Source organism: Heterocephalus glaber, unplaced genomic scaffold (genome assembly GCF_053883595.1).
Source record: "Heterocephalus glaber isolate CG9 unplaced genomic scaffold, H.glaber_assembly_v1.0 deba00001863, whole genome shotgun sequence".
Classification (NCBI taxonomy): Eukaryota; Metazoa; Chordata; class Mammalia; order Rodentia; family Bathyergidae; genus Heterocephalus; species Heterocephalus glaber.
This window is the reverse complement of record NW_028258503.1, coordinates 997,044-1,134,878: the sequence shown is the minus strand read 5'-3', so window position 1 is coordinate 1,134,878 and position 137,835 is coordinate 997,044. Positions and strand designations below refer to the sequence as shown.

General features: G+C 40.1%; 1 protein-coding gene, 1 long non-coding RNA gene and 1 pseudogene across 5 annotated transcripts; all 3 read right to left on the bottom strand.

Moving 5' to 3' along the window:
• Window positions 1-25,430: 25,430 nt before the first annotated feature.
• LOC147820542 (uncharacterized) lies at window positions 25,431-39,213 on the bottom strand. Of its 2 annotated transcripts, none has more exons than XR_015448420.1 (4): window positions 39,109-39,213; window positions 33,205-33,560; window positions 26,295-26,420; window positions 25,431-26,172 (listed from the first exon to the last, which is right to left on the bottom strand). It is a non-coding gene; the product is annotated as an uncharacterized LOC147820542 (long non-coding RNA). The 2 variants fall into 2 exon arrangements; XR_015448421.1 differs by lacking the exon at window positions 39,109-39,213 and adding an exon at window positions 33,633-35,187.
• A 44,536-nt stretch (window positions 39,214-83,749) lies between these two features.
• On the bottom strand, window positions 83,750-137,593 carry Vamp7 (vesicle associated membrane protein 7). Of its 2 annotated transcripts, none has more exons than XM_004875319.4 (8): window positions 137,453-137,593; window positions 133,620-133,774; window positions 131,456-131,513; window positions 128,654-128,791; window positions 126,296-126,386; window positions 104,828-104,895; window positions 87,811-87,903; window positions 83,750-85,677 (listed from the first exon to the last, which is right to left on the bottom strand). In XM_004875319.4, the coding sequence occupies exons 2-8, from the start codon at window positions 133,763-133,765 to the stop codon at window positions 85,609-85,611; spliced, it is 663 nt and encodes a 220-aa protein (XP_004875376.1). In that variant the 5' UTR covers window positions 133,766-133,774; window positions 137,453-137,593; the 3' UTR covers window positions 83,750-85,608. The 2 variants fall into 2 exon arrangements, with proteins under 2 accessions (XP_004875376.1, XP_012924954.1); XM_013069500.3 differs by having other exon boundaries at window positions 133,685-133,774; window positions 137,453-137,585.
• Window positions 93,476-104,820, bottom strand: LOC147820541 (UDP-N-acetylglucosamine transferase subunit ALG13 pseudogene; annotated as a pseudogene). The gene has a single exon (XR_015448425.1). The product of XR_015448425.1 is annotated as a UDP-N-acetylglucosamine transferase subunit ALG13 pseudogene (transcript).
• Window positions 137,594-137,835: the final 242 nt, after the last annotated feature.

Sequence of the window (137,835 nt, the reverse complement as noted above, 5' to 3'; positions counted from 1 at the left end):
CCTTATGAAAAGAAGAACTCTAACCCTAACAATCATACCCACATTCCAAACGTTAGGTACATGAATTGGAACCCTAAACCTAAACCTACTCCTAACCCTAACCCTAACCCTACGCCGCAGGACCAAATCCCAATACCGAGGTACTTGACATTTGACATTATCCCTCACACTCCCCTTGAACTTACCCTAATACTAACTTTCCAAGCCACACTGGAAGACACAGGTATTTCAATTTCAATGCTATCTATCACCCTGACCCTAACCTTAACCCTAGCCCTAAGCCTACTGAACCCTAAGTCTTCTCAGGTTCCGCTATTTCCGCACTACCATGACCCTTACAAAAAGAAGAACCCTAACCCTAAACAATCATACTCACACTCCAAAACGTCAGGAACATGAATTGGAACCCTAAACCTAAACCTACTCCTAACCCTAACCCTAACCCTAAGCTGCAGGACCAAATCCCTATACCAGGCACTTCACTTTCGACATTATCCCTCACACTCTCAAAGAACTTATGCTAATACTAATTTTCCAAGCCACACTGGAAGACACAGGTATTTCAATTTCAATGCTATCTATCATCCTGACCCTAACCCTAACCCTAGCCCAAGCCCTACCCAAACCCTAAGTCATTCTCAGGTACCAGTATTTCCACACTACCCATGACCATTACGAAAAGAAGAACCTAACCCTAACAATCATACCCACACTCCAAACGTCAGGTACATGAATTGGAACCCGTAAACCTAAACCTCCTCCTAACCCTAACCCTAAGCCCTAAGCCACAGGACCAAATCACAAATCCCAGGTGCTTGATCATTTGACATTATCCCTCCCCTCCCCACAAACTTACGCTAATACTAACTTTCCAACCCTCTCTGGAAGACACATGAATTTCAATTTCAATGCTATTTACCACCCTGACCCTAACTCTAACCCTAGCCCTAACCCTATCCAAAACCTATGTCATTCTCAGGTACCACAAATTCTGCACTATCCATGACACTGACGAGAAGAGGTACCCTAATCCTATCATACCCACACTCCAAATGTCAGGCACATGAATTGGAACCCTAAACCTAAACCTACTCCTAACCCTAACCCTAACCCAAAGACGGCTGACACTGACAGAGGAGCAGAGAGGCACTATGCATGGTTCCACAGTAATGCCCTGGGGAGACTTAACTGACCTTAATAAATAACAAGAGGTTCATATTGATTGACATAGGTCTCGCTTTAACTTGGCCTTAAACACCCAGCAGAAAAAATAACCAAAAGAGGTATAAAATAATGACATAATAATAATGCTAGACTTCAGAAAAATTAAGACATAGCCCACCCATTAAAATCTTTTGGTTCACTCATGACACAGCCATTTCAAAAAGACAAAACTCTGGGTACTAAATAGAAGCAAAAATCATTAATTAGCTACAAGTGTGTACAGGTTCTTTTCAAAAATTTAAAGGAAGTTCTTTACAGGTACCCAATCCTAGAAACCACTGGTCTCCAGATCTCTCCTTTTAGATAAGTGTTTTTCTGATTCTGTGATAACTAATTAACTATTGTGTAGTGATCAAAAAAAAAACAAACCAAAAAACCATAAAGTAAGAGTATTGGGAAAAAATCACCTGCTTGTCAGCCACAGTCAGGATAAGTTCTATACCAAGCAGCTACATGATTTATTCCTTTTGAAATAATGTACATCCTTGTTCTCTGTTTATGGTGCCTCTTCTCATTGTGCTCATATTTCCTGGATACCTACCCCTGTCTAAAAACATCAAGCCTTTTATGTTCCACTTGATCGCCTTAAGTTGGCCAGTGTCCTTGTGGAGGTTATCAGTTCTCTTTATTTTTAAATATATCTAGGAGGCTTCCAAAAACTGAGAGATACAGGAATAAAACTGTCCTGGCCTTGAATTTCAAGGAGAAGTCAGGTTCATAGTAACACTACACTCATCGGTAGGTTGGCCTCCAAAAGACATTTGCTCAGTTGCATACACCTTTTATATTCCAAAAAAAAAAAAAAAGGATTATAAAGATTATATAAATTGTGTTTATCACTTTTCCACTCATTCTCTTAAAGCAAGGACATGACACAGGGGCCCTTAGATCAGGAGCTATGATCTCTTCCATAACAGTCTCTTACTTCTATAACAAATGAGCCCCTAATCATCCAGCTGTCTCTGTAAAACCTATGTAAATAAGAAATAAAAAATTACAGGTCAAATGAAAAACATTAAAACTCAATGGGCCAGATAGATATGTCCCCCAAGGTACTAATCAATGGTGGGGTATGTTTGGTTCCTGGAGCTCATGGCTCACCTGGCTGTTACTACTCTTGGGACCCCTCAGTACTATCTGTTTAATTCTCTGGTTTGGACTGTGCCTGGTTCGCTGTTTTCAAAATTTCTTGCAGGAATGATTGAGGGCATTCACCAGCCAGACAGTCACGGACTTCATCATGGCAGGGTACCAGCCAGTACGGCAAAAGGAAGAGGTCCCCATTTGTCACTGGCCTCATGAGATCCAGGTCTAGCCCCGATCTTCGCCCCTGGTTAGCAGGAAGCAGCTCCAGAAGAAGAGACCTTCGCCCAACTATCATACAACAAAAGCCTGGAATGATAGGTCTCCCACCACCTCACCAGCTATTATGTATCATAGCTGCCCTCTTCCTATGGTGCCTTGCCCCCTCCCCTGTGTGATGTCATGCCAAGATGGTTGCTCTCACCAAAGAATAAACCCTTCTTCCCAGCATGCCCCTGTTCCCGCCTAGAAAGTAACCTAATACTCCCTCACCTCCTACAACCTAGTGACATCACTGGCTCCTCCATTCCCTAGTCACTACCTCACTCAACCCCACCTCGGCCTCTACAAACCCCACCCCAGTCTCTGTAAAAGACTCTCCCTGCCCCGGCCATATTGCTTTGGTCTTTCCTTTGTTCAGAGACAGCCTGGCAGATCTAGTCCCCTAATAAAGGCTTGCTGTGGCCTGGTCTGGTCTTGGTCTTCGGCCCTTTTACCTGACACCATCTTAACTGTATATAAATCTAAAACTTGTCATATATATAAGCTGTACTATGAGTTGTTGTCGTTTTGGTATTTTTGGTTTTTCTTTCTTTTGGTACCGGGGATTGAACTCAGGACCTTGTGCTGGTGAGGCAGGCATGGTGCCACTGAGCTAAATCCCCGGCCCTTCAAGCTCTGTTATGTACATGTAGCCACTCCTCAAATGATTGTGCACTGCACAATAAAAATAAACAACAATGTAAACTGCAGGCCTGCTTTTGAACACTGAATCTCCCACCCTCAGCCGTGATAGAACCCTAAATGTATTCCTAAAGCTCAACCAAATCCCAAGAAAAACCACAACCCAAAGTGCACCTTGCCCCTTGGTCCTAAGCCACTTCCTCACCCTAACTGTACTGGAACTTTGAGGATGCAACCTTACTTCCTTGGTATTAGAACCCAACAAAGCTGGGTGCCCTTCTGAAGCTGTCTCCCATCCTGATCCCTTGGAGGGAGACAGTGGAGAGGGGAGGATGAGCTATTGCCGTTTTCCCACTTTCTGAAGTTCTAGTCACAGAAAGGACCACAATCCGAGCCTTTTCCAACCTTGGCTTGGCTCTGGCCACAGATATGTCCAGCTAATGCTCAGGAGGAACCCACATGTGAGAGAGGCAGCCCAGTGCCCATCCTGGATGTCAGCGCCAGCTGTGACCTCTCATGAGCAGTGCTCCCCCTCACGCTCAGGGTATGTAAGGGGCCTGCTTGGACAGGGGCAGGCTGTGAGGTGTCACAGCTCTGTCCCGCCGCCCCACCCCCCCGCAGCCCCCACTTCATGGCTGGAGGTACAGCAAACATTGCGGCCTGCTAGGGTCCGGATTGTTTTGGACTACTTTACTTGGAGCCCAGCCCCGAGCGCTCAGGTGCACGGAGTTTTGTGCCTGCCTCGCTCAGAAAGGATCATCAGTGTGAAGCGGAAACCCATGTTAGCCTTAGCCTAGTGGGACAAAGTCAGCCAAGGCTAGGACAGTCACAGAGGGCTTGGGGTGGGGTCTGCTTTCCTCTACACCGAGGCACAGAGGACCACACAAGACATGACGCTGTCTCAGAGAGGCAGGGTGGAAGAAAAGCCCGGGCCTCTGACTCTGCTGCTCACGCGTCTCTCTCCAGCGCCACCTCTCCCATTTTGGAAACCTGGTCCGAATGGCACCATCCACCACACATTCCCCAAATCAAGATCAAAAAGGCCAGCTTGCAAGTGAACTCACCTGGAGCAGACATGGAGCCTCCCTTGTGCCTTCCCCTTGCTCAGGTGGAATATCTAGAGCCCCACGAGGCCGAAACAGATGGTGAGGGCCACAGCAGTCCAGAAGGCTTTCATGGCTTTTGGTTGGGCATTGGAATCCCCCAAATGGCCAGGATGTCTTTTCTATGCTCCGCAGGGAACTGGCAAGTGACTAACACTGCTGAGCTTTTCCTCCTCCTAGCTCCGGCTCCATGTCCAGAACACCATGGGCCTGCTCTGCAGCCAGAGCCAGCACCAGAGAAAGAGCCTCCTCTGGAGACAGGAGAGAAGCAGAAGCCAGCTCCACAGCACTCCTGCCTCTCTGCTGCCGCTGACAAGGACAGGTCCTTGCAGAAGGTGCTCTTAGCCTTCTCTCCCAAGCTGCTGGCAGAACAGCTGACCTTGATGGGTGCGGTGAGCAGCTGAGCTCTGTGTGGGGTGGGGTGGGGGAGGGACACCCATCCTTCTCGCACTGATCTCCTCAGTCCTGACATTCCCAGTTTACCAGATCAAAGTTCCTTCTTCTACCAACTGCATCACCTATACTTGTCTCTCAGCCCCAAGCCACTCCTGTCCTTGGGTGGAGGTCGACAGTAGAGACAGGGCACTCACATGCCACTTCACACAGTGACTCTGATGTCAACTGAGATTGGACAATTGGGAAACAGGGCGGGGACTCAGACCAACTATCAGAGGAGGGTGTGCACTGAGGTGCAGGCAGGACCATGTGTCACCTTGCATCATCCCAGGAGACCTGGCCAGCCTTATCACTTTGTAGGCATTTGAGATTCATGGGTTCTACAGCAGACACCCACACAGAGCCCCCAGTCATAGCTGTCCCAGGAAATGTGCCACTGACCTGGGCAAAGGAGCAGAGGGCAGGTGAGGTTGGAAAGAAGACAATACCTCAGAATGAGCGGGACTCAGATGTCTGCTCATGCTGGAGGTTTGGGAGGATGGGCACGGGGACAATGCCACTGATTTTCACGTCAGTGCTAGGTCCTAGGTCCTAAGGTGGACATCACTAGTGGGCAGTGGAGGAAAACCGGCTATTTGCAGAAGTCTCTGTCCATATCTGCAGCTTCCTGATCTCCAGCTCAGGCCACGGCCACCTGCCTGTGGATGGCTGAAGCCATCGACTATCTGGGGTGGGTTCTGCCCGTGTGATGCTGTCTTCCTCCACAGGAGCTGTTCAGGAATGTGGTGCCCTGGGACTGCCTGGGCTCCATCTGGACCCAGAGAAACAAAAAGGGCAAAGAACCTTTGGCGCCCACCGTTTGGGCCACTACCACACATTTTAATCATGTGGCCAACTGCACGATCACCTCCTGCTTTGGGGGTCCCAGCACAAGGGCTGGAGACAGGGCCAGGGTGGTGGAGCACTGGATCCGGGTGGCCAAGCTAAGTGGTAAGAGGGTGCTGGCAATTTCCTCTGGACATCTACAATCTGCCTCTTTTCCTCCGTCAGCTCTTGGGAATGTAGGCTTTTTTCTAAGATGTTGCATGATCCCTAGTGCCTCCTTGTCATGGGGACCCTGACCTAGACTGCTAGGTCATGTGGTGTGGTGGGTGCTGTCATGTGAGCTAAGCTTCCTTGAGTTTCACTAAAATCCTCCTCCCTGAAAGATAGCCTATTTAATAAATGGTGTTGGAACAACTGGATTTCAACCTGCCAAAGATTCAAACTAGACCCATACCTATCACCGTGCACCAAACTAAGATCAAAGTGGATTAAACATATAAATATTAAGACAGAAACACTAAACTTGCTGGAAAATATGTTAGGTAGAACTCTGGAAGACATTGGCATAGGAAAAGACTTCATGAACAAAACCTCAGCAGCACGGGAACTAGCTGAAAGAATCAACAACTGGGATCTCATCTTATTAAAAAGTTTCTACACTACAAAAGTAATCACCAACAGAGCTAACAGACAACCTACAATATTGGAAAAAAATTTTAGCAGCTGTACCTCAGACGAAGGACTGCTATCTAGAATATATAAAGAATTGAAAACAATCAGACCCCCCAAATTCAAAGACCCAGTTCAAAAATGGGCCTCTGAGATGAACAGACATTTCTCAGACAAAGAAGTAAAAGCAGCAAACAAATATATGAAAAAATTTTCGTCATTTGAGAGATGCAGATGAAAACAACACTGAGATTCCACCTCACACCACAAAGAACTGGCTGCTATCAAGAAATCGTCCAATAACAAATGCTGGTGGGGTTTTGGGGAGAAAAGAACCCTTCTCCATTGTTGTGTTGCAGCAAATTTGGTAAGGTAGATCAATTGCATTTTCTTTCTTCCTGTGAGCCATTCTGAGTCATTCTGGAAGCATCCCATTAGCTGGGCACGGTCGTGCAGTGGCCCAGAATCACCCTGCACTTCGGGAGCAGCATGGTGCCATCCAGAAATATTCCCCCATGGCAGGAGATGTGATAAGGTGGATTGAACACATTCTCATTTTTCCTTTGAGTGTTTTGGAGACAGTTCAGAAGCATCCCATTACGTAGGAGTGCTGTATGGTGCCACGGAAGCTGCCTCAATTACAGGAGCAGAATGGGGCCAACCCAGAATTAACCACCATGGCTTGAAATGTCATACGGTATACCAAAAGTGTTCTCTTTTTCCTGTGAGCAGTTCCAAGTCATTTCAGAAGCATCCCATTAGCTGGGAGAGGCTATACTGTGGCCTGGAAGCCACCTCCAATATGGGAGCAGCTTGGTGCCATGCCAGAATCATCCCCCTTGGCAGGAGATGTGGTAATGTAGATCAAATGCATTGTCTTTTTTCCTGTGAGTGGTTCTGAGCCATTTTGGAAGTATCCAATTAGATGGGAGAGGCCTTATGTCAACCTGGAATGTGCCTCAATTACGGGCACACGGTGTTGCCAGGCCAGAATCTTCCCCCACGGCAGGAAATGTGGCAAGGTATATCAACATCCCTCTCATCGGGTTCTCTGTCTCATGTTCTCTCCCCCTCTGGGGACTTCTCAGAAATCCAAGGGCTTGGTCAGAGAAACCCCCACGGCCTCTGGGCCCAGGACCGTGCCCCTGGGAGACATCCCATTAGCCCACCTCCTCTCATTCTCTCCCTTTGGGAGACTCACTCAAAGGAGACAAGGACATTTCTCCCCTTTGTCTCCCCCTGCCCCGGGGGCTGCCTTCTCACCCGCTCTAATCAGGGGGCCCAACAATCCAAACCCCGCCCCTCAATGCCTCCAGGCTGCCTTCTGGCACAACTCAAACCCCTCGGATTGTTGGGACCAGACTTTAAGCCAAAAAGACTTGTTTTCTATTACAATCAGGTTTGATTTCTTTCTTCCTTGAAAAGAAAATCCCAAAGACTTTCCAAGGCCTGATATCTGTGGTGTTGGATACGTGAATACTAACAAGGATCCATGCCTCTCAACAATCACAGCAAGCCTGAAAGCCATATTATGTGCCAGCCATCCTATATGAAATTAGATGCTTACCCATAGTCATTGGGAATAGTCTCTTTTTTTACCTTGGGTATCACACATGTCCAACAGTGGCAAAATGACAAGGGAGTCCAAGTCTAGTCCTCTAATTCTCATCAGAAAAGATGTCCCATGGGTGATCAGTATGAGGTCTCAAAAACCTGACCCCCAGCTGGATCATCTTAGTAGGATACCTGCAATGAAACACAGGAACACCTATGGAAGGCAGAGGTTCCTTTCTGACCTCCCCAATGAACATCAGGCTCAACATGCATTCAGGACCATTCACTGGAAAGGGCTCCCAAGAGAACCTATCATTTACTGGTCCATTACCCATGTCCACCTGCATAATATCCACACCATCCTATCATTCAGGGTCCATTGCTTCTATTATGTTCCTCCTGCAGGGCCAATGACTAACCTTGCATTGATAAATGGATATTCCTGAGGAGACACCAGCCAAATCATTCCAATCCCTATCCCAAGGATGCACAATGGTAACAATGACATTTTACTCTGTTTATTCTCTCACTGGGATTACTATAAAAATGCACAATTTTTGCAGGTAAGAATGCAATATCTCCTGAGGCTCCCTCATAACAGTAAGTAGGCACTGATTATCAAATAGAGTATTTAAAAGGGAATAAACATGGAATTAAAAAGGAAGGAACATTAAACAAAGAATTACACATTCCTGAATAAACACTAAAAGTTTTCTATCAACATTCAAAGACATACTGGGAAAAAGGCTCTAATGTTGAATGTGACATCAGCTCTGACCCCACACTAGCCAAGATATCTGAAGGATTCCCACCCATGAAAAGTGAGATCTCATTATACACACCCTCTTGGCATCTACCAAGACAGGGCAGATCGATCACATGAACATACTGTGGGACTAGGATGCTGATTCTTACCTGAGATTTGCAAGAAGTCTGCCCTTAGTCTTGTAGGCTTCAAAGAGGTTAGCTCTTTTGAAGGAAACTGGGAGAAAAGATGTGGAAGAGGGTATCAGAGGAGAACTGATGAGCTTTTTGGTACACAAGAAAACCCTTAGTGACACAGGAAACCAACCTGGATACTGGGATGATTGACAGTGAAACAGTCCTGTCCCCAGAATCCAACCTTTCCTAAGGGACAACTAAAAACTCTTATGCTCACAGTTCCCAGGCCAGAGCCCCAACAGGCACAAATTCTGGGTACAGTCACACATTCAGTGCTCAACAGGTGAGCATCCATTTGAGATTTGAGCCTGCCTAGGCCATGTGTCCTCATACAACCTCTAGCATGGCTGAGGACACCTTTCTTTCTGATCTGAGTACCTGCATTTCTAGGAAGGGGCAGACAAGGTGCCAAGGGACACCTCTGTCATTTATGCAAGGAAATGGACCTCAGGACACCTTGTCAGTGGCCTGGGCCTAAGCTCACACCTACCTGGATGTCTGTAGGTATCCACCAGGGTAATAGTACAGCTCCCTGTGACATTGGGAGCCAAAAGAAAATCAGTTCTGGGAATAATGACTTCATCTACATCTCCTTGTACCAGCACGTCTGAGCTGTTAAGATCAGTGTGTGGTTTTGTGCCACCCAGCTGCTTGATGACCAGGGCCCTTTTGGAACTCCAAGAACAAAGACTGGTCAGAGAACTCTTCCCTTAAAGGGAAACCTGCAGATGTTCTAAGGGTCAATGTCTATAGGCCTGGATGCTTGAATATTAGCAAGAATCCCTGCCTCATCCTGTATTACTGTGAGCATGAAAAATTCATTATGGGCCAGCCAATCTACATGAAATGGGAGGCTTACTGTAGCCACTGGGAAGAGTCCATTATTTGACCTTCATTGGCACACAGGTCAAACAGTATTTGGAAAGGCAGAAGGGTGCCTGAGTGTCCTCCTTCAATATTCATCTGAAAAAAGGTGTCTCAAGGATGAAGGTGGCAACACCTCTCAAGACCTAATTTCCCTAGCAGGATACCTACTGATAAATCATGGCAACACCAGGTTAGGCAGAGGCTCCTTTGTGAGCTCTCAAAGGAACATCAATCAGGTCTTGTGAACAAGGCTATGTCCATGACAGGACTTACCTCACAATCTGAACAATACAGCTTACCTATCAATCTTGTGTCAACAACCAATTCTTCATATCTGTATAAAGATAAAGAGAAGGCCAATCAGACCATGATAAAAGCACAGAATTCTGCATACACTTTGTTCCGCAAGAACACCAGGCCTTTCCATTTGCCACCACCACTGGCACAAAAGGCTCTCACTTTCCCCAGATAGGAGAACCAATCTGAGTGGAGCACTCTCACTCTGAGGCACTTATCTTCATCAAGTGGTCAACTGCAGAGGATCGTGTGCTTCTTTGGCAGGCTGGTCCACAAAAATATCATTTGAGCAAGGACACAAAGTCCCTCAATCTTCATTTCCCTGCACCCTACAACAAGCACAAACTCCTATTTACTTAACTGGCTAAGTTTGCCCTTCATTGTTTCCCTGAGCACCTGCACCCAAGCCTGGCCACCAACAGAGGGCCTAGGATCTCTTACCAAGGTCCATAGAGAGAACTTGCCTGGAGCTATGAGGCCCCTACATGCTCTTACCCATGTCTGGAGATGTTGAATGGGACACTCTCTCTTGGCTCGCCATCAGATCTACACATCTCACTGGACAAGAAGCCCAGAAGAAACTACTGGTTACCCACACCTCTTTATGTGTTCACCTATGCCAATTCCATGTTGTCCTACATTCAAGGTCCATCACCAATACAGGCTCCTCCCTCTGCCACAGAGTAGCTAGAAAACAGTAAAGGAAGTTCCCCAAAGATACCTGCCAAACTACTCCAATCCTTACTTGAGGGAACCACCCTATGACAATTTCCTGTTGCCCCACTTGATCCCTAGTGTGACTAGTGTGAAATGCAGGATATACCTGACAGCAGGGATCCAATATCATCTAATGCTCCCACACAATAGCAAAAAGACACTTAATACACACTTGCAAAATAGAGTGGGTTACATCAGAAGTTCACCATCAATAGTCATATCTATGCCAGAAATAGTGTCACTGATGTTGAATATGAAATCAGCTCAGAACCTTACACTACTCCAGACCTGCAGAGGATACTTGTCCAGGAAACAGGACAACACCTTATGCACACTCTCCTCATGTCCACCTGGATACAAAAGATCCCATGGTCCTCGATGAGGTACAAGGACCATGGTTCTTACCTAAGATGTTCATGAGGTTGCAGCCAGTCTTCTACATTTCATATTTTCTCTTGAAGGGAACTTGAGAAGACATGGACAAGAGGGTGTCAGTGTAGAGTCCATAGGCATTTCTGTGCACAAGAAAAACTTTTATGACACTAGAAACCTACCTGTATACTGAGAGGATTGCCAAGGAAACATTACTGTCCCCAGAGTTCAAACTCTCCTAGGTGGATACCTTCAAACTCACCTATGCTTACTGCAACCAACCAGAACAAGGGTCAAAACCTGCACAGAAGTACATTTTCAATGCTCACTGGTTTGGTATCCATTTGACCTATCCAAGCCCAGTGTGCCCTTGTAGTCACTGGACTGGCTGAGGATTCCCTCCATGTGACCTGAAATCCTCCAAATCAACACAGCAGAAAGGAAGAATGAGGGACACTTTTGTCACATGTGCATGTGGAGTTCATGCATCCTCATTGGTGGCCAGGACACAAGTACACACTTCCATGGAGGTGTGTAGAGATCACTGTACTTTGTGTGTCTCACTCTGACAACAGGAGCCCTGTGAAAAACACAAGAGGGAAAACACAAGAGGGATTTAGTCCACATCTCCTCACACCAGCACAGATGAGAACTGCAAAGGTTACTGTGTTTGTTTTCAGAACCTGCTGGGTTCTTGACATGCATCCTTGCAGAAGTCAGCAGACAACGCCTGGTAAAAATTATCTCTCCCTATACAGGAATCTGAGGGAGTTCCAAGGATCAATACTGGTGGAAAGCAGGATATGAACAAGTATCCACGCATCTCTTTCAAGGATGGAGAACTTGAAAACTGTATGTAGGCCAGCCATCCTACACGAAAACTGAATGCTTACCCATAGCCATTGGAGAAAGCCTCTTATTTTACCTTCAGTAGCACAAATGTCCAAAAATGTAGAAATGACCAAGATGCTCAGATCTCCTCTCCAATGTTCAGCAGAAAAGAGAGGTGTTCTAGAGACAATGGGAGCAACATCTCACAAAACCTAATCACCAGCTAGGCCCTTAGCAGGATGGCTAGTGATAAAATATGGCAAAACCAGATTAGGCACAGATTCCTTTTGACCTCTGATGAACAACAAGCCTTGTGAAACAGGCTATGTCCACATTAGGAGTTACCTGACCATCTGCAATCTTTCCTCAACAAACTTTTCTTAACTGCTGCATTTTGCCAGCTACACTATGATAACACCATATAATTCAGCATGCAGTTTGCTCTGCAAGAGTATTCGGCCCTCACATGAACATCACTGCTTGAAGAGAAGGCTTTCATTTCACCCACATACCAGAACCAATCTGAGGAGAACACTATCATCCCATGAAACTAATAATCATCAACTAGTCCTAAAAAGATTCTTTTCATTCTGTTCTGCACACTGGTCCACCACAGTGTCACTAGATGAGGGTATGGGCAATCTCAGGACACACAGGCCCTCAACATTCATTTTCTTTCACCATATATGAAGCACAAACTCCTGGTCACTAGACTGGAAAAGTTCTATATTCTTTGCTTCCCTGGGTACTTGTACTCAAAATAAGATCAAAACAAACCTCATTGCCCCCATCACTTACCAAGTTCCATGGAGATTCTCTGTCCTGTACTGAGATGCAGGCCCATGCCTACCCTTACCTGGATCCTGGCACTACTCAAAGGTTTGGCTTCTCCTGGGTCACCATCTCTTCAGGACTGTTCAGTGGAAAAGATGCCCAAGAACTCCCACTCTTTACCAGTCCCTTTTTCCATACATACCTGCACAATCTCCACATCTTCCTCTCATTCAGAGTATATCACCTCCACCGTGCTCCTCCTATGGGCCCATGGACGAGCTGTCAACAGTTAATGGACACTCTCCAGGAGACACCTGCCCAACTGCCCCAGTTCCTACCCAAGGACCCCCACCCCATAACAATGATGTGTTGCCCCATTTATTCCCCTGCTGGGACAAGTATAAAATGGATGAGACTTGCAGGCAGGGAAGCAATAGCACCTAATGCTTCCTTACAAAACCAGGAAGGCTTGTTCACAGGAGATATTCCCAGGAAACATGAGACCATCTCAGTATATGTTCCCTTCTGACATTCATCTGGATCCAGGTGATGTATTTCCTAATGTGATATGAGGACCCTGATTGCTACCTTCGCATGATTTATGGCCATAGGCTTTTAGACTTCAGGATCCTCTCTTCAAGGGAAACTGGAGAAAGTATGAGGAAGAAGGTTTCAACATAGAGCTGATGAGCATTTCAATGCACAAGAAAACCACTGAGTGACACAAGAAACCAACTTCAATGATGGGATTCTTGCCAGGAACACAGTCCAATCCCCAGAATTAAAGCTCTCCTAAGGGGATACCTGCAAACTCTCCTATGCTTATTGCTACCTGGGCAGTGCTCCAACAAGTACAAACCCTGGATAGAATCACATATTCAGGGCCGGGAATTTAGCTCAGTGGTTTTGCTACCTGCTGCACAAGAGCAAGGACCTGAGTTTGATCCCCGGTACCAAAAAAAAAAAGAATCACACATTCAATGCTCACAAGTTGGGCATCCATTTGTCCCTGTTCATGCCAAGGATCCCCTGAAATAGTAGCATGGCCAAAGGCTCCATCCCTTCTGATCTAAGTACCTGAATTTCAAGGTAGGGGCCTGGAATGCCCAAGGACACCTCTGTTATCTTCTCACCGGGCAGGTGTGCTGGGCCTAAATGCACTTACCATCTATCTTTAAGGATCCTCCTGCATATTTTCTGTGGCTCACTCTGACATGCATAGGTAGCCCTGTCAACACCACATCGAGGAATACTGACTTAGTACACATCTCCTTGCAGCACTAATTGTGAGAATGGCAGACGTCACTGCATTAGTTTGCAGAGCCCACTTGTTGGACAATCTGGGTCCTTGTAGAACAGAAAGGACAAAGCCGTTAAAGTGAAGCCTGAAGATGTTCTGAGGGTCAGTATCCCCAGTGATTGGCATTTGGATACAATCAGCAATCTCTGGCTGTGAACACAAAAAATACATTAAGGCCTAATCATTCTACATGCAATAGGGTGCTTACCTGTAATCACCGCAAAGACTCATTCTACCCTGAGTCATACACACACCAAACAGTGGTCCAAACAGAAGGGTGCCCATGTGCCCTCCTCCAACATTCCTGAGAAACAAAAGTGGGCATGGTGGCACATGCCTGTAATCCCAGCATTCGAGAGGCTGAGCTGAGAGGATCGCTTTGAGTTTGATCCCAGCCTGGGCTACATAGTGAGTTCAAGGACAGGCTGAAGTACATGTTAAGACGCTGTCTCAAACAAACAAAGATAAATGATGACCCATGGCTGAAGTTGGCCACATGCAAGATCTGATCTTGACTCAGGCATTTTTGAGATACCTTGTGACAAAACATCACAACAGCAGGTTTGGCAGAAGCTCATTTTTGACCTCCCTAGGGAAGCATGATTCATGCTATGTCCACATTAGTAATTACCTTACCATCAGCAATCTCACCTCAACAAACTGACTTTCATCCTTATATACACATATATATATACCTGAAAAGAAGGCCAAACAAACCATTTTAAAGCCATGTAATTCAGCATACCTTGCAAGAGCACATGGCTTTTCCATCATTCATCAGCGCTTGCACAAATGTTTTCTCCCCACCTGGATGCCACAACCAATCTGAGGGGAAAACTATCATCCCAAGTTACTAATCCTCATCAACTGGTCACCTGCACTGATTCCAGTGCCTCTTGCTGGGCAGGTTGTTCTGCCGCAATGTCACTGGATCAAGAAAAAACACTCCCTGGATGCACAGAACCTCAACATTTCCTGTACTGCACCATACACCAAGGAAAAAACTCATGGTCATAAAATTGGCTCATTTCCCAAGTTATTGCTCCCTGGGCAGCTGCACACAAAGCATAGCCAGAGCAGCCCACAGTGGGCCAACCATCACTTACCCAAGCCCATGGAGATGCTCTGATCACACTGTGATGAAGGCTCTTGCCTACCCTTACCTGGATCTGGCAGTGTTCAATTGGATGGCCTCTCGAGGCTCACACTCAGCTCGGGATTGCTCACTGCAAAAGGTGTCTGGGGACACAGGTTCCTTGGCCAATGCCCTTCTGTGTCCATTGGCACAGTCCCCACATCACCCTGTCACTCAGGCCCACGGGCACTCCCAGGCCCTCCCCGGTGATGACACACTAGCCAAGAAACAGTGAGTGGACTCTTGTGAGGAAACACCTGCCACAGCACCCCCACGCCTACTCTCAGTGGTCCACCCTTGAAAATGACCTGTTGACCAGCTTTCCTGCCCAGCGGGACCATTAGGGTACGTGTGAAATCTGACAGCACGGATGCAATAGCATGCCATGGTCCCTATGGGTAGCAAGAAGGCACTGAACACTACTTGCCAAATATGGGGAAACAGCAGAAGTTCACCATTAATACTCAAAATCTATTCAAGAAAAAAAGCTTTGTGGTTGAATGTGGCATCAGCTCTGAACCCTTCACTAGCTTTGTCTTTCAGAGGATACATCTCCAAGAAACATAAGAATACCTTGTTACCACATCCTCCTGAGCCACCTGCACCTGGCAGGTCATGTGGGCCCCATGAAATGCACTGAATCTGCAGGCTGGGATTCAAGAGTACCTTTAGCTCCCTCATGAGACCAAAAAGGAACTGAACAAAAATTTGCTAAATAAAAGGGAAAATATCACATTTGCCAGCAGTATTCAAATCTATGTGTAAAAAATAAAAGTTCTGAAGATGAATGTGGTACTAGTTCTCAACTCTGCACTACCTAAGACCTTCAGGGGATGTGACCCAGAAACACATGTCATTAGGCACATGCTCCTGACATCCACCTGGATCCTGAAGATCACAAGGTCAGAACAAAGTATCAGCACACTGATTCTTACCTGATATTTATACGAGCTCCTTGCCAAAGACTTCTTGGCATCCCTATCCCCCTCTCTTCAAGGAAACCTGGAAAAAAAGGGAAGAAGCACATGTCAGTGTAGAGCCAATGAGCATTTCAGTCAGCCAGAAGAGTATGAGTGGCACTAAAAACTTACCTTGATGCTGGGATGATTGCCAGCAAAACATTCTTGTCCACAGAAGCCACCCTTTCTTAGGTGGCCTGTGCAAACTCTCCTAGGTTAACTGCCCATGGGTATGGGCAAGAGAAACACAAAAACCTGGACAGAGTCACTAAGTACTTCAATACACACCATCCTGGCATCCATTTGAGCTCATATACACCATGGGATCCATCAGATAACAGCAACACCAAGGATGGCCTCCTTTCTAACCAGAGAATTGTCAAACCTGGGAGGGAGCCTGGAATGCCTAGGAACACCTTCATCAGCTCCCTGTGCATGTGGAGGAGTTGAGATCTACAAGGCCACACTTACCAGCTAGATGTCTGTAGGAATCTGAATGAGTATGATGTAGGCTTCACTGTGACATCAGGATCTCTGTGAAAAACACATTGCAAATATTGACTCAGTCCTTGTCTCCTTGTACCTGCACGTGATAATTGTGGTGGTCACTATGTTTGTTTGGAGAGCCCACTTATGTCAACCTGGGACCTTGAAGAACTCCACAGAGAAAGCCAGGCAAGAGAAATCTTTCTCCCTAAAATGGAAATCTGCTGAAGTTCAAGAGTTAATATCCATGCTGGTGGAAAACTGTATATCAACAAGAAGCCCTGCCCCTTCATATACAACAGCAAGAATGAAAAAATCACCTACTGGGCCACCATCCTACATGAAAATGCAATGCTTACCTGTAGACACTGGGAAAAGTCAATTGTTTCACCTTCACTGTCACAAACAGCAAGGAGAAGACATGGCTGCCCAAGGGCCCAGGTCCAGTGTTCATGGGAATAAAAGAAGGGCTCACATGGGTGAAGGTGGCAAATCTCAGAAGACTTGACCACCAGCCAGGAGCTTCACAGACCCCCTGGTGACAAAACATGGCAACACCAAGTTAGGCAGAAGCTCCTTTTTGATCTCACTAAGGACCACCAGGCCCCAAGAACCAGACTTTGTCCAAGCTAAGACTTACCTGATTACCTGCAATCTCGACTCAAAAAATTTATTTCATCTCTGCATATACCTATTGGAAGCAAAGTCCAACAGTATCATGTAAAAAGAATGTTCTTTAGCATGTCCTTTGCTTTGCAAGAAGACCTTGCCCTTTCTCGTCCATCTCCACTGTCAGAAAGTGTATCACTCCACCATGGCAGCAGAACCAATTTGAGGGGAACACACCATCATCCCAAGAAACTCATACTAACCAGCAGGTTACCTGGCAAGATTCCTATGCTTCCTGCTCAGAGGGATGGTCCACCACAGTCTCATTAGTACAGAGAAAAACCAATCCCATGGATTGATAAACTCCTTACCTACATGGATCAATAAACTCCCTCAACACGATGTCCAGCAATCCACACTAAGGACATAGTCTTGGACACTGGATTGACTTACTACCTTCTTCAGTGGTTCCCCAGGCTGTACACAGAAGTCATGTCCATGGCCACACATAGGAACCATACATTCACTCACCAAAGTCCAGATAGATCACTGTGTGGTGCTAGGAGGGAGACCCACACATGTACTTGCATGCAAACTGGCCATGTTTGACATGATGGTGTCTCATGGCTCACAGTGAGTTCCAGACCTCACATTGGAAAAGGCACCCAAGAAAACCTATTCTTTATTGTTCTAATTTTCTGTGTCCACCTGCACAATCTCTAACTCATCCTATCATTTAGGTGTCATCACCACTGCCAGGCTCCTCCTATATGCCCATGAACTAGTGAGCCAATAGTAAATGGACACTCCTAAAAACATGCCTACAGAACTTCTCCAATCCATCTTTCAGGGAAGAACCCTACCATAAGAACTTGTTGTACTACCTATTCCCTTTCTGGTACCAGTATGAAATGCACAAGATCTGCCTGCAGGAATTCAACAGCACCTGCTGCCCCCCTCAGGATAGCAAGGCACTGAACCCACCAGCCAAATAAATGAGGAAACATCACAGATTCACCATCAGCAGTCAACTTTGTGTCAGAAAATGAGGCCTTGAGGAGAAATGTTGCCCTTGCCTGAATCCTACATCAACTGTGTTCTTCAGTGGATGTGTGTCAAGGAAACGTGAATATCTCATTATGTACACATTCCTTATATTCACATGAAGATGGAAGATCATGTGATCCCAAAGACATACCAGCAAAATGATTCTTTCCTGACATTTGTATGAGGTTCTGGCCACAGAATTCTTGGCATCACCATCGTCTTTTGAAGGCAATCTGAAATAATATAATGCAGAGGGTTGAGGTGTAGAGCCAATGTGCATTTCATTGTCCCTGATAACAATAGAGGGACATTTGAAACCAATCTGGATGCTGGGATTATTGTCAAGAAAAGAGTACCCTGCCCAGCATCAAAGAAATTCTCCTATGTGGATTCCTGAAAACACTACTGTGCTTCCTGTTCCCCTGTAGGGTAGAAACAAGCCCACAAACTTGCACAGAATAACACTTCAGTGCCCATCATCCTGGCATTAACCTGACCTCACCCCTGCCAAGAGTCCCCTCACAGACTGTAGGATTTCCAAGGACTTCATTCTTTCCAATCAGAGGAAGATCAAATCAATAAAGGAGCAAGAAATCCTGAGGGACACTTTCCTCACTTGCAACACTTGTCCCTCACTTGAGGGACACTTTCCAACACATGCACATGGAGCGGGCAGAACTCATTGGTGGCCTGACATCAAACCCCCACTTACTTGATGTCTGTAGAGATCCACAATAGCTCTTCATATACCTCTTCAGGAGCCCTGTGAAATATGCACCAGCAATACTGCTTTAGTCCACATATCCTTGCACCAGCACATGTAAGAATTGCAGGGTTCACTGTGTCTCTTTGTGGAGCTCACTTGCTTCACTACCTGGCTTCTTGGAGAGCTCCGGGGACAAGAGCTGTTATGAGAAATCTAGCTTCCTTGAACAGAAACCTACAAAAGTTCTAAGAGTCACCACTGGGAGTACTAGACACCTAGATATTCACAAGAATCCCTGCCTCATATCATACAGGACAACAGCATGGAAACTGCCTAAGGGCCCAGACATCCTACATGAAAATGTAATTCTTATCAATAGCCATTTGAAAATTCTTGTTTAACCTTCACTGTCACAGAGGAAAAAAACAAGGGTAACCATGGCTGAAGCTGGCAACTCACAAGACCTGATCTCTAGGAAATCCCTTTGCAGAACACCTGGTAACAAAACATGGAAACACCAGGTCAGGGAGAGGCTTCTCTTTAAACTCACTGAAATCATCAGGCCCAAGATCCAGGCTATATCCATGTACTTACCTGACCATCAGCAATCTCAACTCCAAAAAACTGCTTCACCACTACATGTGCCTACCTGAAGGAAAGTCCAACCACACCATGGAAAATCATGCAATTCAGCAACCACTTTGCTCTGTAAGAACAGCTGGCCCTCCCTTGGCTATGTCCACTGGCACAGAAGGCTTTTACCGTACACGTACCAGGATCAATCCGAGAGGAACACCAACGTTGTGAGACACTCATCCTCATCAGCTGGTCCCTTGCCAAGATTCCATGCTTTCTGCTCAGAAGTCTGGTCCAACACAATGTTTTGGGACTGGGAAAAAGCAACCCAAGAACACATACATAACTCAATATTCATTTTCCTATAATTACACCATACCCAAACTCACAGTCCCTAGTTTGGCTTATTTCCCACTTCATCACTTCCCTGAGCAACTGCACCACAAGCATGGTCACTATGACCCACAGAGATCTGACCATAACCTACCAAAATCCATGGCAATCACATGTCTGGTGTGATGATGGAAGCCTAAACTTAGAGCTCCCAAGAACCTGGGGATGTTCAATGGGATGGGATCTCATGGCTCACGATGAAAACCAGACCCCTCCCTCACTGAAAAAAATGTCCACAAAAATCTATATTCTACTGGTAGATGTTTCCATGTTCACCTGCACAATCTCCACATTATTGTTTCACTTTGGGTTCATTGACACTACAAGGTTCTTCCTTTGTGTGTACAGACTATCCATGCAATAGTAGGTGGGCACCTCCAAGGACATATTTGCAAAAACATCCAATCTGTATCTCAGGGACTCATCCCATGACAATGACCTGATGTCCTGATTACTCCCTCATTGGAACCAGTATGAAATTCAGAAGGTCTGCATGCTGGAATTCAACAGCACCTGGCACTCCCTCAAAAGAACAAGGAGGCACTGAACACCACACTTGTCAAATAAAAAAGAAAACATCACAAGTTCACCAGCAGTACTCAAATCTGTATCTAGAAAAAAAGGCTCTGAGGGTAAATGTGACATTGGCCTAAGTGCTACAATATCCAAAAGCTTTCTTGCATGTCCCCTCTGGAAACATGAGAATATTTTATTATATACCAACTCCTGATATCCATCAGGATATGAAAGATTTCATGATTCCAAGGAGCTCCCAACACCCTGATTTGTACCTGACAACAACAGATTTGGCCAAGGCTACTTTTCAACCTTACCAGGAATATCAAGACCCTAGACATGGGCTATGTCCATATTAGGACTTACTTGATGATCTGTAATCTCAAAAAACTTCTCTGTCACAGAGCACACCTACCTGAGGGAAGTCCTATAACACTATGTGAAAAGCATATAATTCAGCTGACTTTTTTCCTGCAAGAACACCCAGCCCTTTCCTTGGCTATCACCACTGGCACAAAAGACTTTCGGTTCACTCTGGTTCCAGAACCAACCTGAGGGAAACACTATCATCCCCATTCATCCACATCAAGTGCTCACCTGCTAAGAATACTGTGCTGCATGCTCAGTTGTCTGCTTCACCAAAAGGTCACTGGACCAGGTCAATAGCAATCAAAGACCCTTAGATCCCTCAACATATATGTTCCTGACCTCTACACTGAGGGCACAATCATGTGCACTGGATTGGCTAAGTTCTACCCTTGTTGCTTCCTTGGTCACCTGTACACAAAGCAGGGCCACAACAATCTAAAGGCACCCCACCATCACTTACCAGACACCATGGAGATCTCCCTTCACCTGGCAGGAGGGAGGCATACAACTGCACTTACTGGAAACCTAGAGATATTCAACAGGATGGCATTTCAAGGCTCACTGTGAGTTCTAGACCACTCACTGGAAGAGATGTCCAAGAAAACCCATTCTTTACTGGAAAACATTTCATTGTCCACCTGCCCAATCTTCATGTCATCCTAAAATCTGAAGTCTATGGACTCTACCTGCATGCGACAGCTTAGCCTGGCAAAAGAAAACTGACACTCCCAGGGTGATACCTGACAAACTGCTATACTGCATATCTCTGGAACCAACTCTATGACAATGATTGATTATCCAACTTATGCCTCTACTGTAACCAGTGGGAAATACAGACCTGCTGGCTTGGATCCATCAGCACTTGATGCTTCCTAAGGATAGCAAGAAGGTACTGAATGCCACACTTTCCAATTAAAGGGTGAAACATGAGAACCTCAACTTCTGCAGTCATATCTATATCTGAAAGAAGATACTGAGGGCAAATGGACATAGGCCTTCAACCCTACAATAGGCAAGAACTTCAGTGGATGCCCACCAAGGAAAATGACAAAGTCTCCTTATGAATATAATCTTGATATCCACTGGAATACTGAATATCACGTGATCACCAACCAGGTACCAGCTCCCTGATGCTTACCTGACATTTATATGAGGTTCTGACCACCAAGTTCTCAGTAACTCTGAGGAAGAGGAAGGTGGTCATGTACACCCTGTGAGAAATCCAGTGCCTACAAAACCACAGAGTGACAATGGAAATGTACCTGGATGCTAGGATGATTAACAGGGAGAGTCCTGACTCCAGGTCAAACTTCTTCTAAGTGGACACCTGTAAACACCCCTTTGCTTACTGCTCCTTGGGATTGGCCAAAACAAGCACAAAATCCTCCATAGGATCACTCTTTAAGGCTCACCCTTTTGGCATCCACTTGACACTGTCTGTGCCAAGGGTCCACTCTCAGGCAATAGCATCACCGTGGTTGCAATCCTATCTGACCTGATCAAGAAAGGGGTGGGAATGCCCAGAGCAATCTTCCTCATCTACCCCCTGTGCAACGTTGGCAGATTCTGCTAAGCCCACACTTACCTGATGTCTCTAGTGATCCACAGGACTGTGTTGCAGGCCACACCATGACATCAGAACCCGTTAAAAACTCATCAGGAATATCAATTTAGTCCAGGACTCCTGGCACAACTACATGTGAGAAGTGAGGAGGGCAACATACTTGAGGAGCCCACTTGCTTGACTACCTGGGTCCTTGGGGAACTCTGTGTACAAAGCCTGGTAAAAGACACCTTCATTTCTCCAACAGAAACCTGGAGAACCTCCAAAGTCAGTAGGACCAGTTGTAGAAATCTGGAAATTGACAAGAATCTTTGCCTCTCCATATTCCACAGTGAGCATGGAAACAACTTTAGTGACCTGCAATCCCACATGAAAATGAGGAACTTACTGGTTGGGAAGAGTCTCTTGTTCTACCTTTGTGTCACACATGTCAAACAGCAAACAAAAGACAAGGCTGCCAACATAGCTTCCTCCAGTGTATATTTAGAAAATAAAAGTGTCCTATATCTGAACACAGTAACATTTCACAAGACCTGGTGAGCAGGGGGCCCTTCCCAGGATACCAGGTTGCAATACTGCCAACAACATGCTGCACCGAGCCTGTTTTCTGACCTCACTAAGAAACATGAGCCTCTGAGAATGAGGCTACATCCATGTTAGGAATTGCCTGACGATCAGCAATCTTGACTCAGAAAGGTTTTCTCTCTCTCTGCATATACTTTCCTTAAGGGAAGTCTAACAATCCTGTTCTTCACATACATTGCTATACAAGAAAACCTGGCAAATTCCTTGTCCATCACCACTTCCACAGAGGCCTTCATTTTACCCTGATACTAGAACTAATCCAAGGGAAGCACTGTCATCACCACACACTCTTCCTCATCAAATGTTCAACTCTCTAGATTCCTGTGCTTTGTGCTTAGAACACTGGTCCACAACAATGTCACTGGACCAGGAAAAAGCAATCCCAAGACACTCAGATCCCTCTACATTCATTTTCCTGCATCTGACAACAAACTCATATGTGCTGAATTGGCTTTCACATTCCTCCCTTACCTTGGCTCCTGCACCTAAAATAAAGCCACATCAACATGCATGGACCCCACCATCACTTACCAATGCCTATGGACATCCTCTGACTCCTGCTATGATGGATGCCCACACATGCCCCTACCTGGAAGGTGGAGATGTTCAATGGGATGGCCTCTAATGACTCACTGTAAGGGAGGTCAGGACAGGTCACTGGAAAAGATGCCCAAGATAACCTATCCTTTACTGCTCTCCTTTTCCTTGTCTACCTGCACAATCTCCATATGATCATATCACTGAGGATTTTTTACCACTATCAAACTCTTCCAATGTATTATTACTCTACCAATGTATTATTACTCTACCAATGCAACAGCACATGCATACTCCTGTGGAAATACTTGCCTAGTTGCTTGAGAGTCTCCCATGGATCCATCTAGTTATTGCAGTGTGTTATAAGGTTTATTCCTCTTCTGAGGTTAGTAGAAAGTGCATGAGATCTGTAGGCAGGGACACAACAGAACCTGATCCTCCCTCAAATAACACAAAGATATTGAGCACCACACTTAACAAATAAAGAAGAAATATTAGAGGTGTATTTTCAATAGCTAAATCTATACCAGATATAAAGGGTGCAATAATGTTTGTGACATCAGTTCCGAACACTACACTAAAACAATATATTCAAAGGGTACCAAGAATTGAACTCAGGACCTTGCGCTTGCCAGGCAGGTGCAGCACTGCTGCGCTAACCCCTGCCCCCTACCTTCAAAATTTAAAACATTGGTTGCTTATACCCTGGTCCTGGATAGATCTGTCAGTTTTACTTTGGCTAGGGCTAGGTCTTTTCAAACAGACCATTTAATGTTTTCCGTCAACTTTTTTAAAACTTCCTTTGCTCCAGAGTCTTTTAAACATGCTGATAACCCGTGCACTGGATGTCTACTCTGGGGCCCTACCTGCTTTTCTAAGCCTGCCATGACACAGTCTTGGGAAAAACCTCCCGCTCTGAGCCTGAGCCATCCCTGCACAGCCAGCTCCTCATCCCTGTGGAAAGCTGTGGACCTCAAGAGCGCTTCATCAAGGCACTGCCGGCCACTTCCCTCCCTTCCAACCTACAGCCAAACCAAGCAAATGGAAACGTGAGGAGGGAAAGCCCGCAAAGCTTGTTCAGTACAGAGGGGTCTGGAGGACTGGGCCTCAATCACATTTTTTACATACGTCAGTTTTAGAAACCTCTCCCAGGACTGAGACTCCACCGCCACAGTCCGCAGTCCGGCGCCGCAGCCGCAGCCGCACGGGAAGGTACTGCTAACGGCCGCCAAGTGCGCGCCAGTTGGGAAGTGCCCGGATGTTAAGACGCATGCCCATTGTGGCGCAGGTGCCAAAGAGTGCGCATGTGCAGGAAGTAGTACTGAAGGAGGCCAAAAAAATGCCTTGACATCAACGCGTAGAGTCCTACAAGTTCAACTAGGCTGTAAGAGAACTTCAATAGTGGGGTTTTTTTATGGCAGTTTATCTGCCTGATCCAAGACCCCACCCAGGACCACACACTGCAATTTGCTATCGTGTCATTTTTCATTTTTCTTTATTAAGTTTTATTAGTACATTATTGCAGTACATAATGATTGAATTCCTCGTGGGGAGTTGGTACATGTACATAACACATCTTAATTCTTTTTCCATTCCTTTCCCTTTGTCCTCTGCATCTTTGTAGTGTGGAACCAGGTGGCTGTACAGAGAAGAGGCCAAAGGAGTGGGGGGGGGTCCGGTAGATTGCTGCCGGGGTGCGGGCTGATTCGATGCCCCCAGCACGATTGGACCACACACCCTTACTAGTTATGTGTAAGAGGTTCACCTCTTGATACATACAAAGCCCATAAGCACAATTGGGATCCTAAAAAAAAGTGAGGAGTAGCCAGTAGCAGTGGTGCACACTTGTAATCCCAGCATTCTGGAAGGCCGAGGCAGAAGGATTGCAAATTGAAGCCCAGCCAGGGCAACTTAGCAACATTCTCTCTCAAAAATTTAAAAAATTTAAAAAGGTAAGGGATGTAGCTTGGTGTGACGGTCCTGGGTTTGACCCCCAGTACAGGGTGGGGGCAGAGGGGGGAGTGAAGAGAGCATCCTTGGTGTACAGAAGGCCAGTGATATGGGCAGCAAAAGAATTTACCAAGGCAAGGATGGAGTAAAGATAAATCTTTATTGAGGAGAGAGCACACTGTTCAGAGGGACAGGAGGCTAGTTTCCAAGACAGGAACTGCAGTGTCAGAGCAAAAGATTGGTGAGGCTCTGAGGAAGTGAAAAGGGCTAGATGTCAAATGCGATCATCTTTCCAGATCATCTTGTGCCTTGTAGATGTTCCGGAAGCATTTGCCTTCCTTAGAGAATTCTGTATTTAAAGCTCCAACTTGACAAGATCATATCCTTCAGCCTCACACAAGGCCTTTAGCTTCAGGTAAGTTGCTCTTAACTTAGAGAAGATAGTTCAGAGCTCGTGGCACGGGTGAGTGGGTCTTACAGCAAAGGTCTGCTTCTACCTTGTGTAGCTTTGTTCAGGGCTGCTGTGTTGACTGACGACCACTGGGTACGAGCTGGGCAGGATGGCCTCAGGAAGGGGCTCTGCTGCTGAGGGTTGTTGACCTCTTGCTGCCGACAGGTACCCACTCTAGAGAGGTTGATACATGCAGCAGGAAAGGAGAGTGCTGGGCATGGCTGAAAATATTCTACTCTATCAAAGAAAGCAAGGGGCTTTTATTGGGGATATTACCTATGTTCACACAGGAGAGACTCACCATTCCACACCGTGTGGGCACATTGCTGAGCATATTCAGCTAGAGGCTCTGTATCACATGTTTAAAAAGTAGCAGATGCGAAAGCTTCCGGGGGGAAAATTCAGGATTGTGAAGAGCAACGTTTAGGACACCTAAAATGAATGGATCGGGGCGTTAGCCATAATGAAGAAAGTTTGAAAGTATATTAACTTTCATTTAAAGGGCAGCATCCTGCCCTCCCTCTTTGAGCCCAGGTAATGGTCCCAAAAAGTACCTGCCTAGTGGCTAACAGGATTATAATCAGGTATCCATCTCATCTCAGAGAAACAAGCCAAGACAAGAAGGTGTGTTATCCTCTCAGCAATTATTTCAGCTCTTTGTGAAATAAATGAGAGTTACTCTGAAATACAGAGAAGGAGGCAACTTAGATAGCAATACATGTTAACTACTTTAGACATAAGAAAATACACTCATTTTGGGAAGCCAGAAAATGTAGAATTATGGAATGTTTCTAAAAGTAATCAATCCAGTAAGAAGTAAATGAGACAACAGAGAATACAGAACTGTTTCTAAAGACTACTCTTCCAAAGCAAAGCTGACATTATCCAAGTGTGAAGGTTTTCCTTCCCACACTGCCATCATATAAAGACAGCTCTGGCTACAAAGATGTCCTCAAATGGTTAAGGGGGAAAGTGTCAAGGCCTCTGACACTCATCAGAAACCAAAATAGCTTCCAGATATCTCTATCCTTGTAGACATCCTAGAAAACCATCCACAGTCCATCCCTTCATCCTTCATGAAAGCAGCAGGCACCCCCATCACAGGAAGTTGTGTGTTTCCTTTCTGTTTTTTTCTTAAAGGGTTATGTATGGATTGTTGCAAAGAGCCATTAAAAGCAATTTATGCCTCAGTTTTTCATTCTCTAAGGAAGGAAATCTCTCTCATTACTGACAATTAGCTTCCTATTGATTCTGCTATGTGCCTGATCAAGTTTTATTAAGCTCCTTTTAAAAATAAAATAAGATTTTTGAAGACATTTAGCAGTGACATGGAAATTCAAAACACAGCAAGAGGCATGGACAGAACACTTAGTAACACTGCAGCCATGCTACTGAGTAGAAAATCTGCAATCTAAAGATAAACAGGCTTTAAATATCATTAGTAATATTTGTATATAAAAACCTTATCGAATACCTCAAAGTCAATAACTCCCAATAAAAGTGTCTATCCTAGTGGGTCTTTCTGCAATTGCTGTTCAGTGCATAAGTATTTTTATCCTCAGAGTGGAAATGAATACATGGAAGCTAATGTGACATAGCATCTAAATTTAAATGGAATAGATTTACATTTTTAACATTTAGTATTAACTATTCTTCCTACTTTTTGCATTGAAAGGCCAAACATAACAGGTCTGTGACATTGACTGAATAGATAACAAAAGAAGCAATAATCCATCACACAAAGAATTGAAAATTGGAGCTATTCTTCTTTATTTAGAAAACTATTCTTTCTTTGTAAGAGAACACCCCACTAAAGTTGCTTTTCAAAAATGATTTATAAAAACATGAAAATTGTACATAATGATTTACCATGTGATGTGTCACTATATATATGCATTTTAAGTCTGGTTAAATATATATATTAAATATATTTATCTATATCTTCAAACATTTATCATTTCCTTATTGTGAAAATGTCTGTAGCCTTTCTTGCTTTGTAATTACTTTTTATGCAGTTACCCTACAGTGCAGTAGCACACCAGAGCTTCTTGCTCCCATCAAACCATATCTTAGATCCCTTTAATTAGCCTCCCCCATCTCTCCCTACCCACTACTCTCCCTGGCCTCTAGTAACCACCATTCTCTCCTCAAATTCTATGAGATCAACTTTTTTAGATTCCACATGAATGTGATCATTCAGTACTTGTCTTTCTGTGCCTGGCTTATTTTGTTCACCATAATGATCCCCAGTTCTGCCCTTGTTGTTGCAAATGATGGTATGGTATTGTTTTCATAGCGAGATATTATTCTGCTGTATATATGTGCTGCATATATGAAATGTAACTTCAGAGTTTACTTCTCTTTTCTTGAGTGTCTTTGGTTTTGTGAGAAGCTAACCAGAGAATATTTTCACAAAGTAATGCAAATTGGTGACAAAAGTAGCAGGTAAAGTATACATATGCAAAACTAAAGTGTGAAAACCAAAATGAATTAAGCATCGACTTAGGTGCCTTTGTATTTTATTTCTGCCCTGATTTACCTAGAAGTATTTGGATAATGTAAACTTGGGCATATGGAAGATGAAGGCCACTTTATTTCCTTGCAGTTTTCATGACTTAGTCATAAATCTCTGAGATCCTCTAAAGTAAAAACACCTTCACTCATTGAAGGAATGGCAATAGATGGATGAACCATCATTAGAAGTTAGAAATTACCTAATTACCCATAGCTTTGTGTTTACCCTCTAATACCTAACTACTCCTGAAATTTAAATCATCTTCTGAAGAGAAGTGAAAATTCAAATGATAAGTCAAAAATTTTGTTTCAGAAATGTTGAGAAGCCAAAAGCAGACTGATTGAGGATATAGTTCATGAGTCTGGGATTTCTGGCTTTCAGTCCCAGCTCAATGCCCAGGGATTAATTTCTCTGACTTTAGTATTCTCCTCTGTAAACTGAAAATAATAATCATCTATCATAGGGTAGTTTTGTGCAAAGAAAAAAAAAGCAAACAAATCAAGGGCTACAATATACTAAGCACCTCTATCACTGTAGTTATAATGATTGCTGTTACTGGCCTGAGTCTTATGTGCTACAGAATATGATCTTTGGAGAGTTGTAGGCATATGCCTCTAGGACTTTCTGGCCCCCTAGAACTTAGCCAGCATTCAATGAGAGCCACATGGAAAGACCTTTGGAGGAGATAGGAGGTACCTCACTAGACCACCATAGCTGAGGTCCCAGTCAACAGAACCAAGTGACAGCCAGTGAAGGAGCCATATTGAATCACCCAGAACATTCAAGACCCAGTGTAACTGCAGCTGCAGCCAATATCACATGAAGCAGGAGAATCATCCCTCTAAGCCCAGGATTCCTACAAGATCATGAAAATAACCAAATAAGCCACTAACTTGTGGGGTGGTTTATTATGCAGCAAAATGCATGGAAGGAGCTGAATCCATCCTGGAATGGGCTTCAGAATTGTCTTATCAGTGACTCATGAGGTCAGCCCAGCTCCCTTCATAACCAAACTGATTCATTTGAGCAATGACAGACCTTAGGCACAGGGGGTACTGAGAAGTGGGAGAAGCCACAAGACAAGAGAGCTCTGTCTGAAGTATCAAGTTATCTGAAATTTTGGTAAGAAAAATGTGAATGTATGCTAAAAATAGCATTTGACAACAAATGGCACAAGGGAAAGCACAACAGGGTTTGACCTGTGTGAGTGAGAAAATGTGGACATGCATTATTGGGAATTCAGTGCTGACTTTTGGTCAAAGAGAGCAATGTGGACCCCTGCAGTAGGAACAATTATTTCACTGAATTTCCAGCTGGAGCATATGATTTTTGGGAGGGAATATCAATGGAACTTTTTTTTTTTTGCATAAAACTGTTTTTGCTCTATGACTCAGTACCTTCTTTCCAGAGCTAAAATCATCTAGAAATGAGCTTGAATGACCCAGGAGCTATGGAATGCTAGCAATGATGATGAGAAATTCATATTAGAACATGATGACATGACCTTCACATCTAAGGAGTATAAGACGAGTGGAAAAGAGGATGATTTGGAAATGGAAAAGACAACAAAGCTTGAAATTTGAGTGAAGACCGTTAATGCTGGAATCAGGAGGACAAACCAAATAAAAATTTATACAGAAGAAATTCTTAACATCCTTTTTCTCTTCTCTAATTTCAACCACTGAAGTAACAAATATAATTCAACATTCATTTTTAACATTTATATTGAGTCTTTTTAGCGTAAATGTTTTAAAAATTATTCTGTTAGTAGTGACAGGCACTTTTATTTTTATTTATTTTGGGGGGGGGTACTGGGGATCGAACTCTCGGGACCTTGAGCTTGTAAGGTAGGCGGCAGAACCACTGAGCTAAATCCCCAGCACTTCTGTTAGTAATGAAAAAAGCTCACCATGACTTTTCAGAACTTTTTATGAAAAAGGACTTGAAAAAGTATATCTCTAAGGAAAAAGAACTAACCAATTGACCCTTTCAGCATATGACAAAAGTGACATGATTTCTCAGCAAATACCCTCATCAAAACATCTAGCAAATGGGCTAAAAATGTTGTATAGCATCCTCTGGGCATTTTGGGAAATTTATATGTCTTCATTGATTAGTTTGACAATTGATAAGGCAAAAAAATCACTGTTATAATTTATGTATTATACTTCTGTGACATTTCTTCCTGGTAATAATGTGACACTAAAGCAGAGAGGAGAAATCGCCCTGGGTGGCAGTTAATATGGTTTGTCATCTATCTTTGTTTCAAAACATTTTTCCAAAACCAGTAGCTCAGTGAAATAAGATTTTGACCAGTGATCAAAGCACAGATAGGCAAGAAATTTCCTGTTGAAAAGCAATTACACATAGTATTTTCTAGTAGAAATATTATGCAGAAGAGAAGATGTACAATCATTTTCAAGATTAGAAGTGAATATGGAGAATCTCTACATATTGACTACACCAAGTTTTCTTCATCACAGAGCCCATAAACCACACCTCTGCTCTCAAGCTCAAGGGCTTCCTCTCTGTGGCTGTTAAGTATATTACTAGAAAGACAGTGTCTCAGGTTAGCTCATCGTGGGCCTGAAAATTCCTCCACCCTCATCTTCCTTTGCTTCTCCCTTTCTCCTCATTCTTCCATGCTTTGTGTTTAGAGAAGGGTGACTTGATAGTGAGACTTAAACTAAGAGACTCCAGGCTCAGACCATGTGGAAAGTAACAACTGGCTGTGGGGTCAGCTTGTGGGCTCTGTTGGTTAGCTTTCCATTACTGTAGCAAGTATCTGAGATAAACAACTTGCAAAGAGGAAAGGTTTATTTTGGCTCACAGTTTCAGAGGTTTCCGCCCATGGTCAATCGGCTCTGTGGCTTTGGGCCTGTGGTGAGATAACAAATCATGCAGGGAAGCACATAGTGCAACAAAACAAGGAAGGGCTAGGTTCCCAGTATCCCGTTCAGGAACATATCCCCAGTGGCCTAACTTCCTCCCAGGAGGCCCTGTGTCTTAAAGGTTCCACTGTCTCACAGTAGTGCCACAGGCTTGCAACTAAGCATTGATCACCTGGGCCAAACACATCCCAGCAATCGCAAGAAGAAAAAGAAAGATCCTGTAGTTTCCAGGAATTTTCAACTAGTTCCTTATTATTCATTTCTTAGGTTGTTGGTGTAAATAGAATTGATCAAGAGCTACAATCCGATATTACTAAGAGTTGTTTAGACACAGGGTCCATTTCTATATAAGCAACAGGGCCTTTCAAAACCAACCATTTTAAGAAGTAAAATTTTAGGAACCTGGAAACATTTACCTTTCAAAAGTGCTTTACAACTTTTCAGGCCTCGTCATACATGAAGGCATTATGCAGTTATCCAGACAATTTTCCGTCCACTTCCATTCTCTTACCTCCTTCCCATTGCTAGGGCTCAGGGCAAGTGACCCAGGCCCCAGAAGCAGAAGGGCTTGCCGGAGGTGGGGAACGGGGAGAGGACAGCCTCCCTAGGGGTGCTCTGCCCTTCCTCAGCCAGGGCCAGGGTCCCTGCTACCCGGGAGGGCGCCTCCCCTCGCTCACACCTGAGTTCACCTGGAAGGCGGGGCAGGGCGCAGGGCACAGGAAGGGGTCAGTACGGCCCTGGACCCGCGCGAAGCCTGGACCTGCTCAGCAGCAGATCCGGCGTCCGGGCCGGCCCCCGTCACTCACGCTGCTGGCGACCAATGGCGCGGCCGCCTGTCACCCCGGCCCCGCCGCGGGGAGCGGGAGGGCGGGCGGTCGGCAGGCGCCTGAGAGCGAGGATTGAACTTTGCAGCTGAGTTGCTGCGGCCGCGAGGTGCCCAGCAGTGCGGCCCCGGCGCGGAGCGGGGAGCCATGGAGTACGGGGTGCCGCGCGTGACCCTCACCCTGTGCCTGTGGCTCTGGTTGGCGGCCTAGGGGGGCTGCCTGGCTCCAGGCCCCGGTTTGGTGGCGGCGGAGACCGCACGGCGGCTGGACGAGTCTCTATGTCGGGCGCGAGCGCTGCACCTCCAGGTGCCTCAGCCTGCAGATCACGCGCATCTCAGCCTTCCAGCACTTCCAGGTACGCACGCCCTCGCCCTCGCCTCCCCCGCACCGCCGGGATCCCCGCTGCAGCCCTGGAGCCTGGGCGCGCAAAAAGTTCTGCCCCTCTTTCTCTCCGCGTGGGTTGCACGATCCGGGCTCCCCAAGCCTCTCTCGTGGGCATCTTCTCCAAATCCCTTCTCCCCGGTGGCCAACGGGAGGGACGGCACTCGCTCTTTCTGGGGGATGCAGAGCGCAGTTTTGCGGATTCCCAGGTGGCCGCGTGGGCTTGTCACTTTCCCGGGACCGCAAAGCGCGCAACTCGGCGCCAGGGAGGAGGAGTTCCGCCAACTCCGGGGCACCCGGGACGCTCCCCACCGGCGGCATGGACACCCCCGGGGTCCCCGAGGGGCACGCGGGTGCCCCAGTGTCTCAGGTGCCGGGGCGCCGGACGCCTCGGACGCCTTTGAACTGTAGCTTTCCTATCCGGCGCGTCTGGGACTCGCTGGCCAACCCCGGAAGACCCAGCCAGGGCCCCCGGGCCGACTTGTGCACTCTCGGGGTGCGCAGTGCGCTTCCTGCTCGCAGCTCCAAGGGTTCCCTTACTAACCACTGGCTTAGGGGACCGGCAGCGGCAGGGGAAGGGTGGGACTCAGGATGCAGGGGCCGGGCTTGGCTGCTTCGGGGAAGAATCCCCGGGGCCAGGGGCTCCCCCAGCACGAGTAGGTTGTTCCAGCTTGAGGGTGCGGAAGGTTGGGGGTGAAGGAGGCTCCTGGAAGAGCACTCCTGGCGCCCTTGGACCTGCACTGAAGCGGGTGGGCGCCCTGAGCAGCTCCCGGACCCCGAGGGCACGAGGCCCTGGAGTCACCCACTTGCGGGCCTCCTCCTCTGCTGCTCGCCTCTCCCCTGAGCTACCCACCTGTTCCAACAGCCCAGCTTCTCGCCCCAGGGAAAATTCTGGAGGCTCCCAGGTGAGGCTGGAACTGGAAGCAGAGCCCTCTGCCTTCACACTGGGCGCCCCTCCAGCCGGCCGAGACCCAGTGGAGTAGAGGGGGCTCAGCAAAGGAGGGGCTCCCGAAATCAGGGAACCGAGCAGCTGGAACCGGTGCTGATCAGTTGTGGAGGGTGCAGTTTGGGGTATCTGTCCGCATCCCTCCGGGTGGCCTTCCCCGCCAGTGTGCCAGAGAGCGACCTACGGACGGCTCACAGTTGGGATCTGAAGAGCTGAGGCCCACCGGTGAACTTTGCGAGCCTTTGTTCAGAATCAAACAGTGTCTGTCAGGAGAAAATAGAAAAGGACACTCAGCCTCCTTCAGGGCCTGCGGGGAAGGGATACCCGACGCTTACCTCTGCAGCGAGGTAGCAGGACATCGACATCCAGGCAGGCGCCTGTCCCCACACACCTGACTCAAATCCACCATCTTACCCCAAAGTCCCTCTCCCTAGAAGATGCCACGTGGGTGTTTGAACAACACCGCAACACAACGCAGAACCCACCAGCCCATCTCCAGAGAGGACGAGGATGTCCCTCCCTCCACCTTTTTATTGTCAGTTGCAGTGATTTATTTGTTTTACAGTTGCAGCGGCTACAGAAGCAGTTTAGATCGAGCCAATTCCCATGAAAGGCTTTTCTCATGGTCTCTTGGCTTGATTTCTCTTCCCAAGAAAAACCACTGACAGAATACACATTGCCAGACAATTCCGATTACATTTTAATTAGCTTGGGTGAAACAGGCTGCAAATTACTCAGGACTTAATAACTGCTGGGCTTTTTTCTTGGTTTTGTTTTCTGTAATTACTCGCAAAGCCATTCTTGGAGACTTAACCCTAACCTGGTAGTGCCCATCTGATTTATCTAAATTGCAGGGATTCGGCTTTCTTAAAACTTGAAAAGACAGCAACACGTGCTCCTTATACAGCAAAGCCCCAGGCTTCCCTGAGGCCCGGGCCAGCCCTACCTTGTTGGATAATTGGAAGCATGGTGGAGGGATCCGCCTCAGGATGTATGAATGGGTGCAAGGCTGGGCTGCAGGAAGTCTCAGGAGGAACTATTGGATCAGTCCACTCCCTCCACACCTCCTGCAGGGGACCCAGCAGGTGCTTGCATCCATCTTTGCTTGTACAGTTCTAGGCCTCTATTTAAGATCTTTTTAAGGATGCGAGCAAGTTTGCCTCCATCCAACCTGGATGCCAGCCAGATGTGTGAACTCCCAGGCATGGAAGCTGCCAGAAAGGACCCAATCTATGCCCTCTAGGTACACTCAGGGACTCAGAGTCCTCAGTGACACTGACCAGCTATGATCCACCTGGGATCTAGTCATCACCACCTCAGTCCCTTTCCGGTTCCCTGTACTGCCCAGCCTGGCAGCAATTGAAAGGGAGAGCTGTAGGCAGATGTGCACATCTGGACACAGTGGCTGTCACCCTCCAGGGCACCAGGGACTCAGTACTAGAGCCTGCAGGTGAGAGTGATGATGGCAGAGATCTGATTACAGCCCAGAATCCTCCCCCATGGCAGGAGATGTGTTATGGTGCATCGAACCCATGCTATTTTTTCCTGTGATTGGTTCTGAGCCATTTTGGTACCATCCCATTAGATGGGAGCGGCCGTACAACAGCCTGGATGCCACCTGCATTCGGGGAGCTGTGTGGTGCCAGCCCGGAAACCTGCCCCACAGCAGGAGATGTGTTAAGATGGGTCAAACCCATTCTCTGTATTCCTGTGAGTGGTTCTGAGCCATTTCGGAAGCATCCCATTAGATGGGAGCAGATGTATGGTGGACCGGATGCCATCTCCTTTACGGTAGTGGCATGATGCCAGCTCTGAATCCTCCCCCATGGCTGGAGACGTATGTTTTTAAAAGCTGATAAATTATAACTAAGTCATTGCTTTATGTGTATTGGCAAAAATGTATATATTATGTTATGCCTACTTGTATACTTGCATTTATATATTGTTGAGATGGTACCAATTACTTTTTTTTTAAAAGTACTCAATATCTTAAAAACATAAACCTAAATACCTCTATGATCACATGACTTTCATAAAATGTTTTTAAAAGGTCAGTATGGTGATGCATTCCTGTAATCCCAGCATGCAGGAGGATGAGAGAGGAAGATTTTAAGGCCACCCTGGGCTACACAGTGAGACCCTGTCTCAAAACAAACAAAGAAAAAGAAGAGTTTTAAAAGATATAACAAAGGTGTCCTCAACTGCTAATGTAAATTTTCACTACATTAGCTAATCAAATTTATATTTGAGTAATTTTAACTTTAGAAAAATTTCAGTTGCACAAAAGTTAAAGATACTAATTGCTGGGTGTGGTTGCACAAGCCTGTAATGCCAGCACTCGGGAAGCTGAGGCAGGAGCTGTGAGTTTGAGGACACCCTGGGATACATAATCAGTTCAAGGCCAGCCTGAATTACATTATGAAACCCTGTCTCAACAAAACAAATTAAAGAGCATAAAATATAATTAAAATTTTTGAGTTTGTTAGGATCCTAAAAACTCTTAAAAATCAGAGTCAGTTCAACATTGAGACAATATGAATATACCAATATCTGGGTATTCTTTTATTTTAAATTATTTAGCTTCTCAAACAATGATATATAACAATAGTCAATATAAAGACTGCTTCTAAATTTGTACCAGGGGTCCTGTTTTTTGATAGACATTAGTTTAAAATGTTACAGTGTTTTGTTTTGTTTTGTTTTGTTTTTTGGTACCGGGAATCAAGCTTGGGACCTTTCGCTTGTGAGGCAGGCACCAGAACCTAAATCCCCGGCCCCCTTTTTTTTTTGAGACAGGGTCTCACTATGTAGTTCAGGCTGGCCTTGAACTCACTATGTAGCAGAGGCTGGCCTCAAACTCAAAGCGGTCCTCCTGCCTCAGCCTCCCAAGTGCTGGGATTACAGGTGTGCACCACCATTCCTGGCAAAAATGTTAGGGTTTATAACAAAATCTATCCATATTTTTCTAGACATTAGTTTAAAAAGTTAAAAATTTATGGCAAGAATGGCCTTTGAGTCCCTGATAACAAAATGAAAATCATGCTTTTTAATAAATAGCATGTAAAGGCCCAGGTCTAGCTATTTCTTACCCCTGTAGTGGTCTGCATGCCATGACTACAGTAGTTTCAGGACTGGCTTCTTCCAAAATGTTCTCAAGACTGCTTTCTTAACCAAGAGTGGTTTAAGGAGCCTGACAGCTTCTACTTAGTTATTCTACTCGGCATGAGTAAGGTAACAGACCTCCCTATGGTTTATTAAAGTTAAAAACTGGAAACACTTTTTAAAGTTTCTATTCATTAGACATTATCTAATAAAAGTCTACTAGAAAGCCTTCTTACTAAGTCTATATAAAAAAACAGGCAATTTTGTCTTATACACTAATGTGTGTCTAAGTAAGCACTGTCCAGCCATGCTGTACTTCTTCCTAATTTCCTGAAAGAGCTGAGTCCACATTTACATAGATATTAACTCACTCAACTCTAAAATGATTATACAAAATAAATATTTCTCCCTACAGTTCTTGGATCTTTCCAGATTGTCTGAGCTATTCCATTTTCAATGCCCACAATTAATAAAGTTCCCTTTGTAGTCTTCCAAGTAGATTCACTTATGGGTATCCTTGTTTCCCAAAATAGTTTGCTTTTGGTGACATAAAAATGTGATTAAAAATAATTCATTGAGGTCAATATGAAGAGTCAAGTTCAAAAGCCCCCCAAAAACCTTCAAAAATTTAAATAATAGTCTGTTATAGTGTATGCAAAGGGAATTTTGAGATATTGACAACTTTTACATTTTTTCTCAACAAAAGTTTGCTTTAAGATTATTACTTGTGTTTGTCAAATATTTTATATTTTACATACAATGTAAATGTAGTTTTAAAAAATTAAACAGATAAATAAAAGCTCTAAGTTATTTATAATTAAGTTAAAATACTAAAGATTTGTTAAATATAAATTCATATATTATTTAAAATTTATAAATGATAATATATTTAAATATTACATATATTTCATAGGTTGTTCATATATGTCTGATAAATATCATTAACATAAGCTCAAATATCTAAAAATAGAGTTTTATCAATCTACAGGTCAACTAGTGAAAATGAGCTTAAGAAAATAACTCTCAAAGTGATTGAGGATTATATCTGTTTATCATTTTAAGTTATTTATGTAAGCACAATTTATTTCATATTCTAATAACAGTTTTTAAATTCTTAAAAACTTTTGATATAGAGTTGATAGCTATGTTACCTCATCTTAATGGGTTTGTTTATGCTGCCTAATGCTAATAGTTTCAAGAGATAGTAAATGGCTTGCTTGCTTCTCTATAAAAACTAAAGTGCTACTAATTTAGTGTCTATGTAGTCTTTGTTTAAATTAAGTATTTAAAATGAGTTTTTATTTTTAAATCTCTGTTTCTACTAAAACTCCTTTTAAGTTCAAAAGCAATGATTTTGGGTGTTTCCAACCTCAAATACTTTATACATGTGTGTTCTTTTTTAGATATCCAGTGGTTACATCAATATATGACAGTTTGAGGCACATATATGATCTAATAACAATTTTTAAATACTGGTGATCCATTGGCATAATTTTATAATATAAAAGTTATGTTTCTGTTATAAATTGATCATATATGTTAACAGTATAACTTTTGAATAAAATGTTTCTAAAGACAGTTATTTGCAAAAATATTTTTTAAAAATTGTAGTACAAAAAAAAATGTCAAAATCTGTTTAAAAGAATAAAGCTTAAGATAGAGATCTGTTCTTAATAAAATTGAAAGCAAACTATTTTAAAAGGCTACAGATTTGTCAAAGTAATTTCTTGTGTCTTCTATTGTATTGTTAAAATTAAATGTTGAAATAAATAAGTCTTTAAATGTTCATTTTCCTTAAATATTATGCAGGGCAGTTCCTGATTTGTCTGCAAGTCAGTTTAAAATAACTGCTTATTTTCTGTTTATACAGGAGGAACATGAAACTAAAATTTAGCTGCCTACTTTTATTCAGCTACCTCATAAATAAGCTCAAATGATAGTTAAACATTAACCCCAAACTTTGGAGAGTTGAGATAATAGACATTATTTGTTATCTTTATTAGATTCAACTATTTAACCTGAAAATGTTAACTTTGTCTCTTAAGTATTCTTAGAACTTTCCCTCTAATTTTGCTAAACTTGGTTCCAGAAGAACTCCTCATATGAAAGTTAAGTGTGAGAACTATATTCTATTGTATCATACAAATTTTTGCTAGTTGCATAAACCAAAGATAGTTTGCTAAATAAATAGTACTGAAGAACATCCTGACCCAAGTGGCACTACATGTCCAAATGTTTCTAACCAAAGAAACTTATACAACAGTATTTTTTTGTTACTGGGGATCAAACTTGGGACCTTGTGCTGGTGAGGCAGGTGCCAGAACCACTGAGCTAAATCTCTGACCCAACAACAGTATTTATAGATAGCTGACATTAAACTGTACATTTTACAGGCCAAATACATAGTCTAAGAGTTTATAAAATAAGTTAATGCATTATCAACTCTAAAAATTTCATGTACAAGATAAATTCCCTTTAAGTACTTCTGACAGTATTTCAGGTGGAGGCAGTCATATATACAAAAACAATCCAGCCTTTTCTACCTTAAGAATTAAGGCATTTATTTTGATTTTGTGTAGTACACATCTATGAATTGCTATCAAATATAACATATGGCTGAAATCAGCAGTCTGATTTGCCTTGCCTTTGTTAAAATTTTGTGTATAATATAATATGATAAATGGTACTGTCATTTTCTATTTGACTCACCAATAGCAGTCAAGCATGCTCAACCATCTGGCTTTGAATGACCATAAGCATATTTGCTTGTCTATGTTTCTTCTTTTCCTTGGGATTTCTTCTTCTCCCTTCTGTGGAAAAAGTCAGAAAAAAATGATTGGAAATGTGCAATGTTCCTACAGATTTAGCTCTGAAGGCATATTTAATAGCCAGTTCATCTTGGTTATAATTTCTATATTAAAAAGAATTGTCTTGAAAAAACATAGCAGAAATAAGTAGTGAAAAGAAACTTGAATTATCCAGGCTTGATGTGCAAAATGACATTTTAGTGATTTTATTTACATAATTATATTAAAGCATCTAATTTCAATAAGCTGGTATTTCAGAGCAGGTCTGCTATGCTAGATGAACATCCTTTCCAATTCTAAATTCCAGTAGACGTTCAAATGTTTAATGTTAAACTTAGTTAATTTTGGTTGTTATGGATAGAAATGAAATTAAATCTTCATCACACATAAAAAAAAATCCAGCATCTCAGCTGTTAAGCATATAACGTAAAGAAATTTCAGAGTACTGAGAAAATCTTAGTTCATTCATGAATGATGGAAAATGCTGATTTGTGGGATTTAAAGTGTTTCCTTTAAAAAAATACCCAGAATACATAACCTCTGTACAAAGAAAAATATAAAAATTCTGTATGACCATGTTTGATTATACTACATAATTTAGAATCAAAAGTTGCAAGTTTTTCTACTTTACTCATTCCCCTGACAGCACTGATTTGTGAGCTAACATTAATATTTAGTTGGGCTGCATTTATGGAACAAGATTTTATTTTCAAAATGGCATAAATTTTTCTTTAGTGTAAGGACTCTATTTTTAGCAGCCATTATATCTCTAAAGGTTAACAATTTATAGAGCAAATGTTTTAACTACTGTATACTTTTTCTACTTTGTACTCCACATTTGTAATATTTGCAAAAGGGTAATGTCTTCAAAAAAATTCTTTCACTCTCCCAACCCCACATCTTAATCAAAAGTGTTTCCTCCTCTCTTGTCTCTGACCTAATTGGGGACATGTGGGAATTCCAGACAGGATATATACACACTTTAGATGGGATACTTGACTTTGAGTATAAAGACAAGTAAAAGATGAGCTCATTCTTAATTCAGGTATGTCCCAGTGCCTCAAAAGTTATTTGACAAACTGTACTTACTGAAAATCTAAAAAAGATGAGACATTCAAAGAGGCTCTAACAATTTTAGGCCTGTAACAGCTGAACAGCAAGAAAGCCATTTAACTCCACTGTGACAGTCATCGCTGACTGGCATTGAAAGTTAGACACCAATCCTGTGGTTACTGATAAACAAGTTTAAACCAAGAGTGGTGGCACACACCTGTAATCCTAGCACTCAGGAGGCTGAAGCAGGAGGATCACCATGACTGCAAAGCCAGCCAGGACTACATGGTGAGTTCAAGGCCATCCTGAATTACAGAGTGAGATTCTGTCTCAAAAACAAAACAAACAAAACCAATTTAACTGAAGTGGTGTCACTAAATTAAAAAACTGAAAATACATTTTAACAGTAATTTACACTGAAGGAATTATGGTTCTGAGGTATTCTATATAAACAAAGATTATAAATAGAAGAATTTGCAAATTAGTATGCTAAAGAAATTCCTACAGATATAATTTTGATGAGATATGCCACCTACATTTTGCCAACAATATTTCCCTAAAAATTATCAACTCTATAGTTATATTTCATGTTAAAATACTACTGACTGGGCTGTGAATTTAGCTCAGTGGTTTTGCCACCTGCTGCGCAAGCGCAAGGACCCAAGTTCGATCCCTAGTACCAAAAAAAAAAAAATACTACTGACTTTCAGGGGAAATAATTATATTGGCTGATTGTGACATATGCCAGTTGTGAAAATTCAGACAAACTAGTTGACAAATTCCCAAAATAGCTAATTTAATTTTTTCTCAAAACAGAGGACTGTAAAGATCTAGCCTGAGCCTGCAATTCATGAATTAAAAGTTTTCTCTCAGGCAGAGTAAGTGGTGAAGTGGGCCTAAGCATTGCATTATCTTATAAAAATGCCACTGATTTCCTCACAGAGCTAACCTAATTGTAAGCGATAAACCTAACAATATGCCAAGTGATAATACAAACCCCAACATGAATACTTCCTTACAACTCGAGGTTAGTGTAAAACTAGCCCGAACCTAACCAACACCTAACAGCAGCGCTAGACCTGCAGCTCATCCTAACCTAATCCTGGCTCCTGGTGGTGGGCTGCCCTTTCCCTCCAGTCTCCCCATATGTATTGGCCCCAACCGCACATGCAGACCCCTCCTTACCTGCTGCACTGCACACTCCCGCTGCTCAGCATGAGGGACGCCTAGGGCAGGCTTGGTGGGAAGGTGAGGCCTGGGGCTGATGAGGCCCAGGCCCGCAGGTGCTCATGCCTCGACCTGCCGAGGGGAGGAGGCCGAGGTCATGGTAGGAGGCGCCTCACCTGCTGAGGAGAGTCGAAGCAGTGCTCTGTGGTGACCCCTCTAGAAGGCCCTCTGCTGGACATAAAGCATGGCTGACTGCCGGGCTCTGGTCAACAGGCGGAAGGGTCCAGAGAGCAGGGTGTGCAGCTGGTAAGGTTGTGGGATGGGGCAGAGCCTGGCTAAAGGAGAAAGGGTGTGGCCAGGCGCCTCAGCTAAGGGCGTCCTGGGGCTGCATCATGGGAGGGGCATGGCTGGGCCACAGCAGGGGGCGGGACTGGGTTCATGAAGAGGAGGGGCATAGCCCAGGAGCACCAGGACTGGGCACAGCAGGGTGAGTCGCCAGAGGGGGTTGAGCCTGGGTACAGGAGGAGGAGCCCCATGGCCAGGCTCTTCAGCCATGGGCGTCCTGGGGCTGGGTCATGGGAAGGGTGGGGCCTGGGTTCAGGAAGAGAAGCGGCATAGCCCAGGAGTGCTACGATTGGGCACAACAGGGCAGGTTATGGGAGGGGTGGAGCCTGTTCAGGGGAGAGGCATGGCCAGGGTGCCTCGGCTTTGGTGTCCTGGGGTGGAGTCATGGGAGGGGCGGGGCTGGTCACAACAGGGGGTGGGCCTGGGTTCAAGAGAAGGAGGTGCACAGCCCTGAGGCGCCAGGATTGGGCACAACTTGGCCAGTCATGGCAGGGGGTGGGGCCAGGGCACCTCATCTGTGGGTGTCCTTGGGCTGTGATGAGAGGGGCGGGGCCTGGGTTCTGGAGGGGTGTGGCCCGGGTGTGTCAGGATTGGGCTCAGCAGGTCAGGTCACAGAAGGAGAAGGAGCCTGGTCCGGGCACCTCTCAGGTGTGGGTGCCCTGGGGCAGTCAGGGTAGTGACCAGCTCTGATCCAGTGGGAACGCCCTACCAGCCTGGTCTTCTCAGCCCTTTTGTCTCACTGGATAGAGGGTACGCAGGAGTCCAGCTCACCAGAGCAACAGACATGAGGAGGTTGGTGACAACAGCTGCTGACTCCACAGCATTGCCAGCCACAGGTCACAGAATCTTGCATGTGGTAACCCGACTCGGAAGCCTTGGTGGGCAACCCCAACTACAGTACCCAGAATTCTTGGGCTTACTGCCCGCACCCAGGACTACAGTACCCAGAAGACTCTGCCTGCCCCAATTATAGAACTACACTAACCAGAATCATTGGTGTGACCCCCCCCACACACAGACTACATTACCCAGAATATTATGCATGCCCCACCATAGGCAGAAGCCTTAGCACACCCCTACCCCGGTACCCATAATCCTTCATGTGACACTCCCTCCCAGAATTGCAGTACCCACAAACTCTGTGTGCTTTGACCACAGAACTACAGTACCCAGAAACTTCAGTGTGCCACCACCCCCAATCATGGTTCACAGTATCCTCCCCAGGACACCACTTCCCCCATGGCTATGGTACCAGGAAGGCTTCCTGTGCTTCCCACCACTACAAGGATCAAAATTCTTGTTGTACTCAGTGGTTTGTAAAGGAATAAATGTAATACAGGGCACACATAATTTATAGGATTATTTTATAATATTCACCGAAAAAGTCAAATGCAGAAGAGTGCAAGGGATCTGTTCATGTGCTAAAGACCTAAAGAATCCAGCCAAGTTTTGGAGCCCACAGCAATGTCCTGCACAAGTTCAGCCAAAGGCCTAGACCCCACAGAAATGTCCTCCATGAGTCCACATCAAGAAGCCTGCACTGGGAAGCCCCAAAGGCCAGTGGTGGATTTTAGAAAGTCTGTGCTAGTGAGATAAAGGATTTGTGCCAGAAGGCTAAGGGATCTACACTGGAGCCAGGAAGCAACACTCAAACCCAAGACCAGAGCTCCCCAAAGAGAACAGCAGCCATCCTCCATGACAGTGAGGTCCACAACTCCTTCTCCAATGAGAACAGCCAAGTTCCTATAGGAAAACCTGCTGCAGCAAGCTTCTCTAGGAAAATCAACAGCATGCATCTTCTCCTCCTATTCTCCTTTTGTGCCATTGGCAACAAGCCCCAGGTGGATCTTCCACACCCAGGAACACAGACTGTTCAGCTGGGGATTCCACTTAAATTGCTCATTAGTCAATCCATCACAGTAACCATAATCCTCAGCATGCACACACCTGTACTGCAGTAGCCTTAAGAATAACTGTGACACTCCCCCACCCCCACCCACCCCTGGCTTCCAGGATACCAGACAATTCCACATCTGGTACTGCAGTACCCAGAGGCCCTCCCACAATGGGCCCCAGAATCCTCTAGGTACTCTGAAAGGACTAGGTACCCAGAATGATTCCCAAGGACTCTGCTACCCAGAATCCTCAGTGTAACCCTTACACATACTGCAATACCCAGAAGCCTCACCGTGACTGTCCTGAGAAATATGAGGCCCAGAACCTTCCATAGCCCACAAGATTTCAGTACACAGAATCCTCAGTGTACCCCCTTAAAGAGGAAGGTACCCTGAATCCTTGGCAGGTTCCCTCAAGAACTAATGTACCCAGATTCCTGAGACATGCCCAGGACTATGGTATGCAAAATCCTTGGTGTGTTTTCAGTTGCCTCCCCCCATGGAATAAAATATCCTGAATCCTCAGTGTGCCCCATGGGATTACAGTACTCAGAGCTTTTGGCACGACCCCCCCCCCACACACACACAGTACAGTACCCAGAATCCTTGGTATGGCCCATTACTACAGTAAATAGGAACCTCAGCCAGTCACTGTAGATTCATTGCCCAGGGGCTAAGGATGGCCATTTGCTTGTGTTTATAATACACCTAGTCCTCGATAAGATATGCTAGGGAGTCTAAGATCCTTTGGTCCAGTAGGGCAGTCCTTTTTTAGGCCCTGGTTTCTATATTTTTAGGAGTGTTATAGATACATTAAGAACATTTGCCATTTATGTGCTGCAGATAAAAAATTTCCCCCCAAAAATTTCTTTGGACTTTGGTCTTACTATTTTGCTGTGCAAAACTTAATTTTCAGCCTGGCGTGGTGGTGCATGGCTGTAATCTCAACACTTGGGAGTCTAAGGCAGGAGATTCACCATGAGTTTGAATCCTGCCTGGGCTACAAAAGTGAGTTAAAAGTCAGCCTGATCTACAATAGTGAGATCCTGTATCAAAAAAAATCAGTTTCATGTATTTTATAATTCTGTATTTTAAGTCATGGAAAGATATTTCCCTCAATGCTTTTTTCTACAGATTTTGTGACTTTATTTTTCATTTCTACATCTCTCAGTGCTTTGATTTTTGTATGGTTATCTATAATGGCAGTACAAGTCCACTTTTGATTTTTTCCTAGTTTCTATCAATTTCCCAAGTCAATTTCCTTTTATAGCAGTTTTTACCCTCTGATTTGTGGTTTTATTAATGACTTAAATACATTGCAATAAAGTATGTAATACACCATTTATATGTACGCATTCATTTATATTTGTTCATAGGTCAATTTCTAGGATTTTTTTTGAGACAGGGTCTTGCTATGCAGTTCAAACTGCCCTTGAACTTACTATGTAGCCCAAACTGCCCTTGAACTCACAGTGATCCTCCTACCTCAGTCTCTCAAGTGCTGGGATTATAGGCGTGTGCCACTATGCCCAACTGTAGGACTCTTTTAAACATTTGTTTATCTAGTGGTTCACCAACACCATCATAATCTTTTTATTATGGAGGGTTTATAATATATTTTAGGGCTCGCTGGACCACACTGACTTTGTATTTCAGAATTTTACTCGCTACATTTGCTATTTGATTTTTCTTAATAAATTGCTATGGTTTCAACATCCACATCACAACTCATATTGAAATTTAATTTCCTTTATGAAATATTAAATACTTGGTAGTGGAAGAGTCTTTAAAAGGTGGTTAGGTCATGAATGGAGTAATTCAGCCATACATTAATGGCTTACTGAGTCATCTGTAAAGTGGAACTCTTAGAAAACCCACTTTGGCCCAATGTTTGTAAGCATCTCTGCCTTGGGACTCTGCAGAGTAGCCCCACCAGGAAGATGGTGGCCCCTTCACCAGATGGGGCCCTTGACCTTGGACCTCCAGAACTCCAGGCTGAATAAACCTTTATTCATTACAAATGATCCAGTCTGATGTACACTGTTATGGTAACAGAAAAGAGCTTAACTTGTGGAGCATATAAATAGACTTCTTTACCTGTAGAAAATAATTAAATCTGTTGACTTTTGTTGGAATCACATAAAATAATTCTATTATTTCATATGTAAGAACATTTAGTGTCATCTCATAGTTTGTATATGTTAGCAGTGAAGAAGAAAGTATGTTTACAAGGATTTTTAAATGCCAGCTCAACATAAATTATGGAAATGCAGTCACACAATGTCAGATCCCTGGGGACAATTCTCAAGAATATGACCACCTGGATGTTCCCAGATACTTGGAGTTGTATATACACAACATGAAGTTTATAAGAGGTGTTTTTTAAATTGTGCCTTGACTAGAACATCACCTGCAGAGACACCCCAGACATAAATAAATGTTTGATGAATGTTTTATACCTTACTCTATATGACACAGTTGCTAACTGAAATCACAGTAAAAAAATGTAACTGAATCAAGTTATGATTTTCCATCAAAATCTCACACTGAATTCTGTATTAAAGATTCAGCCAAAACAACTGCTCACAGAGCAAACAGCTGGCCATATGTATAGCAGACAGGAATGGAAACACTGACATTGCTAGAACTGGATAGTGCTGTGATGCACTAAGGCAGTTTGCAGCCATGCATGAATTGTGTCCTCTCTGCTCCTGGTCCTCCAGCTCTTAGCAGGGTCAATGCTCACACCACCTCCCCTGGAAAGCCCTCCCTCCTCACGCAATGTACTTTGTACCCCATCTCTGTGCTGTCCTTTATCCCAATAACATGGTCTACTTTATTCAAAATACCTATCTAATGTCAAAGTGTCTTTTTGGGCAGAGGGGCACTTTGATCTCTTTTTTAAATTTTCCTACAGAAAAATAAGGTCCATGAAGTCAGGGAAGGACATGAAGTTTAAAAGAAAAGCCCTCTAGGGGCCAGGGATTTAGCTCAGTGATTCCACCACCTGCCTCAGGTGCAAGGTCCCGAGTTCAATCCCCTGTACCAAAAAAAGCGATTGGAAAAGAAAAGAAAAGAAAAGCCTTCTAGTATGAACATTTTTCCTTACTGGGCCTACCACCAGCTGCACTTCCCTCAGTATGTCCAGACCTCTTCTAGACAGAGGATGCTAAGGGAATCCAGAGATGCACCTTAAGACCAATGCAGCCTGGTGTAGAATGGGTTCCAGCCCTGGAAGCCCCCTGATATTTCCAGGATGAGCTCTGAGAGACTGGTACTAGCCATCAGCCCTGGATGACTGGAGGAGATACTGTTGACATTAATGCGCCTCCTGAGAATTTTTCTAAGAATTCCTGTCTTAGGACCACTGGCCAGACTACCTGGGGATGTCCACAGAGTGGAAATGAGTGTCTGAGGCCCCAGCAACCAGATTCTCTTATCTTCCTGAGGAATGAAGGATGAGTGCTGGGATTACAGACATGCACCAACATGCTGGCATGAGCCAATTTTTTTGTATTACATTAACAGGGAGACAAGAATGTGTGTCTGTTCTAACCCAGTTTGACTTGAGTCCTTATAAAGAGACACCAGTGGAGAACATGTGAAAGGCCGTGTGAGGGTATGGCTGGGAGTCAGCTGTCTTCAAGTCAGAAAGAGAGGGCTCAGGAGAAATTCTGTAGGCAGCTTTTGCTTGGATTTTACCCCTTAGACCTTTAAGCAAATAAACTTTTAAAGCCAAATCTTTAATGTTTCTGTCAGAATTAGCAAAATAATACACTGTAGTTTGTTGGACTATGTTTTATTATTTCCTCTAAGGTTTTATAATGTAAATCCTTAATTTACTACAATATACTTGAAATACAATTTAACTGATAAAATATAAGAAAATTTCAGTGTAATCTTTCCAATTATTAACCCTAACCCTAACCCTACTCCTATTCAAACCAAACTCAAACACTAACCCAAAACATAACCCTAACCCAAATTCTCAAATTTACCCACCTTAACCCTAATCCTCATTCTGAAACTTACTTTAAATCTCAAACCCTAACCCTCTTCACAAAAGTAAACATCAATTATGTTGGCTTCATAAAACTAAATTTTCTACTGTGTGACTAACCCTATTTAGACATCAAAAAGACAAGCCACATACTGGATAACTTCTCTACAAAACACATATCTGACAACAAATTTGTATTCAAAATACACAAATAATTCTTAATGTCAATAACTAAGAATCCAACCAAAATTAGGTAAATGTCTGAACAGATACCAAACCAAAGAAAACATAATGATGGGAGATAGTTCAGGGTACATTTCAATACTGTTTCTGTACACCAATCATGAACTCACTTAGAAATCAAGAATTCCATTCATGATAGCTTCAAAAAAATCATATACCTGGGAATTGGCCTAACAAAGGAAGTAAAAATCCTCTATAATAAAAATTATGGTACAGGAGAGCAAGGCGGGGAGGAGGAGAAGAAGAAATTGGAAATACATCCCCTGTTTATGGATAAGCAGAAACAATATTGTCAAAATGGTGAGACTCCACAAATGATATGCATGTTTAATGCAATTCTAATCAACACACCATCAGCATTCTTCTCAGAACTATAAGGCACACTCCTTCAACTTAAAAGGAATTGGCAGAGACTGAAGACACTACAGCACCCCTGAGCAACAAGAGTGAAGCAAGAGGCATTACAATCTCAGATTTAAAGTTATACCACAAAGGTACAGGGATGAAAATATCATGGTAGAGGAATAAAAACAGACATGCTGACCAACACAATAGATTTCAGAATGAAGAAACAACCCCAGGCACTTTCAGCCAAAGGGGCCAAAACAAAGGGGCCAAACTGTAGATAAGACAACCTCTTTGACAAATGGTGCTGGGAAACTGGTGATCCCCATCCAGAGGAATGAATTCAGACCCATATCTCACACACTCTGTACTAAAATCAAATCAAAATAGATTAGAGAACTAGATATTAGACCAGAAACACTGAAGATAAAACAGGTAAAGCTGTTGAAGACATAGGCACAGGCAAGGACTTTCTGAACAAAACCCCAATTCCACATGAAATAATACTAAAATCAACAAATGGGATTATATCAAATTAAGGGGCTTTTGCACAGCAAAGGAAACAAGCTACAGATTGAAGAGACAACCTCCACACTGGGAAATTCTTTTTCTGCTATTTCTTGGACAGAGAACTAAAAGAACTAAAATAATTAGACCCTCCAAAGTGAAAGACCTAATAAAAAATTGTAATGAAAGCACACTTCTCAAAGAAGAAGCACACATGACCAATAAAGTACATGAAAGAACATGTTCATCATTTTTAGCCATTATATAAATGCAAATCAAAACAACATGAGGGGGCCGGGGATTTAGCTCAGTGGTTTCACTGCCTGCCTCACAAGCACAAGGACCCCAGTTCAATGCCTGGTACAAAAACAAAAAAACAACATGAGGTTCCATCTTACTCCACTAAACATGGCTATCACCAATAACTCAAAAAATAACAAATCCAGGTGAGGTTGTAGAGAAAAAGGAATCCTTCTACAATGTTGATGGGAATGAAAACTGGTATAACCACTCTGGAAATTTCTTCACAAACTAAAAATATAAATTCCACGTGACTCAGACATAACCCATCTGGGTACCTTCCCAAGAAATGTAAAGACAACATCTTACAGAGACACATGCATTCCTATGTTTATAGCAGCATCGTTCATAATACTATATCTAAAATTTAGAAATGGTCTACATATCCATCAACAGATGAATCGATAAAAGAAATCAGATAGATGGAATACTACTCACCATAAAGAAAGAAAAATTTCACTTAGGAGGCTGAGGCAGGAGGATTGTTGCAAGTTTGAGGCCAGCCTGGACTATATAGTGAGACCCTAGCAAAGAAGAAAGAAAGAAAGAAAGAAAGAAAGAAAGAAAGAAAGAAAGAAAGAAAGAAAGAAAGAAAGAAAGAAAGAAAGAAAGGGAGAGGAGAGGAGAGGAGGGAAGGGAAGGGAAGGGAAGAGAAGAGAAGAGAAAAAGGACAGACTTGATAATTTGATTCATTTGAGGGAAAATGGATGCATCTTGAGACTTAATGCTAAGCATTTTAATGCTAAGTGAAATAAACCAGATATAAAAGGTTGTTTCAAATGGTTTTCTTTATATTAAACATATACTGTTGTGCCCAGATCGCGAAGTCCCCAAAGACCACCAAGGAGCCGATTCCGATGCAAACGCATGAGGGTCATTTATTCAAGCTCGAGCGGGGGCTCTCAACTGTCACCGATGCAGCAGGTCAAGATTGAGAGCCCCTGCTCGAGCTTGAATAAACGACCCTCGTGCGTTTGCATCGGAATTGGCTCCTTGGTGGTCTTTGGGGACTTCACGATCTGGGCACAACATTTGGGGGCTCATCCAGGACCCCCAAAACCCCAGGATCCCAGTACTGGAGGGTCAACACTGGCTGGTGAGTGTCTGATGTCTCTTTGTTTGTCTGTAATTCGGGGGCCCAATTTCTGGTTAGGTTGGCAGACGGTCTAGGAGGACGCGCTGCGAGGGCCACTGACCCGGGATCCTGGAAGACGTTCTGGATCCTTCTGGAGGGGACGGAGTGCCCCATGGGTATGAGTCTGTAAGACTCCTGGAGGGACGGCGGGGGTGTGAGGCTGTCGTTCCATTTCTGGTACTGCCTCCGATCGGGTGGAGGCCAGTTTTGTCTTGTTTTTTGTTTTTTGTTGTGTTTGTTTGTTTATTGTGGTAACTTGGACTGAGACAATGGGACAGACTGTGGCTACCCCTCTATCCCTCTGAGGAACCATTTCAAAGAAGTTAGAGAGCGCGCTCATAGTCTAAGCTTAGAAATAAAAAAAATCTAGATTTGTCCTTCTGTGTAGTTCAGAATGGCCTTCCTTTGGAGATGACCCCCTGAGGGAACTTTTGATTTACAGGTTATACGCAGGGTCCGTGGAGCTGTTTTCCGTCCTTACACTGGACATCCTGATCAAGTTCCCTACATTGTCACTTGAGAGAGTCTAATCTGTGACCCACCCCCATGGGCCAAGCCCTTTTTGCCTCCACAGAAACAGCAGCCGGAGGTAATCCTGACAGCCTGTGAAAAGACTCCCAGAGGGCGCGACAACAAAAGGCAAACCGAAACCAAGCCGACCGCGCCGCTTTACCCACGCCGCTTTACCCGGTCCTCCAAGGAGGGACCCAGGAAGATCTCATCCCCCCCCCCTTACTCTCTCTCTTCTCCCCCACGACAGTAGGCAAAAAGAAATGACCCGGCCCCAACCGAAATTGGAGAGGGAGTGTAAGACTGAATAACTCTGTAATCATAAAACTCCCCTAGCCCCACCTGTGATTGAATGTGAGTAAATAGATAAAGATGCTTCTTAGTTCCAGACACTAGATAAGATCCCTATAAGTCATAATTATCCAACCCTTTGTCCCCCCCCACACACACACCACTGTCTATAGACCAATCTACAAAGCATCTGCTGACTAACAGTACATGTCAGGCTAATTAACATACAAATGTAAGACCACTAAACCTTTGTTCCTTCTTCTGTAAATTTCGCCTGTTAACTCCCCTGCAAGCCCCTATAAAAAGAGCCTCTGGACTACACCTCTCTAAGCTACTTTGCTTTGGGAGTGCTGTCTGGCCAGACTAAGGTCTGTTTCACTTTCCAACTTGTCCGGTGTGTTCCTTCCCGGGTGTTCTTTGCTGCAGTCAGCTCCTTGGAGCATTTGGTAAGGCCTTTGGTCTTACATTCTGGAGGCACTGCTGGGATCCCCGGGTGTGCTCCACTCCAGCTCCTTGGAGCATTTGGTAAGGCCTTTGGTCTTACATTCTGGAGGCACCACTGGGATCCCTGGGTGTGCTTCACTATAGTCAGCTCCTCAGAGCTTTTGGTAAAGACAGCGGTCTTACAGGAGGGCCGGCCCTGGGTCCCAGCAACCATGATGGCCCCGCCCAGAATACTCACCACCCGTGTGCCACCTCGGCAGGCCCGGCAGACTCTACTGTTTGTCCGCTGAGAGTGATAGGGCCCACTTGAGCAACACTGGGCCCGTGTTAAGGCACAACTTCTGTCCACCCGTCCCCCATGGCAAGTTAATTCCTCGGGCAGGAGAGAAGCTCTCCAAAACTACCATCAGCATCTCCTAGCCAGATTGAGGGGAGCCGCTCGAAAGCCTACCAATTTGAACAAGGTAAGCGAGGTCCTTCAAGGACCTGAGGAATCCCCTTCTGCCTTTCTGGAGAGTCTGTTCGAAGCATACCATACATATACTCCAATTGACCCAGATGCCCCTGCAAATCGACAGGCAATTAATTTGACTTTTGTTACTCAGTCGGCCCCAGATAGTAAAAGGAAACTGCAGCGGATGGAAGGATTTGAGAGAGAAAATAGAAAAAAGTTGATGAGTGTGGCGATAAAGGTGTTTAACAATAGGGATCCTTTTAAAGATAGAATGGCTAAAAAGATAAGAAAGGTGAACATTACAGCCTTGGCAGATGGAGGTTTTATCTGAAAGGAATACAGAGAAAATTTTAAAAAAGAGGATAAAAGTAAAGTATGGCCCTTGTTAGAGAAGGATCAATGTGCATATTGCAAAGAAAAGGGCCATTACAAGAGGGATTATGAAAAGTTAAAAAGAAAGAGAGAGAAGGAGACTAAGAAAAAAAGAGACAGGGTTCTTCTAGTAGATAAAAAAAGATTGACGAGGCCAAGGTGGGGATCTCCAAACACATCCACTGACTCCAGAAAGCCGGCATCTTGATCCCTTGCTAGACAGCCTGGAATGTACCACTGCTTCCCGTGAAAAAGCCCAACACCTCAGACTTCAGACCAGTACAGGATTTATGGAAAATAAACAGCCAGGTGGAGACCGTTCATCCAACAGTACCAAACCCCTATATTCTGTTGAGTCTCATCCCTCCTGGTCATGTGTGGTACTCAGTATTAGACCTTAAAGATGCATTTTTTAGTCTGCCTCTAGCACCTGTGAGCCAGCCCCTCTTTGCTTTTAAATGGACTGACCCAGACACCGGAACTACTGGACAACTGACATGGACCCGGTTGCTGCAGGGATTCAAAAACTCCCCCACTCTGTTCGGGGAAGCTCTCAACAAAGATCTACAAGAGGTAAGAAAAATGTTTCCCCAGGCGACTGTTCTTCAGTATGTTGATGACCTCCTGGTGGCGACTTCGACCAATAAAGAATGCATTGCAGCCACTGAGGGCCTCCTGGAAGCCCTCCAGAAACTGGGATATCAGGTGCCCTGGAAGAAGGCTCAACTCTGCCGGACCAAGGTAACCTACTTGGGCTATATTCTTGAAAAGAGAAAGAGGAGGCTGGCAGAATCGAGGGTATCTGCAATTCTCCAGATTCCAAAGCCAGGCTCAAAGAAACAGGTTCAAGAGTTCCTAGGGGCAGTTGGCTATTGCAGGATTTGGATTCCTGGCTTTGCTGAGATTGCTAAACCCCTGCATGAGGCCACTGAGGGAGGAAATACACCCCTCGAGTAGACTGAGGCTTGCCAGCAGGCATTTCAGTTGCTTAAGACTGCACTTGCATTGGCACCAGCCCTGGCATTGCCAGACTTAAACAAGCCCTTTACCTTGTATGTGACAGAGAAAAATGGGGTGGCTAAGAGAGTGACTATTCAGCTTTTGGGGCCATAGAAGCGGCCTGTGACATACCTCTCCAAAAAGCTCGACCCAGTGGCCCGAGGGTGGCCTAATTGTTTGAGGACAATAGCAGCAGCAGCTGCTTTAACCTGAGAGGCTGACAAATTGACCTTTGGACAGGATTTAACTTTGATCACTCCCCATGCCATTGAGCCCTTGTTGAATAGCTCACCTAGCAAATGGCTGTCTAATGCCAGACTGTTACAATATCACCACCACTGGCCTCAATCCGGCTACTCTACTCCCAGAATCTGATGAACAAATGCCCATCCAGGATTGCCTTGAGACTCTTAAAAACTCGAGGGGAGGACATCTGGACTTGACTGACCAGGCCCTTCCCCACACAGAGATATCATTCTATACTGATGGGTGCAGTTTTGTTTGTGATGGTGTGGGGTATGCTGGAGCAGCGGTGGTCAACCAAGACCAACAGATGGAATGGGAGCAGGGGCTACCTCAAGAGACATCAGCACAGAAGGCTGAGCTGATTGCTTTAACTAAGGCTCTAAAATTGAAAAAAAGGATGATGGCTGCCTTACGACCCCATTTCGTCAGCCAGAGATTAGCCCAAAAGGCCCAGGACATGGTGAGATGATGCCCCACCTGCCTCAAGGTAAATGCTAATCGGGTAACCAGGCCCCCTAGGGTCCGACACGGAGGACTAACTCCAGGAGAACATTGAGAGTTAGACTTTACTGAAATAAAGCCGGACATGTATGGGTACAAATACCTGCTAGTTTTTGTAGATACATTTTCAGGATGGGTAGAAGCATACCCCACCAAGAGGGAGACAGCAGAAGTAACAATTAAAAGGCTCCTGACAGAAATAGTTCCCCGTTTTGATTTGCCCTTAGCTCTGGGGTCTGACAATGGTCCAGCCTTTATGGCTAAGATATCTAAGTTAATTAGTAATATCCTTAGAATAAAGTGGAATCTACACTGTGCCTATAGGCCTCAAAGTTCAGGACAGGTAAAAAGAACAAATCGAACTTTAAAGGAGATTCTGACTAAATTATGCTTAGAGACTGAACTAGGTTGGAAAGAGCTTCTCCCTTTTGCCCTCCTCCAAATGAGGTGCACTCCCAAGCCTCCCCTCAATCTGTCCTCCTTCCAGATTGTTTATGGACTATCTCCTCCAATCATTCCATTAATAGATGTAAAATTAAAGGAAAAATTTTCCCACCTTCGACTCCTTAAATCCTTAAAAGCAGTTCATCAGCTTCAGTCAGAGCTACATGAGACATTAAAAACCTTTACAACCTTTACCCTATAAGCCGGGAGATTTGGTTTTAATTCACAGGTTTGATTCCAAGACCCTGGAACCTCATTGAAAGAGACTGGTTCCTGCTGTCCTGTCAACTCCCTTGGCGGTAAAGGTGGCTGGACATTCTGCCTGGATACATCGCAACCATCTGAAAACAGGACCCCCCGTGGACGTCAAAAAAGACAAATAAAAGGTTATCGGCCAACCAGGAGACCAAAAACTAAGACTGGAATGGGTTAGAGATGTTTCACCTTAATGATAATATTCTCTGGGACACTGACATTATTGCCCCCAAGAGGACTAGATCACACACAAAAAAATGTATGGATTCAATTGACAAACTCGCTTAACTTGTCTGAATTCTGCTTAAATGTTGATGTAAATTTCCATTATGTGCTGGGAAGCTGTCTAGTTCTGGTATGCACCTCTTTAAAATTAATACGACCCTATACCCTATTTAAGGACCTCCCAGGGAAAAAAAAAATCTTACTTACCTGGATAGTTATAATTGGGGACATGACACCTGCTGTAAATCTAAAAATGCTGTCAAATTATATACACCCAAGGTAATTATGTCAAACAAAACCGAATGTGCTATGTATAAAAATTGTACAACCAAATGTCTGAGGATAAAACGGTCAAAAGAGATGTCCTGCCATATAAAACAAAAATTGTGTGTAACAATTGCCATATCTCCCTGCCCACAAGATGGTTTTATACCTGTAAAGGAATAACCTTTAATTATATTCCAGCAAATTTAACCAAGACCCGTTGCTGTTTGAGTCATCTAGCTGTAGTGTTGCCAGAGTCTCATTCATCAGAGAACACATTAATACTGTACAGCTGATGGTACTCAGGTCCCAATACCAGCCAGTCTCTACAGACCTAATAAAATTAACCCCCAGAGGCCCATGATTGGTCCTCTATAGCATCATGAGAAGGGGGGAATGTGAGACCAAAGCGACTCCATTTTGCTAAAATCCACCATTCCCCTAGCCTCTCAAATTAATGGTTAAAATGTGTTTGCTCTGGGACAGGAGACACAATCTGTAACAGGACAAGATTCCTAAGTTTATTACTCAGCCATTTGTTTACCCTAGAAGCAAATGTTCTGGGCCCACTATCTATAGGACAATCTGTTAATGTGCTGGCTATCCACACAGGGTGGTCGTGACTATTAGTCAGGATGTCTGCTGACCATCAGTATGTGACAGTGGGCCACTAACATTTGTCCCTTTTTTCCCTTGTAAAACTTATACGTAATTGCCCTCAACCCCCCGATGAGCCTAGCCAATCAGAAATCTACACTTCATGCATGCTAAGCGTCAACCAATCATTATAATTGCTAGATGAAACCTTGCTGTAGCTTCTATAAAAACCCTGCTAATTCAAAATTTGGGGCCCTCAATCTTGACCCACTGCGTCGGTGACAGTTGAGAGCCCCTGCTCGAGCTTAAATAAATGACCCTCATGTGTTTACATCAGAATCAGCTCCTTGGTGGTCTTTGGGGACTTTGCGATCTGGGCACAACAATACATAATTTAAAGAACAACATGAAAGAGAGATGATAAAAATCAGGGAGGTAGACTTTGAGGAGATTGGAAGGGGACCTGGGATGGGGACAAGGTGAAGATGGGGAGGGGAAGGAGAAGTAAAAATGATTAAGATGTGATACATATATATTTCCCAAGATGATTGTGTTTATTATGTATCATATGCATATACCAAGAAAACGTTTTTTGGACAAGATTATAAAGCAGGGTTAAGTTTGCCAAACTCTTATCAAAGCTGCTATGTGTTTTCTTTCTGTCTCTCTGCTTTTCTGTTCCCAACCTTGTGCTTCTTCAACCAACACAGCAGCCCAGACTCCTAAAGTCCTGAGTCTCTATCATAGGGCCCAAACCCGCAAGGCTGGGATGTTTTGCCCACCACAGTGGCACCAATGACCCACAAATCAAACAGCCTGGACAGTGAGTTGACCATGACCACACAGCAGCCCATGTCTCACACAAGAAGAAATATTTTCTTCATATCCTAGGTCACCAGAAATTACGGGACTGTACCCCACCATAGCAAATCCATACAGGTCTGTGGCTCCCTTTGTTCTGTGAGCAGCCTGTCCCCTCCCCTTCTTGGTCAGTGCTGCCTTCCTTCAGCTGAAGCCCCAAAGTTTTACTTCCCTGTGTGTGTGCCTCAATATTTAGCTGGGTTTCATTTCTATTCCTTACCAATCTAAGATCCTGTCCAGTTACACATCTCTTATTATTTGAGTAGATGTAAAATGGGGCCATGGAAATCAGCACATGCTCACCTGAGTAACCTTGGCTCAGAGAATCCACGTCAAGGTCAGGGGGAAGATGTAGAGAGAGCTGAGGCCAAAGTGGTGTCAGTGGGTCTCATCTTCCTCTACTGATATGACCTCTTTCCATGCAGCAGAATGCATGACTTGTGAAGACAGAGCTCTGAGCAGACAGCTGGAAATTAAAACTGGGATTTGTTTAGCTGCAGCAGCTGGTCAGAACAAGGAACTGTTGATGTAATGGTGAGGAGTGCCATGAGCAGACTCAGCTCTTACAGACATAGGAATGAAAAAACCCAATGGCTGGATGTGAGATTTCATCTCTTAACTGAATGACCATGGTCCTGTGGGCCATCATCTCCATGAATGTTGACACTGAGAACTGATGACTAGACAAATACCAGAGTCAGAATGTGAAGCAGATACCCCCAGTCCTTCCACATAAAAACACAAACATGCTTAACATCTCAGCCATTAAGCAAATGCAAATGACAACCACAGAGTAGTTCCCCTTCACTCCTAACAGCGCCCATCATCAGCAAAATTCAAGGTAGCGAGTATTGGTAAGGATGCAGAGAAACTGGAACCCTTATACATAGTGCAGCCTCTGTGTGAAATACGTTAGCATTTCCTCAAAAAGTTGAATATAGATTTACTATACTACTCAACCTTTCTGTTCCTAGGTAGATTCCCCAAAGAACAAAAATCATGTATTCAAACAAAAATGGATGCATTCTTCAAATCTGTCAAAGTCATGACAATAATTGAGTCTCAGCATGGGTTCCAGAAAAGAAATCTGGATCCAAATGAAAAAAAAGAATTTTTGTTCCAGGCAAGAGAGATGGTGAAAGTGAAGGGAGCCTAAGGATTGGCTATTCAGGTTGAAATCCTTTAATTTCCTGACATGGGGGCTCAGTGATGGTCACCTAGGAATGTCTCTACTTTGGGTAAAATACTTGGCAATGTTTCACACAGAGTTGCAAATCTGAAAAATCAATAACCACTGGAAAAGGTGAGTGAATAAATCAAGGATTCTTCCTAACACAATTACAGGTATCTTCTAAGTTTGAAATTATTGGGAAGTAAAGTACTTTTTACAACATCCATGTCAATATCAAGCCAAAAAAGGAAACATCAAACTTCACTGTACTGGCTAAGTGATTAGTGAGATTTCTCATCATAGAGATGCAGTACCTGGCACCCACATCTAAAGAGGGGGAAGCTTTGGCTCATGTTCATGAGGGATTCAGTCCATGGTTGGCCAGATCCAAGACAGCAACATCACAGAGGAAGTATGTGGTAGAGCAAAGATTCTTAGTTCACAGTGGCAGAGAAGCAGAACATGGGAACGCTGCCAGAGAGGTAAGTGTGAAGGACCAGATAGAGACACCAAGGTCACACCTCTATAATCTACACAGACACACCCACAAGTGTACACTACCAATCCCCTGGGTGGATCTCAAAGCCAATTAAGGTGACACTCCACTTTAACTATCATACTGACCATACTGAAATGCAGTTCAGCCAGAGATGCAAAACCATTGCCCTGGTAAGATGATCAGAATGCCATAAGAGGTCACTATGTGGAAATTATATTAGAATTAGGCAACCAATGAGTGATTATTACATGAAACACTAACGTGTGCATATTATGTTATATTTAAAGGCCTTTGTCTGGAAAATATATTAATATTCAAAGTCTATTATGTGGATATTACATTAAAAGTAAATGTCACTCTCTGAATATTATCAAAACAGTATTCAGACATCAAGGTATGGATATTAGGATTAGAGGTCACTGTATAGATATTAAATCAGCATCTGTGGCCACTGTCCAAGTATTGGAGGACACTACATGGATATTGTTAGTATCAGAGGCCAGGGGAAAAATATTATATTAGTAACATGGGTTGGTGTGTGGATATAAAATCAGTATTACAGACCACTCTGTGGACATTAAATTACCATTAAAAGCCACACTGTGGATATTATATTAGTGTTAAGATAAGATTGGGAACCAATGTCCTGACACACAGTAGTAATTCAAACATGTAGGAGTCTGAGGGAGGAGGACTTGAGTTCTAGGGCAACCTAGACTACGTAGTGAGATACTGTCTCAAGAAAAAAAGATGCCACTATGTAGCTATATTATTGTAGTCTGAAGAGTCCACAGAGCGGACACAATAGATCACAAAATGGATATTCTATAAGTAATGAGGGGTCATAGTGAGGATGCTGTCATAGTATTAGGGGCCAGTATGTGGGTAATTTATCATATGAAGAGACCACTGTGTGAATATTTTATTAGTATTAGGACTCTACTGTGTGGTATTATGTGCTAATACAGGGCCACATTGTGAATATTAAATTAGTATGACAGGCCAAAATGTGGATATTAATTTAGTATTAGATGCTACTTTGTGGGTATTCAATTAGTATTAGAGGATGCTCAGTGGAAATAAATTTAATATTAGAGGCTGCTCTGTGAATATTAAATTTGTACTAGAGGCCACTGCGTGGATATTAAATAAGAGTAGAGGACACTCTGTAGATATTATATTCATATTACAGACACTTGTAGATATAAATTAGTAGTAGAGGCCATTCTGTGGATATTAAATTAGTATTGGACTACCTTGTGGGTAGTAAATTAGTATGATGCACCACTGAGTGGATGACAAATTAGTATTAGATGTCACACTACGAATATTAGATTAGTATTAGAGGATGCTCTGTGGATATTGAATTATTATTAGAGGCTGCTGTGTGAATATTACATAAGTATTTGAATTCACTCTGTGGATACTAAATAACTGTTAGAGGTTATTCTGTAGATATTAGACAGCACTGTGTTGGATACTGTATTCATGTTAAGATACCACTGTGTGGATACTAGTATCAAGTGTTCACTCTTTAGCTAGTATGGTCCCCTGTGTTGCTTTAACCCTAGTATCAGAGGCCACTGTGTGAATAGTACTTTAGTACTGCAGGCCGCAGTGGGGACATCACATCACTTACTCTGAGCCACAGTGTGGACTTACCTCAGGGGGCTCATGTGTTGGGTGTCCAGCAGAAACAGTGGTCACTCTGAATGGCACCTACTGCATAAAGCCATTTTTCTGCTGAGTTCTCTAGAGCTCTATCCCTCTACCCCGCAGTCAGCCTGCAAACAGAAAATTTTACACTCATGTTTGCACGGCAGACATAGGCACCTCCCAGCAGTAAATCTTGAGGGTAACACTTGGAATTCTGTCCTCTAAGGTCTCAGGCCTCTCATACCCTCTGTGGCTACATCAGGTCAGGAAAGGTGGGATCATGCGCCCTCTGGTGGCTACTGGGACTCAGAGGGGGAGCCTCGCAGTTCAATGGGGTACATGTATGCCCCTCCTGGCCTTCCTGCAAAATAAATGAAGTCAGCTACCATATCCACATTATTCAATACCACTCAATTTGGAAAATCTACCCGAAACCACTACTCACACTTTTATAAAAAAAAAAAGATGATATAACAAGTATTTTGGAACCATATAGAATTAAGTGAATCCAGACACAAACATTAAAATTCAGATAAATTCACTTTTAAAATTTCAATAGGAAAACAGAAGAAAATCTAGAAACCTTAGACCTAATTATGATTTCTAATATACAAACCCATAAGATGCAATTCACAAAAGAAAATATATCACTCATGTGGACTTTGTAAAACTAAATTTTCTTCCCTGTGAATGATCATGTTTAGAGAACAAGATAATAAACTACATATGGGAATAATTTCCCCACAAAACAGGTATCTGAGAACAAATTTGCATTTAAAATACACAAATAACTGTTAACATCAACAAATAACAATCTAATGGAAATGGGAATCAAAATAGACACCTGAAAAGAAAACAAAGATGGATGATAGTTATAAATGATGCTCAACATTATGTACATCATTTGGGGAACAGCAAATTGGAATAACAATGAGAAAGCAAGTCCCAGTGATTAGAACTACTAAACTCTGCAAAAATAAAGTTTCACTACTGACTGGTGGGGGATAGGGAGCAACTGGAACTTTCATTCATTGTTGGTAGGGTACAAATAGCACAGCCACTTCAGAAGACCTAATAATAATGATTTTCCAAGGTAAGAGAGTCGATCTTTATGATTTCTAAATTATCTGTATTTAGACAACTTCTTTGAAAATTTACATCAAAGCTAAAACACACCAAAACAAAACAAAATAAGATACACTCAGAGCAGCTCTATTCATCCTGCGAAAAACCAGTAAACACAATAGCCTACAATAGATGACTGCAGAGCCATGCTATGCTATACTCATGCAATAGACTATAGTCACCAATAAGAATGAACTATCAGCTCATGTCAAGACATAATTAAATCTTACTTCTGTCTTTCTAAGTGAGATAAACCCATATCAACTGTCTATATACTGTAGAGCCCTTTTACATGACATGTTAGGAAAGGCCAAACTATAGAGATGAAAAGCAGAATAGAAGTTGCATGTGTTGGGGTTAGAAGTCTTCAGTGTGACAATTTAATGGAGGATACTTGCCACTATGCATTTGAGAAGACCTATGGAAATCCCAATCACTTCAGATTAAATTAAATTTTTAAGGATGGGGGAAATATCCAAGGATGGAATACAGGTTGTGAGAAGTGATCTAACTGTACTGCAAAGGTATGAAAACTCTTAGTGGCACTGCAGGTTAGAGTTAGGTGGTGGGCAAAAGCTGCAGACCTAAGTCACATGGAAATGAGCAGAGTGGAAAAGAGCCCTTGTAAAAAGGAATCTTGAGAGAGCCTCTTTCCACATTCTGCTATATGAGGACACACCTGAAAGTCACCAATTATGAAGACTGTACCCTCACCAGACATTGAATCCACCAGTGCCTTGATTTTGGATTTTCCAGGCTCCAGAACTGTAAACAATAACTTTTTCAGGTGTTTTGTTAAGGGACCCTGAGAGGACTAGGACACTGATACATTATAAAGGGTGTGATAAAGGACAAACATGAACAGCCAGATGAAAAGAGGTGCAGGGAGAGGTGCAGAAGAGTCTCCAGGGCACGAACCTCTGTCCCCATGCCATCAGGGTGCACCATACTCCTTGCATATGAATGCACTCACTGAATCAGAAGCTCCCTAAACTACTCATTCCAGGGATTTTTTGGAGACTTAATCATGTAAGCATCACCAATTATTTAATTCACCTCCAGCTTCCTTTCCTCCAGAAGATAAGGTGTGGGGACGAAAGTGCCAAGATTTTATTCTTGACTTGGTCTTCTAGAAACCTTTCTCCATTCTGAAGGTTTTTAGTAGTTCTTATGAGAATAAAGGCATTCCTATTAGGCAAGTGGATCCAGAGGATTTGGGGACTCATGTAAAGAACCAAGATCAAAGACCAAACACTGGAACAGGAGATGCTCCTAACAACCCCAAACTCAAGAAATTATGACAATAATTTCTCAACTAAGACCTAAAGGTAAATGCTGACTAGCATTTCTTATGGAGTCACAACCTGTAATTTACAATTAAAATGGAACAATAAACTATATAAGTGATAGGTGTCAACGGCTAGGTTTCTCACTGTAAGTTACAGACCAACAAGAGGAGAAGTCTGAGCCGGGACATAATGCATCAGAATCCACTGATTGAGACAGCAGTATAAGTATAAAATCGTGTTTAGCATATATATATTTGTAACTAGATGTGTATGTATAGTTTAAAATGCACATATAGAGCTCTTTGCAGTGCTAGTCATGAGGGTCAATATAAGATGAACACATTTAGCTGCCTAATGTTAAGTTTTTGCTACTATTCTGTAATAAAAAGAACCAAGGCTCTGCAGAAATGAGTGATATTAGGAATATGACTGTAAGTATATGAGCTGTGATAATCATGACATATCAGAAAGTAAGGAATTTGGGACAAAAACATAAAATTGTGCCAAAGGAAACCAAGAACCCATGGAAAATATCCCAGTGGAGAGAACTTCCAATGGTATAGAAAGAACAAATTTAACATCAAAATAGAATTGGATAACAAATGAAGGTAAAAGTACCAATCCAAGTGTTCATAGTAGTATAAATAAATTATTCAATACACATATAATGAGGTTAAACAGAAAACTTTATGTTGAATAATTTTAAATAACTGCTGTAGGCACTCACACATCAAGAGCTACCTCTTCATTCCCTAAATGAGGGCTCAGCACACACTCTCCCCCAAAAGAATACATACAGTGTGGATCTGGGGAAAAAGGAAGTTCTTAGTAAAAACCTCAAATGTTACCTCATGCAGGTGATTATAACTAACATTAACATGATAATTCACCGTAAAGGCATGAAGTCACAGAAAGGCATCTCATTTGGTGATCTGCTTCTGAGGCCTGAAAACCTTAGTCTAAATATGATTTTTAAAAAACAGCAAGTAAATTTCAATAGAAATAATCTACAAAGTGCTTGACAGGTCCCCTCTACACTATCAAGGTTATCAGGACAAGGAAAGTAAGAGAAAACATCACTACTTAAGTGGTCTGGAACAGGAAATGGTAGAACCAAGGGAATCTAAACCAAACGTGAACTTCAGAGAATGACACCCTATCAGTACTTGTTCGTATGACACATAATGTAAGGTGTTAACAATGTATCTGTTGTAGCTCATAGATGTTGGCAAGGCAGAAAATTAAGTTGAGGCTATAGGAGAAACCTATGTACTTTTCCCACAATTTATGTGTAAATATAAAACCACTCTAAAATAAAATTTTATTTGAAGACATGGTTGTATGTTTTCAAACACCTGCTTATTTAATTTTTCATACTGTTAATAACTAGGAATTGACACTTCTAACTAATCTTCTTTTTAGGTAAAAGCATTTATGACACAAAATTTAAATAATACAAGCTAATATATAATTCAAGGCTAGTGGTTCTTTTGTTTTCTGTTGAAGTAAGAACACACGTATGTAAACTTATCATAATGTTTTTCTAATGTTATGGCTCTGTTCTTGGTGTCCTTTCTAGAAAGCTAGTCATTTTGTAGTACAGGAAAAAATTCACATTTGACAGAGTATTTCAACTCATGGCTGAAGGTTTTCAAGAGTCACTTTATCAAACCATGTTCCCTAGGGCCGGGGATTTAGCTCAGTGGTTTCGCCACCTGCCTTGCAAGCGCAAGGACCCAAATTCAATCCCCGGTACCAAAAAAAACCAAACAACAAAATCAAACTGTGTTCCCTTAGCTGAATGGACTCATGGTGACTGGACAACTTACTCTAAAGAAACCTTGTCTTTATTTTTTTTTCCTCTGGATAGCCTTCAGTAGTAATAGGCATATTAAAATATTTACTACCAAAATATCCAAAACATGAAAACTGTAAACAGAGTTTGTGACCATGATGATTGAGTAGGTCAATATTAGTTATAAAACACAAGATGTTAAAATGCTAGGAAAACACAAGGCCCATGATGATGCTCTGTAGAAAGTCGGTGGAACCAGAGGGACAAAAATGGCAGCACAATCCATGAGTGATTTTAGATACTGTTATGACTTATGAGGAAAGAATAAATTTTAGACATCAAAAAAATTATGGTAAACCAAATCTCACCTGTCTCAAAATTGACTCACAGTCCTAAGTATTTAATTATTAATGGGTTTGATGATGGATCTAATATAAACCATAACTACTAACCAAAATCCTTACCCTAAAGCTAACAATATAACCTAATACTGGCCCAAGCTGTAACACTAATCATAACATTATGCTGAACCCTGATCCTTACATAAAACTCTAAACCAATCCTTAATGCAGGTCCCAAACCCTAAGCCCTAACAATAACCACTCAATCCTATACCAAATCCCTACCCTAACATTAACCCTAGCAATAACCATAGTCCTAGACCTAACACTGATCCTAACCTGAACACTTAACACTAACCCTAATTCTACCCCTTAACCCTACCTAGCCCCTAAATCCTAACCTGAAGTAGGAGTACCTGGTTCTTACACCAGCTCTGTCTCCTCCCACTCAGGCCTGCACGCAGATGGTGAGGCAGGGTGTGTTCGTGTGACTGTGTCCAGTTTTTTACACAGCAGGTTGAGAAGCAGCCAGCTGTCTCAGGTGCCTTTACCAAAGCAACTCTGGGAGGGGCCCCCAGGAGGTGACTTCATTTCCTTGACAACCGACCAAACAGAACTTGGAACCCAGTAGCCAGCTGGATCCAGCTCATTTATCCTGAGACTCAAAAATAAGCAGGGGCCTTGTCCAAACCTGGAGAAGCTGGGTCAGCCATCACCATAGTCTGGTGACTTTCTCAAAGGATCCAAAAGGATGACACAGGGCAGCCCAGGGCAAGTCAGAGCAAGCCAGCTCACCACTATGATTGCCTTGGGTGGCCTCAGACCCCTGTGGGTTGTGTGTGTGTGCATGTGTGGCTGTGTGTGCATGCATGTGAGAGTCAAGGAGATGTCTTTCCATGTTGTTTCCCTTGCTCAGTGAGCCCTTTTATTTTTGGTTGGTACTATTTCCATGCTTGAACTCTCCCTCCCTTGTTCCAGCCCAGGGTGAAAATGAGTCAGTCCCAAGCCCAGATGAGCTCAGCAGGGCGGGAACCATCAAGGCAGGCACACTAAGGAAGCTGGTGAACTACCTCATGCCTTCCTATTGAAGAAGGGACCCCTTCTCCATGCCCACATTCTTGTACACCTACAAGAGGTTTGCCACTATACAGCAGGTGCTAAAAATGCTGTTCCTAAGGTGTGCTCCACATCCAAGCCCAGGGGGACTTGCCACCTCCTGGAAGACCCTTGGAATGCTCTGCACCTGTGTCCCAATTTGCTCTGTGGAAGCTGGGGTGGTCTGAGGGTCACCATCAAAGGATGTTGTTGGGACCATGAGGGCTGAAGCTTGGAAGCACCTGCCAGAACAGGCTGTTTGGTGAGTGGCCCAGGGTTCTGGGACTTTCTATGCCTCACGAAGCTCTCTACCTGGTGCCTCACTTACCTGAGTCCTTGGACAATGCAGTTTCCCCATTTTTGAATGAGGCTCCGAGTCCCAAGTTTGGAGTTCCCTACCTGGACATAGTCAGAACAGAGAACTCTTGGGGAAGAATAAGGGCTCCCTAGGCCCACGAGATATGTGGGTAGGAGCTGGCAGGGTTCATCCACTGAATCCCTGTATATGAAGCACCTATCATGTGTGGGCACATTTCCAGGCATTTAGCATGTGATTCATACAACTGCACAGTCAAACCTCTCAGCTTTCCCGATTCCATTCTCATTGGGGAAAGAGACAGTCCTCCTAGACTGCATGGCAGGTGTGCGGGGGGGGTGCTAAAAGGTCACATCATCCTGGCCTCCTCTAGGTATGGATTCATCTATCCTAACTGTAAGAAGGATAAGCAAATCAATGAATGAGTGGCTTAGGGTCAAGAGGGCTTCTGCCTCCACAGTGGGGCATGTTTGAGGAACTGGGAAAAACCCTGACCACACACTTTTTGATTTCTGCTAGAAGGCTGCAGTTTGAGGCTTTACCTGTAGGAGGAGGAAGCAAAAGAATTGTGGCTGGGGTTCTTTACATCTAGGGAGCACAGGGGTGGCTGGGGGCTCAGCAGATCTGTGAGGCTCCATCCCCACCATGGCCCATTCCCAGCCAGATATCTCCACATCATCCTCTATTGAACTTGGACAACTGTGAGGTGCAAACCACTAACACATGAGCCTCACATCTCTGACCTTGGTGCCCAGCTACACATGGGCTGGGTGGGCTCTGCCTGGCAGCCCACCTTGAAGGATCCATGAGAAGGCCTCCAGTACCCTTTGCTCCATCCTGGAGACCTGGATGGTCAAATATCCAGAATACTTACTCCCGTCCCCAGATCTGGCCAGCGTAAACCAGCTCATTGTCCTACTTCTTGATCTACATCCAGGGCTCAGACCTCACTCTGCAAGTGCACAGACTCCTGATCCAAGTGGAGAACCTAGAGCCCAGTCAGGCTCAGCCTGAGGGTGAGGTCCCTGCAGGCTTGGGAGGAGGGGTCAATAGAAGGCTTCAGCCACTGGATTCTTGCCACCTGAGAACAATCTCCTCACATGGCAGCAGATGACCCATTCAAAGTGCACCAACAGTGACCTGTTTCAGCAGAGACAGAATCTCACCCCATTCTAAACTTGGCAGTATATCTTCCAGCTCCTGTGGATCTCTAGCCAGTGAATTCTCCTTCCTCCAAGATAGAACCACCTCCCTGTGTGGTAGCAGACCTTTTTTCCCAGGTAGACCAGCAGGCAGATGATACAATAGAGGCTGATCCTGACTCCAATCCATTTCTGGCAGGACAGCTTATGAAAGCTACGGATCTCCAGCCACTGGATTCTCACTCAACTGAGAGAGAATCACCTCCTTGCATGGCAGCATATGCACCATCCAAGGGGCATCAGGATCCACTGATTCAGCAGAGGCAAAGCCTGACCCCATTTCAAATCTGTCCGCACATCTTCTGGCTGCTGTGTATCCCTAACTACCTGATTCTCCTTCTACCAAGATACAACCATCTCCCTGTGTGATAGCAAACCCTGTTTCCAAGATGCATGAGAAACCACCTGACTCAACAGAGGCAGAGCTTGAAGTCATTTCACCTCTGGCAGCATGACTACCTGCTGCTGTAGATCTCCAGCCAGCTGAGTCTCTGTGCACTGGGATAAAACTACCTCTTGGAGTGGCAGCACACATTTCATCCAAGGTAGAACAGGAGCCAGCTGATATGAGAGGTTAAGCCTGACCTCACTCCACTTCTGGAAGCACATCTTGCAGCTGAAATTGATCTCCAACCACTGGATCCTCTGTCCACTGAAATAGATCCTCAATCTCTAGTAGTAGACTCTCTTTGCAAGGAAGAGGAAGAGCCAAATGATACAACAGGTGTCAAGCCACATCCTATTTCACCTCTGGCAATACATCCTATGAGTCCTGGGGATCTCCAGCCACCTGATTCTCTTTCCACTAAGATAGAACCACCTTCCTGTATGGCAGCAAACCTTAAAAGGTAGAAAAGGAGCCATCAGCCTTAGCATAGGTCCAGCCACACCCCCATTACACCTCTAGCAGCACATCTTTTGGCGGCAGTGGATCTCCTGCCAGCTCAGGAAAGCCCCTCCCACACAACTCCAGCAGCAGGGTTCTTCCTCTCACATGTGAAAGTCAGCTTTTCATTTTTTCTTGTCATACTTTTAATGTTTGGCATGTCTTTGTGTTTGGTTCAATAAGACTTAACTTGTCTTGGTTTGCTCCACTGCCATAACCAAACACAATAGACAGGGTCCCTTACACAACAGAATGTTATTTCTCACAGTGCTGGGAGCTAAGAAGTACACAATCAAGGTGCTAGATAATCTGGTTTATGGGGAGGGTTCTCCTTGGACTTGGTGCCTGTGATTAGAAATTGGTGAGAGATAGAGACAGAGATATATTCCTCTATAAAGTCACCAATTTTATGAACTACTTAATTTCTCCCATAACAGCCTTATCTGCAAATACAGTCACATGGTGGGGGGTGTAAGAGCTTCAACAAACAAATCATGGCGGTATCACTAGTGAAACAGAAAAGGCACATGCAAAACTTCTGAGGCCAGATGCCAGCTTTGCCTGAGGGACAGAGAAGCAGAACAGAATGAGGGTGGAATGGGGGCAGCTACCCAGCACCTGGGCTCTGTCCCTCAGGTTCGGCAAGGGGGTGAGGTTTTTCCATTCACTGTGCTCTGATGTCTATTTCTGCAGGGCAGCTAGGAACACTTGGCCTGCCCTGAAGGCTCTGGGGACTCAGAGCTATGTGCCTTCTATGGAACCCTTCCTTCTCCTGGCAGACACCTGATGTCTCAGACACCTGATGTCTCAGACACCTGATGTCCTGTCCCTGTCACAGGAAGCCTATTGAAGAGATACTCTGCTGCCCACCTGCCTCATGCCCCGTCTAATCCTGCCAAGACCACTCAGGCTAGGAGGGCCCCAACCTAAACAAAGTTATGTACAGGTGTATCCAGAGGTAGAACATGTGGGAGGCAGCTTCTCAAACCATGGAGTAAAAAAAAAAAAAAAAAAAAATGGAGGGTCCGGGGATATAGATCAGTGGCACTTTACCTGCCTGGTAAGCTCAAGGTCCTGAGTTCAATCCCTGATACTGGAGGAAAAAAAAGACTTGTTACCACAGACCTACAGAGCAGAGGGCAGTGCCCCTCATGGCACAAGGATGGTGGGGGAAGATTCATTGCTTTAACCCTAACCCTGACCCTAACTCAAGAGGGAATTGTGGTTCTAACCCCAACTCTAATCTAAGGGAGAGCCATCTCTCTAACCCTCACACTAAGGGGGAGCCATTGCTCTAACCCTAACCCTAAACCCAAACTCTAACCCTTACCCTAACCCCACCATTTCCACCTTATTATTCTTAAGATGGAGCTATGCAGGGCCAGGGATTTGGCTCAGTGGTTCCACCGCCTGCCTCGCAAGCCAAAGGTCCTGAGTTCGATCCCCAGTAACAAAAAAAAAAAAAAAAAAGCTCTGCAAAATAAACCTGCTTCTAATGTAGAACCCTGTAGTAGGAGCTAGGGATCCTATTATTGTTTCTACAATAATTTGCCAAAAAGATACCCTGGTAAGCAACCCAATTTGTTTGTCTTGAGGTCAGGAAATATAGGTACCAGCATAGTTAGGCAGGGAGGAACTACCTAATACAAGCTATATCCATTCATTCTTAAGGAAACTTCTGGATTGTGACACTTTTTGATCTTGGGGCCAATTGTTTGGTATCATTTCTTTCTTTGCTCAAAACAATCAAATGAATAACCATCAATTTTCCACTCTGGCAGGTTAAAGGAGTCCACACTTTAGCTGAAATCTAGACAAGGCTTAAAAAGAACTTAAATGGGCTGTTTTTAATTACGCTAACCTATACAAAAATATTCTATATTCAGCTACCTCGATTCAGATGCTCGAAGGAAATGAGGTTTTTGTTTTGGCCTGCTTTTTGCTGTAATGAATTATTCTTTTGTCTTCTTTTGAGCCATCTCTTTCAGAGCCAGTCATTCAATTACATTACTTATTTTTTTTCCAAGGATGGGGATTGAAAACACATGGCCTCTTGCATGCCATACAAGTGCCCTACCAGCAGCTATGTTTCTAGATCCATAAGTCATTCAATTTTAGATGGAAAGTTTTTTTTTTCTTTTTCAAAATTGTATTAATCTGAATGAAAATCAGTTCCTTTTCCATTTTTTTCCCTTCAATTCTTTTATTGGTACATTTTAGGTATACAATATATTTACATTTATCATTGAGTACTTGTACCTGTACATGATGTATCTTCGTTCTTATTTTTCCCCATTCCCTGTCCTCCCTTCACCCCCTCCACCTTCCCTATTTACAAAGACTTTGCTTCCATTTTTTCCTTATAATTTTTCCTTTCCCCTTCGACTCCCACTCCCCCTACCACTCTGAACCTTTTCTTCCATTTCAAATTATCAACTATTCACTTTAATCCTTATTTACACTTTCAGTTTATCACAACAGAGAAACTATTCAGTATTTACATGTGTGTCCTATTTGTTTCACTTCAGTGTGGCCTCAATATGCATCCATTTAGCTATAAATGTCTCTAGTTTATCATTCTTTATGGCTGAGTAGTACTCCATTTTATAAAATAACCACATCTTCTTTATAAAGTCTCCAGTTAAGGGGCATTTGGGCTGCTTCCAAATTTTAGCTATTACAAACTGTGCCGCTATGAATATGGGTGCACATATATCACTGTGGTATTCTTTTAATTCTTTGGGGAAGATATCCAGCAGGGGAACAGCTGGGTCAAATGGGACTTCCAGTCCTAGTTCTTTGAAGTATCTCCATACTGATTTCCACAGTGGTTGCATCAGTCTACACTCCCACCAACAATGGAGAAGGGTTCCTTTCTCTCCACATCCCCGCCAGCATTTGTTATTGGTTGATTTCATGATAGCAGCCATTCTTTCTGGGTGAGGTGGAATCTCAGTGTTGTTTTCATCCACATCTCTCAAATGACCAGTGATGTTGAACATTTTTTCATATGCTTATTTGCTGATTTTACTTGTCTCAGAAATGTCTGTTCATTTCAGATGCCCATTTTTGAATTGAGTCTTTATATTTGCGGGGGGGGTCTGGTTTTTTTAAGTTCTTTATATGTTCTAGGTAGTAGACCTTTGTCTGAGGAACAGCTGGTAAATTTTTTTCCCCACATTGTAGGTTGCCTCTTAGCTCTCTTGGTGGTTTCTCTGGCAGTGCAGAAGCTTTTTAATAAGATGAGATCCCAGTTGTTGATTCTTTGTGCTAGTTCCCATGCTACTGAGGTTTTGTTCATAAAGTCTTTTCCTATGCCAATGTCTTCAAGAGTTCTACCCAGCTTATCTTCCAGCAAGTTTAGCATTTGTTTTAATATTTAGATCTTTAATGCACTTCGATCTTAGTTTAGTGCATGGTAATAGATATGGGTCTAGTTTTAATCTTTGGCAGGATGAAATCCAGTTTTTCCAACATGATTTATTAAATAGGCTCTTTCCTCCAGTGAGGGTGGTTGGCTCTTTTATCAAAGATGAGGTGGCTGAGTATGTCTGGAGTTGTTTCTGCATCTTCTAATCTACTTCACTGATCCTCAGGTCTATTTATTTGCCAGTACCATGCTGTTTTTTTTTTAATCACAGTAGATTTGTAGTATAGTTTTAAGTTGGAGATTGTGATACTCCCTGCCATGTCTCTGTTGCCTAGAATTGCTTTTGCTATTCCAGGTCTCTTCTGGTTCCAAATGAATTTTTGGATTGTTTTCTCTAGTTCTGTGAAGTATATTGTTGGAATTACAATTGGCATTGCATTAAATCTATGCAGCAGTTGTGGAAGTATAGCCATTTTTACTATATTGGTTCTTCCTACCCAGGAACAAGGGATGTCTTTCCAATTTCTTATATCTTTTACAATCTCTTTTTTCAGAGTGCTGTAGTTTTCAGTATAGAGGTCTTTTGGTTCCTTTGTTAGATTGATACCTAGATACTTCATTTTTTGGGATGTTATTGTAAAAGTAATTGCTTCCCTAATTTCTCTCTCAGTGAGTCTGTTATTTGTGTACAAGAAGGCTATTGTTTTTTTAAAAAAAAATTTCCCATTAAGTTTATTGTTACATTTTATGTATAAAATACAGTTACATTCATCATTGGGATCTTTACCTTTACATGAGTATCTCGGTTCTTATTTTCTCCCCCTTCCCCTGCCCTCCCTTCATCCCCTCCAGTCTTCCCTATTTGCAAAGATGTTGTTTCCATTTTTTCCCTTTTCTCATATTTCTTCTTTTCCCTTCTTTCCTTTCCGCTACCCCTCCCACTTCCCCTACTCCTTTAGACCTTTTCATCCTATTACACAATATCAATTATACATTTTTTAAATTACACTATCAAGATCTAGAAGACAATACCACAGATTTTACAGAATTTAAAAGGATATAGAAAGCATATTACAAAAATCTTTTTTGAAATAAATTGGACAACTTCTAAGAAGTCCTTGGATGACAAATTAATGAAACTGACTCTGGAGGAAATATACAATTTGAATAGCATCTATTAAAGAAAGTATATTCCTAGCTTGAAAACCTACCTATATGACAATAACAGGCTCATATACATTTTAACTGATAAATTATATCAAACATTTAAAGCAGAAAGAAAAAGCCATATGATCCTGTCACTAGTTGGAGAAAAAGTATTGGACTGAATACTACAGTTGTTCATGGTAAATGCTATCAGGAGATGAGAAGTAGAACAGAACCTTCTCAACAGATTAAAGACATGTACTCCCTACTTCCAGAGAGAACACCTTATATGAATGGAGAAGATACAATGCTTTCTCCGTAAGGTGGGGAACAAGGGCAGATATGCCTACTCTTCATCTGCCCATTAAACTTTGAAACATAGACTGAAACCAAAATAGTCTGGCAATAAAATGACACAATTAGGATAGGATTGGCAACGTAGAAGTAAAATCTTTATATGTAGATGAAATGATCATCTACAGAGAAAATATGAAGAAATCTCAAGGAGCCCCTAGAACTTGTATTTGAATTTAGCAGCATTAGAAAACACAAGGTATGTGTAGAAATTCAGGTCTATGTATACTTGCTATAAATGAAGAATTGGATATTGAAATTTAAAAGTTACGTAGGAGTACAAAGGACCTAGAAAAGTAAAAAGAAAAAGAAAACAGTGTTGGAAGACATTTAGTATCTAATTTTAAGACTTCTTCTAAAGCTACAGTAATCAAGGCAGTGTTTGTGTAAGGAAAGACATATAGATCATTGGAATAAAGCAGAGAATCTAGAAATAGAACCACACATATATGGTACACTGAGTATTGAAAGATTATTTAATATTAACATTTTATAGAACATAAACACAATTCAAGAGCAGAGGAAAAGATAGTGTTTTCAGCAAATGGCACTAGAACACCTGCTATCTGTATATAAAAAATTAACCTCAACCCTTTATTTCCATACATAAAAATAACTTGAAAGGATCTATGACCCTAAATATGAAAGACTAAAACTATAAAACTTTAAGAAGAAATTATAAGGGAAAATGTTTATGAATTTAAGGTAAGTAAGACTTTCCTAGGATATAAAACACATGATGTATAAAAGAAAAAAATTGCTAAATGAGATCCCATCAAAATTTAGGACTTTAAATGATATCATTAAGAAAATGAAAAGTAGTCCTTATAATGCATATAACCTATGATCAGAATATACAAAGAACTCTTACAGCTCATTAATAGACAATCCAATTAAAAAGTAGACACAAGAAGATGATAAATAGTACAGCACAAGGAAAGGTGTTCAACACTAGAATCAGAAAAATACTAAGTACAATAACAAGATTGAGTTATAAACTCTTAAGGGAGATGAAGTTCATGACTTTTTCTTTTTCTTGGATTCTCCCCCTTTACATTTAATTTCTTGTCACACTCAATAGCTTCATTCTGCTGTGCTTCCTGAGGTTGTGATCCTCATTGTCTGTTCCTAAGATATTGTCTAAAATTTTTTGGAGTGCTGGTTTGGTATTCATGAAGTTCCTAAGGTTCTCTTTCTCATGAAAGTATCTTATTTCTCCATCAATTTTGAAAGATAATTTTGCAGGGTACATCAACCTGGGTTGGAGCCTGTTTTCCTTTAGGGCTTGGAATACATCACTCCAAGCTCTTCTTGCCTTGAGGGTTTGTGTTGCAAAGTCTGCTGTGGTTCTGATGGGCTTTCCTTTGTATGTGATTTGTTTCTTTTCTCTAACTGCTTGTAGAACTTTGTTCTTCTGTTGGGTTTCTGGAATCTTAACTATTATATGCCTATGTGTAGATTTTTTTGATCAAGGCTATTTGGAGTCCTATATGCCTCACTTATCTGTATGTCAAGTTCTTTTCCCCTGCTTGGGAAGTTTTCTGCCATTACTTCTGTGAACAGTTTTTTTTATGTAATCTGCACTCTCTCCTGTTTCTTCTTTGACTCCAATCAGTCTTATGTTATTCTTCTTTGCATCATCAAGCAGCTGCTGGATTGATTTCTCATGGTCCCCTACAGTTTTGAAGCAATTTTTCTTTTCCTGGTTGCAATCTTTTCTTGTATATCTGAAATTCTGTCCTCACATTGGCTCATTCTGTTGTGTAGACTTTCAAAGGAGTTTTTAATCTCCTAGAAATCTGTTTGTATCTGTTTTACAGATTCCATTTGTTTCCTATGTTGGGATTCCATCATGTTTCTCAGCTCCTCTATTTTTTTATCTGTGTCCTCTCTAGATTTATTAATCATGTCTTCAACTATAGGCACAAACTCTGCTGTTATCAGAGAAATTATTTCTGATTTCATTTTTTCCAGATCCTCTTTTATTGCCAGTTCAGGGAGTCCAGGTCGTTGAGTATCAGAGTGTTACATCTCATTTTCCTTTGGGGTTGTAGGTGATCTGGAAGTCTGGTTTTGAGACTTGTTTATGTGTCTTCTCATTTGACTGGGGGGGGTGCTGTTGGCGCCTATGCAGCTCACTTCCTCTGGGCTGGGAGCAGTGGAACAGCAGCCTGGAAGCCCCTTCCTCTGGGCTGGGAGTGGTGGAAAGGAGACCCAGAAGCCCCTTCCTCTCATCTGGGAGCCGTGTAACGGTGGCCTGGAAGCCCCTTCCTCGGGGCCGGGAGTAGTGGAACTGTTTTCCGGAAGCCCCTTCCTCAGGGAGCGAGCAGTGGAATGGCGGCCTGGAAGCTGCTTCCTCTGGGCCCAGTGCGGTTGAAAGGCAGCCCAGAAGCCCCTTCCTCTGGGCTGGGAGTGCTGGAAAGGTGGCCCAGAAGCCCCTTCCTCTGGGCTGGGAGGGGTGGAAGGGCTGCCTAGAAGCCCCTTCCTCTAGGCCGGACACGGTGGAAGGGTGGCCCAGAAGCCCTCTGGTGGCTATTGTTTTTTGAGTGTTGATCTTGTATCCAGCTACTCTACAGAATCTGTCAATTAAGTCTAGAAGTCTTTTGATGAAAATTTTTGGGTCTTCTATGTAAAGTATCATATTGTCAGCAAAGAATGACAGTTTAACTTCTTCCTTTCCTATTTTTATTCCTTTTATTTCTCTTTTCTAATTGCTGTGACCGTTTCCAGAACTATATTGAACAGGAGTGGTGATAGTGGGCATCTTTGTCTCATTCCTGATTTTAGTGTGAAAGTTTTCAGTTTTTGAACATTTAGTATGATGTTGGCTCTTGGTTTTTCATAGATAGTCTTAATCAGGTTGAGATAAAGACCTTCTGTGCCAATTTTTCTGTAGGGTTTTTATCACTAATGGGAGTTGAATTTTGTCAAATGCTTTTCCTGCATCTATTGAGATCATCATAAAGTTTTTGTCTTTGGCTTTAATAAATTGTATTACATTTAGTGATTTATGTATGTTGAACCATCCTTGCATCCCTGGGCTAAATCTGACTTGATCAGGTATATGATCTTGATGACCCTCTGTATTCTGTTTGCCAGTATCTTGTTGAGGATTTTTGCATCTATGTTCATTAGGAGATTGGCCTGTAGCTGTCTTTTATGGTTTGGTCTTTCCCTGGTTTTGGAAACAAAGTAACACTTGTTTCCAGGAATGAATTTGGAAGGACTGCTTCCTTTTCAAATTTATTGATAAGTTTAAAGAGTAATGGCGATAGTTCTTCTCTAAATGTCTTGTAGAAATCAGCAGTGAAGCATCAGGGCCTGGGCTTTTCTTTATTCCTAAATATTTATGTTTTCAATTTCACTCATTGTAATTGGGGTGTTCAGAATTTTTATATCTTCATTTAACTTTGGCAATTTGTATGTATCTAGGAATCTGTCCATTTCTTCTGCTTTCCATTTTATTAGAATACAGGTTCTCAAAGTAGGTATTGATGAACCTCTGGATTTGTGCTGGACCTCTTGTGACTTCACCTTTTCCATTAATTGCATGCATTTGAGGCTTTTCTTTCCTTTTTTTGATAAGGTTGGCTAAAGGTTTATCGATTTTATTTATCCTTTCAAAAAACCAACTCTTTGACTCATTGATTTTTTTGTATTGTTCTCTTATTCTCCATTGCACTGATTTCAGCTCTGATCTTTATAATTTCCTCTCTTGTAGGAGCTTTGGGTTTGTCATGCTCTTCTTTTTCCAGGAGCTTGAGGTTCAGCATTAGGTTATTTATTTTAGCTCTGTTTTCCTAATATGGGCATTCACTGGTATGAATTTCCCTCATAGAACTGCTTTCATTGTGTCCCATAGATTCCTGTATGTTGTACTAGCATTATTATCTCCTCATAGATCCTAATTTCTTCTTTAATTTCCTTGTGACCCATTGGTTTTATATATATATGTGTGTGTGTACATTTTAGGTATAAAATACATTTACATTTATCATTGGGTGTTTGTACCAGAACATGATGTATCTTAGTTCTTATTTTTTCTCTCATTACCTGTGCACCCTTCACCCCTTCCACCCTTCCCTATTTACACAGAGTTTGATTCCATTTTTTTTCTTTCTCATAATTTTTCCTTTCCATTCTTCCCTTTCCCCTTCCCCTCCCACCATCCCCTAAACCTTGGACCTTTTCTTATTTCAAATTATCAATTATTCATTTTAATTATTTTCATCCTTATTTACACTTTCAATTTCTCACTCTAGAGAAACTATTCGATATTTACACATGTGTGTCCTATTTATTTCACTTAAGAGTATGGCCTCAATATGCATCCATTTAGCTATAAATGTCTCTAGTTTAACATTCTTTATGGCTGAGTAGTACTCCATTTTATAAAAAAGCCACATCTTTATCCAGTTTCCAGTCGATGGGCACTTGGGCTGTTTCCAAGCTTTAGGTATTACAAACTGTGCCACTATAAACATAGGTGCACATATATCACTGTGGTATGATTCTTTTAATTCTTTGGGGAAGATTCCCAGTAGGGGAACAAGCTGGGTCAAATGGGACCTGTACTCCTAGTTCTTTGAGGTATCTCCCTATTGATTGCCACAATGGTTGCACCAATCTACATTCCCACAGACAATGGAGAAGGGTTCCTTTCTCCCCACACCCCTGCCAGCATTTGTTATTGGTTGATTTCTTGATAGCAGCCATTCTTTGTGGGGTGAAGTGGAATCTCGGTGTTGTTTTCATCTGCATCTCTCGAATGACCAGTGATGTTGAACATTTTTTCATACATTTATTTGCTGTTTTTACTTCTTTGAGAAACGTCTGTTCATTTCAGATGCCCATTTTTGAATTGGGTCTTTGAATTTGGGAGGTCTGATTTTTTTCAGTTCTTCATATATTCTAGATAGTAGTCCTTTGTCTGAGGTACAGCTGCTAAATATTTCTTCCCACATTGTAGGTTGTCTCTTAGCTCTGTTGGTAGTTTCTCTTGCAGTGCAGAAGCTTTTTAATATGATGAGATCCCAGTTGTTGATTCTTTGTGCTAGCTCCTGTGCTACTGAAGATTTGTTCATAAAGTCTTTTCCTATGCCAATGTCATCAAGAGTTTGACCTAACTTATCTTCCAGCAAGTTTAGTGTTTCTGGCTTAATATTTAGATCTTTAATTTACTTTGATCTTAGTTTAGTGCATGGTGATAGGTATGGGTCTAATTTTAATCTTTGGTAGGTTGAAATCCACTTTTTCCAACACCATTTGTTAAATAGGCTATCTTTCCTCCAATGAGGGTGATTGGCTCCTTTGTCAAAGATGAGGTGGCTGAGTATGTCTGGAGTTTTTTCTGCATCTTCTAATCTATTCCATTGATCCTCAGGTGTGTTTCTTTGCCAGTACCATGCTGTTTTCATCACAGTAGCTTTGTAGTATAGTTTCAAGTTGGGGATTGTGATACCCGCAGCCATGTCTCTGAGGTCTAGAATTGCTTTTGCTATTCTAGGTTTCTTCTGCTTCCAAATGAATTTTTGGATTGTTTTCTCTAGTTCTATGAAGTATATTGTTGGAATTTCAATTGGCATTGCATTGAATCTATATAGTAGTTTTGGAAGTATGGCCATTTTCACTATATTGGTTCTTCCTACCCAGGAACAAGGGATATCTTTCCATTTTCTTATATCCTCTTCAATCTCTTTTTTCAGACTGCTGTAGTTTACAGTGTAGAGGTCTTTTGCTTCCTTTGTTAGGTTGATTCCTAGATATTTCATTTTTTTAGCTACTATTGTAAAAGGAATTATTTCCCAATTTCACTCTCAATGGGTCTGCTATTTGCATATAAGAAGGCTACTGTTTTTTGAGTGCTGCCCTTCTATCCAACTACACTACTGAATCTGTCAATTAGGTCTAGAAGATTTTTGACTGAGCTTTTTGGATCTTTTATGTAAAGTATATCATCAGCAGATAATGACAGTTTCAATTCTTCCTTTCCTATCTTTACTCCTTTTATTTCTTTCTCATTTCTAATTGCTATGGCTAATGTTTCCAGAACAATATTGAACAGGAGTGGTGATAGTGGGCATCCTTGTCTTGTTGCTGATTTTAGCATGAAAGTTTTCAGTTTTTGAATATTTAGTATGATGTTGGCTGTTGTTTTTTCATAGACAGCCTTAATCAGGTTGAGATAAAGACCTTCTATTCCACTGTTATGTAGCATTTTTATCGTGAATGGGTGTTGGATTTTGTCAAAGGCTTTTTCTCCATCTATTGAGATGATCATGTGGTTTTTGTCCTTGACTCTGTTAATATAATCCATTACATTTATTGATTTACAGATGTTGAACCATTCTTGCATCCCTCGGATAAATCCAACTTGGTCAGGGTGTATGATCTTCTTGATGACACTCTGTATTCTGTTTGCCAGTATCATGTTGAGGATTTTTGCATCTATGTTCATTAGGGAGATTGGTCTGTAGTTCTCTTTTTAGGTTGGGTCTTTCCCTGGTTTTGGAATCAAAGTAACACTTGCTTCCAGGAATGAATTTGGAAACCTTGCTTCCCCTTCAATTTCCTTGATGACTTTATAAAGTAATGGTGATAGTTCTTCTTTAAATGTCTTGTAGAATTCAGCAGTGAAGCCATCAGGACCTGGACTTTTCTTTGTTGGTAAGTTTTTTATTACATTTTCAATTTCACTTATTGTTATTGGGGTGTTTAGAATTTCTATATCTTCATTTAATTTTGGCAATTCGTATGTATCTAGGAACCTGTCCATTTCTTCTGTGTTTTCCATTTTATTAGAGTACAGGTTCTCAAAGTAGGTATTAGTGATTCTCTCGAATTCTGCTGGATTTGTTGTGGCTTCAACTTTTTCATTCTTAATTGCATGGATCTGAGCCTTTTCTTTCTTTTTTGATAAGGTTGGCTAAAGGTTTATAGATTTTATTTATTCTTTCAAAAAACCAACTCTGATTCCTTGATTTTTTGTATCATTCTCTTAGTCTCCATTGCATTGAGTTTTGCTTGGATCCTTACAATTTCCTTTCTTGTATGAGCTTTGGGCTTGTTATGCTCTTTTTCCAGGAGCTTGAGGTTCTGCATTACGTTATTTATCTGAGTTCTCTCTGTTGTCCTAATATGGGCATTCACTGCAATGAATTTCCCATATAGAACTGTTTTCATTGTGTCCCACAGATTCCTGTATGATGTACTGGCATTATCATTCACTTGTAGAAACTAATTTCTTTAATTTCCTCTGTCACCCATTGGTTGTTCAGGAGGGTGTTGTTCAATTTCCATGTGTTTGTGGGAGTTTTGCAATTTCTTATGTTATCGACCTCCAATTCTATTACAGTATGGTCTGATAATATACAGGGGAAGACTTCGATTCTTTTACATTTACTTAGATATGTCCTATGAGCTAGCATGTGATCTATTTTGGAGAATGACCTGTGCACAGCTGAAAAGAATGTGTATTCTGATTTTGTAGGGTGGAACACTCTCTAAACATCTATTAAGTCCATTTGTTCAATAGCTTGGTTCAGCTCTAGAATTTCATTGTTAATTTTTTTCCTAGATGATCTGTCCATTTTTGATAGAGGGGTGTCAAGGTCCCCCACTACAATTGTATAAGTGCTTATTTGGTTTTTCATGTCCATTAATATTTGTTTTGTATAGTTGGGGGCATTCATATTTGGTGCATATATATTTAGGCTTGTCATCTCTTCCTCTTGGATTATCCCTTTCACAAGGATGTAGTGACCATCTTTGTTTCTCTTAATTAGTTTTGATTTGAAATCTACTTTGTCTGCAAATAAGATTGCTATGCCTGCTTTATTCTGGGTTCCTGTCACGTGGAGAACTGTTTTCCATCCTTTTACTTTCAATTTATGGATTTCCTTTTGAGTTAGGGGTGTTTCTTGTATACAGCATATTGCTGGGTTTTGCTTCTTAATCCATTCTATTTCTTTTGATTGGTGAATTGAGGCCATTAACACTGATAGTTATAATTGACAGATATTGACTCATCCTTGTCATATTTTACTGTTGTTGGCTCTTTCATTTCTTATTTTTCCCCTCTTTCACTTTAGTGTGTTACCTTGTGTGGTGCCTTCTCTCTGCTGGGCTTCATGGAGTTGTGACCTTCATTCTCTTTTTCTAGGATATTGCTTAAAATTGTTTGCAGTGCTGGTTTGGTGTTCACGAAATTTCTCAGGTGTTCTTTTTCGTGAAAGTATCTAATTTCCCCATTGATTTTGAAAGATAATTTTGCAGGATACAACAGTCTAGGTTGGAGTTATTTTCTTTTAGGGCTTGAAATACTTCACTCCAGGCTCTCCTTGATTTGAGGGTTTGTGTTGAGAAGTCTGCTGTGATTCTGATGGGCTTTCCTTTGTAGGTGATGTTTCTTTTCTCTGCCTGTAGGATTTTGTTCTTCTGTTGGGTTCCTGGGATCTTGACTATTATATGTCTAGGTGTAGATATTTTTTGATCATGACTAGTTGGAGTTCTATACGCCTCACTTATCTGTATGTCCAATTCTCTACCTCTGTCTGGGAAGTTTTCTACTATTACTTCTGTAAAGTTTTTTATGTCAATTGTACTTTTTCCTGTTTTTTCGTGGACTCTTATCAGTCTTATGTTATTCTTCTTTGTATCATCTAGCAGTTGTTGGATTGATTTCTCGTGGTCCCTTACTATTTTTAAGAAATCTGTTTTCATGTTCCTTCACCGCGATCCTGTCTTCTATATCTGATAATCTATCTTTAGATTCCCTTAATCTGCTCTGCATGCTTTCAATGGAGTTTTTAATCTCCTGAGTATCTGTTTGAATCTGTTTCATGGATTCCATTTCTTTCCTATGTTGGGTGATCATGGTTTCCATTTCTTTCTTATGCTCAGCATTCATGGCTTCCAGCATGGTTCTGAGCTCATCTATTTTTTTTTATCTGTTTCTGTTCTAGAGCATGTTATCATGTCTTTCACTCTGCTCAACATCTCTGTAGTTATCTGGGAAATTATTTGTTTTGAATTTTTCTAGAGCCTCATTCATGTTTTGTTACTTCCTGTGCTATCAGTTCAGGGTGTCCAAGTGGTTATCAGACTTTTCCACCTCGTTTCCCCCAGAGTTTCCCTTTGGTGGGGTGGAAGTCTGAGTTTGTGCCTTGCTTAAATGTCTTCTCATTTTTGTTTTTGGTATTGTCCTTGGTTTAATTCCTGGGTTGATACTTCGAAATTGCTTATTGTCAGTATCTTTGTTGCTTGTATTTAGAACCCTTATGGAATGATTGCTTCTCAGAGGTGTCTTCCAGATATAGCTTGTCTTTAGGTTTTGAGTCTCTAATGGCTCTGAGGCTATCTCATTTTCATTATACCAGGAAGGACAACTGATTAGATCACAACACCTTAGCCCAAGTGATACAATCAGCAACACCATAGCATCAAGCACAGCTTAGAGATTGACAATTTGTGGTAGTTATTAATCTATCACCTTTAACTCTATGAGTTAAATCAAAATTGAGGACCAGCCCAACATATGTTTATAGTGAATAGACTCTTCAATATAGCAACTGTACCCTTCGGGATGGGGAGTTAGAAGAAGTTGGAGAGGAAGGGATAGACAGGTAGGATAGGGAAAGGTTAGCAGTGAGGCCAGAGGACACAGGAAGATCACACAAACTCGAGAAACTGTTAAACACAAGAGGAAAAGAAAATGAAAGAACAAAGACAAGAACAGAACAACCTAACAGCAATAGGGAGGCTAGAAACTGTATTTACTTTCCTTTAAAGCTAATGACAATTGAGAGAAGTAAAAAGAAAAAAAATAAAGAAGAAATGTGAATTAGGGCCAGAACAGGGACAAAAGTGAGATGAAGAACAATGTGGGACAGTGCGAGAATGTGAGGAAAGAGAAAGAAGAGAAAAGAAAAAGAAAAATTTGAAAAGAGTAAAAAAAAATAAAAACAAGAGCAAAAAAAGAATTTTTGAAAATAAATAAAAAATAAAAATGAAGGGTCTCCTTCAGGGTATGTCTCTGCTGTCACAACAAACAATGTGGGCAGCAGTATGCAGATGTAAGTCAATGCATCTGAGCAAGCCAGTAGAATACCTGTGAGATTAAGGCAGATTTCTGGCTGCAAGTCCCAAGTTGAGTTCCCTGTCCTCCTGTAGGGTTGAATTCTGCAAGGTTCTACTGCAGGTTCCAGCTGCCCTTCCCCTGAAGATAGTCCAGGTTTCAATGGGAGGTGATGATCCCTCCAATTTACCAAGTACTGCAGTTCGGTGTGCCTTTATTGCAGAGATTCTCTTCACTTTTCCAGTGGGCTTCAATTTTCATCAAGGAGCTTGAGAGAGGCCCTCTTCCTGTTGTTCACTTCTGCTCTATCTTCTGGAGCTCAGGACAATGGCCATTATGATGCCCTGTGCCTTTGTTGTGTGGAGCCAGGTACTGGCACAGCCAGGAGGCCAGAGGTGGGGATGCGGGGGTGGCATGCACTGCAGGCACCCTCCATGCCTCCAAGGTCTTCATCATCCTGTTGCCAGTTGTCTCAGTTCCTTTTTGTTTTGTCTATACTCTAAATCATGAGTTAACGATGACAGCTGTGGAGGCTATGGGGACATTTCAGGATTGTTTGCTGTTTTCACCATGACCTACATTTTTTAGTAATTTTGTGTCTTTTAAAGAAATTAAGTACACCTGACAATACACTATAGATCTTTACAGAAAGGATTCAAATAACACTTCTTAATATGTTTTCAGCACAAAAAAATTATTTTGTTGTATGCACTATGGTAAATGTCATCGTAAGAAAGTAGACTCCAGGAAGAACTTCTAAAACAAGGAACTTACTATATTATTCTTAAATTTTATTAATGTCTTAAGTTTATGCATCATTTACAATCAGACATGTGTTTTAAAAGCACTCATACATAAATAGGCCAAGGACCATTAAGTAATTCATCCCTATAACATGCATGCCAATATTATTCAAGTGTGTATAACAAAGAGAAATAAATTTTAAGCCTTTTTCTTTGGAATATTTGGAAATATTTATAAATTATTATTTAGGATGCCAAATATTTTTCTAGGACATGTTTTTATTTTGGTACTGGGGATTGAACTCAGGGCCCCATGCTTGCCAAGCAGGCATGGTGCTACTGAGCTAAATCTGACCCAACAAATGTATTTTTCAATAGGAAATGCTGCTATAATTAAAATACATTACTGTTGATAAAGACAACTGGTAAAACATTTGTGCTATGCATGATCAGCAAGAGAAATTCCAGTGGGCCTAAGGTACATGTCAAATATGAAGCAAGCAGCATCATTTAAATGGTTTAGTTGAAAGAACAGGTACCATAAGCCAGATTACTGGACACATATATATTAAAGGCACATGATGAACCTAAACAGGTGGCTAGATTCTACCCACTAATTTGTTTTTTCATTGGGAAAGGAATGTCCATTTAATTGCACTTATTGATAAATAAATGCAATTAATCTAGGGCAGCAAACATCTTTCTTTCAGACACATGACAACTACTGGATAAATGCTGAGTAGCTGAAGCAGTATGATTTCAGCCCAATTTTCTTACACTGCAGTAAAATTGACATTAAATTGTTGTACATTGTTTCTACATATTCTCTCAGATTTCATTAAAACTTCACAATTAAGTAAAGAATTTTTTAAACAATAAAAGATGCTCAAACTATTATTCAACAGGAGTCAAATCCAAACTCTGGAGTTGACTGCTGACTATATTCAGTTTGGGCTTTTCCCAGAATGGAAAAAATTCCCAAACAATCTCCTTGTGTACAACTAAAATGTTAGCACATCCACTGTGGTTCCCTCCTTTTTCTTTGGTGATTCAGAGGTGTTTGCCTCCCAACCCTTCCGTTACACATTCTTTAACAATACAATTCCCCTAAATATCCACAGAACAAAAAGTAATATATTAAAAACCACAATCTTCAATATTCAAACCATCATCTTCTCAAATCATTTGATAAGGAAACAAAACATCAAGCATCCACTATATTGTCACTGAAGTTTATTCCCAAAAGTGAATACTAGGAGGCAAAGTATGATACTGTGTGCTTCTAACAGGCTAGTGAAATATTCCCCATCAGATTGAAATAAAAAATTTTAGTGCTTTACCTGTTTGGGCTCCTGGAAATAAGCAGGATTGTAATAATTGTAAATAATTACAATTCCCAAAATAACAATATTCTCCATTTACATTGTTTTGAAGCACCTGAAACTTCAATAACAAAAGACATTAAGATATTAGCAATTCTATTTGCTCCTTTAATACTTTTATGTGCATATATAAAGATTCTATATAGTTTTAGTAGCTTGTAAGACTGGTGGTTTCCAATTTGGCAACAGCTTTGTGCAATTGAAAACAAAAATCTTTCTCAAAGTAGATGACACTAGTTAACAAACCAAACAAACAAACAAAAGCCCTTTTAAGGCTACTGCTATAATGAATGGTTCAATCTGAAGTTCAGTGGAATAAACTGGCTGATACGAACAAAAAGAAATCTTGAAAAGGCATAGAACAAGATTGAAACAAGAAAAAGTGAAAAGAGGGTTGAAGAAACTGGCAGACAATTTTTTGAGTAGTGAAAGGCTTGAGTCACATGGGATTGTTTTTAATTCCTTTGTCTCTCATATCCTTGATTAATGATAATTTTTTCTTTCTTATTTCTTTACACAGCTTGGCCATGTAAATCCACCACAAAGCGATGATACAATGATATAGATGAACACCTTTAAAGAGAAAGAAGGCAATTTTATTTTCTTGAGTTTATCATATGTTGCTAAATTACACATATATGAAAACAAAGCCCTATTAAAGAAATGCTTCTGATTAGACTAGCAGTTCATTACTAATACAACAAACTAATCAAGTATTGTTAAAGACATGAAGAAAATTAAGACAGAAGTAGAATTTAAATTATCCTGTCTGATATAATTCTCATGTACTTGAATTCCACTGTGATTTCTTGTGTCCGGGAGAAAGCAATGGGGTGTTGATCTTCACGTATAACTAGGCAGAATCAAGGCTACATGAGCAACTCTTACTGATGGATCATTAACATGTCAAAAAAATTACAAATAACCACAATTTCCTTGAGGTGTGATTTTACTATTAACTATATTCTTAATTTTTACATATACATTTGATTTTTCATTATTACAATGATAAGAATACATAAAGAGACTCTACACCTATACAACCTATGAGCAGGAATGTTGCTGCGTAGTGTTCAGTGGAAAATTAAACAATAATTATGATTACCAAACCAAAGAAAAGCTGATGATAGGAGAGTGCAAAAATGCTAGTTCAAGTATAGGTTTTTAATTCTAATACTGTAATTTTAAATTATGATAATTTAAACAATGTCTAGTTTATTACATTCAAAATGTAGATTTATTTTCTTCATTAGGGTCACGAGATTAAGTTGGCCATCGTGTTTTATAACTTTGAGGTCTTTCAGTGACTGATTTTGTTGCTCAAAAGTTAGGGGGAAAATGTGTTCAGGAATTACATGTCTCATGCCCTAAAAGTGAGCAGAACACTCTGCTTTCCTATCAATGTTGCTGTGGAGTGGGTGGTTATTAATGAATAGTTTAAACTATCCACACTGCATTCGAACAAACCCACATGCATATTCCACAACTCTAAAGTTTACTAACTTGATATCAAGTACAATATTTGCCACCACTATAAGGATTTGTTAAGCTAGGTGCCAACACCTTTTAGCAAAGATTAAGACTACATTTAGAGCAGTGTTTTGTATATAATATGTAATCAATAAATATAATCTGAACTTAACAATTCAGCTGCATAAGTCAATCTAAAATCACAGACCAAAGATTAAGGAAGACCTAGGAGCTTAGAATGTGCCACCTGAGGACTCTGAGGTAGGTCCAACTATCTTTTCTCTTAGGGAGGTCCAACTATCTCAGGTACAGAACCCTCATAAAGTATTGCTTAGAGGTAACTTTGGGATTTTGCAAATGACTGAAAGATGAGGAAGAAAGGCAGTTTTTCCCCGAAATGAAATAATACAGGTCAAACCCTTACACCTTTCCACATCTTTATCAGTGGTTCTCATATTTTTGCTTCAGGATCTCTGCATTTTTAAATTTTTTAAATGCTTTTTTGGGGGGGTCAGGGATTTAGCTCAGCGGCACCGCACCTGCCTCACAAGTGCAAGGTCCTGAGTTCAATCCCCGGCACACACAAAGTTTTTTTGGTCTTGTCATGCTCAGGATCAAACCCAGGGGTTCACATATGCTAGGCAACTGCTCTACCACTGAGCCAAATCCCCCAGTCCCTCTTTACATAAAAATTACTGAGGACTCCAAATGATTCTCTTTTAGGGGAATTACAAATATGATAAATTTATCATAGTAGATATTAATATTTACAAATATATAATTTTAACATAATGATAATAAACTCCTTACATATAAACAGAACTAATATTTGTATTATAAATAACTGCATTATCCAGGCACGGTAGTATGTGTCTGGTACCAGCACTTGGGAGGCTAAAGCAGGAAGATCACTTGAGCCCAGGAATTTGAGGTTAACCTGAACAACACACCAAGAACTCAACTCAAAGAAATACAATAACTACAGTATAACCACATTTCTGTGAGTTTAACATATATAAGAATTCTCAATCAGGGAGAAAGGTTTTAAGTGGAGATGATATTTCACAGTAACTTAACCATGGAATTGGAAAACCACTTTCTGGTCTTGAGTTCCATCACTAAAAGATATATGTAGCTCATTTAAGAGTGATAATCACTGAGAAAGAATCCCAGTACCTAATTTCTCAGAAACTGAAAAATAAAATCAGATACTAAAAGAACAAAAACTAAACTCACAATTGATACGATGATGATGATGATGGTAAGCTTGATGTTCTTCATACACATGGCTCGGGCAAGATTTCTGCTGGTTGTTTTGAAGGTGACAGACTGGAAGAAAGCATAATTGTTTGTTTAATCCTTGGCAGTGAAGGCATGGATGATTTGCAGTAATGCCACAGAAAATACTTTCATTAATTGTGTTATGTCCCAATGTCCCTTATACCTCCCTTTTCTAAGTTGAGACTTGCTATTCATAATCACTATTTTCCCAGAGCAGGATTCTCCCAGGTCTATCATAAGGAGTATGAGTCCATTGGAAAGGCTTCACTCTTTATTCTTCACCACTGTGGCAGTGTACATGGTGTTAAGCACCAGAAGTTGCTCTTTCCATTAGTAGAAGAGTATTTTCCTCTTTATGTTTCTAGTAAGAAAAGTTCCTTGTAAACCAGTTGGATGCATATGTATTGCCCAATTCTGTCCAGTATAATCTTAGGACTTTGAGCCATAAAATATGTTTGATTTTCACAGGAAGATATGTATTTACTTGTATAATGGCTCAAACCATAGAACTCCATTCCTTCAGTTATCCATTTTCTTTTGCATCATCAATTTCACAGAATCTACTGAACCATTTTCACCATTACACAAGCAGTTTAAACAGGCAAACAAATAACAAGACTCTCTACCCCTGCAATTTAGTTCCTAGATATATACCCAACAGAGATGTACGTACAAGTTAACCAAGAGCCACATGCAAAAATGTTTCTAACGGCATTATTTTTCATACCTCAAACTAGCAACTACTCATGCCCACCAACCATACAGTGCAAAAATATAGCTGTTACATAACGGAATGCTACACAATAAAAATTAATAATCTACAACTACATTTCTGCAATTAACAATCTATACACCATGGATACATCTCACAAACCAATTTTGAGATTAAAAAAATTGATATAGAGTAAATTCTATCATTTATTAAGCCTTAGGAAAAAGTTAGGGTAGGTGTCACTCATAGAGGGGAGTACTGACTACAAGAGAACAGAAGGAGCTTCTGGAGTGCTAGTCATTCTCTAATTCTTAATCTGTATGTTGGTTCCACAAGTGTGCTACTTTGTGAAAATACAAGTTGAACATTTATGGCTGATACACTTTTAATTTCAGTAAATTGTCTTTTTAAAAATCTACTCTCTTGACTGTATATTCATTTTCATCCATCTTCTCCACAAAGTCTCTATAGTACATTAAGTGAAAGGGGCACCCCCACTTGAATTTCACTTAATGCACAATGTACAGGATGCCACATGGATTACTTTCTATGTGTATAGTGAGAATGCTCAAAATCTACTCTCAGAGCATATTTCAAGTACTCAATATATTATTACTAATTATAGTCACCATATTATACATTAGGTCTCTAAACTTATTTTATAACCCAAGTTTGTACAATGACCATTATCTGCCCATTTTCCCCACTTCCTAGCCCCTGGGAATTAGTGTTCTATGCTCTGCTTCTATGCATTCAGGATTTTAACACCTCACATGAGAGATAATGCAGTATTTTTCTTTCTTTGTATAGCGTATTTCAATTACTATAATGTCCTCTGGGTTTATCCATGTTGTTGCAAATGCTAGGGTCGTTTTTAAGGTTGACCAATATACCAGTGTGTGTGTGTGTGTGTGTGTGTGTGTGTGTGTGTGACCATTTCTTTATTCATCCACTGACATTTAGACTATTTCCATATATCAGCTATTATAATGTTGCAGTGAACATGAGAACAAAAATATCTCTTGGAGTACTGATTTCATTTCTTTTGGATATAATAAACTGTGAGAAAGGATTGATGGATTATAAGGTGGTTCTAGTTTTAATTTTTTGAAGACATTCCATACTGTTTTCCATAGCGGCTGCATAAACTCACATGCCCTCCAATAGTACACAAGGGTTCCTTTTCCTCTATATCCTCTCCAACACTTGTTCTCTTTCATCTCTTCAATAACTGCCATCCTCTCTGGTGTGAGATAATAACTCACTGTGGTTTTGATTTGCACTTCTCTGATTTTTTTTTTTTTGGTACTGGGGATCAAACTCAGGACCTTGCACTTGCAAGGCAGGTGCCGCAACCACTGAGCTAAATCCCCAGATGCACTTCTGATTTTTAGTGATGTCGAACATCTTTTAATGTACCCATTATCCATTTGTATGTCTTCTTTAGAGAAAAGTCTGTTTAATAAGTTCTTTGCCCATTTAAAAAATTTTTTTCTTTGCTATTGAGCGTAGGGGTTATTTACATACTTTGAACACTAATCCCTTATCAGGTTATATATGTCTTACAAATATTTTATCTCAATGTGTATATTCCTTTTTCATAATTATTGTTTCCTCTACTATTACAGGGTTTTTATTTGATACAGTTCTTTTTTTGACTGTTCAGCTTTGTTTTTATTAATACATGTTTACGGTACATAATGATTACATTCATTGTGGGGAGTTGGTCTTTTAATCTGTTTTGTTCTCTGAGTTTTTGGTGTCGCAGCCAAAAAAAATCCCTGCAAAATAATGTCAAGAAGTCTTTTTCCCTATATTTTCTTCTAGAAGTTTTATGCATTTGGGTATTCAGTCTCTAATCCACTTTATTTGATTTTTACGTACTTTGTAAGATAAGGGTCCAATTTCATTGTTTTGTATGTGGATACCCAGTTTTCCCCCATACCATTTATTGAACAGACTGTCCCTTCCTTATTGCAGTTTTTGGCATCCTTGTCAATAGTAACACTATATGCAATTATGAATATGTGTATATAATTTATATACATATTACAGTACATATAATTTCTATATGGTATTGTTGGTCTCTCTTTTTATGCCAGAACCACACTGCTTTGATTACTATAGTTTTGTGATATAATTTGAAGTCACTACTAAGATTGGTGTGATACCTCCAACTTTTTTCTGCTTTCTCAAGATTACTTTGGATATTTTTTGTGGCTCCTTATGAGTTAGAATTTTAATAGTGATTGAATTAAATGTGTATATTATTTTTGGTCATTTTAACAGTATTGAGTCTTCTAATCCATGAACATGGGATTTTTTTTTTCATTTTTGTGTCTTCTTCAATTTCTTTAATGAATGTTTTGTAGTTTTCAGTATATATATCCTTCTCCTCTTTGGTTAAACTTATTTCTAAGTATTTTACTTTTTCTGGTACTATTATAAACAGGACTGTTTTCTTGATTTCCTTTTCTAATAGACAGTTACATAGATACTGACAATATGATTTGAAGAGGGAAATAGTCACTTGAGAAAAACCAACCAATGTGATTTAGGGAGCTCTGGGTCACACACAGAGGAGTCAGAAAGTAAGATCTAGTAGGCTAGTAGGTACTGAGTCAATCATGCCTATGTAATTAGAAGTCAATAAAAACTCTTAAACTGTAGTTTAAGTTTCTCTGTTGGGCATGATGTTAAACAGCAATGCCAGAAAAATTTAACTTCCTGACTCCTTCAGAACAGAAGCACTACATTTGGTAACTTTCTAAACTCTACTCAATATATTTTTCCCTACACTGATCTTAATCTGTATCCTCCGCCTATAATAAACCATTACACTAAGTATAACACTGTTCTTGGAGTTCTGTGAATCCTCCTAGTGAGCTATTGAACTTGAGGGTGGTTTTGGGAACTGTGCCTTTCAAAATGTACAGTTATTTAATTTCTCAGTTGTTTTATCTCTTCACAATTACTCACTAAAATGCATTGAAATGTAGCAGTACTTAGAAAATTTCAAGGGAAAATTATCTTAATCCATACCAGTCAAAACACTTCAAATAGGAGAGCAAAAGTACATACTCATTCTGGAAAATTCAGAATATATTACTACCCACAGACTCTTCTAAAGAAAATCTGCTACCTCAAACAAATACTAAGTCGCAATAGTGTAAGGAAGAAGACAACATGGATAAGAAAAAAAGATGACCTTGAAACTAATAAATGTAAATGCAATTTTGTGATTCAATATATTGGATGGAGATGCCTTCAAAATTCTAAGGTCAGTATTTGAACACTAATAAAGCACCTATTTTAATCCAGTTTGGCTATAAAAATCAATTGTTACAACTTATCAAACTTCCTTAGGGCTGGGGGTGGGGGTAGGTAGAAGAGAACAGATATAAAAATCCTTATGAGAACAACAAAAGAAGCCTGAACAGTCTAATAGACATTCTACATAATTTCATTAGCAGGTGTAATGAGTTTTGAGGACCTGCTAATCTCATACTTGTGTAGTAGACTAAACTGTAGCTCCAAAGATAGGTCTACATCCTAATCCCTATGGTGACATTATTTGGACAAAGGGTCTTTACAGATGTGATTATGTCAGTAATCTTCAGATAAGGAGAGTTTCCTGGATTATCCAGGTGGGCCCTAAATGCCACCACAAATGTCCTTCTAGAAGGAAGGTAGAAAAGGATTTCACACACACACACACACACACACACACACACACACACACGCATGGAAGAGAAGGTAATGTGAACATGGAGGCAGAGACTATAATACAGACACCATCATCCGCTAGGAACTGGAAGAACCAAGGGATGGATTCTTTCCCAGAACCTCTGTAGTGCAGCCCTAACAATATCTTGATTTCAGCCTTCTGAAACCAGCTGGCATTCAAATAAACATCTGTTCTTTTATGCCGTTATGGTCTGTGATAATTTGTTACAGCAGCCACAGAAAGCTAGTAACAAAAAAATTGAAAACTAAATATTAAAGAAGCTTTTAAAATTACCAGAAGAGGAGCATGAGTCCGTATCTTTAAACTACACTACTACAAGAAAAAAATTTAAAACTTCAGTTTGAAAGGGAAAAATGGAGTCAAAACTTTAAAAAGCAATGAAAGCAACAGAAAAAAAATACAGATAAATATAAAATTGACTAAGCTTATCTTTGCAAGTAAAAAACATATCAAAAGCAAAAAAGGGAAGGTAGAAAACTGGAATTATAATGTAAAATTACTGCACATTTTAAGGCATAACAAAGCAATAATTTAAAATAATTGTAAGAATATATATTCTAATTTCTAACTACTAAAATTACGAAAAGTTATAATTTAAAAAAACTGATGGGCAAATTAAGCACCATGACCAACTGGGATTTACTGTCAACATGCAAGGACGGTACAACAAATGAAAGTCAATCAATATAACACTGTAGATCACATTAACAGGATGAAGAAGAATAAACCAATCTTCTCAACTCATGTGGAAAAAGTACCTGAGAAAATTAAACATCCTTTCATGATATAAACAATAAACCAGGAATAGAAGAGAACTTCCTAAACGTTTAAAAGAATATGTACAAAAAAACCCAACAGGAAACACTACATGTAACAGTCAAAAATTGAATTTTTCCTTTAAGATCAGGAAAAAGGCATGGATGTGTTTTTACCACTTCTATTCAATAAATAACTGGAAGTTTTAGAAAGAGTAGGCAAGACAAGGAAATAAATATAAATTAAAAAGAAATAACTATTCCTGTTAAAGATGACATAAATTCAGTGAACTTGCAGGATATAAAATATATAGCAATCAGTTACATTTTGAGATACTTCCAAAGGACAATATAAAAGAAAATGTTTTAAAAATTTGCTTATATCATCAGGAAAAATGAAATAGTTTTTAATTGTGGTAAGAATACTTAACAGATAAAAGGACAAAACTATCTTTCCAATAAAAAAGACACTAGTAGTATAAATGAAACAAATTAGCAAATAACTTACACTGTATTTTTGAAACAATGGAATAGATAATTTGGGGAATTATTTGAATTTCTCCCTACTTCCTATTTATCTATCTTCTGTTCTATTCCACACACACACACACACACACACACACACACACACGAATCTAACATCTACTTGTATTATATTAAAGTATTTTAAAATAAAAACGTTTAACAGGATATCTATGCTCTTAATTATACAATAGTATTGTTCACTATAGGCAGAATGTTGTAAAGATCCTAGAACTTATTTGTAAAATTTGTTATGCAAATTGCCTAAGTGAAACATGATTATTGTTGAAAAGCAAATCCCTATTTCTCTCACCCCCCTAGACCCTGGAAGCCACCATTATACAATCTATTTCTATGAGTCTATTTTGGACACCTTGTGTAAGTGGAATTATGCAGTATTCGTCCTTCTATAACTAGTTTATTTCATTAGCATAATGTCCTTCAGGTTCACCCAGCTTGTTATACATGGCAGAAATACCTTTTGTTTTTAAGGCAGAATAATATTATATAGCACGCACATAACACTTTTGCTTCATCCATTCATCTGTTGATAGACATTTAGATTGTTTAAAAATATTGGTTATTGTGAATGATGCTGCAGTAATCTTGGGCACAGACATCTCCCCACGATCCTATTTTCAATTCTTTTGCATCTAAACCCAGAAGCAGAAATACTGGATCAATTATGTGGTACTGATTTGCATATTTCTGATGATTAGTGATTCTCAACACCTTTTCATATACTTGGACATTTGGTCATTTGTATGTCATCTTTGGATAACTACCTTTATTCTAAAATCAGGTTATTTGGGGCTTCTTTTTTTTTTTCAATTTTAAATGCTAGTTTTTATTTACTGCTAACTGTGCAAAGGACACCAATACTGTGCAGTTACATAAATCCAATATTAAACAATAGCATATGGGACAAATCTAAAGCAGAGCATCATATGACTTCAAAACTGATTAATATCACAGAACACAACTCAGGTCATACAATTCTTAAGAAACCTGAAGAGCTCTCTTATTTAATATTAAGTTACCCAGAAGCAAAGGCTCTTGATTTTGATTTACTTTCTAGAAAAATGGAAATTATAATTTTTAACAGTTTAGTATGTTGTGTGATTTCTCAGCCAGGGAAACAGTTTGTAAGACTTGTTTCAATTGGCACCATTAGCTAATACAAAGTTGACAAGCTGGTTGACAGGGAAACAACTGAATACAAATCAAATATGCTCAGTATGGGGCTAGTTGTACATCCATCTTAATTTCCTTATTCACAGCCCAAAGCAGTATTCCTTTAAAGGAATATATTAAATCAAAAGATAAAACAATCTTAAAGACAGATACAATAGTAATGACTCTTGCCACCTAAATCACTTAAACACCAACATAAAAAACTTTAAAAACCAAAACACCAAGAAAATGGCAGTATAAGGCAGTATAAGAATACTTCATATTGCTGAATCTTACATATTCTGAGATACATAATGAGAAGATGAAGGAGGTGAAGCAATATAGCCAACTGCCCCAGGATTTATAGCACCATGAATTTGACAACCACCATATGCTGTGGCAACTGGATGACAGGGCGCAACACAGGGATAATCTGGCACAACAGGAAGGCAGGAATCAAAACCTGGCAATGGTGGCTGCACATAGGGATCTGACATTACTGGGTAATAGACTGCTCCATGAGGGATAAATCCAGTCAGCATTCACAAAAGTACCATTCGCTGATGCTTCTGTCTGTACACCATCTGCTCTCGCTACCTTACTGTACAAGTGAGGAACAGTTTGGTCTATCAGAGGAGGTGGCTCAGTATAGACTGGGTAATTCTCTACATGAGGCTGCTGCATCTGTGGCACATAGACCATAAAGTGCCAATAGTTGTGATGACAACACTGCAATCCCAGATTGAAATAGTACTGTAAAACTTTTATCTTGAGGCAGATCATGACCAGTTGGATCACAGGAATAAGGTGGAAGTTGTGATGCTAAGTTTGAAGCCTCTTCCACCTCAAAAGGAGGTGGAGGTGGTGGTGGTGGTGGTGGTGGTGGAAAAGAGGCTGCAGCAGCAGGAATAGCAGCAGAATGTTATTGATAAGATGGCAAAGCAATCACTGGCCTGCCTTTTGCAGGTAGAGGTACAAATACAGGCTGTATAGCATTCTGTGAGGAAACTGACGAAGTACTAGTAGTTTGATTAGCTGTTACAGTTAGGCAGGGCTGGAGCAGGAACAGTACTGGCACAGGAAGCTGCAATTACTGCAGAATTTCCCATCATCTTCTGGTGGTAGTTGTATGAGGTAACTGTGTCCTGTGGAGACATGGAAGAACATGGTCTTCTGTCCTGGAGAGACAAGTTTGCTGTAGATGCAGTTGTGCTATATACACCTGAAGTTTCATAGTCTGGCTCTGAAGGATAAAGATATTCTTCATATCTCCCATTGTCATTCTGGCCATTGCCCTCTTCTGAATTTGAAGTCTGTTTTCCTGAGCTATGTCCTCGCCTTCCAATATAGTACCCTGAAGTAGCAGGAACCATCATAAAGGGATTACCATGGTTAGGTAAAGTTGGATAAGCAGTCGCATCTCCTTCAACTTCATAAAAAGTAAGTTTCTTCCAAGCCACTGTGCATCTTTCCATTCTCCAGGACAAAGCCATAATGACACTCCTTATTCATGCAATGCATTGGGCGGGGACTACGTCTAAAGGACGAGATCTATAGGAGAAGTTATCAAAGCTCTGGCAGCACCTTTTACCTGGCTCGGAGTAAAAACCAACTTTAGGGCTTTGCATGTTGTGCCTATTTATAAAACGAGATGAATCCCTGGGTATCCCATATCCTCGACCTTGTCTGTGAGATGAATGTTGATGATGAAACTGTTCATTGCACATAACATTGGCACCTGTTTGTGAGTAGTGCAGTGGAGGGTCATGCCCATAATGCATACTGTGTTGAAGTCTGGGCAGAGGGAGGGAATCTCCCCTGTTGTAAGCCATTGTCATATAAACCTCTTTTCCTCAAACTTTCTTAAATATCTTCTTGCGCTGCTTCATGCCATCTCTGGCATAGCCATTTCTGGGACATAGCCTGTAGACATTTTCTGGTAACCTCTTCCTTTCCGACTGGACATAGCATTCCAGGTAGGAACAGGTGTCACTTGGGTAACTGCTTTTAAATTAGCCAGTGGAACAACATGCTTTTCTGCCAGTTCTTCGATGAAAACAGTTACCGAATGGTTCTCATTTCCAACTTCTTGAATATGAGAATTATAATATATTCCATCTGATTCGAAGTGAACCTGACATTTGTCTCCTAAATAATACTGTCTTCCAGCATACTCCATGCAATCAGATTTTTGAAGTTCTTTTCTGCTGTCCAACCAAACATCAAATTCTACATTATGATAGATTTCTGGATCCACAGCTTTGAGCACTTTATAGGGGAAGAGCATCTTTGATGGATTTTCTGGAGACTTCAATTCTTCCATTCCTTGATTATAGCCCTCTGGTATATTCTGAATACTGCAGCCAGCACCCCACTCTTCATTCCTATCCTGGGTTGAACTCTTGTAATCAATATGGGCATCCTCATTTTCAGTCACAGCATTGTTTCTATTCTTCTTAGAACCACTTCGAAACAAGTGAACTGCAGTTTTCAATGCCTCTTCATCCATGACAAACACATCTTTATAGAGAATCTTATACAATACAGCCTGACAAATAGCTGCACTTGACTGAAGCTGTTTTGAGTACACAGAATCATAGAGGCCATTGCTTGAATAATAGAGTACAATCTTGTCTTTATAGCCATTATCTGTGACATAAATTGGTGGCTTTCCAGGATGGTGATAAAGAATGAAATCCCGATTATAAATTTGAGAAAGAGCTCGTATTTTCAGCTGGCCAGCACTTTCCTTGGGATCTCCCAACCGTTTCAGGTATTTCTCAAAAGACCCCTCCACATAAGACTCAAAAGTTTGTTGATTTTCCTTCATATATGTGACACAAGCCTTCCTAACCTGCAAATGATGGACCTGGCTGCAAAACAAGTGCTCCGAAATAGACCAAAAGAGGCAAGAGGCATCCTTGGCAGTCAGCTTTTGAAACAGCTCTAAGCTGCCTAAATATTCATCCATTGAAGTCTCATTCAAAGACTTCTGGCCACTGTACTTTTTCCATCCTTTATGCATTGTGCATGGAATGGAGGGAGAAAAGGAACAGAAGTGTGGAAAGAAGGAAGAAGCAGGGTGCAGGGAAGAGTAGGGGGCAGGGAGAAGGGCTTCTTTATTGGCTACTAAATAGGAGTTCCTTATGTATTTTGGATATTAAACCTTTATCAGATAAATGTTTAACAAATATTTTATCCCATTTGGTAGGTTGCCTTTTCTTTTTGGTTTCTGGCCTGTGCTGAAATACTTTAGTGTGATGTAGTTCCATTTGTCTAATTTTGTTTTTGCTGCTTATACTTTTGGTGTCATATCCAAGAAATAATTGCCAAGCCAAATGGCATGAAGTTTCTCCTTATGTTTTTTCCCAAGAGTTTGGTAGTTTCAGGTCATATATTTACATCTTTAATTTATTTTGTTTAATTTTTGCCTATGGAGTAAAATAAGGATTGAATTTTATTCTTTTCTATTCTTTTTATTTTTTTATTCTTTTATTCTTTTATCCAGTTTTCCTAATACCATTTGTTGAAGAGACTATCTTTTCCCTCTGATGTATAGTTGCCCATACATCTAGGTTTATTTCCATGCTCTCTATTCTGTTTTCATGCTGGTATCATACTGTTATTCACACTTTTGTCTTATATTTTGAAATCAGGAAGAGTGATGTTTCCAGTTTTGCTCCGCTTGTTCAGGATATTCAAGGTATTGCTTGGGATATTCAGGGTCTTGTGTAGTTCCACATGAATTTTAGGATTTTTCTAATTATTGAAAAAATGCCACTGAAATTTTCATGGGCATTATATTGAATATGTAGATCACTTTGGGTAGCATAGACACTGAAAAAATAAAACGTCTTCCAATCTGAACATAGATGTCTTTCCATTTATTTGTGTCTTATTTTCTTTATTAAAAAGTTGTAACTGACATAATAATTGTATTATTACTGTATACTTAAGGGTACAATGTGAAATATACATAAATGTATACATTGTATAATGATCAAATCAGGACAATTAGCATATCTACCCCCTCAAACATTTATCCTGTCTTAGTACTGATAAAATTCAAAATCCTCTTTTAGCTATCTTGAAATATACATAATTGGTAACCATACTCACCCTATTGTGTAATAAAACACAAAAACTTATTATTCTTATCTCACTGTAATTTTGTATCTGTTGACAAACCTTTCCCCATTATGGTCTCCAGGCTCTGGTAACCACTATTCTGCTCTCTACTTCTGCAAGGTCAACTTTTTTTTAATTCCATGTATGAGAACATATAGTATTTGACTTTCTGTGATTGGCTATTTTTTTTTAAGGTGGAGTGTCATGCTGCCCAGGCTGGTCTCTAACCCATGCACACAAGTGATCTTTTTGCCTCAGCCTCCTGAGTAGCTGGGACTGCAGTTGTGGACCACTACATCCACCATTTTTAGTTGGTTATTTCACTTAATACCTGTTCTTATTGCTGCAAATGATATGATTTCATCATTTTTTGTGACTGAATAGTATTCTACTATATGTATATATACATATTTTCTTTATCCATTCACTCATTCATCATGGACATTTAGTTTGTTTCCTTATCTTGGCCACTATGAATAGTGACGCAATCAACATTTCAGTGCAGATAGTCCTTAAAATACAGATTTCCTTTGGATATATTCTTAGTATAGGATTGCTGGATCATGTGGGAGTTCTAGCTCTCTCTTTTTTTATTTTTAGGAAACTACTATTTTCTATAATGACTATAGTAATTTACATTCCTACCATTAATATGTGAGAGTTTGTTTTACTTCACATCCTCACCACCTTTACCCATTCTGACTGATTTTTCCAAACCATTAAACTGGGATGTTTTTCTACATTTTTGTGTCTTCAATTTTTTTATCTGTGCTTTAAAATTTTCATTATAGAGATCTTTCATCACTTTGGTTAAATTTATTCCTAGGTATTTTATGTCTTTATACCTATTGTAAATGGGATTGCTTTCTTGATTTCTATTTCAGGTAATTCATTATTAGCACAAAGACATCCTGATTTTTATATACTGATTTTGTGTCATGCAACTTTACTGAATTTTTAAAGTAATTCTGCCAGTTTTTGGTGTAGTCTTTAGGGTTTTCTATATATATGACTATGTCACCTGCAAATAACATCCTTTTTTTCAACTTGGAGTGCCTTTATTTTTTTTCTCTTGCCTAATTCCTAGGCTAAATTTTTTTGGCAATGTTTTATAGTTGTTAGTATACAAGCTCTTTACCTTAAGTTTATTCCTAAGTATTTTGATCTTTCAAGTACTGTTGTAAATTTTTAATTTTAAATTTTAAATTTAGGGGCCGGGGATTTAGCTCAGTGGTTCTGCCGCCTGCTTCACAAGCATAAGGTCCTGAGTTTGATCCCCAGTACCAAAAAAACAAAACAAAACATATTTTAAATTTAGTCTTGAAATAACATTTTGCTAGTGTGTAGAAACACAATTGACTATGTTGACTATGTACTCTGCCACCTTACTAAATCTGTTTATTAGTTCTCACAGTTTGTACGTGTGTGCATGTGTGTATGTGGAATTGGTAGTTTTCTACAAATATGACCATGTCATGTACCAACATCAATGATTTTAAGTCTTCCCAATTTGGGTGCTCTTTCTTTGCTTTTACTGCCAATTGTTCTGGCTAGGGGTTTAGTGCTATGTTGAATAGATGTGGCAAGAGTGGATAACTTTGTTCTATTTCTAATCTTACAGGAAAAATTCAATATTTCATTGTTGAGTGTGATGTTAGCTCTGTGCTATTCATATAAGCATTTAAAATATTGAAGCAAATTCCTTCTATTCCTAGTTTGTGTACTTTTTATCATAAAATGGAGTTAAATTTTGGCAAATGCTTTTTTCTGTACCCATGGATATTAACACATGATTTTCATCTTTCATTCTATTAATGTGGTGGAATCACATCAACTGATTTGCACATATCGAAACATCTTTAAATTCTAGGGATAAATTCTATTTGGTCATGGTATTGATCCTTTTAATGTATGACTGGATTTGGTTACCTTAGTTTTATTTTGAGAATTTTTGTGTCTATGTTTTAATCAGGGATAATGGTTTTAGGTATCATTTGTCTGGCTCTAGTATCAGGGTAATGCTCAAAAAATGACTTTGGAAGTATTCTTCATTTTCATTTTTCTGAAGAATGTAAGAAGGAGTTATGTTAATTCTTCCTTAAATATTTGCTAAATTGAAGCTAAGTGAAGTCATCTGGTCCTGGACTTTGATCTGTGGGCAGGTTTTTAATTATTCAATCTCCTTACTCAGAGTTGGTCTATTCAAGTTTTCTATTTCTTCATGATTCAGTCTTGGTAGGTTGTCTGTTTTGAGGAATTTATTTTCTAGGTTATCATATTTGCCGGAATATAATTGTTTTTAATAGTCACTTATGATCCCTTTTATTTTTGTAGCATCAGGTGTAATGTCCCTTTATTTCTGATTGAGTGAAGAAATACTCTGAAATAAAGTTAACTAATGAGAAGAAAGACTTTTATACTGAAAACTATAAAACATTTCAAAAAGGCAATCTAAACAAGTGGAAAGACCTCATATTCATAGAGTGGAAGACTTTGTGTTGTTAAAATGATAATACTACAAAAAAAAGACCTACAAATTCAATGAAATTCCTATCAAAATTCCAGTAGCAATTTTTTATTGTAATAAAAAAAAATAGAACCTCTTCTTAAATTTTATATGGAATGTCTAGGGATCCAGAATAGCCAAAACAACCTTGAAAAAGATGAACAGACTTATGATTCCTGATTTTAAAACTTACTGTATTCTAAAGGTAAATTAATCAAAGCTGTATGGTAATGGTATAAAAACAGACATACACATAATGGAACAGAATAGAGAACCCAGAAATACAATTTTGTGCCAAATAATCTTCAACTAGGATGCCAAGACCACTCAAGGAGAGAAGACAGTTTCTTCAATAAATGATGTCAGTTAAATTAAATGTCTACATGCAAAAGAACGAAGTTTTACCTTTACAGTACACCATAAAAAAATTTAACTCAAAATGGAAGAGACCTAAAACTACAAGACACTTAAAAGACAACAGGGGTAAAGCTTCATAACATGGGATCTGGCAATGTTTTCTTAGATATAACACTGGAAGCACAGAAATTCAAGAAAAAAATAGATAAAGTGGACATCAAATTTAAGAACTTTTGTGTATCAAAAGATACTATTAAGAGAATGAAAAGATAACCCAGAGAGCTGGATAAAATATTTGCAAAGCATATATTTATTAAAGGGCTAACATCTAAATTATCTTAAAAATACTCCTACAATGCAATAATAACTAAAAAAACTTAAAATAGGCTACAGATTTGAATAATTTCTTTAAAGAAGATATACAGATGGTCAATAAGCCTATGTAAAAATTTTCATCAATAATAGTTGCATTATATATTTTTTAAGTCTTTTTTGTATGTCTTAGTATCTTTAATAAAAAATTTTGGCTAGGGAGATAGAGTACCCTTCTTAAAGGCAGCTAATCTTAGAGATAAGCAAAGGGCCCAGCAGAGAGTATGTCTTTGTTTTGGTTTTTTTTCCTCTCATTTTTATCAGTCCATGTTTGCACTGTATAATGATTACATTCATCATGGGGAGTTGGTACATGTACATAACACATCTTAATTCTTTTTGTAGCTCCCTCCTCTCCCCTTTACCCATTTCTTGATCCCCTTCCCTTTTGCAAACGATCTCTCTCCTATTATCTTTTATTTTGCTCTTAATTTATACTTTGGGTTTCTCATATAAGAGAAATCATGTAATATTTAAGTTTACATATCTGATTTGTTTCACTTAACAGAATGGTCTCAAGCTGCATATCTTTGATAATACAAATTTATAAATCCAGAATTATATCTCCTTTATCTGGCCCATACAATTCAAGAAGCAATATTTCACTACCTTAATCATCCCAGGACAAGGTAGCACATAGCTGGAGGCCAACCCAATAGTTCACAGTCCACTGAAATTATCAAGATGGTCAATTCCAAATGGTTTTACTCTGTTCTATCTTGCCTTTACTGTACAAGCCCTAAGAAAATCTTTAGCCTTGGTTTCTCCTTTCTTCTGCCCTTCTGGTTCCTTAACACCCTAGTGTTTTCCCCATAACTTTGTGTGGCACATGGTCACCCCATCTCTGGGACATGTGAATATAATAAACATCTTCCTTTTAAGTCTTATTGTGATCTCCTCCAGCACCCACTGACTTTCTCATACTATATCAAATAGGTATATTCTTAAAATATTAGTTACTAGGGACATATAAATCAAAACAATGAGATACTACTTCATACCCACTAAGATTACTATAATAAAAAGGTAGAAAATATATACTGTCAAAAATGTAGAGAAATTAGTAACCTTGTATGCTGAGGGTAGGAATGTAAAACAGTACATCTGCTATGTAAAACAGTTTGGTGGGTCTTCAAAAATCTAAATTTCAGATTACTGTATAATAAAGCAAGTCTACTCCCAGATATAGACCCAAAGGAACTGAAAGCAGGGACTCAAACAGATACTTTACACCAATGTTCACAGTAGCATTATTCACAATAGCTAAAAGGTGTAGCATTCTAACTGTCCAACTACTCATGTTTCCTCAAAAATAAGTCCTAGCTAAAGGGCCGGGGATTTAGCTCAGTGGTTTCCCCGCCTGCTGTGCAAGTGGAAGGACCCGAGTTCGATCCCCGGTATCAAAAACAAAAACAAAAACAAACATACAAACAAAAATAAGTCCTAGCTGGAAAACATATCTTTTACTGTAATAAATTTTTAATTTGATCATTCATCGTATTTTTTTTTTGGTACCAGGGATCGAACTCAGGTCCTTGCGTTTGTGGGGCATATGACAGAACCACTGAGCTAAATCCCCAGCCCCATTCATCGTACTTTTGATCATCCTCATTAATCAACTATCTGTTGCAATTTCTGTCAAATAAAGACATTACGGTGTGTCCTTATTCATTTTATTCACTGGATCTGGCGCCATGTGATTTCTGGCTCTTCCTCAAAAAGTCAAAATCACCATGAAAGGGAAACATTTTGAATCAATTCAGGCTATTGAGACAGTCACGACTGCACAACTAAAGACATTCAGAAAAGAGTACTTCCAGAGCTGCTTCAGGTCCTATCTTCTCCCCTCCCTTCCTGGCTGCCAAGAAGTTAGCAGCCTCCTTCTGCCCATTCTTCCACCATGAGGTTTTGCCTCACCACAAGCCTACAGCAATGGAGCTGGCTATGGATTGCAACGAGCCCCAATAACCCTCTCCTCTTTTAGACTGGTATTCTTAAATATTTTGTCAGAGCAACAAAAAGCAGACTAACACAATCACCAATCTATTTCATGGTGTAAAATTCCATTCTGCTTTTAACTTTGTAACTGTGTAGACTCAAATTGTAACTGATCTCTGCTCTCCACCTATTCATCATATATCTACCAACTTTCCTCAAAACCTTTATTAATGTAACCACGTGGAAAACGTGAAGACACACAAAACTGTGGAATATGCAGTTCACAGGGGTACATCATCTCCTTTAAGGCTTGTTGGCCTTTCCAAACCTGTGCCTTTGGCTTGATATAAGGAAAGATCCAAGCTACTACTGTAAATAAGAAACTGAATTATCCAGTTTTCAGGCAAGTCATAATTAGCCTATATGCTTGTCTCATATTTTACATGTTTATACAGAAAAAAGATTAGTACCTGAAACTGAGGGAGTAAACTATGTAGGCATCAATGCAAAGCATTAGAAAATTCTTTCTGTATACTAAGTATGCCTTCCAAAGCAAACCTTACTTAATGGTTACTACTAATGATCATAGCTTTCTTTTCAATGCCTCATTGCTAGTCTTATCACAATATAAACACATAATGGAGAAGAGAAAGAAAAACACCTCTAGAGTACTGAATTCAAGGCATTTCAGTTTATGATAGCTATCATTAGCATTTTTTTTACTTTACATCCTGAAAAATATTATACTATTAAATACTTACTGAATCCACAAGATTTTCTGTTTTATCTATCAGTAATTCCAATCTTTCTCCTCGCTGTGCTACCAGATCTGAAAATATTAGAAAAGAAAATTATATTGATGTTACAAATATCCAATTTTGTCTGTATTTTAACCCAGTGTGACTTTAATTACAGTTGGTATTCCTGCCAGATGTTATGTATTGCATAAGTATCTGTACCTATAAAGAATAAAGGGTTCTAGCTTTTGTTCTGCCACATGCTCCGTCACAGTGTGCTCCCCTCGCCAGAGGCCCGACATGATGGAAGCCTCTCAATTTGGACTGGAACTTCAAGAAGCATGAGCCAAAATAAATCTTTGTTCTTTACAAGCTAAAAAGATATTTTAGTAAAGATTTTCAACTAAAGTAGGGCTGACAGTTTTATTTCTTCTGTAAAGAACAAGATACTAAATATTTTAGGTTTTGTGCTCCATGCAGTCTCTGTTGCAGTTGGTTCACTTTGTCAGGCATAGATAATATGTAAATGAATGGGCATGGCCGTGTTCAAATAAAACCATGTAGAAAAACAGACAGCAAACTAGACTTGACCCAAGAGCTGAAGTATGCATATTCCTGAATTAAGGTACGATTTTAGAATTAAAAATTAAAAACAGAACCTCAAAATGAGTGAGAGTTAAGACACTTCCAGAATTGTGACATGAGGAATTCTTCAGATCCTCTCTCCAGCAAAAGTACAACTGATGGAAAGTATAAAAACAAAGAACAACTGCCATTTAAATTCTCTACAAATTGTATATTCCTAAAGGCATATAACAAAAGGAGAAACACCTATACTAGAAAATTAACTAATTCTTGGTAAGAACTGTAAGTCCATGGCATTGAGCCATAACCTGTTCCCTCTCTTAGCTCAGTGAGATGAAAGCTCTACTCACAGCAAACACAGCATGAGGGTTCCCTTTTCCCCAGGTACCAGTCAAGGTCCATGCCTTCTCCCAAGGAGGGTCAGGGTCACCAGCATTTCTTATTCCACTCTACCTTCAGTTCTGTGTTGCAGAAGCTCTGTTTAGGGAAGGAATAGCTGATAGGTTTGGAGTTCCCTTCCTTTACCCAGCCCCCACTCATAGGACAGCTGTATCTTAAGTAGCAGTCCAAGAATATTGGGCCTTAACTGTCCTTGCTTTCATTCACTCATGGAGTGGAGTTTCAATGCTGGGAGGGACAAATCAAGGAGAATAAAGTACAATTTGCCTTACCAGCTCCCGACTGGTAAGGCAAAGGTGTCACTCCAAGAGAAACTGTCCACAGCTACTGCTAATAGTTCCAGAGCTGTGACTCAGAGATTTTTCCTAAGTGAAGAAGCAAGGCTTAAGAATAAGGACCCTTCCCTAAGAGGAAGTTCTGGGAAGTTCAAGCCTAAGGGTGTTGTCAAAAACAATGGAGATTTTGGAAGTAAGCAAATGACATGAGATCAATAGCTTCCATTAAAAAAAAAAAACTAAATTGTACACCAGCTAGAAATCTAACAGAGAGAAACAGGGAAAGAGATAACTAAGAAAAGCCCTTCTGGGCTGGGGATTTAGCTCAGTGGTTTCACCTCCTGCTTTGAAAGCGCAAGTTCGATCCCCGGTACCAAAAAAAAAAAAAAAAAGACCAAGAAAAGCCCTTCTGGGTTCACTGCAAGCCTTTAAAACTGCCCTTAGGAGAGAGCCCAAATCTAATTAGATCAGACTGGAACAGGTTATGTATGGTATACTATCACAATCAATAGAACAATTAGTCTGTAATTAGAGGAGGCTAGTAGCTGAGTAAGAAACAGTGGCAGAGCAGCCAGACACTTAACAGGAAAATCAAAAGAGACACTCAAAGACCCATGCTATTCCAGGATGACAGTGTGCATGCCCAAAGCTCTTTCTTCTGAGGTATAACATTAGAGAATGCACACTTTGGAAGAAAAAGACTTTAGTGAAAAACTCTAGCCCAGTCACTAAACAAATAAACAGGCAAACAAACCCAGGGTGAGAGAGTAGTACCCAGAATTGCTATAGTACACTATCTAAAATGTACAATTTTCAACAAAAATTTTGAGACAAGAAAGCGTGACCCATACATAGGAACAGAAAACAACTTTGAGGCATTCCAGCTGTTGAATGTAGCAAAAACTTCAAAGAACCCATAATAAATATGTTCAATGAACTAAAGGAAACCACACTTAAAGAAATAAAGAAAGGTATAATGACAATGTCTCACCAAAGAGACCAATGAAGTATTAAAAATTACTTGTAAAAGGACCAAGTGAAATTTGGGCACAATAAATGAAACTAAAAACTCAATGAAATAGATCAACAGTAGCTTGGGGCAGGCAGAAGAATCAGCAAACTTGATGATAGGTAAATTGAGATTATCTAGCCTGACAAACAGAGAAGAAAACTAATGAAGAAAATAATGAACAGAGCCTTAGAAAAATGCTAGGCACCCTAAGTGCACCAACATATGCATAATGGGTATACCCAAAGAGGAGCTAAAGAAAGGAGAAAAAAAAGAAAGAATAATACTAGTAAAAACATCCCAAATTGATGAAAAGCAATTTACATAACTAAAGAGATCAACAAATTACAACCAGGTGAGTCAAGGGGAGCTCCACAACTAGACACATTCTAGCTTAAACGGAGAAAGACACAATATTGAACCAGCAAGAGAAAAATAACCCATCACATAGAAGAGAAAAACAGTAAGATTAAAAGATGACTTTCTCATCAGAAACAGTGGAGGTAGGAAGGCAGTGAGATGACATATTCTAAGTGACGAAAGAAAAAAAAGTTTCAACCAAGAATGATATATGCAACAAAACTATCTTTCAAAATGAAGGTGAAGGAAAAAACACTTCCAGGTAAACAAAAACAGAATCCATTGTTAGCAGACTTGCCTTTCAAGAAACACTAAAGAAATTTCTTCAAGCTGAAAGCAAGACACCAAACAGTAATTTGAATCTAAACACACACACACACACACACACACACACACACACACAATAGCACTGATAAAGGTACCTTTTTTATTGGGCTTAAGAGAAAGACACCTACAAGATTACTAAAACATAATTCTGGGTGTGTCTAGGTGGATCAGGAGGTGTGACCCTGGGGACTATATCTGGTCCCTGGCCCCTTCCTCTTGGGTTCTTCACCAGCTGTTTACTTCCACAGAGTTGAGCACCTTTCTTCCACCATGACCTTCTATCATGATATTTATGCCTTGGAGCCAGCCAACCATGGACTGAAACCTCTGAAGCTGGAAGCCAAAATAAACATGTTTTTCTTTACACTGTATATATCAGCTATTTCGTCACAGTGACAAAAAGATAATTAATACAATCAATATGAAAAGATCAATTGTAGTTCAATATACTAGTAATGAACAATCCAAAAATGAAAGTAAAAAATTTCCATTTACAATACCATCAAAAAACTGAAAAATTTAGGAACAAAATGAGATGTTAGAAACAATACTGTTAAACGAGAAATTATTTTGACCCTTGTTAAAAATAGCAGGACAGGAATCAGCCCGCTGCAGACAGGCAGGTCTGCGGACACCCTACGGAGGTCCCGAGTCACGCAGAACACGCTGAATCAGCCGGCTGCAGACAGGCAGCCACCTGGTTCCACACTACAAAGATGCAGATGACACCAGACCACCAGACCACCAGACCACCAGACCACAGTACTGAGTCCCGCTGCTCCTGGCCCAGAAGTAGGGGCTTCTGAGCCGCCATCCCACTGCTCCTGGTCCAGAGGAAGGGGCTTCCTGGCCAACATCCCTCCCGCTGCTCCCAGCCCAGAGGATAGGGCTTTTGGGCCACCTTCTGTCCCGCTGCTCCTGGCCCAGAGGAAGGGGCTTCTGGACCACCATCCCTCCCATCGCTCCCAGCCCAGAGGTAGGGGCTTCTGAGCAACAATCCCACTGCTCCAGGTCCAGAGGAAGGGGCTTCCTGGCCACCATTCCTCCTGCTGCTCCCAGCCCACAGGAAAGGGCTTTTGGGCCACCATCCCTACCAGTGCTCTCAGCCCCTGTCCCACATCTCCCAGCTCAGAGGAGGTAATCCATGCAGGCGCCAACAGCACCCCCCAGTCGAAATGAGAAAACACGTAAATAAGTCTCAAAACCAGACTTCCAGATCACCTACAGCAACGCCAAAGGGAAATGAGATGGAACACTCTGATACTCAACAACCTGGACCCACTGAACTGGCAACAAAAGGGGATCTGGAAAAAATGAAATCAGAAATAATTTCTCAAATAACAAGAGAAATTGTGCTCCTAGTGCAAGACATGCTTAAAAAATCTAGAGAGGAGCTGAGGAACATGATGGAATCCCAACATAGGAAACAAATGGAATCCATAAAACAGAAGGAAATAGAATTCCAGGACATGAAAAACTCCATTGAAAGTCTATACAGCAGAATGAGCCAATGTGAGGACAGAATTTCAGGTATAGAAGATAAGATTGCAATTAGTGACCAGGAAAAGAAAAATTGCTTCAAAATTATAAGGGAACATGAGAAATCAATCCAGCAGCTGCTAGATGATGCAAAGAAGAATAACATAAGGCTGATTGGAGTCAATGAAGAAAAAGGAGAGAGTGCAAATGACATAAAAAATCTCTTGAAAGAAACAATGGCAGAAAACTTCCCAAGCAGGGGAAAAGAGCTTGACATACAGATAAGTGAGGCATATAGGACTCCAAATAGCCTTGATCCAAAAAAATCTACACATAGGCATATAATTGTTAAGATTCCAGAAACTCAACAGAAGAACAAAGTTCTACAAGCAGTCAGAGAAAAGAAACAAATCACATACAAAGGAAAGCCCATCAGAATCACAGCAGACTTCTCAACACAAACCATCAAGGCAAGAAGAGCTTGGAGTGACATATTCCAAGCCCTAAAAGAAAACAGCCTCCAACCCAGATTGATGTACCCTGCAAAACTATCTTTCAAAATGGATGGAGAAATACGATACTTTCATGACAAAGAGCACCTTAGGAACTTGGTGAATACCAAACCAGCACTCCAAAGAATTTTACACAATGTCCTAGGAACAGACATTGAGGATCACAACCCCAGGAAGCAAAGCAGAATGAACCCATCTGGCATGACAAGAAATTAAATGTAAAGGGGGAGAACCCAACAAAAAGAAAAAGTCATGGCAATGACAAGTCAATACGTTTCAGTTATAACCATCAATGTTAATGGTCTCAATTCCCCAGTCAAAAGAAACAGACTGGCAGAATGGGTCAAGAAGCAAAATCTAACAATATGCTGCATACAAGAAACACACTTAATTCAAAAGGAAACTCATAGACTGAAAGTTAAAGGGTGGAGAACAATACTCCATGTGACAGGAACCCGAAAAAAAGCAGGAGTAGCTATCCTCCTTGCAGATGAAGTAGATTTCAAACCAACACTGATTAAGAGAGACAAAGAAGGACACTACATCCTTGTAAAGGGAACAATCCAAGAGGAAGAGATGACAATCATAAATATCTATGCACCAAACACTAGTGCACCCAACTATATAAAACAAATACTAACGGACATGAAAAGTCATATATGCACTAATACAATTGTAGTGGGGGACCTCAACACCCCACTGTCACAAATAGATAGATCAACTAGACTAAAAATAAGTAATGAAATACTAGAACTCAATCAAACTCTTGAACAAATGAACTTAACAGATGTTTACAGAGTCTTCCACCCCACAAAATCAGAATACACATTCTTCTCAGCTGCACATGGGTCATTCTCCAAAATAGACCACATACTCACACATAGAACATGTTTAAGTAAGTGCAAAGGAATTGAAGTTATCCCCTGTATATTACCAGACCATAGTGTGATGAAATTGGAGATCCATAGCAAAAGAAACTCAAAAAATTTCATAAACACATGGAAATTGAACAACACACTTCTGAATAACCAATGGGTCACAGAGGAAATTAAAGAAGAAATCAGACAGTTCCTTCAATTAAATGACAATGACAATACAACATATCAGAATCTATGGGACACAATGAAAGCAGTCTTACGAGGGAAATTCATAGCAGTGAATATGCATATTAGGAAAACAGAACGAGCCCAATTAAACAACCTGATGCTGCACCTCAAGCTTCTAGAAAAAGAACAGGACAACCCCAGAGCTCATACAAGGAAGGAAATTATAAAGATCAGAGGAGAAATCAATGCAATGGAGACTAAGAGAATGATACAAAAAAATCAATGAAGCCAAGAGTTGGTTCTTCGAAAGAATCAACAAAATTGAAAAACCCTTAGCCAACCTTGTCAGAAAAAGGAAAGAAAAGGCCCAAATCCATGCAATTAGGAATGAAAAGGGTGAAATTACAACAGACCCAGCAGAAATCCAGAGGATCATCAATACCGACTTCCAGAACCTATATGCCAATAAGATGGACAACACAGAAGAAATGAACAGATTCCTAGATACATATGAATTACCAAAGGTGAACGAAGACCTAAAAATTCTGAACAACCCAATATCAACCAATGAAATTGAAAGTGTAAGTAAAAACTTATCAGCTAAGAAAAGCCCGGGCCCTGATGGCTTCACTGCTGAATTCTACAAGACATTTACAGAAGAACTGCTGCCACTACTGTTTAAACTCTTCAATGAAATTGAAAGGGAAGCAATACTCCCAAATTCATTCCTGGAAGCAAGCATCACCTTGATCCCCAAAGCAGAGAAAGACCCAACCGAAAAGGAGAACTATAGGCCAATCTCACAAATGAACATAGATGCAAAAATCCTTAATAAGATACTGGCAAATAGAATGCAGAAGATCATCAAGAAGCTCATACACCCTGATCAAGTGGGATTCATCCCAGGGATGCAGGGATGGTTCAATATACGAAAATCAATCAATGTAATACACTGTATCAACAGAGCCAAGGACAAAAACCATATGATTATCTCCATAAATGCAGAAAAAGCATTTGACAAAATCCAACATGCATTTATGATAAAAACCCTATACAAAATTGGAATAGATGGTCTCTACCTCAAACTGATAGAAGCCATCTACGAAAAACCAACAGCCAATATCATATTAAATGGTCAAAAACTGAAATCCTTCACACTCAAATCAGGAACAAGACAAGGATGTCCATTATCACCACTCTTGTTCAATATAGTTCTGGAAACATTAGCCACGGCAATTAGACAAGAGAAAGAAATAAAAGGAATAAAGATAGGACATGAAGAAGTCAAATTGTCATTATTTGCAGATGACATGATACTCTCTATAGAAGACCCCAAGAACTCCACCAAAAGTCTTCTAGACTTAATAACCAAATTCAGTCAAGTAGCTGGTTACAAGGTCAACACACAAAAATCAATAGTTTTCCTCTACACAAATGACAGACTCACTGAGAGAGAAATAGAGCAAATAATTCCTTTCACAATAGCATCCAAAAAACTGAAATACCTAGGAATCATCCTAATGAAAGAAATCAAAGACCTCTTCTCTGAAAACTATGGCACTCTGAAAAGAGAGATTGAAGATGATATCAGAAAAGGGACAGACATCCCCTGCTCCTGGGTAGGAAGGATTAATATAGTGAAAATGGACATACTTCCAAAACTGCTATATAGATTTAATGCAATTCCAATTGAGATCCCAGCAGCATACTTCATGGACCTTGAGAAAACAATCTAAAAATTCATTTGGAACAAGAAGAGACCCAGAATAGCAAAAGCAATTCTAGGTAACAGAGACATGGCAGGGGGTATCACAATCCCCAACCTGCAACTCTACTACAAAGCTGTGATAAAAACAGCATGGTACTGGCAAAGAAACAGATTTGAGGACCAGTGGAACAGATTAGAAGATGCAGAAACAATGCCAGACACACTCAGCCATCTCATCTTTGATAAAGGAGCAAAACACCCTCACTGGAGGAAAGATAGCCTCTTTAATAAATGGTGCTGGAAAAATTGGGCTTCAACTTGCCAAAGATTAAAACTAGACCTATATCTGTCACCATGCACTCAACTAAAATCAAAATGGATTAAAGATCTAAATATTAAAATAGAAACTCTGAACCAGTTGGAAGAGGTTAGGTAGAACCCTTGAAGACATGGGTGTAGGAAAATATTTTATGAACAAAACCTCAGTTGCCCGTGAGCTAGCACAAACAATCAACAAATGGGATCTCTTCTTATTAAAAGGCTTCTGCACAGCAAGAGAAACCACCAGCACTGTGAAGAGACAACCCACACTGGGAAAAAATCTTCACCTGTTCTTCCTCAGACAAAGGTCTACTATCTCGAATCTATAAAGAACTTCAAAAGATCAGACCTCCCAAATTTAAAGACCCAATCCAAAAATGGGCATCTGAAATGAACAGACATTTCTCACACAAAGAAGTAGAAACAGCAAATAAATACATGAAAAAATGTTCAACATCATTGGTCATTCGACAGATGCAAATGAAAACAATGCTGAGATTCCACCTCACTCCAGAAAGAATGGCTGCTATCATGAAATCAACCAATAACAAATGCTGGCGGGGCTGTGGGGAAAGAGGAACCCTGCTCCACTACTGGTGGGAGTGCAGACTGGTGCAACCACTGTGGAAATCAGTATGGAGATACCTCAAAGAACTAGGACTGGAAGTCCCATTTGACCCCGCTATTCCACTGCTGAGGATCTTCCCCAAAGAATTAAAAGAATCATACCACAGTGATACACGTGCACCCATGTTCATAGCAGCACAGTTTGTAATAGCTAAAACTTGGAAACAGCCCAAATGCCCATCAACTGGAGACTGGGTAAAGAAAATGTGGCTTTTTTATAAAATGGAGTACTACTCAGCCTTAAAAAATGAGAAATTAGAGACATTTATAGCTAAGTGGATGCACACTGAGGCGATACTCTTAAGTGAAATAAATAGGACACATATGTATAAATACCAAATAGCTTCTCTGGTGTGAGAAACTGAAAGTGTAAATAAGGACTAAAATGTATAATAGGTCATGTGAAATAGGAAGAAAAGGGGCAAAGGGGAAGGAGATGGGAGGGCTAGGGGAAAGGATAGAAGGGAATGGGATTAATATGAGAAAATGGAAAAATAGGAACAAAATCTTTGTAAATAGGGAGGAATGGAGGGGTCGAAGGGAGGGCTAGGCAAGGGTGAAAAATAAGAACCAAGAGAGAATATGTAAAGGTGCAAATTTCCAATGATGAATGTCATTATATTGTATACCTAAAATGTACCAATGATTAGAATGAATAATCGATAATGTAAAATAGGAAGAAAAGGTCCAAAGGGGTAGGGGTAGTGGGAGGAGCAGGGGAAAGGAAAGAAGGGAAAGGAAAAATGATGAGAAATGGAAAAAATGGAAATAAAGTCTTTGTAAATACAGAAGGGTGGAGGGGGTGAAGGGAGGGCTAGGAATGGGGAAAAAATAAGAACCAAGATGCATTGTGTAAAGGTACAATTCCCAATGAGAAATGTAATTGTGCTATATACTTACAATGTACCAATAAAAGAATTTAATAAAGAAAAAAAATGGCAGGACAGGTTTTATTCAAAACTACTGCACTAGAGGTCTGAGCTCAACTCCTAATATAATAAGGACAGTGGGAATCTATAGTCAATGAGCAGAATGAGTGGGTCAGTGGAGGGAAAGTTACTGAGAAGAGACATCAAGGGTAGGAGGTTTCTTTCTAAACTGGCCTAGCAGGACTTGCTAAGAACAGGCCAAACTTATATATCAAATGTAGCGAATGGGGAAGCAAGTTGGAAGATTGATATTTTCTGACTTTAAAACCTACTAGAAATATACAATAATCATGACAATGTGGTACCAGCTTAGAGATAAATGAAACAGAACTGAAAGTCTAGAAATAAAGCCATAAACTCTATTGATAACTAATTTTCCATAAGAGTGTTAAGATCATTCAATATTGAAAGAAAAGACTTTTCAATATATGGTTCTAGGACAACTAACCTGGACCCCCTTCCTTACCCCATACACATATATTAACTTAAAGCAGATCACAGATCTAAATGTAAGAGTTAAAACTCTTGGGCAAAAACAAAGGAATAAATCTTAGTGGCCTTGGCTTAGGTAGTTTCTTAAAAATGACATCCAAAGTACAAGCAACAAAAGGAAAAAAAATTAACTGGACTTTATTAAAATTTAAAACTTTTGGTTTTCAAATGATACAATAAGGAAAGTAAAAAGACAACCTGCAGAATGGAAGAAAATACTTGCAAATCATGTACCTGAAGCATTTGGTATCCAGTATACCTAAAGTACACTTAGAGCTCAACCATAAAAAGACAATCCATTTAAAAATGGAAAAGGATTTTTAAATAGATATTTCTCTAAAGATAAAAAATAATGACCTATACACACATGGAAAGATGTTCAGCATTATTAGCTATTAGGGAAATGCAATCAATCAACAATGAGATACTATTTACACACATTAGATTGGCTATAATCAAAAGTCATAAGTTTTGGCAGAGATGTGGATAAGTTGGCATCATTATACTTTGCTATTGGGAATGTGCAACCACTTTAGCAAAGTCCTCAAAATGTTTGCCTATCCTCAAAATGTTAAACACAGAGTTACCATGTGACCTAGAAGTTCTATTCCTAAGTATATATTCAAGAAAACTGAGAACATATGCTTACACAGAAACTTGTACACAATTATTCATAACAGCATTATTAATAATAACCAGAAAGTAGAAGCCAGTTAAATGTCCATTAGTTGAGACATGGATAAATAAAAGGTGTTGGTTCAATGGACTATTACTCAGTTATGAACAGTAATGAAATACTGACGCATGCTATAATATGAATGAAGCTCAACATCATGTTAAGTAAAACAATCTAAGACACAAAAGGTCACATTATCATATCATTCCATTTATACAAAATGTACATAAGAAGCCATTTTACAGGGACAAAAAGGAGATTAAGCATCACTTGGGTCTAGGGATTGAGGGGAAGTGGGGGGTGACTAACATGGATATAGTGCTTCTTTTCAAGATGATGAAAATGTTCTCAAATTGCAGCAATGGTTGCAATTCTGTGAATGTGGCAAAAAACACTGAATTACATACTTCAAATGGGTGAATTTTATGATATGTGAATTACATTTTAATTAAGCTGTTAAAAATAAAAATGAAATAATTGGAAATATGTGTGCTATATTTATAATTTGCTGTTTCTATAATTCTAAAAATAAGTGATTTAAAACAAGTTGATTGGAGATTCAACATGGCTGAAAGGGGGAGTCACATTGGACCTACTCAGAGAAAAATCAACTAAAAACACAGGTAATTGCAAGAAAAAGGGAAATACATGCTGATGCCAAAGCCAATCTGAAATAAGAGACTAGTAGATCAAATAAAACATAAGCATGGGACTTCGTAAAACAGCACATCAGCCCACAGGGCTACCAGTGCTGTGGGTAGCACTGAGCAAGGATCGCCATACCAGGAAGTCCCTAAGAAACTGATGGACTGAAAGGGTGAAGCTAACTCAAACCACACAGGATAGATTTGGGAAAGAAGGCCTATTGCCTCTTTAGCCTTCCTTCACACAAAGGACATTACACCCTGGCAATGGATTTCCCTGTAAACACAGAACAGAGTGACTGGAACTCTGTTCCCTCCCTGACAGAAGGGCCACCAGCCCTTTTTCTTTCTTTCTAGTGTGCTCCAAAGTTAGGAACCACAGCGCAGCTGAAAGAAGTGAATGGTGACCAGTGGCTTGAGAGAAAGATGCAGACATGCACAGGATTTGAGGAACAGCACTTACATGTGCTAGAGAGCAGACTGAATCAGAATCCAGCAGCACCTCCCCACCCTGCCCTGCCCTGCAACAAGCGTCAGGACAGAATAGAGAAGTGCCAGTGGGGGTGAAACAGAGGAGGCTGTATAAAGACTGAGTGGAGTTAAGTGAACATGGGACTGGGATTAGCCTCGAGTTGTCCCTGCCTGAGGGTGCCACTGCAACCCACCATAAGGAGGCTTGGGTGGGCTAGGGAGAGACATCCAAAAAGCTGCTGGCTGAAGAACGGCCCCAGTTCCCACAAGATCAAACTCATACTCAGCAGTAATCCTGCTGCAGATTTGGTGGGGGTACACAACACAGTTTTGGGACACTATCTTGGACACTACCACAGAACTGTGGACTCCAGAGGAATTTTATTTAGTTTTTTCTTTGTTGGTTTTGTTTCCTTTTTCTGTCTGGTTGTGTTTGTTAGGTTTTTACCCTTATTTTATCTTGTTCTACTCATCTTTCTCTCTTTCCTCAATTATCTCTCTTGAGTTCATGATATTTTCATGTGAGTGAAAATCATCTCTTGCCTTTCTGGTTCACTTTGATATTCTTTTGCTTTATCCTTCATGCTTTTCCTGCCCTCTTCTCCAGTTTCCCAAACCTTGAATGATCATCTGTTATCCTCCAGCCTTGCCTCTACTATATTTCCCATCATTTATCTCTCCATTTTGCCCCCTATCTCTCTTAAATTTCCCCCCAAGAGGGTGATGCTATTGTTCTCCCTTGTATGGCAACACTGTGATTGTCTAGGGACATAACCATCACAATAGTCCAGTACCAAAGGACTGGGTGCTGAGATAAATAAATAGAAACCTCTGATCCTTAATAAATTGGGAAGGTAGGATCTTGGGACACAAAGCCCAAGAACCACATACACCCAGAAGACATCTGTGAGAAATAAAAATTTCCTAGGGAAGCCTCAATACTAGTGATAAACCTATCTGCCATAAGAAACTTACAAGCATCAACACAGAAAACAAAATAAAATTAAAAAATAGAAAATGACAAGACATGGAAGCAAAATGCAATTCCAGACCTCCGGCCCACCTAGGACAAATCCAGGAGATGAGATAGAGGAAATCAGAATCAGAAGTCACCCACCTGAATTTTCTTAAATGACAGAAGCAGAAATAAGAAAACAGATCTATGAGGTTATACAGAAAATAATCTCTCAAGTAAAAAAAAGAAATGATGATCAAAAGGAAAAACTTGCTCAAAGAATCTAGCTAGAGTAGACACAGATAAAATAGAGGAGCTTAGGAAAATAATGGAAACCATGAATCCCCAACATAGGAAAGAAATGGAATTCATGAAACAGATTAAGACAGACATCCAGAAGATTAAAAATTCCATTGAAAGTATATGCAATAGATTGAATAAAAGTGAAGACAGAATTTTTGAACTAGAAGACAGGATTGCAGTTAACAATCATGAAAAAAAGAAAGATATCTTAAAAATGGCAAGGGACCATGAAAAATCAATCCAACAATTGCAAGGTGATGCAAAGAAAAACAATATAAGCTTGATCTGGGTCAATGAGAAAGTTGTAGATAGTGCAAATGACATAAAAAGCCTGTTCAAAGAAGTAATGGTAGAAAATTTCCAAACATGGAAAAAGAATTTGACACACATATAAGTGAAGCATATGGAACTCCAATTAGCCATGACCAAAATAAATTTACACCAAAGAAATTCAGCAGAGGAACAGAATATTAAAAGCTGCTAGAGAAAAGAAACAAATCACCTATAAAGGAAAGCCCATCAGAATCACAGAAGTCTTTTCAACGCAAACACTTAAATCAAGGAGAGGTTGGAGTGAAGTATTTCAGATTTTGAAAGAAAACAAACTGCAACCCAGACTGATGAACCTTGCAAAACTATCTTTCAAATTCAATGGAGAATAAGATACTGCCATGACAAAGAACAACTGATGAACTTCACTACCACTAAACTAGCTCTACAAAATGCCCTGAAGGATATTTTAGAATGAGATAATGAAGACCACAACTCCAAGAACATCAATAGAAAGAAGTCACCAGGCAGGGCAAGCAATTAAACAGAGGGGAAAGACAAAGAACCAACAGCAGGAAAATAATATGACAAGGATAAGCCAATACATTTAAGTTATAACCATCAATGTAAGTGGTCTAAACTCACCAAACAAAAGAGACAGATTGGCAGAATGGATCAAGAAACAAGATCTAACAATTTGCTGCATACAGGAAACACATTTAACTCAAAAGAAATTCATAGACTGAAAGTCAAAGGATGGAAAACAATACTCCATGCATTAGGAACCCAGAAAAAAGCAAGTAGCTATTCAATTTGCAGACAAAGCGGATTTCAAACCAAGACTGATTAAGAGAGACAAAGAAGGTCACTACATCCTAGTAAAGGGAACAATCCAGGAGGAAGAGTTAACAATCATAAATAATATGCAACAAATACCAGTGCACACAACTATGTAAAACAACCATTAACAGACATAAAAAATCAAATAAGAACTAATACAACTGTAATGGGGGACTTCAATACCCCACTGTCACAAATAGACAGATCAACTAGACAAAAAAATCAACAAATAAATATCAGAATTGAACTAAACCTGTGAACAAATGGACTTAGTGGATGTCTACAGAATGTTCCACCCCACAACATCAGAATACACCATCTTCTCAGCTGCATATTGGACGTTCTCCAAAATAGACCACATGCTAACCTATAGAACATGCTTAAGTAGATGTAAAGGAATTGAAACTATACCATGCATATTATCTGACCATAGTGCAATGAAATTGGAAATCAATGGCAAAAGAAACCACAAAAACTGCATTAACACATGAAATTAAATAACACCCTTGTGAACAACCAATGAGTCACAGATGAAATTAAAGAAGAAATTAAACACCTACAATTAAATGATAATGTTGATACAACATACCAGAACTTATGGGGTGCAATGAAAGTAGTCCTAAGGGGAATATTTTATAGTGGTAAATTCTCACATCAGGAAAACAGAATGAGCTCAAATAAACAATCAAATGTTGAACCTCAAACATCTAGAAAAAGAAGAACAAGTCAAGCCCAATGCTCATATGAGCCAGGAAATTATAAAGATCAGAGCAAAAATTAATGCAACTGAGACTAAGAAAACAATACAAAGAATTAATGAATTGAAGAGTTGGTTCTTTGAAAGATTAAATAAAACTGATAGACCCTTAGCCAACCTTATGAAAAACAAGGAAAGAAAAGACTCAAATTCATGCAATTAGGAATGAAAAGAGTAAAATCACAACAAATCCAGAAGAAATCCAGAAGATAATCAATACCTATTTCAAGAACCTGTACTCTAATAAGATGGAAAACACAGAAGAAATGGACAGATTCTTAGATACATATGAACTACCAAAGCTGAATCAAGAAGATATAAAAATTATAAATAACCCAATATCAGTCAATGAAATTGAAAATGTGTTATGGTTTGGGTCTAGATATCCCCCCAAAGCCTCATGTGGTCATAGGCTTGATCTAGAGTGTGTGAAGCTGGAATTGATATGATGCAATGCTAGGCTCAAGGGCACTAGGATTAAGGGTGGAGTGCTATCCCCGCTAAGTAGTCTGAATAAGATAAAAGGGGCAGGGAGACATTGTTAACCCTCTTGTTACCTTTGCTGCCTTGTGTGTGCCATGTTGTTTCTGCTCTAATGCCACTGTTCTTCAAACTCTTCAATGAAATTAAAAGGAAACAATACTCACAAAATCATTCCTGGAAGCATTACCTTGATACCAAAACCAGAGAAAGACCTAACCAAAAAGAGAGAACTACAGGTCCATCTCCCTAATGAACATAGACACAAAAATCCTCAATAAGATAATGGCAAACAGAATCCAATAAATCATCAAAAAGATTATGCACTATGACAAAGTAGGATTCATCCTAGGGATGTAGGAATAGTTCAACATACACAACTTAATAAATGTAATACACCATATCAACAGAGCCAAAGACAAAAATCACATGTTCATCTCAATAGATACAGAAAAAGCATTTGACAAAGTCCAACATGCATTCATGATAAAAAGCCCTACAGAAAATTGGAACAGATGGTCTTTATCTCAATCTGATAAAAGCCATCTATCTATGACAAACCAACAGCCAACATCATACCAAATGGTCAAAAACTGAAAGCTTTCACTCTAAACTCAGGAATAGGACCAGGATGTCCACTACCACCACTCCTATATAGTTCTGAAACATTAGCCAGAGCAATTAGACAAGAGAAAGAAATAAAAGGAATAAAGATAGGAAAGGATGAAGTTAAATTATCATTATTTGTGAATGACATACTTTACAGAGAAGACCCCAAAAACTCCACTAAGACTTTTAGATTTAATAACCAAATTCAGTAGCATAGCTGGATACAAAGCGAACACTCAAAAATCAACAGCATTCAGGCTGGGGATTTAGCTCCGTGGCACTGCACCTGCCTTGCAAGCACAAGGTCGAGTTCAATACTGTAAAAAAAAAAAAAAAAAATCAACAGTATTCCTGTAGACAAATAACAAACTCACTGAGAAATTAGTGAAACAATACTTTTCACAATAGCATCGAAAAAAGTGAAATACTTAGGAATTAATCTCACAAAGTAAAAGATCTTTACACCGAAAATTACAGTGCTCTGAAAAAGGAGATTGAAGATGATATCAGAAAATGGAAATATATCCCTTGCTCATGGGTAGGAAGAACCAACATAGTGAAAATGGCCTCACTCCCAATATTGTTACACAGATTTAATGCAATCGCAATCAAAATACCATTAGCATACTTCACAGAACTAGAGAAACAATTCCTAAAATTCATTTGGAATCAAACAAGACCTAGAATAGAAAAAACAATTCTGAGCAACAAAGGTAAGGGAAGAGGCATCACAATCCCTGACTTGAAATTATACTACAGAGCTACTGTGATAAAAAACAGCATGGTACTGGCCAAAAAACATAACAAAACAAAACAAAAAAAATAAACCTGAGAATCAATGGAATAGATTAGAAGATGCAGAAAGAACCCCAAACACACTCAGCAACTTTATCTTTGACCAAGGGGCCAATCACATTCACTGAAAGAAAGCCTCTTAAAATAAATGGTGGTAGAAAAACTGACTTTCTACATGCCAAAGACTAAAACTAGACGCATGTCTCTCACGACACACTAAACTAAAATCAAAATTGATCAAAGATCTAAATATTAAAACAGAAGCACTAAATCTGATGGAAGAGAGAATAGGTAGAATGCTTGAAGACATCGGAGCAGGCAAAACTTTGTAAATAAAACCCAGACCGGACAGGCAATACTACAAAGAATCGACAACTGGGGCCTCATCTTATTAAAAAGCTTCTGTACAGCAAAAGAAACACCAACAGAATGAAGAGACAGCCCACAGAGTAGAAAAAATTTTAGCCAGTGCATCCTTAGTCAAGGGACTAATATCTAGAACATATAAAGAACTGAAAAAATCAGAGCCCCCCCCAAATTTAAACACCCAATCCAAAAATTGGAATCTGAGATGACTACACACTTCTCAGATAAAGAAGTAGAAACAGGGCCGGGGATTTAGCTCAGTGGTTCCACTGCCTGCAAATAAAAGTATAAAGAAATGTTCAATATCACTGGTCATTCAAGAGATGCAAATTAAAACAATGCTGAGATTCCATCTTACTTCACCAACAAATGCTGGCAGGGTTGTGGGGAAAAAGGAACACTTCTCCAATGTTGGTGCGTGTATAAACCAGTGCAACCATTGTGGAAATTAGTGTGGAGATTCCTCAAAAAACTAGGATTAGAGGTTCCATCTGACCCAACTATTCCTCTTCTAGGTATCTTCCCAAAAGAATTAAAAGCATCATACCACAGTGATGTATGTGCACCCATGTTTACAGCGGCACAGTTTGTAACACCTAAACCTTGGAAACAACCCAAATGTCCATCAACTGATGAAGGAAGAAAAAGTTGTTGGGTTTTTTATATAACAAAGTACTATTCAGCCATAAAAAAGGATAGACTTGAGAAATTTCTAGGTAAACGGATCTAACTTGAAACCATACTCAAATGAAATAAATGAAATACAAATGTGTAAATATCGCATTGTCTCTCTGGTGTGAGAAACTGAAAGTGTAAATAAGGACCAAAAAGTATAACAGATATTGTGAAATAGGAAGAAATTGTTCAAAATTATACCAATGTGAGATATTCTGTTAATAATTAAAATGTTTTATACAAAAAAGGTATAGTATTATTAGGAAATAAATTGAGAGATAGATTAGCAAATGAAAATATATTCTTTTAAGATCATGATGCACAGTGTACTTAGCATTGTTATTCTCTATTTTTGTTACAAAAATTACTTTTTCATAGAATGGCTTTTATATTTTCTTTATTGATACCTACTTGTATTACATTAAAATAAAAAAATTTTAAAATTAAAAAAACAAGTTGATTAAAAAGGATAATTTGCTGGACTTTATGCATCTGAAATAAATACTGTAATACTGTAGTTGGTGCCTCCACTTTCAGGCAGACTAAATACATTTGGTGATCAAAAAAGCCTGAAAAGAAGTATCAGTAGTTCTCTCAACAGATTCTCTAGTTTCCATCTGGATGAGTTACATCTGGCCCATGGCCCTTGGGCAGCATGCTGCCCTGGACAGCTAGTAATACAGCCCTATAAGATCATAAAATTTAACATTATTATACAGTTTTCAGTGATATTTTTCATGACTCAGCTGTGTAGTGATCAAGCACAAACTGTGTAGGCAACAAGGAAACACTGTGTAGAGGAGGGCCCGGTAGAATGCTAACTCTGCCTCTTGTGCCTGCCACATATAGTTGAACTAAAACCAATGTGTATCAGACATTACATGCGCTTGCATAGTAGAATGCATATTGCTTCTTGGCCTTTTGGCTAAGATCAAGTGCAAACAGTAGAATGCAATGATTACCAATAATAGTATTTCAACCTAGCTACACATGGGTGTGCCTGTGAAAACATGTCAGTTTTCTTATTTAATTATTATATCTAGGCTTGTTGTGTTACTTTCTAAAATAACTTAATAAGTTACAACAAAAAATTAAAGAAGTTTTGTTACACACACATATATATATATTAACTGTATTATGTATTTTATACATAGCTCAAGACAATTCCTTTGTACTCAGTGCAGCCTGGGCAAGCCAAAAGGTTGGACACTATAATCTAGATGGGTACTGAAAACTAAAACACAATCAATGGAGATCACTTTAAATAGCCAAAAGACATACACAACAAGAAGCACAAAAATATCTCTGCATTTTGATTATTAATGCAATTCCTGGGAATAAATATAAAGAAAATAAGAAAAACATAGTAGGCACAAAAACATAATAGTACATTTATTGTAACATAAATCACTAAGTCAGTATTACTTAAGAGTGTTTGCACTAGTTTAACTAAGTCTCTAAGCACACTATTCAGCCCCACTGACATTATTTTCATAGCAGGAGGATCTCAATGAAGGAAGCACAGCATGGAATGACATTTTTCATAAGCTCCTTATCTGGTAGCAAAATAGCGCTCTGAGCAACAACGGCTCTAAAGAACCTAAGTGTCCAAAATAAGGACATGGTTAGGTTAACCTATGATATATTAACTAAATGAAATACTACAGAAGCACAAAGTGAACTAAAAATAGTTAATAATTATTCACCTCTTACTGTATGTGAGGCACTGTACAAAGTTCTTTCCATACATTACCTCTTTATCCTGGTAATCTTAGCTTCTACTAGTATCTCTTTTTGGCAGATTAGAAAGCAAAGCCTAGATGATTGCTAAAAGGTTAACAGCAGGTGGGAAGCAAAATTGAGACTCAAATTCAGGGCGTATATGACTCTAAATTTTAGCTGGTATATTATACTGCCTTCACAAAAGGGAACATAAACTGTAACTGTAAGTATTGTGTATTTGTGGGGATAAAAGTTTAAAATAAAATGGAAGCAAATCTTCAGAACAATGAAACCAGGAGTGATTTTTAAATGTCTTCATGATTTATAACTCTTCTAAAAATAAATGTAAAAGTAATCCAAATACTAAATCCAAAATTATAAAAAAATCAACATTTATGACATTTAACAATGTCTCAAATATCTTATTAAGCAACTGTATAACCATTTTCATCAGTTTTATAAAAACATTACCTTTAGATGATGTATTTAAAAGAGTGGTTTTCTGGATGCACCTTGCAACTATAATGTTAAGTGAAATAAATCAGACACACAAGCTTAAGTATTGTCTGGTTTCTTATATGAGAAACCCAAAATATAAAGAGCAAAATAAGACAGATAACAGGGAGATAGATCTTTTGCACAAGGGAAGGGAACCAAGAGATGAGAGGAGGAGGGGTGAAAAAAAAGAATGAAGATGTATCATGTACATGTACCAACTAGGAATGTGATCACTGTTTACTACAGTGGACCCCCAAGTTAGAACAGGCCTGACATACGAACAACTTGAGTTGCGACTGAAATTTTAGTTTTAATTTACAACACTGGCCACTTGTGCTTCCAGATGCGCTCAGATACAGACTTAACCCTTAAAGAGTTCTGGATGGAACATTACAATATCCTTTCCTGTGTGGGGTTGAGAAATCCTAAGCCAATGTCTCTCTAGGACACTGTGATCTGCCTGTAGACAGGAGAGAGACTCTGAAGGTTGTGTAGAGGAGCCTGATCCTTCAATTGACCAACTTGAGTTACAATCAACCCTCGCGAATGAATTGAGTTTGTAAGTCAAAGGTCCACTGTATAAACATGTACTGATAAACATAAAAACAAAAAGATACAATAACAGAAAAAAGAGTAGTTCTCAAACTAGAATGTGCAGTGGGATCTTCTGAAGGACTTCTGAAAACACAGATTGCTGGGCCTCACCCCCAGAGTGATTCAGCAGGTCTGGGTTAAACCCAAATATTTGCATTTCTAACAAATGTAAATATTTTTCAGGTGATGCTTGATGCTGCCAGTCTAGGGACCTCACTGTGAGAACCAGAGCTTCTAAAATACTAGCATCATCCTAAATTCAAATACCACTGCATAAATCAATTAAAAATAAACTTGATGCATTTTCTAGATTATTTTAACGTGTTAAACAGATTGTTGACATAATGAACATAACCATTAGATGGAAATTATAACATTGTTTATTCTTTTGAAGAACACAACAATGGAATTCCTCAATCAAGAGCCAAACTTTCTTCAGAGGTCAAATAATTATACTTGAAGTATCTACTGATAACATCAGCTATCTGGATATCTCCAGATAAAAGTATTCTAAGTTGTTTAACTATCATAAGGCTTTTGGAAATTAATCTTGTTAAACAAACTAATTTAGAGTGAGGAATAGTTACAAGTACTAGGAAAAAAGCATTCATATAAGCAGACATTACCATACGTAATTTTCATATCTCAGATGCCAATTAGCTTCCATAAGGAAGTGCTATTTCACCCTCTCAAAAATTTGACCCTGATTAATCAAGTAATCTTTTATCATTCTTGTCCACATGATGAGACTATGCCATTGAAACATACCTATATTTCTGACCATGATTCCTTTCAGTTCGTCCACTTGGGCTTGAGTCTCCATCACTTTGTCTAGGCCCTTATTCTCAGAGTGATACTTCTATAAGAAAGTAAGTTTTAACTTATGGTACCCAGATATTATTTATAATATAAAAACAAAAACAAGAAGAATGACAATTTAAATTAAAGAATGCTATAAAATTATGTCTCTATTACATAAGAGTACATGTCACTTTACTGGAAAAATGATATCAAACCTAGGGGAAAAACTAGCTACTTAAAAATGTTTCCATATGAACTGTAAGTATTATAGTAATATAATCTTATTTAGAATAAAGTAAAATGTAATATATCAAATATACAGTTGAGACTCTCGGGGCATAAATGAGGGGATGTATAATCTATGTTCAGAGAAGGAAGAAAGGAGAAAAAGACCGTAGATGGGGCAGGTAGAACTGGACAGGGAAAAGGCATCACACAGGCCCACTTTTTGGGCATGCTTAGCATTTGTTTTTCTGTTTTCTCTGATAACAGCATTCATCCTATTTTCATTGGCTTCTCACAGGCTCTAGAATCTAAGACACTGATGACAATATATATTTTGAAATTATTATCCAATTATGGAATGTTTAATACACAATGCTCCAATCACTTCACTGTGCTAAGTGCTTCAAATGGGATATTACTTAATCCACCCAAAAACTCTATAATGAAGATGCTTTTATTAGCTTTACTTATAGATAAGGAAACTGGCATCTATTTCTTCAAGGGAGTCATACACAGATCTGGAACTAAAGATAAGCAAGCTAATTTGAATGTTTTGCTGCCAGTTGATTCTATTTACTTTTGACTGCATTTTAGTTGGTGGTGTTTTGCACAACTTCACATATATGAACATTTCCCAGTGGGAAGTATGAAACAAACCAACCAAATCAACTGCTTGCATAATAAAGGTTTATAAATAGCTAATTTCAAGAAACTTCATTTCCAGAGGAATGAAGGAATGAATTTGTGTGTATGTTTGCAAGTATAATGCTCCAAAAGAGTTTTATAAAAACCACGTAAGTGAAAAGTATTCAATTATAAATGTCTCTTCTTTTTGGTACTGGGGATCGAACTTGGGACCTTGCGCTTGCGAGGCAGGCGGCAGAACCACTGAGCTAAATCTGTGGCCCACAAATGTCTTCCTTTTCCATATTCACAAAAAAATCATAGCTAGAAGTTATATGTTTTTACTCAAATAGTTTCATGAACAGAAGGTAAGTATTTTAAAAGGTGCTTAACATCCAACGTCATCATGAAAATATAAATTAAAATCACAATGAAATACCACTGAACATCAACTAGAATGACTAAAATTAAAGACATACACAACAAGTGTTGACAAGGATGCAAAAACACTGGAACTACTGGTGAGAATGTAAAATGGCACAACCACTCTGGAAAAAAGTGTAATAAAGTTTAAAATTACATATCACTTACTACATGACCCAGCAATTCCATTCCTAGGTATTTATCAAGGAGAAATAAAAACATATGGCTACACAAAGACTTGTACGTGGAGATTTATAGCAGCTTTACTATGATAGTTGAAAACTGGAAGTGACTCAAATATCTAGCAGCGGGTAAATGGATAAATTGTGGCATATGCATACAATACTACTCAGCAAAAAAGGAAACAGACTACTGATTTACACAATGTGAATGAGTATCAAAAGCCTATGCAAAACAAGCAAGACACATAAGAGTACATACTGTATGGTTCTATTTACAGGAAACTCTAGAAAAGACAAAACTAATTTACAGTGACAGAAAATAAATCAGTGCCTGCCTGGAGCAGAGTGTGTGGTGGGGAGGAACAGACTGGGAAGGGACATGAGGGAAATTTTAGGGCAATGGAAATGCTTTCTATCTTGATTATGGTAGTATTTCAAAGGGATATACATATGTAAAACACCATTGATGTGACAATAAGGGGTTTATACAGATGAACAGACTTTAAAATGATTAACTTGAGCTGTTCAAAAATGAAATTTTCCTTATGGAAGGGTAGATAGTTTATGTATAGATTAAAAGGCCATTTGGCATGCCGGTTTTTAACATTAGATGGATAGTTGAACTAGATGATCTTTAACGTTCTTTCCAATCCTGAGATATTCTGAACACTATTAATACAGAATATCATTAATTATTAGCTTTCCACCCTAAAATGCCTCCTTTATATTTTTAACAGAGGTTTTATTATGTTGGCCTACAGTAACACAATCAGAAAAATGTACCACAGGTCAGGGCCCCCTATTTTCATGGTGCTTTAAAGTAGAAGAAAAGAATATGAATCAAAACACTGTATCCTAAGGAAGACCTTACCAGCTGTGCAGCCAAGACACTTGAGAACTCACTATTCATGGCATATGGAAGTGCTGTCTGTGCTCTTGAACCATAAGTAGTCTGAAATCTCTTCTTTACTTCATTCAGAAAATTGAAGGCTCGGGAACGTTCAAAATCCTAGAAAGTCACCAGCACAGAACTCACATTTACAATGTAAACAAAGATGATGTGGATGATTAACAATAACAACAATAAAAATAGATGTTTAATGGTCAATGACTCTGAGGAGGAACTAGTATTGATCTCATTTAACAGACAAAGAAGAAAAGGCTCTGAAAAGTTAGCTAACCTGACAAAGGTCAAACAACAGTAAATGAAAGAACTAAGAGTCAAATCCAAATATGCCTGGTTATTGCCAACTGAAGATAATGGCATCTACGTTATCAACTTCTTAAAGTCAAGAATTGGATTTTACTTCCTACTTATCTCTCATATGCTTTATAAGAAGGTCTAGCATAAAATATTTAATAAATCCATCATAATAATAGTCTTTCACATACAAAGATAATACTATTAACAAGAACTTTGAATTGATTTTTTTCTAATAGTGGTGGTACATTTGAAAAAGTCAAGTGACATACCCTTGTCTGGCCCCAGTCAGTCAAAAGTGTGTGTGTATGTGCATGGATGCATGTGTGTATATCTAATTATAGCTCAAGAAATACGAAGTTCAACTTTGACCACTGCAGATTTTGTGGTATTTTGAATGTTTCCAAGCTCCTTCACGTAAGTCATTTTAGGTATACAGTATACCCCTGTGAAGTTGCGGGTCAGAGTTTGCAGCCTCAGTAATTTGTGGATTTTTCCTTAGAATCTAACAATAATTGTTCATGGAAACCCCTGCAATTTCTCAGAAACCACATATCCTCTGCAATTTTTGTTTTTGCCAGGAGGTTTACAAGTCGCCAATCTGAGAGCATTATTCAGTTCTCCTTGCTGCTGATTGGCTGTTGCCCCATAACCCATCTCCAGCAGATGTATCAGCATTCTTGCATCATAACAGGTTGCCCCACTGTGTGTAGCTATCTGGAGTGTTCTAGGTTTTCTTCTTCTTAAAGCCCTGTGATACCTAAGATGCCACCAAAATGCCCTGCACCTTCTATGGCTTTTATTAATACAGTATTTTATTATATTAAATTATACAACTGCAGGAGATATAGCACATTTAAGGTTTAAACTATAGAAATAGGCATTTTTCTGACCACATCTGAAATTCATGGTTTTTCACAGTTTGCAGGTGCTCTAGGAACGTAACTTTCACAAATTTCACGGGTCCACCATAGTTGGATTGTTTTTCCTAATTTTAGAAAATACTATGAAACCAGAGCGAACATTTTGATGATTGCTATGGTTGACAGTCATTTCCACTTCACCCAAGATGCTTAGTCTAAGCCAAGGAATTCATAAATTGGAATCAACAGCCAAATTTCAAGAGGATAGAAAAAAAATCTCTGGATAGAACAAAAAAAAAAATCCTCATTGTTATTTTCAATCTTTACCAGTCATTTCCATTTCACCCAAAATGCTTAGTCTAAGCCAAGGAAGTCATAAGTTAGAATTTCAATTGTGAATGTTAGTAACAAACCAGAGTTAGCACGAAATAGTACCTGTCACTTTGTCACCTACAGAAATGTTTTTTTCATATACCATCATAGTTATAGCTATTTTGAAATAACATTTACACTCTCACCACCGTTTCAAAATTATTATTAGCTACTAGATCCATGAATAGGTCTTGTTAATGAGTTCATAAAGAAATATAAATATTACTATATCGTTTTTAAAACTGTATTGAATATTGCAAATATATATATTTCAATATAATTGGTTTTGTTTCAAAGCATGTATGTTCTACTTTATATATTAAAACAACATTATGAACAGGGCTCACAGTTGACAAAGAAATCTGAGACAATATAAATTAGGAATTCTGATCTATAGCAATCATGCCACTCCATGACTTCTGTCAGTGAACAGTTTAGAAAAAAACATGTAGCCAATAAGACATAAAAAGAAGTTCACTTTGAAAGTGAGAGACAGGGAGGGCATGCATCTGGAAAGTTTCCTCACTCCCACAAAAAAAAAAAAGACTCAAAAACACAGTCCCTCTTCTCTGCACATAAATAAATAGGCATGTTGCTCCACGTAGCCATAAGGCATATTTGTCTGGGAAGAAAGTGATGCTTAGAAAAGAAAAAAAATGCTTAGAAAAGTGATGCTTAGAAAAGAAAAGAAAAAATGCTTAGAAAAGCAAAGAGCAAGCGTCTTGATGACAACATTAAGTTACTGAGCATTTTGGGTCTAGACCCAAACAAAAACTCAAACAAACAAAACAACCTCAAGCTAACCAGAGTAAACTACAAGTCTATGTAGCCAATCACAATGTATTGAGATTCTGTTTTTCCAAAGTCCATATACATTAAAAATTTAATAACCATTGATTAGAGGAATGAAATAATCTATTCAGCTGAACAATTTTTGAGAAGCTTTGATACTAAGGAATCATAATTATGAATATCAATTCTCACTACACCACAGGATAAATGTTGAAGTTGCAAGAGATTAAGTTAAAACTCTATAAAAACTGAACTGATTTGTACATATCAAAGTATCAAGTTTTGTCAAATGCTACTCTGTATGATAAAAGGAAAGGGTAGAAAACAATTTTCAGCTACAGAACATTTCTATCATCTTTACCCACCACGGGTATGGATAACTGAGAACTGATGGTATTAACAGTGTATATAGTTAAATGGCAATATATGTCTTTAAGTTACTTACATCATCAGTGATACAAAGATATACAATCCTGTCTTGGCAGATGTAATGAAACAAATAACTGTAGAATAAAAGATATAAAACTTACTATGGTTATAGGCAAAATCTCTTTCACTTCTAACTTCTATGATAAGCAAGTTCAGTACTGCTAACATTACTGTGTTGTTTACAGATAAAATCTACACACCCATACACCCATTTCTTAGGCTAAACTGATAGGAGTGAAAAAGAAAGTGAAAGCAGCTCCCTATCCCAGCTATACAGTACAACAGCATTTGCATTACCCATTAAGATGATAGCTGCAAAATTATAATTGCACTTGCAAAGCCTGAACAAAAGATGCTATCTTAGGAGGGACACACAATTAAAATGTTCCCCCAATAGGCCACATAGTTTTCTTTTTCCCCCTAAGACTAACAAGCAAACATCTTTCTACCAAGTTCTCCATAACATTTGTTTGAGTATCTACTTTGGGCCAGCTACTATGCTAAGAAGCAATGATTTCTACAGGTTTCCTGTTCTCTTTTCCAAATGAGTCTGTTACTCTCAGCCTAGTGATCCTGTTCTTATTTCACCAGTGTTTATAAGGTTGAGCCAGGTGAGTAGGGGAATCATTCAACTTATCTTTTAGTTTATGGCCAGTGGGCCACAGGAGTCGCTCTTAGACCTGATGGAGAGGACTGTGTATCACCCAGAAACTCTGGATTTAGAACAAAACACAACAACCAGATAAATCTTTGAGGCTACCATCCTCAGAGAAAAGGCATGTTCTATGTTTGAGAAGAAGAGTGAGTTCACCCAGATAGTTAAATAGCTGAAAGAGTAGAATAGAATACTTCAAGTAATCCCTCAATATCTTGTAAGTTCCTCCAGAATAACAAGAGCTTTAGCTAAACCTATGACAACAGAGTGATATTCCCTGGCCTACTTTCTACCTGAGTTAGCTACATAACTACATAGTGAATAATAAAACATAAGCAGAAATTTCTGAATAATAAAATGTCAGGCCACTTCAAGAACTGCCATTAAGAACACTGGGAAAGCACTGGGATCTAACTTGAACTAAAAGAAGCTGCCTTGGCCAAAGCTGAAAGGTACCTATTGAGAATGGTATAGGCATTCCAACAGCTCTAAACTATTCATCTCTGGACTATCTCATTTAAATTAATTCTGTATGTTGGAGTCTCTCTCATAGTAACTTAGAATGGGGTCCAAATTGTGAAAGGGGTTAGTCCTAGTAAGTAATAAGAATGTCCTTCTGAGATAAGAACTAAGGAAATTAATATAGGTTAAGTTACAAAACATTTTTTTTTTGGTACTGGGGATCGAACTTGGGTCCTTGCACTTGTGAGGCAGGCGGCAGAGCCACTGAGCTAAATCCCCGGCCCCTACAAAAAATTTTTAAGCATCAACAAGGAAGGCTGAAGCACTAATTTCCTACCTATTCCCTCTCCATAAACCATGAGGGTGATCTTTCTAAAGCAACAGCTATCATATACTGGATGAAAACTTTCAGTACTTCCAAACTTGTAACATGCCCTCCACAGCCGTACATGACTTTTCTTCTATCCATCTCTCTAGCTTTATCTTCACCCATCCTGAGCACCAGTCACAGAGAACAACTTACAGTTCCCTAAGTCATCTCAGCCTCCATACATCTCTATCTGCTGCTCCTTCTACCTGGAGTGCTATCCCCTTACTCATTACCTCCCATCCTCTACTATAATTATCTATGGATTTGGCTGTCTCCTTAATTAAAAAGTATAATCTCTATGAGGGCAAATACTGAATTTTTGTTATAGCCCCATTGTCAAGTAAAATGTCTACGTTAATACAGTTACTTACTAAAAGAATGAAAAAGGGAATATTATTTATATTTTCTACATCATTTTGCCTATCCAAGAACTCCATAGCAAACTCATTCTCACATAAAATTGACTAACATTTTCCTGTCTTTTAAATAATACCACTTCAATGATTGAATAAAATAATCACAAGTTAACTGTATACATCATAAAATCAAACATTTTCTAAGCTCGTAAAGGTTATTGTTCTGTCAGTTTATTCAAATTAATCTACCTAGATGCTTGTTTTCTAGTTTTTTATTGTTCTGATTACAAAAGAATTCCTTTCTTTAACCTTCTATCACATGCACAGCAGAACTCACTTGCCATGTGAGTACGTTAGTTTGTTATTTTCAGAAGGTATCTTAGCCAGAATCTGCTCTGTCACCTCCAGGAAGTTTCCTCCACACCAAGCATGTTTGGCAAGGATAGTGGTTCCCCTGGCAACAACAGCAAAAAGAATGGCCATGGCTTCAATCTATTAAAAGGAAAAAAACACAAATTTAAAATACTTCTTTGACATGATCTTTCACAAGTAACTCACCATTTATCAACATCCACTTGGAGACTACTGAACAAAGTACTGTAACATGAAAATTTTAAATTAACAAAAGACTTAATGGGTGCTGAGAACAGCTCGATAGTAGAGTGTGCACAGCATGTGTGAGCCCTGGATTTGATCTCCAGCACCAAAAACAAACAAACAAGTCAGGTTTCTACCAGCTTACAACCTAAGGCACATTGATATGCACGTATCAGTCATAGGTTCCATTTATAAATTATATAGTTCAAACTGGTATCATCCTTTTGAAGAGCAATGACCATAGATAGTAAAGGGACAAAAAAATGCCTTCATATATTAAAGAAATAATCTCATCCTAAAAAATTATCCTAGGGAAATAGTTTAACAGAAGTCAGACTCTAGATTCACAAAGATAGCTATTAACAATAATAATATCCCATTTTTGTTATGTGATAAATCAGTTTTTAGGTAATATATAAATTCATTTAAACTTCACAATTCAATGAGATTATATATTATAATATTCCTAATACAGATGAGGAAGCTGAAGCACAGATGACTTAAATCATTTTCCCCAAATTACAGAGCTATCAAGTGATAGAATTGCAATTTATACCCAGCCAATATGATTCTAGAACCTATAATCTTGCACCTATATATACCATATGACCTGTAATATAAAGGCACTGTCTATAATAGAAATAAAGTGAAAGTAACTCAAACATTCCACAGACAGGAATGATTTTATAAATTATAAGATTCTTCATAAATAAAATATTACAAAAACAATATGGCATGAGTTTAAGATTATTTTCCTTACATATGGCTGTGAATAAGTGCTGTATTTTCCCATGTAACAGACTAGTTTCTTTTTATTTAATAGAGATGAACAAACACCTTACTAATTTTCAATCTAATATTATTTGTTAACATGTTCATTTTCGCTCAATAGGCTAGTTGTTCTAAAACTGTAGTGAGAACATGAATTGTATTGGGTGGCACGGTGAGAGACACTGGTTAAAAATTCAAATTCTTGGTATTATCTCCTAATGTTCTGATTCTATATGTAGGACCCTGGAAGCTGCATTTAAAACAAGCCTGAATATAAGTGATTCATACAACCATACTTCATAAACACAGCAGTAGACTATAAAGTGTCTGGGGTCAGGGAATCTACTGATCCCTGATTAGAATCCCAACACTGTATCTGTACAGTACACAGATCAGAAGGCACTCATCTGTCTCTTCAGCTGAACTTTTCTTGGGCCTCTTCTTCATTCCTACAGTCTAAATTAAATTATTCCCTAGAGTGTTGAAGGGAGGGCAGGGGAAGGGGGAAAAATAAGAACCAAGAGAGATTATGTAAAGGTGCAAATTTCCAATGATGAGTGTCATTATATGGTATACCTAAAATGTACCAATAAAATAAAAATGTTTTAAAAAAGAAAGCATTCCGTATTATTGTATTATTGAAAGGAGATATATTATGCTCTTACAACAGTTCGTTGAAGATGCTTTCATAGGAAACACACAATGAAAAATTTCCACCCTTGTATCATATTACTAAATTAATTGCCTCATTAAATTAATGGAGAAGGGTGCACAAAATGCTCAGAAGACATGGAACTCATTTTAAGAGGGAAGAATGGAAAAGAGAAGGCACAAAGGTGGGAACAAGCTAAGGGGAGAAAATAAACAAGCCTGATGAGGTAAAATAGTCTCTTTGGTGAATGAGAAGGTTGAAGAATAAGGCTGATATAAAGAAGGCCTTGTATCAATGTAGTCATTGTAAGTGGATCAAATAGTCTATTTCAGTTCAACACATGTGTACTGAGGGTTTACTTCATGACAAAGTAGTAGCCACTGGAGATACGAAGTTGAGAAAGAAGGGACTTGTATAAATAAATTTATTTGTATAAATAAAGTGTAATGAGTGAGTAGGAATGTCTAAAATTGCTCAGGAGATTTCTTAACATTTCTGTGATTATCTGAGCTTGGATAGAGAAAAGGAAAGATTGCAGGTGTCATATGGTAGGAATTTCTTCAGCGTACTGTATTATTCCTCCTTGGATGAGAGCTCAAAGTGTTTGTTTTACCCTCACTATATTCCCAATGCTCAGCACACTGCCTGACATATAATATTCCCTCATGTGTTTGTTGAATAAATGAGTGAACATTGAGGACATTTTCACTTTAAATATACTACCAATGGTGGATCTTTGTATCCAGTAGGACCTAGTAAAAGAATATTTGAGAGCTGTCTGTTAGTAGTACATCATGTCTACTATCTCAGCAGTGTGGGAGGCTGAGGCAGGAAGGTCGCAAGTTCAAGCTCAGCCTGAGAAACTTAGTAAGACCCTGTTTCAAAGTTTTAAAAAAGGATGGGAATGTAGTTCAGTGCAAAGGAGAATATATATATGGTCTCTGGTATCAAACTCTCCCCCTAATTCAGATAAAGTTGATAGTGATCCAATCCTGAACTCTTCTGTCTGGGTCTTAGGAAAAAATAGCTCAGTGATAGATGAACCATGAATTCTGTTGCAGTAACCTTAACCTTGGAGACAAAAAAAAAAAAAGCATTGTTATGACGGGAAAAATTGTTTAAAACTCAGGTAACAGATCAAAACTATTCTTGTTTGTATCACAAATATTCTTTTTGGACAAGGCTCTGAGACCCAACTCAATCCCTCTGACTTACTCAGGATAAGACTCTATAAACCACTGTTTTTATTTTGCATTAACCAAAATATAACACCTTTTTAATTATTCCTGTTTGCTCCTACTCCCCAGACATACAAGTTTCTGAGTGGCCTCCTATGTCTTGTTTACAGCTAACTATATCCTCCACACTTAGAAGAGTGTCTAGTACATATCAGTGATGCAATAAATATTTGTTAAGTATATGTATGGGCATGTTCTCAGCTACAGCTCTTCAGAGAGAAAGAATGTTCTATGCATGACAGTATCCTCTGGGATCAAAAGTGAGAGAATGGAGGTACAGGTGGTTGAGATCAATGAAAAGGGCTTGATAATTGGTTGTAGGCGTTATGGTAGATGGAGATGTAAAGCATTTACCAAAGAATCAAGTACATAATCAATTTTATATAGAAAGCATCAATTAAAATAAGAACTTACAGGTCTTACACTGAGCAAATAGGTCTAGGTGGAGACAGTTCCTCCTGGAACTGAGGAGAAAGAGGTGGAGGAGGCGTGCGGAGGGGGCTAGGAACTCACAAAGAAGCAGGAGCAGACAGAAGTACAAGATGAAGTGCAAAGTGACGTCACTGAATAAAGGTGTGAAGTGTTTTTAAAAGACTAGGATCTGAAGAGATGCAAATGTTACAGAAAGGTCTTGCAAAACGTGAAATAAGGTAAAGTTAACATTTTCCTATCCTGTAATGACAATTTCAGTGACGCATTCTGACGCTCTTAAACTCAAGGCCTTTTCAGTGGCGTAGAATGCATATAGGTGAAACTGAACCTGCCGGACAATTCAGACTGTCGACACCAGAGAAACCCACGTCACTCTCGCACTGCCTTTTCGCTCCAGTTGAGCACCTTCTTGTCTACACCTCAGGCCTCCCTCTGCCGCGGTCTCCTCGCCTCCCACAGAGCACATCCCACTCCATTTACCTGTCCGAGAACCCTTTAAGGGAACACAGGCTCGGGACCAAAGAGCGCAGATCAGCCCAAGGAGGCCGGCTGTCGGCCGCCAGAAGCGGATGGAACCGTACTCCGCCGACTTCCGCGAAAAGCGCCCCCCCCCCGCCCCCCAACCTCCGCCTACCCGTGGCCTCTTGGGAGTGTGAGTCTCCTCCAATGCGAGCAGACTGCGGGGCAACATCTGCCCTGTTTCCCGCCTCCGGCGTTTCCTAAGAGCCGTATTGCATTCCGGGAGTGGTAGTTCCAACTGGAATAGCACCAGGTCTGTCGCACACTGGGTGTACAATTCTTGTCCTAAGCAACGTCAAACGCTGTACAAGGATCCGAAAAAATGAGAAGTTGCAATGCAACAT

Bases quoted from the DNA above. Each gene is read 5' to 3' on its own strand.
- Vamp7 (XM_004875319.4), bottom strand. From the start codon at position 133,765: ATGGCCATTCTTTTTGCTGTTGTTGCCAGGGGAACCACTATCCTTGCC. The intron at 128,792-131,455 runs GTAAGTAACTTA...GTGACTTTCTAG, and splicing joins ATCTTTGTATCACTGATGAT to GATTTTGAACGTTCCCGAGC. The intron at 85,678-87,810 runs GTGAGTTTAGTT...TTCTCTTTAAAG, and splicing joins TCATCATCATCGTATCAATT to GTGTTCATCTATATCATTGT.